The sequence below is a fragment of the Corvus hawaiiensis genome, chromosome 3 (genome assembly GCF_020740725.1).
Source record: "Corvus hawaiiensis isolate bCorHaw1 chromosome 3, bCorHaw1.pri.cur, whole genome shotgun sequence".
Classification (NCBI taxonomy): Eukaryota; Metazoa; Chordata; class Aves; order Passeriformes; family Corvidae; genus Corvus; species Corvus hawaiiensis.
This window is the reverse complement of record NC_063215.1, coordinates 55,232,568-55,356,275: the sequence shown is the minus strand read 5'-3', so window position 1 is coordinate 55,356,275 and position 123,708 is coordinate 55,232,568. Positions and strand designations below refer to the sequence as shown.

Sequence of the window (123,708 nt, the reverse complement as noted above, 5' to 3'; positions counted from 1 at the left end):
TTCCCAGGGCAGCCTCAGATGTTATAATCTTCCTTTCTTGCAAATACACCACTCCTTTGTAATTCCTCTGGTCCTCATGGTGCAGAGGAAGGGTCTGAGTGGGGCTCAGGATTGCCCCACTTGGGGCACTGCAGCTACTTTGCCAGCAAAAAGACTGTTTTCCTTTTTCCCTCTTATTTCAGTTGCCTGCTCTCCTAGGTTCGGTGATCACATCTGTTCATATTCTGGGACCTAATGTCACACAAAAGAAGAGGTAGAAAGAGCCTTTCTTTCTGAAATGACTTTACTAGTCCAGGAGACTTGTTTATACTGCCACTATCTGTCCACCATACCTGCTGCAGCCATTTCCTGCAAACACACACACAAACAGTTCATGCAAATTTTCCCACAGCTACAAACAGTTTGCAGAAGGAAGTGAGAGACATTAAGGATTTTATTTTATTGCTCTTTCTGTCCTGGAGAGTTAGGCATGAATCAGTTAAAAACTATTTTTAAATTATCATGTTTTTCTAGTCATATTTTAAGTGGGTATAAATGCCTTTTAACAAATCTTTACGTGATTCTGCCTCCATTCCTCATCCTCTGAACCCCATTTTGAGTGACTGTCAATGCTTCCCAACAGAGCAGCCCTTTCTAGCTGGTGCAGTTAGGCAGGTCTGCAGCCCCAGGCTCTCCTACACCCTCCTAGGGATCCTTGGCAGCCCCTGCCTGGGGCAGCACAGCAATTCATGCCACACACGTTGTTCTTAAAACACCTCATGGCCCATTGTGTCTCATTGTAGAAAAGAGAATTAAATATAAACTGAGCATAAGACTCAGATCTACAAGCATATTCATTTTCTTAAATTATATCAAAACCAGAGAGGCAATGTGCTCCTCCTGGAGTCACTGAGGTTAGGGTGAGGGAAATGTTATAACAGGTCTCAATCATCTTGAATCTCACTGCATTTGGTAGCAGGAACTGAAAGTCCACAGCTTCCAACACCCTGCAGAGAGAGTCAGGCAAAATGCCTTGGTCAGGAAAAGTAACTGAACAGTTTATGTTTGGGAAATGCAGGGTGTTTTTAATGTTGTACACAACATTTAGAGAATTTACATTACGTTAGTTTTGTTCCCTATCTGTCAGAGTCCAAATCTACATCTTCTGCTTCCCAACAAAACCTCCTATCTGCCACATTAGAGGCTGCCCTGGGCAAGAAGGTTTTTGCTCTTCCCTCCACACCTGGCAGGTGTGCTTTTTCCCACCAGAAAAAAAAGCACTTTGTTATTCATTAGAGAGCATAGGTTGGAAAAGAATGCCTAATTCTGTACAGATTAGGGATTAAAGGGAAGGGAAAATGTAGAAGTCCAATTCCTGCTTGAAAGATAAAAGAGCCTTTTAGCATCTTTGCTAATTACTTCTTTGGGTATTGGCCCCATAATCTCCATGTCTTGATGTCTAAGAAAGCTAAAGAAGTCCCTGCTGACATCTATTAGCAGTTCTGTGAAGACACAGGTACCTTTCCTAGAGAAGGACAAGGTTGCCATTCCACTTACGGAAGAAAAGGTGGAGAGGTCAGCCCTTACATATTTCTGTGATGTAAGTTTAGGACAGTATTTGGTAAGGCACAGGTCCATTTTGCAAGAGCAGCTGTATGCCCAGTTGCAAATACGTAGACAAGGAGAAGAACCTCACTTCTGACCATTCCTCAGAAATGTGATCACTCCCATAGCAAAGGCACTGAAAACTGCACAGCTCTCAGAAACAAGGAACTGACCTGCCTAAAATGAGCTGTGGAGGGGGGACTGCACAGTATTCGGAACTATTGTCCAATTTTGAGGATGGACAGGCTCTTTTCTGGTGGGTTTTCATTCTCCTAAGTTCTCCCTTTTTCATGTATTACATTTCATTTCTAAACTTCCCTTCTTCACTCCCAAATGTTGTTTGTTCCAATCCCCTCAGGCTTGCTATTTGCAAGTGTGTACATAAGTTTAACTCCCTGGCTTTCCGGAGCCAGCTGTGGTTTGATTTTTTTAATAGCACCTCTGTCAAACAGAGGCTAGCCCTGTTTAATGCCAGGCATTCCTCAGTAAAGAGACCATATGTGTAAAAGTCATGAGAACAGAGCAGCAAACACCAGACTAATGCTTAATAGGAAGAACCCTTATGCTTCGGGAGTCCTTCTTGCTGGGCAAATCCCTGCTTAGGTAGCTGTCAGCTTTTGCTAGCTCTTACCAGCAAGCAGGCTCCTTCAATGCTCTGCCATTCCTCTCCAGAGACATCCTACCACACCTCTACAGCTTTCTCTTGATGTTTTTCTCTCTGTTTAGTTTCTGATACTCAGATGTTTTCCTGTGAGAATGTATCTATTCTATTTCAAGATAACTGGCTCTGCTCTACTTGTAAGAATCTCCCATCCCATATTTTGTCTAAACTTTTATACATTCTTCAGCTTTGAAAGAACAATCACTGGCCAATTTCTAAAGTCTTTACCTGACTGGTTGTCCTGTTGGATTAGGACAAAGTGTATGAAATACATACATGCTTGATTCTGTATTAAGAAAGATAACTCTTCTATAAAATTCTGAAGTATTTCCTAATGTTGTTATAAATTCAGGCAAGGAGTTGCTTGCTTTTTAAAAATGTGTTTTACAAATACTCCCTCAAGTGCAGCACTTTTCAGTTTATAAGTTTGTATTAACGGCTCTTTTTGTTTTCTCAAAGCAAACCTTAAGTTAAATCTAAGTTAACCACAGAAAAGGTCAAAAATTTTTTTCAAACTTTTCTGGAGCACAAGGAATTTAATATTTTAGCAGCTGGCAGCTGTGGAGATTACTTTTGGATTATATCTAAAGTCTACTGGAATCTAATTACTCTGATCTATGAACCAGGTAATTAAGGTAAAAACTTCCACATTTTCTCATACCTCATTAATGTATTTCCTTTGAAAATTGTTAGCTAATGATGGTACATTAAGAGTTTATCCATTAAATGACAATGAATAATTAACACCTTTGTCCTGGGACATTAAAGGACAAAATGGCTGCTCAATGTGATGATAATTATTTATTAATTTACAGTGCAAATATTGTGCAAGTTTGGGAAGAAAGGACAAATCAAACTGGGCAAATAGAATGGAAAGAAATAATTTTCTTTTCATAGAATTGAAGAAGGGTTTTGATTGGAATGGACCTTAAAGGTCATCTAGTTCCAAGCCTACTGCTGTGGGCAAGGAAATATTTCATTCATTTTCTTCTTTCCCAAGAAACTTCAAGCCCTGTCTGCGTGCAGGACCCCTGTCCCACTTCTCTACAACTTCTGTTGCCAAGTTATAACTGATTCCAAATAGGTGTTATCACCCCAAAGACTGAGATCAACACTTGGGTCTGAGTGTGCCAGGCACTGTGAGTACAAACACCGCAAATACATCTCTTCCTCAGTAATCAAATCCAACATGCGACACAGTGCAGCGAGTAAATTAGACATGGGGGAATGGAAAAGCAACCTGTGGTTGGAACATTGTCACTTAAATCGATATATAGATCAAATACAGGGAACGTTATCACATAAATCGATACATAGATCAAATTTTTTTTGAAGGTAGTGAAGTGAATGAAATACGAGAAATCTCTGTTGTCATGTAAAAGCTGGTACAGAGTAAGTTAATTTGCTTCAGGACTGCTCTGGACTGGCTCCGCTCTACACGTGAGGCATTTACTTGTGGCAAAGCAGCATAGCAAGGGAATCTATCTGTGCTCAAGTATTTCACCTGAAAAGCCTAAAAGGTTCCAATTTGATTGCAGCTGCTCTGCAAAATAACAGCTTCAGTGGGAAACACTCGAGGCATTACTTTTGGATCAGAACTTCAAAGTTTCTCATGATCATTTGTTAGAACATCAAGGACCTGAGTAATTACATATCTAGTGGAATCCCCACCTACAGGGGAAAAAAACCCAGTCTGAAACAGAATATATTTTGCCTGTATTTAATTTTGTCTCAAATAACGATACATTATTTATAAAGTCACAAAAAGTAGTAAAGTAAGATTTTTCTGTGTGTCTTTTTATTTATAAGGAATTGAGTTAAACAAATGAGATAATTAGCAAAATTAAGGATAAAAATATTGATTCCATATGAGATGGAGACACACATGGCTACTCAGGAAATCCTGCTGTAAGAAATTACCAAAGCCAGATTACCAGACACATGTCTGCTAAAAGATTAAATGAATCCAAGTTGGAACTGCTCTTTCTCAAGAAACTGGGAGCTTTCAAACCACCTCCTTCCAAATAATTCTAAATTCCAGCTAGGTCAAGTAGTTCGAGCTTCTGGCTCGAAGTCAAGCCTTCAATCAGTTTTCGGCCCATTTCTCTTCCTGCTTCGGTAGACATTGCCTTTTGCCAGAGCTTCAGCAACAATCCTCCTTGGAAAGAAACACAACATGACAGTGTCAAATTAGCATGGAGCGCATGCAGCTCGCGGCATACCAGGGATGAAGTGCACGTCTGGCAGCAAGCACTCGCCACTCTCCTGGGGACAGTGAAATGGAGACAAAGCTGGAGCTTGCCGATGGGGTGATAATTGCCTACAAATGTGTAGGGAGACAGAGACCATTCATTCAGCTCAGAGTCCTTTGTACTGACAGACAACGGGGCTTGTTCCCTTGTCACCAGTGTTGCAGGTCGAAATGATTGAAGACTTAGGGAAAGGTCTTGGTCTGCCCTCGCACATAGCTTCGTGGTTTATGGAGCAGTAGCCTGGGAGTTATAATCAGCACTGTCTCCATTTTCACTCTGAAATAAAGAACTTTCTGCCAGCTAAGACCTCAAGCTAAAGAAGCAAATTACCCTAATACTTTTGTCTAGGCGGTAAGCAGTGGCTCTCTAGGAAGTGTGCCTGGCCAACCCAGCCTAGCATTAGCACCAGTTCGCAGGATAATCATTGCTTGCTCCTCACTCCACTCAGTGCTCATCTTCATAGTGGGTAGAGGGGAAATCTGAGGATAAAAAAGTCTAGTGGAAAACCAAGAAGAGTTTATTCTCCTCCTGCCTTTGGGTATCAGTGAGCGGCAGAGCATAAAAAGTGGATCTGACAGTCCATGAGCATAGAAACTTTAGAAGCAGCACAGCACTCTCTCGATACAGCTCCTGCTGGAATAGCAGGGGCAACTACACAAAAATAAAGAGTGATCAAACACTGAATCAGGAAATCAAGCCTCACTCTGGGTTGGACAGGGTCCCGTACTGGGAGGTACTAAGACCCTACATCTGCTGTTGAAGTCTGCAGTACCAGTAGAGAACCCTGTATCTCACAGGATGTATTTAAAAGTTTGAGGAAGCTGACTCTGCAGAAACAGTACATTTTGTCACCTGTGTTTTGTAGCACTAAGGTAGGGTCTTCCAGGTCCCTGCTGAGGCTGTGGATCCAGATGCAGTCAAATTTATTTTAAAGCTCCTTTTTCTGATCTGCAAATCAGTTACCAGGCTGAATTAACTGGCATTTAATTCTCAGTTGAATTCAAAGCTCATCCCTTACAGCAAAGTCAGAGAAATCTCTCCCCTGCAAAGCAAGGGATTTCAGCTATGGAATTCATTATGGCTGCACCTGCATGAAATTTAATCTCTCCCTTTCCTTCCATCTATGGTGTTCAGCATCCATCCTTTCCTCTCTCCCTGCAGTGCTGTCCTCACCTGATGTGCTACCCTGGTGCTCTCCTCCCTCCTTGCTGTCCTTCTGGCTATGCTTTTCCTTGCTGTGCCTCTCTCCCTTCCTGGAGGTATGTCAAGAAACCCTGAATTGTGCCATAGACTGCCAGGCACAGGAGACAGATCTGTTAAGACCCTTATTCAGATTCCAAAGGATAATGCCATGTGAAAAATGTGAGGGAAGCGCTCTGTGATAGGAGGATGCTCTTTTGTAGCACTGAATAACTTTATTTCACATCTCTTTCAGCTTTAAATACAACTGGTGAGAGAGAGAATTTTCAGTGAAAGGTACAGATGGAAGAAGAGGATCACAAATGCCACAGCTAGGCATGTTAGTTTTTCAGTGTGTTTTTGCATTCTATTTTCATTTAAAGATTCAAAATAACTTTGCTTCATAAAGGTCAAACAAAAATAGCCAACCCAGCAGTATCTATGAAAGAACCGAATCCTCAGGAGCATGTAATTCTGTGTTGCACCACTGGATGGTGATGCACGACTAATTTTGGTGAGTACAATGAAGGCAGCATTGTTGGAGGATGCAGTTTTACTGGGACAGATCTCTGTTAAAACAAAGACTGAGACAAAACGAAAAACTGAATCCAGAACACTTGTGGACACAGAAATTGTTGCTCATGAAAATTTACCTCTTTTTTTTTGTTCAACTGGTCTAATAATTTCATTTACAGCTTTAATGGTTTCAGATTCAACTGGTGAAATACAAAATGCCTGTGTTTTTAAAGTTCCTGTGAACACTGGGAAAAAAAGAGTAAGATCATCTGCTCCAAAAATGCTTTTTTCTCACTGAAATTCCTCATATTGTCGGTGTTATCACACCAGCATTTGCTGTCTGGTGTGTTGTTTGCTTATGGTTGTATTTTTAACTGATTTACCGTTAATCCCTAAGATGTGTTTATACTACTTTATATCACAAATTCACTGTATTGGTATGGAGAAAGGTATGTAGAGAGAACAAGATATAAAATATCTATGGACTACAGACATTGTTAGGTTGGGCTCATACCTGTTAATTTATTTGCTTTGTAAAGAGCTCTCAGTGATACCAGGACCTTATTTTGCTGTGGACTGAAGTCACTAATGGAGGGCAGGACATCGCTTTCAACAAGCATCCTCTGGGGCAGGAAAGCCTGGAAGTTGTTTGTGGTCGGTAAATCTGTACAGAAGTGTGTGGCAGCAATGAAATCTACAGCATTAGCCCAGTCTCTGCCAAATTTTGCTTCTGGATCAGAGAGATATTTCAAGCTGAAAGAGAAAAGAATTAAAAATGTGGCAGATAATTGAACTCTCCTGTAGAACACACTACTCAATCATTTATCCAAAAGTTTTTGTTCAGTATAAAACCCTGAGGGGTCTCAGTGCCACAGTGGCTTAAAACCTCCTTCAGTACTTTGCACCTAATTTCTCCTGGCAACACTGCCTCTGCCCAGACTAAACACAGCTCCTGAATCAGGCCCTGGCTCCCAGAGGGGAACCAGCATCGCATTTTAAGCCCAGTCAGACTGGTCATTGTAGTTTGGGCAGCCATCTCTCCCCGGACATCCCACACTCTGAGAGAGAAGAAGGAAGAGCAGAGCCTAAAGAGTAGACACCTGAAGTACAAAACCTCATGCAGACTTTGTTGAGTTACTATCTGTGGCATTTAAGTAAAACCTTGTAAAATGAAGGCCTTGTTGCCTTTGTAAAATTATGGTTCGGGCACATTACTTCAGCTAGAGGACGACTGTGAGAGAAGTCCGTGAGAAGAAACGCAATTAGTTTTTACCTGTGGAATGTAGTATCAACAGAAGCATGAAAGTTAAACAACAGAAGGAGAGAACAGCAACATAGCTGCACTTGTTATTTTTCTGAGTGCTTGAATGCTTATGCTATAGGTAGCCAATGGTAGTATATTGAAGTTAATAACAGCCGATGAGTCTCCTGTAGTAGTTTAGAGTCTGTAACACGTATGATAACATACAAAAGGTGTATAAAAGAGGCTGCTTTGTTTAATAAATGGCTTTTTGGCCCTTTGTCTGAGGCACTGTCCGTGTGTGACCACCCCCACAGCAACAACTATCCTTCCAAAGAGGCGTGGAGATGGAAAGATCCTCCTTAGCCACCTCTCTCATCCTCTTACCTGTCCTGGAATTTGGGGAGTCCATAAGCAATGGAGGTTGTGTGTGCCTTCCACATGAGACCAAGGGCATCATCCAGTTTGAAGGAGGAGAAGGTTGCAGAGCTCATAGCTTTTTCTTCTGTAGATAACAGATACTGCAGCAACAGGAGCAAAAAGGGCAGAGAATAAGAGGGGAGGTTTAAACCTTCTTCTTTTTTTTAAATTTATGCACATACTTCACAAAATAATAGGTTTGATAGCTAAAGGAAATTGCATTTGAACAGTTAATGGTAGTTGCTGTTCTTTGACTTCAACATAAACAGGGTTTTATCTACATAATTTTGGGATTTTGTTCAATGGACTCTTGTATCTGAGTGCCATGGAAGATTCAGCGCTGAAATACTGGATTCCTTGAAAACTTGTCTTATTCTTTTGGCCACAACTTTCTGAAGATTTTCAGAAAAATAAGAAAATTATCCTTAATTATTATCATTATGGTTATTTGAGGAGTAGATATTTTACAATAATTTCTGAAACTTGCTGCAGAGGAAAAATGATCTTATGAAGACAAATCCAGTCTTGCGCTTAAACTATCTACCTTCACTCACAAGAGGGACTTACAGTTTAAGCTTTCTGATCATTATCAATTGACTACCAATAAAAAATGTTGACTGCAATAGTCTAGCTGTAAAAAATAGTTATTAAATCCATGCAGTAATAAATATTGTCATCTTTGGGATTAGAGAACAGCTGAGTGAAGAGGAAATAGAATATCTACTTGCATAAATAGGTGTCCTTCTGAATAATGTTTCAGCGTTTTCAAGTTTTCAGATGTTTAAAGGAATAAATGAACCCTATAAAACCAACCCAAGGCCACTTCTTAAGGGCAGTGTTCCATCTCACAGGCTTATTTTTCATTATGAACATAAGCAGTATTGGAAGAATACAAATATAATTGTATATAAAGCAATGTCTTGGGACAGAGGCCAAAATACAGAACTATCTCAAAGGAAGAAAAAAAAATGCTTTAACTTGTAAAAAATCCTGTCCTACTTATCTCTGACTCACTATATAGTATGCTTTTCATTTTTTCTCCTTGTTTTTTTCATATGAAGTTGTTATTGAAAGCAAACTAAGCTCTCTGAAACTTAAAAATTACAGTAGTGATAGTTTTTAAAGCTAATATTTTGGCATAATTTCTAAAAATATTGAAAAAACTTATTTACTTCAAAAAAGGCCTTCCAGTCATCCATGAGCTTGGGCATGCGAGACCAGCAGTCTTTAACACTGTAACAGAAATCATCTTTTTGCTCCTCTGGTGGCAATATTTCTATCTCGTACGGCAGCTGCCCAAAGAGGCCAGCCTCCACCGCCCCCAGAAAGGGTATAATAGCCAGGTAGTAATTCATACCTGTAACAATAATTAAAAGGCAGGAGGTGTTAATCACAAGTGAATGAAAAATTCCCACATAAGAAAATGAACTCTCTCCCACACCAAATGAAATGGTTTCAAATTGCAAACTAATACAACTGTGTTCAGCAGTGGAATATATGTACTGAAATGTAGTAATGATGACACTTGTATTGATTTAGATATGATTCGTAATGTTCATTTATGTATCATCCTTTCAGAACCTTGCAACCTTACACTGTGCATTACTTTGCAGGAAAGGAAAAAACTAATGGAAAAAAGTTGGATCTTTACAATGTCACGGACAGGACATTAAAAGTCTCTCATATATTACTTGCAAACTAAGTATAGAAAGACTGAGGGGTATTCCACAGGTGTTGTTTTCATTAAAAACCCCTCTTCTATGTATCCTAGACCTATGAGAAAAGAAAAGGTGATATTTGATTGGAAAATAATATTTTTGCTTCTAAAAATATTTCACTTACTGAAAATTGCTCCGAAATTACAGTTTATCTGTTCAGATCTATTTTATGATGATGGCTTGCTTTTGTCTGATCCGTAAGTTGGAGCAGTCAGATCCAGGCTGTAGGAAACTCAGTTCTCACCTGCGCCAAATCTTGTCCCCAGTGAGAGTGCCCATAAGGCTATTTGATATTCCTCTCTTGAAAGGAGGATTTTAAGTTGTCCCTCTTCATTGTGTCTCCTTTGTAGATATGAAGTTTAATAGCTTTCAGTGAAGAAAGCCTGAGGACCAGTTGTTCTCCCTCTTGGGCAGGTGCCTCTGAGCTGTTATGCTGTGAATTCATTTGCTCCTACTTGGTCTCAGGCCACAGACTGCACTGATATTTTGTATGAAATTCCAGCAGTGAGGACCAAAATCATCCAAACCAGAACATCTACCATGTATCCCTGTCCTCCTAACAGGAAGCCTTTGCTTCATCTCGTGGGGAGAAGACCAAAGAACAAAGTTCAGCAAGAAGGAGTGTGTGTGTTGTCTATAGCTCAGCAGGGACTGTGTCTGCACACCTTAGGAGCAGGACTACTGAAGGAGCTCGGTGTATTGCTCTAAGGGTGAGATGAAAAAAGGATGGAGCAGAATGGAGGTGCTGTGGTCATGCTCTGTCAAAATCGATGCAGATATGAAGCAAAGGATGGAGCAACACAGTGGTGTTGTGATTGTGCTCCACTGAAAACATGCAGCTAGCAGGAACTAAGCCAAAGGAATGAACCAGATGGTAACAAAAAGCTTCATTAGCTAGAAAATATATCTTGCTTTTCACACTCTACATATGCTAATGACTCAAGCAGCACATCAACATGATATGTCGCCAGCTGTAACTTTACCTTTTCCCTCAAAGGAAGTAATATAAACGTAGCTTAAGTGGGGAGGGAGGTCAGAGAAGACTCTGCCATAACTTCTGGGATCTGTCAACAGGCTGAACCTGTCTTCTCCCCCAGAGGGATGATTATTGGGTAAGAACCTCATTCTATGTAAGCTAAATTGTTATCCCTAGCTAGAGATTTGAAGCAATATACTGATTAGAATTAATCAGTATATTGCTTCAAATTCATTTTTGCAATCAGTTACTATCAACAGCAATCTCTGAAATTTAACCCCTCACAGTGTTTGACTATCAGCATGTTTGCTAATAAAGTGTGTTATTCTGTAGAGAGTTTAGTGTGAGTCCTTCAAGGGCATTGGGAGAGGAGTGGCCAGCAGTGGATAACATACTTGACAAAACTGGAAATATCTACCAACTCCAAGTGGGAACACTGTTGATGTGTGACCCTAAACAGGTTGGTCAAACCACACTTATTACAGCTGGTGGTGGGGTCTGAGGCTGTGACCCAGGAAGAGATGACCGGTCCGGGGAGATGGTCCCGAAAGGAATCGCCTGCCCGAGGCCCGGTGTCTTCCTCTCAGCTGCTGGCAGAGGAGCCCTTGCAGAAGCTGTCAGCTCTTTAGTGATTATCAGCTCGTGATTCCAGCTCAGCTCTGCAGGGCTGCCTCTAGGCCAAACCAGACCGGAGAGAGAGACGAGAAGGCCCGTGTGGCTGGTTCCGCACAAAGGGAGCTTTATTGTGGGTCCCCTCCGGCAAAGGGAAGCCAGGGACGAGCTCTCTCTCGAGGGGCTCGAGGGAGCTTGCCTTTATAGGGATACAGGGGATCAGCAAGGGGACCAATGGATTACAGAGGGTGTGGGATAGACCAATGGGTTACAGAATGATCTGCATAGGGTCTCCCAAAGGATTGTGGATCTACCTTTCCTCGCCATGACCCAAAAGTAGTCACCTTTCCAGGGAGTCTTGCTGGGCGATTGCAAAATCTTTTATCTCAGCAGACATCCCTCCAGGGCAGAGGCTGGGCATATCCCACACACTGACAGAGTGAGTTGTTCAGCGGGGTCCCTGTAATGGGGCACTGATGGGCTGGTTAGGCACAAGAGTCTCAACTTCCCTTGGGGTGCTGACTGAATACAAATAAAGGGTTCAAGGAAACCCCTCTTCTCATGTGACACATATCCTGAGTGTGGACCTGGTTGGGAATTCAGATGGAAATGTATGGCCTGTCAGAAGAGAAAAGAAAGGCTCTCAAGTGATGAGAAGAGAGTGTCTCACTGAGACTCATTGCTAAACTGGGTCATTCTTCTTGTTCACAGTTTTCATGAGAGGTGTTGAAACCTTGATCTCACAAAGTGCTTATAATCTTTTAAGTGTGCTTGCCTATATTATATATTTGCACCTGCTTGAGTGTCTTAGAGGGCAGAAAACAATGCAGGAGAGGACTATATTGAATATTACTCTAGTCAAAAAAGACTGATGTTCTTAAGCAGTTAGTACTTCAAACACCTGGGATATATTAAATGTGAGTTTTGGTTTAAACTCATTCCTGGTTTCATGTGACTACTTGTGCCAGAGAGGGCTGCTCTGAAGGCCAGCTAAAAGCATTCATACCCTCAGAACACTAAAAGACATTCCCATGAAATCTCAAAAACTTTGCTGCAATAGGGTAAATCAAGGATGAGTTTATACATTTTCTGGAGGCAACAAAATGGATATCAAGCAAACATGCAATATTTAGAAGTAAATGAAGAGCAGGAATTTAAACACTGAGAAAGTAAAGGTGGTGGTTTCTATTCCAGGAAAGTCCCCTGCTTGCACAGGGCTGTGCAGTGACCCTTGTTACTTGTCACTGCAAGGGACAGCGTCCCACAGAGCACCTAGTGCTATCCAAACACAGAGATGGAAAACCAAAGCTGGAATGAGTATCACAGTCAGATTTTACCCTAGATTTACATTTTAAACTTTATCTATGCTTATGTCTTTGTTCACTTGAAGATATACACATTTAACCACTAACTCACAGCCTGAAGTTTCATCCAAAGGGCCACTGCAGGAAAAAAGTTCCTGTGGCAGGGAAGGGACAGAGCTGCTTGCTGAAACCTGCCGACAGGTCTGGGGAAAGGGGAACTTACAACAGGACATCAGGGAAGCTGAGGGAGCAAGGGACAGAAGTGATGGAGGGAAAATATGCTATCGGAAAAAGAACCAAGGGTGTTACAAGAACCACAATGATTCCTGCTTGACATTCTCTCACAAAGTTTGAGTTTTAATGTGAGCATCAAAACTGAACAAATCTGCTCTGGAGTAATCGAAAACTGCAAATATCTACAAATACAGATACCTGTCATGGTCTTTACCACATATTTTTTCATAAATTTTTATAATGTAAACATTTTTAGGGCTGCAAATTTGAATTTTTTCCCTCCTTCCTCAAATAAGTATTCAAAATCAATTAACTTTCATTTACTCACACTTAGGTGTCTTGATGCAAGTTTGTGATGGAGAATTATTGAAATTATATTGTAATAGAGAAGTCTAAGGGAAAGAAGTATTTTGAAATGACCTTCTAGGACGCTAATTTATTTTGGAGAAGAACAGTGTAATAGCATATACTTACAGGACCACCAGCTTCTTACAGATTGACACAGGTGTTCTCCATTTTCATAGCCACAGGAAGTCACACCAGAAGGATCTGCTAACCTACCTGAATGAATCAAATGAAATAATAAAACAAATACTTTTCAAACTTTCACACAAGAAATCCAAATGAGATTTAAAAAATATATAGGAGTAAAGCATGCGTGACTTTTGGTCAAAGAAGCAAAACAATTACTGTTGTTTTGCTTCATAAACTACTGTTCCTAGAGTAGTTGAGTTTCTCAGTGCATAGTAATTTGATTGTGTTTTACAGTTTGCATTATCCCTCACAGTAAATGCATTCTGTGAATTTATGGAACTGTTTGAAACTGGGACATCAGCGTATTTTTACAGAAATGTAAATATACATTCACATACAGACATAAGCATGTGCATAGGTGAGGCATCATTTCTAATAGATGTAGGGCTGCTGGTTCAGGAGAGCTGCCTAATGAGCAGAACAGCACAAACTAAATGTGCTACCAATTGTCTCACCTAATTGGGTCGTGTGATACAGAATCACTTCCAGTTTAATCATGCAGACAAATGTGGCCTTACTGTGAAGCTAAGCATGCAAACGTTGTTGTAACTAATTAGGAAGGTTTCCAAGCATCTGTGCTGTATGTAGAAAACATGCAAGACATTTCACAATTATTCGTGACAGAATATTCTACTTTAAATATTGTACTTTAAGCACGTGGCATGAAGAAATAGCCTAAGTCCTAAGAGAATACCATGCATGTACATTAAGTGTTGTCATGCAGAGTGTCAGGAAGTCTGCTTTAAGTGCATGACATGCAATTACCATGGCCTTGTGCAATGAGTTGAGAAAAAAATTGCTCAAACTCTGCCCTGCAGTGCACTTGCTCTCCAACAAGTCAGCTGAATAATGACAGTGTCATTTCTGTCAGATTAGCCCTAAACCTCATTACCAAACCAAATTTTCTGATCCTTTTACTGAAGAAAAAGAGACGATCATGAACAATGTGCATACAAATTATCCTAATTATTCTCCCTAGCTGACTGGGCAGAGCTTGTGCTTTGGGGCATGCTAGCTACTCAAACCTGTATCTTTCAGTAGCCAAGCACTGAGACCATGAACTTGCAGTGATAAGGATTGCAGTTCGACCCCTTTTTTTTTTTTTTTAATGATGAGCATCTTTTTTTAATATTTACAGAAAGATTCCATTTTTCAAGATTTTACTTCAAAAGAGACTGCAAAAAAATAGTCAGCAATAGATCACTGGTGCACAAAGGGGATGAATGGGAAGGATAAAGGCTAAGAAGTAAAAGAAGACAAAATGTTGCAAAAAATTGTACATGAGGTTTATCAAGTATTGTTAGCCTGGGTGTTTTGGGAAAATGAAGGGTTCCCAGGCAGTATCAGTGATAATTATAAGATACGTAGAAGTTAGAGCTGGAAGCCTTAACTGCACTTACAGGTCTCCACAACATTTTTGTTGGTTCTGCTCCCTCCTATTTCCTGTGCTTAACATGATTTTTATTTCAGTCTTCAGGTCTACCCAAGCTAATCTGTATTGACAGTGCCTCCCAGCTGTGTTTTCAGCAATTATGTGCAACCTCATCAGCAAGATTTCTCCACCATTTTTTGTGGAAAGGTTGTTACTGAGAATGCTAAATGTAGTTATTCTCATGTTGTTGATGAAGAACTCTGAGCACATTCTCCACTTAGCTTTAGACTTCTTTTAGCAACAGTTATCACTAAATTCTCCTTCAAGTGTTCCTTCACCAGATTTGCAGTTCCCTTATCTTGTAATGTAACATTAAAAATTTTCATTCTAAGCTTTGCTTTTACAAAGGGAGTAAATGCATTTCTGGACTTTGATAAAACAACAGTTACATCATGAAGAAAGATATCAAGTTAGCCTGACACAATCTACCTTGGATTCACATAAGCTGTGCTTTATCCCTTTTCTATCTTGTTCCATGTAATTAAATATTCTTCCCTCTGTACTTATTCTAATATCTTGTCTACTGCGGGTATAAGACAAATAAATATATTTGTGTTCTCATCTCATTTTTACTTCTTCTTAAATATAGGCATAAACTTTCCTACTTTTCAGATATACAACACCACATGAATCTTTCTTAAAGTTCTTGCTCCTGGATTTGTACTTCTGTATGTGAAGTGGAGGTAGAGACTATCCTGTTTCCTCAGTTTCTGTAGGTAGAACTCTCAGTTTAGCTTCACCTTCCAAAGGACAGTTTCTGCCTCCACAATCTCTTTCCTAACAGCCATGCTGTCTCAAGATCCTTGTCTCTGCTGTAAATTTAGGCGAATAACTGATTTCATTTTATGTCCTTGAATGGATTATCACAAATCTTTGTACCACTCTGTTGGGGTTTTAGTTTAGTCTTAGTTTTTTTTCCTGTTAAAGGAATTTTCTCCCATATGCATGTTGCTAGGGGACAAATAGCTGTACTTAAGAAAGACAAAAAGGGGAGTGGGGCGGGCCTGGCTACTCCTTTGTCTACACCTGGGTGTGGGGTCAGTTCGCTCTGAGCATCCGGAGAGAGAAGCTGCAGAGAAAGGAGCTGCTGCTTCTTTCTTTTTGGCCGTTCTTTCTTCCTGCTGGAAACAACGCCGGGACCCCAAAAGCCGCTTTCCCTGCCCTGCTGGAGACCGGGCTGTGGCTGCCCTGCCCCGCTGCTGCTTCGAGCTTTCGCTACGCTGTAGCCCTGCTCGCCCTGCCTGCCTGGGCCTCCGTGGGGTTCTCCCATCTGGATACATCTCGCCTGCCACCCAGGATTTGCGTCCGTCCCTGCCGTTCCAGCCTGCTGTTCCTGAGAGCCCGGGATCGGCTGCCCAGGGGTTTGTGAAGCCTTTGTCCCATCCCTTCCCGGGATCCCAGGGCACCAGAGCCGCGGGTTTCCCGAGCTCGCTCCGGAGCGCCCCCTGCAGCCGCGGGGGAACCATCGCACCTGCCCTGCTCACCGGGAGCCGCCAGCGCCCCTGCCGGCTGCGAGCGGAACTGCACCCGAGGGGAAAGGGCCTGACAGCCGAGAAGGCTGGCACTGGGTTTGTGATTGCTGTTACTGCCATAGTTGTTGTTGTTTTGTTTGACTGGTTATATACATATATATATATATAGTAAAGAACTGTTATTCCTATTTCCCACATCTTCGCCTAAAGGCTCTTGATTTCAAAATATAATAACTTGGAGGGAAAAGGGGTTATATCTGCCACTTCAAGGGGGGCCTCTGCCTTCCTTAGCAGACACCTGTCTTTCAAAACCGAGACACACTCTTATTAACAGCTTCACTTGCTCTTTATGGTTTATACAGAACCATACCCATAAAAGTATTCTCTCAGTAACACAATTTCAAGACCAGACAGAACTGTTAATTCAATAATTTTTGTAATATTTTCAAAGTTCTGTTGTCTTGCACCATGAACGCAAATCCTGCTTTTGCTTGCCCAAGCTTCTTATGTCGATATACAAGTGCTTCAGTCATTCCTCACTAATCCATCCCACCGCCTATCTGGGTTAGGTTTAGCCCTTTGCTAACCTCACTAGTGTATGTAGCAGAATCATGTCGTTCTTTGCCCCTTATCCATTTATTCTTCAACTTCTCATATTTTTTTTCTGTAAAACTCTTTCCAGCTGTGTGATATTTCTCCTTTTAGTATTTTTTTAACCTTCTGGTCATGTAAATGCAAAAATATATCTCTTTTGTCTAAGTGCCAGTCCTATGACTCTTCAGCAGTGACACTACATCTTTACCTGTCTATGCAACCAGGGGGAAATCTTCCCCTCACAATCTGTGTTCCTCATCTTTGCTTGGAAATTGTCACTGCAACAAGGCACATCCTCACTTTGTGGATGAGGCCATACTTCATAACTCCTCCTTTCCAGCAGGTCCTCACCCAACCGTAGCTGCTGTATACAGTCATCTTTGCCTCTGCCACACACAGGGTCAGTTCTCCTGCTGTACCAGCCATCCTCTTCATCTTCTCTTCTTTTTGTATACATAAAGAAGGGAAAGAGGAAAAAGCTTGCCTAAACTCCAGCCAAATTCTTATTTTTGTTATCTGTTTGCCAGCTAGTTTCCTTCTTGTATTTTGCTTACTATCTTGTTTTCCTCATTTTGACTTAGGGATAAGTTTTCCATTCGGTGTGACTAAATGCTGGCAGCCTTCCTTCACCACCAGCTGCAGGACCTCTGTCTTCTCTCAAACCTACAGTGTCACCCAAACCACCACCACATGTAACTACAGGTTACATCCAAAATAACAGGCAGACAGATGCATTTGTTTACACCTCGTTATGACCAGGCACAAGTTCCTGAAAACATCATTGTCTCTTATTTCCTTCTTCCCCCCTTTTCTGGTTGTTAGAACAAAGCAAGTCAACTCTGGCTTTGAATGGAAAACTTTACAGACTGCTGTATGTGAAGTAGTCTGTGAGTGAATGCGTTCTCTGATAAAGCCCCTGGTAAGATATTGCAGCTTTAGCCTTAAAGAACCTTCCACATGTGTTTCTGCGTCTGCTCCCCTGGCAGGGACAACAAGCAAACGAGAATGACTACCCTAGACAACAACCAGCTTTTAGGGGATAAACCCTTAGAATCTGGACATAATTTAAAACAAAACAAAATCAAGTAACCAAACAAAACCCACAAACAAGCGCAAAAAAGACCCAAAAACCCCAACAAACAGAAAAAACTTTTTGTAAAAAATATTTAGAAAATAAGGAGGCTACTTCTAAACTGATCATGAAGAATAAATGGAAATAAGTTCTCAGAGGGAAACGTGGACTTTCAAATATCTGTCTTAGAAATTAAACTCAAACCACCTATAGAAGATTGTAACATTAACAAAAATAAAAGCCTATTAGTTAACAATTTAAGAACAGCACTGTAGAATGCATGCCCTGAAATCTGTCTGTATAAACTGAAGCAACTGGGAATGCCTTTTCGAAGATTTTCAGTTAGCTGAAATATTGCCTATCTACACCACAAATCTTGATTCTGACCTCTTCCTATTAGGAATTTTAATAGCTATTGCTCAGCAAGGTAAGGGTGTTTCCTTCACTCAGCATTTCTTTTTCAAATTGATATCTCTGTCAAAGATTACAGGCTAAAAGGCTGTACGGAGTCTGAGGCTATACTGGGCTTGTGAGGCAGAAACTGTGGAAAGGAGGCCTCTAAGCAGGTCTGGTAAACACTTCGCTAATCCATAAGGAAATAATCCATACCTGTACGAAATTGCCACCCATGCTGCAGTGGTAATCCCCAGAGAATATTTCCACTGTTTTGGGGTCCAAAGGCACCAAAATATTTGGCTGAAGCATTTAGCAAGCTCTTATACACTCCCAGGCGCTCTCGATAGTTCCAAGCATTGATGACAATTTTGTTGTCTTTTACTGGGAAATCCAGGAGGTTTTCAGGGGCCAGGTCCCACAGAGGGGGATAGGCATCTTCTTCAGTGACGTGGTTTTCACTCGGTGCCGTGGCAGTCACAGGACTCAGGGTGACAGTCACTACAAGAAGAGCGAGTATGCCAAAGCAGGACCACATTGTGAAGGTTTGTGACCCAGGTGATTGTGGCTGCAGGGCTTTTATCGGGAAAGGTGAGGGCTGGGCAAAAAGGGTGACTCAGACGGAGAAGTCTTTGTCTCCCTTCCATCTTCCCAGTAGTGACCCTGATGTGGAGTTGCCAGATTAACAACTGTGAGCAATGGTCTGTCCTCTTTGTGGGATCTAGAGAGCACCAGCAGACTTTTAAGAGGAATCAATCTAATCAGAAAATGTCCAAATCCATGCTGCCCATGACACATACACACATTTCCAAATAGTTGAGGTGCTAAAATCCGGACTGTATAGTTGCGCTATCAAATCTTCTGGTTTTCACTTGCTGTCAGCTTCCCTTTCCCAGCCCAGTTCCTTCTGGTAAAGAAGGGACAGCAGTGCTATAGATCTCATCTCAGCACATGCACAGTCAGGGTTAGGCTCTGGCTGAGGTATTCTGAGGAGGGCTCCAGGCGCTGACCAAAAAGCAGCAGTGACATACTGCTGATGCTGCCATTGTCACCTTTGCCTTTTGGCCTTGGGACAACTGCCTGCAGCCTTCAGGTCATGCGTGTTGGAAGCAGCCAGATCAGCCTGTCTTCAGGCCATGTAGCACCTGGATACCTGTACTTTTAGTACTGGTTTGTCTTGCATGGAGATGGTCAGCATTATAAAGTCCTAAGGTCTCCTATTAAACCTCCACAATCCTGTAGACTCCAAAGGGAACACAGAGGCCATGCCTCCAGTGATAAAATTGGTGTCCAAGTTACACTCCAACAAAAGTGAAACTGTCCAGCTGCCTTCATCTCACTTACTTCTAGGAATTCTAGGACTTTATAATCTTCAGCTGCTTTTTCTCAGATAACCAATGGTTGCAAAAGAACACTCAGCAAACAAACACGTGGTTTGTTATCTCTGTAGTGTTTTGTTTGCATGAGAAAAATTGCAAATGCTGCTTTTCTTTGAAGTAATTCTGTGAGTTTCGGTTGGGCTTTGTGTGCCTAAAGTACCTTAAACCGTGGATGGGAGCAAGTCAAAACTGGCTGCAAACTTCTGATAGTAAATTCAAAAGAAATGTATCACTTTGATTCAAAATTTTCCCATTTACTCTATTTATTAATAAGACTTTCTGGTAAATAGCAGAATTTTTCAATGATCACATAATTTTTTGGTATTATGAGTGATTTCTCTTAAAGTACCTAAGGTAAAGAGAGGTTTAAACTTTTTTTTTTTAAGAATTACCTTATGTTTACATCCTCATGGCAGATTATTTGGTAGTGAACTACTGGTTCTATGTTTGTGTGGAACTTTTTTGTGCATGAAAAACTGTTCTCCTGCTCTGCCATCTAGAAAGGCAAATCCTACTATCACTGATCTGGGCAGGCGTGAAAATATTAATTACTAGTGTAAATGCAAAACCACACTTTTTCAAAAGACTTACAATACAGAATTGAGATAAATTAATGACATAATTCTTGACATATCAAATTTTGAGCTATTTTATAGAAAGAAATTTGTGTTATATACTAAATGGCAAATTACAAAACAAGAGTACATCTACTTAGACCACTTAGTTCCTTCAGTTTTAGAAGTTTCAGCCTCTTGTCTCATTATGGTAATAAAAGGACTTCAATAACCCAATTAATCTTTAAAGAGTCAACAATACTTTTTTTATTAATAATAAAAAATTCATACTGAAAAATATTATAATAGAATTTATAGATCTTACTGCATTTTTGCACTTATCTGTGTGTGCAAACTAGTTGCTGAAGTTTCTGTAAGACTTTATGGACACGAGTTCTCCTTTGAAAAATATCTGAGCTGGTATTTCCAGTTTGGAATCCAGTCCAGTTGGTTGTGCTGTCCTGAGGGGGGGAGAGGGGAGGATACATGTGATGGCAATTGGACTTGAGTGATGTTTATGCTGGGTGTTGAGTCATAGCACTGCTCCATGGATGCCGGCATTTTAAGCAAGGGGAAGATTAAGGAACTGTTAGTAACATCAACACTACTATTCACCCCTCTGTTAGCAAGTACCCTACCAGGTACTCAGTAAGGATGTGCTCATACAGACATTGCAGCAGAATCACGTGCTGGAAAAGACTGTAGAATAACATAGGTGGTAATTTCAGGTCTGATATGTAATTGTTGTCAAGTATCAAGGGAGAATGCTGTAGTTTTCACGTGGGCTACAGATTTTACTTCAAGGTAAATGCAGGAAAGCTGATAAGCATCAATTAGATTAGCTGAGGTGACTACAAGAAGAAATGGCAGGCCTAAGCCCCCAAACTATCAAAACATGAAGTTCATTAGTCCTGATGGGATACACTGAGGGAGGAACTGGAAAGCCAGTGAGGAAAAAGCAGCAGTACTCCCAGTGGAATTAATTCAGAACTGACATAGAGTTTTGCAGGTGAGAAACCTTTAGGTAAACTGGAGATGTCACTGTCTTTCAGTCACATAAAACAGCACTGAGAGGAAGGGTTCACCCACTTCATTTTAAGGTAGCAGTCCTAAGAGGAAGAACAATGAGTTTTCATTTAGATGGGATATTGGTACAAGCCTCCCTATCACATGGCATTTTTTTCATGCCCTGACGCTTCCACCAGTAATTGTGGGTGCCCCTTGATGGTGATCTATTTCAGGGAAAAAAGACTACAGTATAGCTAAAATTATTCTTCATGTATTTCACTGAATAAACTTAAAGCAGTGGATATATTTAGGTTTCTTACTAATCTCTGTTGTTACTGTCCACAGGTATTGTCTTGAACAGACTTTTTATTTATCACAGGCCTTTAATATTTGGCAGAGATGATCTCTCCAGCTTCAGTATCCTCCAGTAAAACCCCTTAACAGGGCTATAAAAAGGTTTATAAATTGCTACTGGTGTTGCTGTGAGTAAAGGTCATCAGACAAACCCTGTGGTCACATGAGTGGACCCAACCACTAATGCAGCAAGACAGGTTGTGGTAAGAGCATCAGACATCTGAGAGGAAATTATACTGTGTGTGTAGTGGATCTAGCAGGAGGTGCTGCATCATCCTATCCTGGCTCCTTCATACATCCTTGGACCTAACATTTCTCTTTCTTTGGAAGACATCATTCTCGTGTTGTCTATTAATCCCTTTCTCCCCTCTGCAAAAGCCTTCCTGTGTTCCCTTCTGATCTTGCCTCACGAAAAAGAGTAACCTGTGCTGCAGATCCTGACAATTCAGACTAAATTGTGCTGATTAATCCTGTTGGTGAAGGATGCTTATAATAATATATTCACTTTGCTTCTCTCTTCTTTTTTTTTAGTTGAAGCAATCTACTGAACAGGGCACACACAGTAGAACCAACCCCCCAACCAAACAAAGAAACAAACAAAAACGAATGGTAGGAAATACCAGATTCATGTATGTGGTGGGATTTTACCATATACAGTTTTTGTTTCCGAGATGAAGCAGCATTCTTTCCATGAGGCTGGCTGGGTGGAAGTCTGGCTGGACAAGTGGCCACAAAGGCAAGTGTAAATCCAACATTTCCAGAGTTCCAGTTCATAATAGTAAAAGAAGATTAATTACCAGCAAGATAAAAATATGGATTGAGGAGCAAGCTACACACAAGATGTGTAATGAGTACCTGTGGTGGTGTCCTAGGTGTACTTTCCAGATCACAGTGCTTCAGAGGAGTCGAGACCATACTCAAATTTCCTGAATAGGCCTGCATGCAAGACCAATGTTAAGATGTGCACTTATATATATACATATATATATATATATACACACACATATGAAAGCAACCAACCAGCCAATAAAAAAAAACACTTATCAGACCCAAACCAGGAAAATTTGAATTAACCTTTAATTTTTATTTTTATAATGGTATTATGGAAATATATTTACCTTAGAGGTTTGTTCAGATGATACCATAACCTTCACATCTTTTTGTTATCTTAAGCTTTGAAGGTGAAGGTGAGGCTGATCACGGAGTCAGGTACCTGTAGAATTTAGCACCGACAGATCTATGGTCTTCAGCATCGCCTCTTCAACATCTACCACAAAAGACTTCAGCCTTATTTTCATAAAGTGATGGAATTCATTCCCTTGAGTCAGAACACAAAAATCCTCCACTCACTGAAACACGTATTTGAAAAGTTGATATAATCAAAATAGAGAGATATATTCCTGAGAACATCTAAGTTGTAAACACCTGTCAAATGGAGAAAGATGATAGTAAATTTTTAATATAATATCTCTATTTTTTCTCAGAAATTGTTAATCAAATGCAGCCAGAGATTGCTTATGAAGCCAAGGAAGTCTTTTGGCTGCTTGTTTATACATCACCAGGGAAAGAGTAAGCTGCAGCAAAAATTAGTAATATCACATTGTGAGTTGGGTTTATTTTTCAATCTGTCATTAATTATGCATTCATTTATAAGAAAAATAAATTGAATCTTTACTTATATTTTTAGCATGACATTTTAATTAGATGAAAATGAGAATAAGTGGGGATAACTAATTAGAAAAAATCAGCATAATGGAAAAGAGTCATTAAAAGAAAGGCACAAATATCCAAAACAGTAAATCTGTAGCTAGATGTTAGTGCCCAGATTTACTGAAGTATGCAAAATGACTGCATCAATTAGAAACTTGGACCAAAACAGATTTTTTTTTGCCATTTGGAAGGAGTAAACAATTAATTCAGGAATTAAAATAAGCTCTTGAAATTTAGAGACTGCAGAGAAAATTTTCAGAAGACTGTGAACCATCTTCCAGCTGCAGCCATTTTCCTTAGGCTGAAAAATAAAAGGGAGGGGGAGGGGAGAAGCTTTCTTGCAAGAAAGGAAAGGAGAGCTAACAAAAATATTTCTCAAAGAAAAAAATTAGTGTTCAGCAGGAAAAATAAATTTTAGTACAAGACAACTGGAAAGAAATGTTATAAAATAAAACATGAGGTATTAGCCTCACATTTCTTGCCTAATTTTGCTTCTGTCATGGAAAAGAATAACACTCTTGTTGTTCCTAATTGATATTCTGTGTTGGTATACAACACCGTATTTTGGTTCTGCTGTTTCATTTGCAATGAGAGAGAAAATAAGAGTGATTTTTCAAGAAAAACAGATTTCAGTCTCATTTAGAGAAGTCTGAATAACTCATGAAAAACAAATTCCAAACCTATTTGATTAAACTAAGATGTATATTCAACATATAATTCCTAAACCAAATCAGTCATTTCTGAAACATAATTATGGTACTATAAACCTAGAAAAGGTGGGTAAGGAGCAAACATGTGCATAGATAGGTATTAAAAGATGAAAATGACTGGGTATTCACAGATGTTTGCACAACAAAGCTAACATTGAAATGAGACGTAATGATAATATATGGAGAGTTGTCACATCACCAAGTTGAGACCTGACAGAAAACAAACATTTTTTCTAGCAGAACATTTTTTCTGGGAAACATGATAAATATTTCATTGCTCAGTTTCTCATGCTTTTCTTTCTCTTAACTTTTATTTCTTTTCAGACCACACCCCAAACTCCAATACCTGGGTGCTCCTGAGGACTCTGCTTCTGAGATTTTGCACATGACATGATTTCATACATATCAATTCCATAATGCAAGTGTCCAATGCATAGATTCATGTGAAATACATTTCCTGTATCTGACAGCCACCTGCTGATATACAGCAAACATAAATATGACTAAGTGTCGTAAAGGTCACCAAATTTGGGACCATAAAAAAATCCCTGAGGCACACAACTGGGCAGCAATTTCAAGACAGGGATTTCTAGTCCATTGTCCCAAGTCATCAAAAAATTGTGCCTTGGATTATCAAAAGGGTGCAAGAGAAATACATGTTTAGTTTTAAATAGGTTTGAAAGGAATTCATTTAGCTCCTAGGTATTCCTATCAAACAAGAACCTCTGAGGACTCATTGATTTCACTAGAAAAAAAGTCCAGCTTCCCAAATATTCCTGGCCTGCTCTGAAGTGCTGTTTCCTCAAATGAGTGTCACATGACCTTACTCATCTTGAGTCTTATGTAATTGTCCCATTTGACTCTCATCAAGAGGACAAGAATAGTTTTTATCGATAAAAAGGTATGCCTTCCTCAGCCTCCCATCTGGTTGTCTGTCCTGCTCTCACGCTGTTTTCCAGTATAACCTGTCTTTGTCTCCTCCCTGCCTGCACTGTCACTTGGGTCATGCTATATGGTCTTTGCAGGGAGCCACAATATGATCCTTACTTATGGGGGATGGCATACCATGGGAAACCATCCAGCAGAAGAGCCTGGGGAAATGTGATCCACCTTTTTTTTGCTGTTTGGGTGGTGAAGGGAGCTGCTGTGCTCCCTAAGAACAGAGGTTGCCCTTTCCAGAGTGGTGAGACTTGTTGGAGATGCTTAGGAGTGTCATCAACATAGATACCAGAAAGTCTTACACTGTAGCTTAGATTTAAATGGAAGACCAGGGGTAGTTTTTTTTCTCCTCTTTTTCTGCAGTAGCACAAACCTCTCTGCCGGCTATTCTACACACACAAACACAGTCCACAGTTAAGCAAAACCAATCTTAAAATCTTGAAATCTTAAGCTTTTAAGAAGGAGAAGACAAACCCCCTCTAGAACAGTGAATATAAGCAGACACGGTTTATAGAAGGCAGGTTTCTGAACTCTGTGATGTCCTCCTGAATTTCTATTGCATTTCCTTCCATGGAATTTAATTTAAAATGCTTAGCCTTGGACACGGAAAATTTGGATTCCTGTTCTGATTCTCTTTCTTTGAACAAGTACTTAAAAGTACTATAGTACTATAGTACTATATATACTATAGTACTATAGCACTATAATTTATTTTGTCAAATCAGCGTACAGCAGGCTCTGATCCTGGGCTTTTACCATGCTTATACTTAAATCACACACCAAAATTCTTTGGCTTAGCCTTATCTGCAAAAATACTTGCAAGAAAATACTTAATATTCTTGTTCCACTCCTGCGAATGCTAACAGCATGGGTATAACACAGCTCTTTCCCTTTTTTTTCTTCCTTAGAGTCCAGAGGCCAACAGCTGGAAATAAGGAATTTACCTCACATTTTCCTCTGGAGTCAACGCTGGTGCTGGCTAATCTGAATAAGTGAGGGTGGTGAAACTGCAGGCTCCTGTAGATTTGTAGATGAACACTAGATGATGCTATATAACTTTTCAATCTCCCTGTTACTTTCACATATAACTGAAATAGAAATTAAATAAAATCAAAAGACTGGACTAGAACATGTTTTCAATACACTGGCAAGTATGCACATATGCCAAATCATATCACTGAAGTAATAAATCTACATTTCTCTCCCAGTCAGCTGTCTCCATCTCAACTGACAGATGCAAAGAGAGGGTACATTTGATTTTAGGGCTCCTTGTGCCAGACATTGTGGCAATGTGCTACAGAATGGTTTTAAACAAATGCTTAATAGCAATGACTCTTTCCAAATGCTTTGCCAAAAAAATGGCAAAAGAAAAGCTTTGCCCAGCAGTTTTTATTCTGGACCTCTTTTGCTGCAGTCAGGATCATTCCTTAAACTGGCATAAACATCACATGCTGTACTCGGACTAAGTTAGCTCGGTTTTGGTCCAGATGAAACTTGTGCTACCAGGTAATGTGGTAGTGTACAAAAAAAGCCTTTGGCTCAGAGAAAAAGCTTTGGAGTCATTCTGACTTCTGGTTTTTCTGTAAGAAATATCTCCTCTGATCTCGATGACCCTTGTGTGTATGATGTCCTTACGACACCGTTCAAACACTAACCAAGTGGTGAATCCATATCTCAGGGTGGATATAGTTACAGATACAAACAAGTCCCTGTTCAGATATGGTGAGTCTTTCATAATTTGCAGAAATATTAAAGGGAAGAATCTCAAGTGTTGCTGTCTGGGAAGTGGACTAGCAGCTGCTCTTGGCCCAGGAAGGTATTGATCTATGCAAGTTCCAGAACTCCTTGATCAGGGCACAGTGCCCATGCTCACCGGGCAGCCTTGGAAATAACTGTGCTGTGGTCATTTCACATCAGTGGTGCAGGTCACCATTATCTCAGTGCCTTGAATCAGACTGTTTGAAAGGGTAGCTGATGAGAGCACATGGGCTTTAAACCTGCTTCAAGAAATAGTTTGATCCTTTGCCAAAGCTTTGATAGTAATTAAAAGATGCACTCAGATTCACAATGGCTCACATCCTGCAATGAGAGTGTCACCACAGCAGTCCTTGAAGAAGACACTTATTCTTAAAAGAGGGGTCAAGAACAGCTTTCACATCAGTCTTTTTGTGGGCTTTAATGGTAGTGAAGCCTTTGGAACTGGAGTTTTTGGTATTCAAGCTATTAAAAGTATGGTAAACAAAATGAAAGCTGAAATTTTGCTTCAGCTCAGTTAAGCATCTTTAAAATTATGATGGATTAGTGGAAAGTAAATGGAAATGAAAAGTGGGTAAAAATGTTTTAAGATTTTTCCTTAAAAAAATTAACCCAGTCATCTTTGAGAGAAAGGACTTAACCTCCCTGAGTCAGTCTGTTACTCATATCTCATTCCAGAACAAGATCTGAAGGGTAGGAGAGGAAGACATGGCAGCAAATATTGTCATGACTTTAGAAGACTGTAACTGGAAGTCATAAGGTACATGGCCAGCATCAAACAGGAGATGGTATGCACTGCTTGGCTCTGTGCCCAAGCATCAGCAGCTCCACCTCAGCAGAGAAAGCCTTTCCAGTAACTACAAATTTCCTCTTGAAAGAAAGGCTTCATTGTAAAACTGGGAACATCTGCTTTGCTGCATTAAATGATTTTTATTTTCCTTATATTTTTTAAGTAATACAAAAATTTTGTAAATGCAAAGACAATTGTTGTTTTAATATAGTCCATTACTACAATTCATTATTATGATTCACAGAAGTTCTCAGGTTATATGAAGTATTTTAAGTGAACAGAACACTGTTTTTTTTCTAGTCATGGCAGAAATAATCAGTGATTTGAAAATATATGTTTACATACAGCAGTTGGTTTAGTAAAGCTTCTATATTAAATCTGTCAGTTCTCAAATCAGTGTGAAGAATCCTGTTCCAGCTTAGAGGAGACAATGAGCAAAATGTCCAGGGAATCCCAACATTTGGGGATGGTCATTTTGATGACAATGTGAAATTAGCTATTGACCTTACTGGAGCCAAGATTTAGTCCCAGAAGATTTAAAGGAATATCTCTGTATAATGAGGATTTGTTGCTTCCTACACATGCCTCTTCTACAACTAGAAGACAACTTAGATTGTGGGAAAAGAGGCTGAGTTCAGAAAGAATGGATCACAGCTCTTTTGAGCAAGTATGGCTATATGACAGGGTAAGTTTATGTGCCTTCCTTGGACTTCCTCCCTCAATAATGAATGAAACCTGTGGGGCTTCCTGTCCTGTATATATGTCTCGTTAATAACTGATTAACTAGGCCAAACAGAAACATTTGGATTTATTGCTGACTTTGCTGGGATAGATACCAAGTTAACCTCACATACAGACTCAGAACAGAGGGAGAAGAAAGACTCACTCTGCAGCACCCTTTTCAACACAAAGCCATTATCTTAAGCTTAAGGGTCAATTATGCTTCAATTATGGTCTCTTGCACCTCAGATCAATGAAGGATTATCTCAGATCTGTCCTGAAACATCCTGATTCTCTGTGGGCAGCAGCATCAGCTGTCCAGTGTTTACGTATTGCTATGGCAATGTGACCCAAAGCCTTGTTGCAGGACTCCAGTGTCACTGGCCCTGTCCTTTCTCCACAAAGCTTGATTGTTGTTTTTCTCATAATAGAATTACACCAGGGTAGATGTGCTGTGCTGAAAAACAGTACTCTGTGGGGACTCCAAACAAGATCAGGCTACCATCACTTTGTCTCTGCCGTGCTTTCTGTGAGATGCAAGGAGTGCAGAAAGGGGTAAGGGTGGAGGAGCCCAGCATCTCCCTGGAGCTTGCCCTCCAGGATTGAGGTCTCTCCTCTGTCCATTCCCCAACAGTCTGACACTACAACACACCAATATCGATTTCCCAGGCTCCTCCTTGGAAATACTCCTTCCTTGCCTCCACACCCTCTCCCTCCCCTGCACCAGCTCCATGGAATTGAAGAGGGGCTGCTTGATGGGGTAACTGCAGGTAAAGTCACCATAGAAACAGGGACTCTGGCCTCATTCGCACAGCGAGCGGCTCTCCCACAGCCCGGAGAGAGCACAGAAGCTGCTGCAGGTTCAGCCACAGCTGATCGACGCTGTCTGGCATTTAAAACCATGTAAAGCAATGTCAGCATACACAGGGGAGGAGATTTGGAGAAAATAATTTTCTCACTTGCTCTTTAAATCTGAATCAAAATTCAGTCCCTGAGTCGAAAGCCTTGCAACAAACCTGTCATGTGTACTTCTCAATACACCTACAGAGCTTTTTCTGTGCACATGCACCAGCTGGAAAACATGATATCCCAATTTTATTGTTTTGATGTGTGCCAGAGTCCTCTAATTTCTCCGAAAGTACCAGGGCATTATGTAAGAAGATTGGATATGATCCAGGGTGCAGATAACAGCATAACAGGCCTGATAAGAAGCCCAGCAAATTGTTGAAGAAAGGATCTGATTCACTGTTGATTTTTTAATTTGCGACTTGCCTAAATACAGTGATTTCTCCGTAGGATTTGTAAGTGTAAATCAACAAATAAAATGTCCGGTCATCATACACAAAATCCATTAAGACACAGAAATGAAAAAACTTATTTTCAGAATTACTTATGTTGTCTCACAGGTGTTTAAGAGAAAAAAGGAATAAGATAAATTTGGCAACATTTTCAAAAGTTCCTAGTCCAAGAGTATCTCTGAAAATTGCATTAAGCTCACAAATGATATGTACAAAAATCCACTGATCCTGAAATGCAAGTTAGAGTGAAAAATTAACAGAGAAACTAAAGGCAAAATAAAAAGAGAGATTATCCATAAGAAGAGGACAAAAAGGCAGAGAGCGATTCAGGAGGTATCACATGTGGAGAAGCAACTAGTTATCTAACATCAGATCTTGGAAAATCTAGGTTGAATTTTGCATCTGGAAGATTTTGTGTATGGTAATGTGAGGCCACCTGGAAGTCAGAGAAGAAAGATACAGTCCCAGCCTAAACAATTTTATACATCCATAAGTTATCAAAACAAGCATCCCAAATTAACAGGGAGGAAATAAAAATTTAATTAACATTAAATGAGGAATGAATAAAAACATAAAACACTCTCAAGCCTCTCAGCTAACAAAATGCAGACTGTTTATTCACCTGTTTCCTCCCTGCCTTTCCACAATAAGGACCTAAGTCCCCTAGCATTCAAAAGGAATTGGGCATTCTAGTGCCACAGATAAATGAAGAAAAATCGCCTACTGTGGAGACCCCTAAAAAGTACTTCATTTTGTTAGTCACCAGATGTATGAGACTGGGATGAGCCTGCTTCTCCCAGACTCTCTTTAGGCACAGAGGAAGGTATCTGCAAGCTCCCTAGGATGCTAGAACCACTGTTTTCACTTGCTTTAAGCTGTCGTGGAGCACGATGGGATAAGCAGCTCTGAAGTCTGCTCAAGAAAGTCACAATGAGGACTTTAAAGATTAGGATAGACAATAAGACCTTCACCTTGGTTGTGGGCCACCTCTTGGTGTGATGCACAGGTTGTGGCACAACCTCCCTGTCAGGAGGAAGCAGGCAGACCCAAGAGTACAGCCTGCTCATGACAAACTTAAGACCATCCATTTCAATTCTGAGATCACCTGCAATAAAAATATTTTATATTTGGAATCTCTTCCTGGAAAAGGCTGTTTGAATGTACTGGTACTGTATTATAGTGTCCAAAGAAATATTGTTTACCTTCAGCAGCCAGTGAGTATACTATATAAACTGCTATGAGACAGGGTACAAGATTGATTAATCTAGAGGAATTCCATATTTTGGCTTTCATTCACACAGTCTTAGCAATAAAATTTTCTCTACTGTTCCTCTACCATTAGCCTCATTAAGTAATCAATGAGGTTTAGGTACTAATGCAATATATAGACTATGCAGATATATGCATGCATGATAGGATTTATGCAAGTTTGGTGTAATCGTATCCTCTGAAGAGAGTATGAGAAAGTAGAGTGGCAGCAAACACGGCAATACAGAGACCTTTTTCAGTGTCTTAAGTTCAAAATTGATATAATTTTTTTTTACTCCTTCTAGCAATATAAGGCATAGCAATTACAGGAGAGACAAAGACAGAAATTTTTTTATCATTAGAAATGGTTGAGCAGCACTGGCCTGTTTCAAGGCATGTTCAGTTCTGTCATTATCTCTGAACAATAAGTACAATTCATTGCTGTAGGAATAAAAACCAGGATTATGAAACTTCCTGAAGCCTTTGTAAAGGCTGAATGAAATTTGTGATAGCAAAATTAGAACTAAGCCTTTATTTTAAAAGAATTTAGTTATTAAAAGCAACAGACCTAATTTAATCTAGTTTTATTTTCCACTGGAGGAACCAAAGATCCCTCTAATTTTCATTACAAATTCAATTTTTTTGTGCCTTCTTACAATCTTGTGAGTCTGAGAATCCAGTGAGGTGTTAGAAGCTAAGGGTTAAACCAAGAGAGGTATGACACAGTGCATGAGATCCTGGCTTCCTGAACAGGGATCTAGGTGATCCCTTGGATAAGAAAGCTGAAGCTGCTTCCTTTACATAGGAGCAAAAGCAACATGACCTACTTCTCCCATTGAGATGAACTGCCAGGGAGGGTGCAGATGGCATTGCTGTACCTTTGGTGGGGCATCCTGTCCCCTTGGTAGTTAGGATCTGTTGATGAACAGAAGGTGAAGCCTCAATGTGCTGTGCTATAGCTGTCTCTGGCTGAGAAGCAGCTGTTAAGGAGGAAGAAAAAGGAGGCAAAAAATGGCAATCAGACCACCAAGTTTTTGTATAATGATCTGGCTAAACGTGTATGCCAAACTATGCCTCTTTTAACAAATTATTTGGTGCTGTTATTTCTGTTCTATTGAATTGTATGAACTTGAAATATTTGGGGTTTATTTTTGTTCTTTCAGCCAAGTTTTATTCCTACCTAACATCAAGGTTTCTTCTTTTTGAAATATGATGATTTGGAGCTGTACAATTCTGCTATGCAGTACATCTGGAAAGCTTTTCCATTTCCAAGTAAATAAGAAAAGAGAACTGTTGTAATGTCTTCATTGTTTGTTCTCAAATTACCTCATGGGGTGCTTACTCAACATATTAGAAATTCGTAAATGAAAGTCTCAAACTTACCTGGTTTTTTTATGGACAGAGAAAATGGGCCCTGGACTGGGATATAATTAGTTGTGTCCAGCACATCCTCCTGGGCAGGGAGATAAACTGCAGCCTCTGCCAGCTGGGGCAGTGCCAGCACCATGAATTAGCACAGCATGCTCCAGAAGCTTCTCTTTCTGCACCAGCAAAACCCAGCATATTCCCAAGAGGGCAGAGGAGGTGAGTAAGCAGGTGGTGAAAGTACAGCAATTGCGAGCCACCCAGGCATTCTCCTGGAAAAGCATCCTCTCCAAGCCACTTCTGAAATCTGTTATTAAAGTATTCTCTGCTGAAAGCTAGGAGGTCATGCTTCGGTCACACTTTTAAAGTGCTATGTAAAGGGATTCTCTTCTTAACTTAGGAAAAGAAACTTACATGACTTAAACTGAAACTCTGCTTGGAGGAGAAATTCTTCCTCTCCTTTCTCTTCCTCTACTTTCATCTCTTGCATAACTTCATACAACTTAATGCAGTTGTAGGCTCAACACAAAAAGTGTCTCCACATGAGCAAGGAATAATGGGGACTAGAAAACAAGGTATTCACAGCTCTAATTTGAGTCAAAACACTTTTAGCTATTGAAGGCAAAAAAGTCATGAAAAAGTCATAGGTATGCTCTACCAGGGTGCAGCAGGTTGCCAATGCTCTGCACAAAAATAAATCTAAGGCTGAAGAATGAAATAGAAATGAAGAAAACAAAAGAAGATGGAAAAGAGAGAGAGACAAAGCTAGAGGGTGATACGAACAGGATAAGAATTGTCATACAGAACCAGATCAAAGATATTTTAGCTTGCTGATAGGTGTCTGACTGTGGTCAATAGTAGATGATGGAAGAGAATGCAAAAACACATACTAATACCTCTCCCAGACCATCTCCCAGATCAAAAAAATAGTCAGAGGAGAGGTGGGTTTTGAGCATATTTTTCCTCTGTCTCAAATTAATTTTTTTTTCCATTACTTTCTTCAATCACTTAAACTCACATAGACCCTTATACTTACAACACTCTGTGTCAGGGAGTTGAATAGCTTAACCACAAGGACAGTTTTCTGGGTTTTTGGAATCCATCACCTGCTTGTTTCTTTCCTTCATGTTTGCATCTCTGCACTACTTGAGTGGGAAGAGGTTGTGAGAAACAGTGAACCTTTTACACTTGTTTACCTTCCTTACTGACAACTGTAGGGACTTGCATTACATTCTCCTCAGTCACCCTGTTTCCTGTCTGAAGACTCCTACCATACCTCATCATTCCTTAAGCAGAGACACTTCAGGCCCTGGCCACCCTTCTCTGAACCTTACCCCTTTCCCCCATGCCTGGTTTGAGATGGGGAACCAGAACTGCTCTCGATAATCAAAATCCCTCTGCACCATGAAATTATATGAAACCAGTAATTATATTTTCTGGTTTGTTCTTTACTTCTTACTAAGTAATTTCTAGCATTTTATTTCCATTGTTTTCCCTGACATTTGAGCCAGTGTACTTATACAACTGTTCTGCACGTCAGTGGTTCATTTCTGAATGGCAATAGTCAGCTGAGAGCTCCTTGTTTTCTGTGTGAAGTTAAGACATTTCTTTCTGTGTATTATTTCAATCCACAGGTTTTTAGAGACTCTATAATAAAACCTGCTCATAAATTGAATTTTTACTGTATTAATATATGGGTCTCTTCATACTGCACTTAGTCAAGGATAGATATAATTATTGTATATTTTATACCATGATCTGTTAGTAAAAGAAAATGCCCACAGAGATCTGGCAGAAAATTTTGTAATGGAAATATAGCTTATATTAGAAAAAGAGTACTTTTTGTGTAGATTATACCCATTACCCCCAGAAAGGTAAATGATATGAGTAGAATACTTTTGTACCCATGTCAATTTTTATAACTCTGTCAGCACGTAAATTTAGCCAGAGTGGAAATTTTGAGAACCAAGTCAACCATCTCAAACCACACTGAGAGAGTGGAAATTTTTACTGCCATAAAATTGATCTTTACTATCAGACATATGGCCTGACAATGTAGGTGAAGATAATCTGATCACCTGGTTTTCATTTGGACACTACTATGAGAAAATAAGAATCTGTATCTTACCAAAAACATGATAAAACTTGTTGTAGGTGGAATAAGATGCCATCACATCCCATAATTGTTTTCTGTGGAAAGTTCATCCAGGCAACTCAGCCAGCAAGGGAGCAGAAAGGATGGTAAATAATGTCCAGTGCTTAAAAGTAGGGACTGCTGTGCTTGTCCCTCTGAATGATATTGTGTAAACAAAATGCTATGTTGTTGTGATGACCATAATACTTCTATTCTGTATATTCACTGAGATTAGGACCTAGATGTTCTAGCAGAATCTATCTAGTGCTTTCATAGGAAATTTTCTCAATTCCAACTCCAGAAATATTTCATATTTTTGTTCCTCATGTTTTCAACCAATTATCCTGCTTACTTGGTATGATTGTAGTTTTTTTGAGTTTCAAAGGCCTAAAAAAATAATTAAATATTAATAATTTAAAAAGTAGCTTTTTATCGTCCCAGTGATTTTCTTATTCAGCATTAATGTTCCATTTCCTATTTTCTGATTGTCCTCAACTCATCCCATCTATATATATCCCGTTCATGCAGTCCCTGGGCTCCAGTCTGGAGGACATGCACCTGCATGGGGGGGAGTACCTTTCTGCATGCCAGGACACGCTGGTTTAGATGTGTTGAGTCCTGCTCGGCATATCAGGAGAGGTGGAGAGGACCGTGGGGGGAGGGGTAGCTGGAAAGGGGACAGCTGGTCTCCCCTGAGCTTGCCCTCCCCCAAGGACTGCACAAGAACCCCAGAGATAAGTATATATGTACATACAATGTACAAACCCATGCATACGTATGTATATTTTATAGGTGTGCTCGCACCTTGTATGCACACACATTTATGTATACGTGTATGCACAGTGCATATGTGTACATACAGTTTGTACATAGATGCATGCATGCATGTATATGCTGGTATACCTATGGGCACGAAAGCATCACTTAATTATCCTTCGGGAGGGAAGTGCCCCCCGCCCCTGGCGCTGCGAAAGGCGCTGCCGGGGCTGAGGCAGAGCCCAGGAGCTCCCCTGGACCCGTCAGCTGCTGCAGGAGGAGAGAGACGGACCCCAAATGGAGCACTGCTCTCCCGAGACTGTTCCTGCTGGATGTTCACAGAGACACAGGTGGGTCCGGGACACTCCCACACACAGCCGTCACACGGCAAGTGCCTCCTCGGAGGGAAGGGAGGGGAAAGAAAGCAAGCCTTTCCCCCGTTTTCCTTTGTTTGTAATTGGGAAAGACTTCAAGCGCAAAGTCTTAAGAGCCTTCTGAGGTGCTTCAGAGCAAAGGTAAATTCACCTCACTATTGAGCAGAGAGGTAAAACAGATTTGCCCTCCACACGAGTAAAGAAAGGGTCAGTGGCCCGTTAGTGGCTGTGTTGAGGCTGGTAAATAACCCTAGGGAATGATCTCCAGCAGCCCAGAGCCGGGGCTGCCTTTGTCTCTACCCCTCCCGGCGGCAGCGGGCTCTTGCCGAAGGGCGCGGGCAGGGCGGCGAACAAAGGAAAGCAAGCCCTGTCACCGCAGCCCTGCCCGTACAGAAGGTGCCCGGCAGCCCTGCCCGGCCCGAGCAGGCTCCCCTGACGGGGACGCTAAATAATTGATCAGAATCGATTGCCTGGATGCATTGGGAAGAGAAAGTGGGCGCATCCCTTGTTTGCAGCCTGCTCCTTCCCCCATTTGCGCTGTAATCCTATTCCACCATGTGCAGATAGATGAAGGGACGTAATTCAGCCTTCAGGCCTGGGCGGGGTTCTCGCCGTTTAATCTTTTCCTTTCTTTTCCCTTCTCTGCTTTCTTCCCTCCCCCCCCTTTCCGTCTCCCAGGCCCAGTGAGGTCAGCTCATGAATATTGCTTCATTTTCCTGAGAGGCTCTGGCAGCGGCGGGTACCTCGTGTGCGGTGCCCGGCTCTCCGTGCATGCATTTCGCCAGCCGGGCAGCGGACAAAGTGGTGGTGAGTAATGCAGATGCTTTAGATCCTAGCCTTTTTTCTTCTTTTCTTTCTTTCTTTTTTTTTTTTTTTTTTTTCCCAAAAAGGAAATGTTACTCCGGATCTAGATGCAACAGAGCAACCAGGTATGGGGGGGGAGGGGGGCTTCGAAAATCCCCTCCTTTCCTTTAAACCAGGACAAAAGGCAGAAACGCTCCCAAATCTTAAGCCGCGTTTGCGAATTCTTGCAGGGGCAGAGGCGGGCGCCCGGTGGGGAGAAAGGGCCAGGGCCGGGGGGATGCCCTGCCCGAAGTCCCGGGCATGGGAGAGCCCCGCGCCGGCGCGTGAAGCCACCGGACTCCTCCCTTTTGTTGCTTCCATTTATTTACCCGTTTTTCCGCCTGGACAGCAGTTCCCGACAGGAAAACCTGCGGAGACGCCGCGTCCCGGCGCCACGTGGGTTTGCCTCTGGGGAGAAGGTCGAGCCGCGGAGTTTTGTGAGGACAGAGATTTCGGACTTGGTCTCAAACGGGGCTTTCGTTGTGCCAGTTAAAAATGTATATAAATACATGTGTGTATATATATATATATATATCTCTAAAATCAGCCAACTTAACTGTAGGTGGTAGCCGATCCTGGGTTTTGGGGCGTGCAGGGTACGGGTTGGGCTCTGGCAGGTCGCGGTTGAGTCTGGTGACTTAGATGCAGTGAAAGTTCCCGAAAAGATTCAGGTACAGCATAGGGTTCCCGATTATTAATTTGAATTATACTTCTTATATTTCATACCTGTATAGCTCTAAACAATAGTAGGGTGGGAATTCTGTTTGTGGTGGCTGATAGAAATGCAAAGAGAATTTTTATAAAGTGTTGTCATACAAGTTTTATAGCTCTACACTCCCATGCTTTCTTTATACTAATTAATGTTTGGAAAGTGTCTGCCAAATTGTGTCATGTTGAGCATTAATTTCCAGAATATTGGTTTAAAGCAGGTTATTAATGACAATGCATTTGAGAGGAAATGTTGTGCTCCTGCCAGTGAGAGCAGAGCAAACACAGCCTCATTGTCTAGTATGTTCCAGGGAGTAAACCAATTGTCAGGGCACGATATAGTTTCTGCATTGACTTTGCCCAATCGTGCTTCTTTCTTTATTCCCTGTTCTAGCAGAGAACGGTTAAGCTGCATTCTAGGAGGGAATGGGCAGGCCGTGTTAGGAATGCTGTCATTTCTGTCGTTGCCCATGTTTTCCCTCTAAGGATAGTTGAATAAAGGTAGTGTGGAAACGGTGGGTCATAGACATTATTTTCAGAATATTTTGAGGGGCATTAGCAGCATGATGTGGCTTTTAACAGCCCTTTTTCATAATCTGTTGTGGTCATGAAAACTCTGATTGTATCATTATAGGGGCAAATTGCCAAGTGAGCATCCTTCAGAGAATGCCACATAACATTTTGTTCTGGGTGAGGGTGTATTCTTTGCTTCCTCTGTTTTGAAAATCTGCTGGAGTGATTATGTCTGAGTCCTATATAACCTTTTGATCTGCATAACTGGTAACAAACATGAATCGGTCTTAAATCCTGACAGCACCTCTGGATAACGAACTAGGGCAAATGTATGTTTAGAAGCTGATTGCAGAACCCCTTTCCTTTATGACCCTCGATTCCCAAGTCACCTTGCCCCGGAAGAGTTGCTGTCAAAGCTGAAGGGAAATTTGTAGTTGTTTCAACGTGTGCAGTCCTTTGTACAGCAGCTTTCCTCCACTCGGCTGTGACAGACGCTGGGAAGAGGCCTTTTAGTGGGCAGACATTAGCAACCCAGGCTTCGTGGTGAGCACAAGGGAGAGGGAAGTTTGTGTGTGGAAGGAAATTCATCCCTGGTGTGGCGGCCCGGCGGGGGAAGGTTCGGTATCAGGGCTGGGGAAACGCCCCTAGGTGCAGGCTGAGTGGGAATGGGTCTCAGTCTCAGCCGAGCCCGTCGGGCCCTTCCATGAGCCGCTCCGGTCGGCTCTGGGCTGCAGCCTTGGCCGGATTCTCCCCGGTCGCTCCGGGGGACCGCTCCGCCCGCAGGTGGGCCCGGGTCAGGACTGGGGGCCGGCCGGGCGCCGCGGCGACGGGGAGGGGGCGGGCTGGCCGCCGCCGTGGCCGGAAAGCCCGTCTCCCCGTCCTCCCCGTGCCCACCCCGACCGGCTTCTCCGGTTCTCCTCCCCCAGCTCTCGGGGCGGCGGCGGCGGAGGAGGCGGAGGACACCGCCGGTGATGGACGCGTCCCCGAGATAGCCGCCGCCATGAGCCAGCCGCCTGCAGGGGGCGCCGCCGCCGAGCCGCGCCTGCATCCCGAGGGCAGCAGCGGCAGGAAGCAGCCGCGAGCATCCTCGCCGGCCCGGGCCCGCGACACCGCCCCGCGCCCGCCGCCCGCCGCCGCCAAAGCCGCGCCCGCCGCCGCCAAAGCCGCCTCGGCGCGGCCGCCGCCGGGCCAGGCCCCGCGAGCCGCCCGCGGCCGCGCCGCCGAGAAGCCGCCGCGGGGAGCTGTCCAGCCCGGCGCCGGTGCTGAACCTCCGCCGGCCGCCGCCGCCGGGAGAGGAGCAGCCGCCGCCGCCGAGGAGCCGCTGCCGCCACCGGGCGCCGCCGAGGAGGCGCCCCCTGCAGGGGGCGGCGGGGGCGAGCGGGAGGGGGCGGCGGCGCCGCCGCCCAAGCAGTGGAGGGGGAAAGCGGGGCGGTCCCCGCTGAAGGGCGCGGGGGAGGCGGCCCCGGCGCCTCCATCTTCCTCGGGCGCGGGGAAGGGCCGCTGTGCGGCGGCGGGCGGCGGCGGGTACTGGAAGGAGGGATGCCTGCAAAGTGAGCTCATCCAGTTCCACCTCAGGAAAGGGCTGGCGGCGGCCGCCCAGATGCAAACGAAGGGCAGCAACCACAGCAGCAGCAGCGGCAGCGCTTCCTCCGCTGCCTCCACCGCCTCCGCGGCCGCCGCCCCGGCCGAGCTTCCCCCGGCCGCCTCCGCCTCCTCGCCCGCTGCCATGGAGGCGGCCGGGGCGGAGGGGCTGCGGCAGGGCGAGGCGGGAGGCGACGGCAGGAGCTGCGGCCCCGAAGGCGCCCTGAGCCCGCACCTGCAGGAGGAGATGCAGGAAGAGATGGAGAAGCTGCGGGAGGAGAACGAGAGCCTCAAGGTGAGGGGCCGGGGCGGCAGCGGGTGTTGGGGGAGAACCGGGGCCGGGCGGGGGCGGGCTGCCTTCCCACGCCCGCGCCGGGAGGGATCTTCCCAGCCTCCCTCTCTCGCGGCAGGAGCGCTGGAGGCAGCGTTAAGATGGCTCTGTCGTGGGGCGTGCGGGCAGTGCCGCTTGCTTTCCTGCTTCGTTGCGGTGCTTATAATGAGCTGGCTTGTATTTACCTGCCGTCCCTGTGGGGCGGAGCTCCATTTTGGCTGCCTTCCCCTATACGTGCTGACATTTGTGCTTTTGACCCACCTGTTGCATCCCTGTCCCTTTCTCGCCCTGGTGACAGAACGAGATAGATGAGCTGAGGACAGAGATGGATGAGATGAGAGACAGCTTCTTTGAGGAGGATGCTTGTCAGCTTCAAGAAATGCGCCATGAGCTGGAGCGAGCCAACAAGAACTGCCGGATCCTTCAGTACCGGCTGCGCAAGGCTGAGCGCAAGAGGCTCCGCTACGCCCAGACCGGTGAGATTGACAACGAGCTCATACGCAGCATGGAGCAGGACCTCAAGGTACAGATGTGAGCAGGTGTCAAGGGGAAGGGAGCATCTCATAGGGAGACACAACCATGCTCTTGGTCCTCATGACTCAGGCGTTTCCATCCATTCCACTGTGCACCCAGTACAGCTCATAGAATAGCAATGGCCAAGCCATGCTTGGTAATAGGAGCCCTTCTTGTATGTCAATAGGCTATTTTCAGCTTCAGTCCTATCATTTTTCATACAGGTAATATGCAAGGAGTGACTCAAACGGAAATTAAGAGCTAAAGGATTTGGACCCTTTATGATGAATGCAAAACATATCCTTCCACTGCAAAATTAAACCAACCTCACCAAACAGCCCCATTGACTTTGAGGGGATTGATTATGTCACTCTTTAGTGAAAGATTTTAGTGGGCAGGCAGATTGAATACTTGCAGTCACAACACTAAATCCTTACTCTGTTGCTGTCAGTAAAAAACCTGCTGTTATGTTCAATTAATCCAGGGGTTTTCACATCCATCTGAAACCTTAGACAAAACCCATCAAATTTCAGTGTGTCATCAACTGCATGTCATCCACGGGATCTGAATGAGACACAGCCCATCGCTGAGGAAAAGTTTCAGTCCTTGTTTAAAGACTGTCATTGGTGGCAACCCATCATCTCCATTCTGGGTTGGTCCAATTACAGAGAAAAAATGCCTTTCTTTACATAGCTGGAAGTTTAATTTCTGCTTCCGTTTGCTAGACATTGAAAGACTCCTGCTGAACCAGGACACCTAAACATTTTTCAGTTGACTGGTCTCCCAGTCAACTGACCTTTTCTCATGGAAGTGCAGACCTCTGTATAGCAAATGTGAGTTTATTTGCCACACTTCTGCCTAGGGCTCTAGTTACTCATGGCACATGGACTCTGTGGCTGCAGTTTAAATTGTGAATTTAATACATGGTTTCGAACAAGGTAATTTTTTAACTTCTTTCTGATAAGTATGATAGATTGAGAGTATGTTATTCCCAGGCCTGGTTTGGATCATTTTTTCTGAAAATTTTCTAGCTTGTCATCATTATTATTAAAATTTCTATTTGATAATCCTTTTCTGTGCATATTCAAAACCCATGTTTTCTGTTGTGGCTGTGACAGTTCTATAAATCCATCTGCCCCCATGTGGTTCTTGGCAAAATAGAGTCTTCCTGGTTAGAAGAAAAATCACTCCCTTTTCATGGGGATTTCTGTTCAAAACAAGGGATATTTTGCATACTTAGAATGCTACTTAGATGATCAGTTGAGATACACACATTTGCAGGCAGACTTTGAGCATGGGCCTTCATGTCCCAAGTGAATATTGTGATTCCAGTTTGTAGAGTTGTGTTCTTTGTTGGCTCAATGTTACTTTTATTAGCAAGTAATACATATGCAGGCTGGGGAGGGAATTGTTGAGGGCACCTCTGCTGAGGTACTTGTCTGCCAATATAGGAGATAGAAGTTAAGGCCTTGGATTGGGCTGGACAAAGAGCTCGCATTAATTAGCATTTCTCCCATGTGTTTCCCAATATGACTGACTCTTTGGAAAGGAAGAGTGTTCTTGCAGAGTGTTCTCACTGCTCATGAATATGTTCTGCTTTGGAGTAGGGATGAATGCCTAATGCCAAATTTCTGCCTAATAGAATTCTGGGTGCTGGCTAACCATAATTCTAACTCGTGCGGTTTTCTGTAGTGCTTCCATGTCCTCTCCTGAAGAATGACTATCCAAAAAGACACTGTTCATTTTGCATTGTTCATTTTGCAATGTATTAGGGAACTTGATCCCTCAGAGATACAGTCTTGCAGATAGCTGTATTAAAATGTATATTTCATAAGTGAGTCCCATTTCCTATGTGCTCTTAGAATGCTCTGTATTTTTTCCTGCATTAATAGCTATTCCACCAGATTTTGTGTCGAAAAATTAGCTACCAGTAATGATATTACAATTTGGTTTTATTTACTGATCCAGACTGTACCTATAGACTGAAGACAGGTTCTGTAAGGGTGCTGTTTTATATATCCCCCATGATTTTCCATTTACTTTGGTTGGACAACCAGATGAGCAGTTTATAACTAAGTGTAGGAAAAGACATCAAGCTAAAGCCCTGTGATGTGTTTCTCGGCTCATTCTGCAGTCTCTTTGGAGTATGGTTATAATTGAAATTCCCCTCCACTCGCTCTTTCTGTTGGGCATTATGTGCCTTGAGTGCGTGTGCAGTGGGGGAGGTTATTGAATGATCTTGTGCTACACTGCAGTGTTGTATCTGTAATTCACACACACACTGGGTTTCTTGTCAAGGGAGGCTGAGTCACTAGCTGCTGCTGATTTCTGATAGATTGGATCTTTCTAGATGCTTGCTTACAGTTATTATTTTTTCTCTAGTGTTTTAGTATGTCAAAGAACTCTCTGACATACTAACATAAGATGGTTTGAGTAAAAGCCATGAAGGACAGCTCACTGAACTCCCCCAGCTAATGCTAAGTAGGATTAATTATGCTTTCAGAGTTCTAAAAAAAGCAGGAAATGAGGCTTTTCAAACTGTGTGTCTATGTGTCTAAATCACCATCAACACAGTGATTAGTGTATATTTAAATATTTTTTGTGTGTGATTATAGTTTCTGGTGGTTTCACAAAATACAGTGCAAGTGGCTTGCAGGGCAAGATTCTCATTACTTTTCCTGTGGAGGAGGAATTAGATCTTGTCATATGCCTTTTAACTCTATTCCTGTGAAAATGCATTAAAAAAACCTCAAACAACCAAAAACCTTAGTGTTCATTTTCATTGAAAATTAATTTGGGTGAACACAATGTCAGTAAAAATGTTGTTTGTTTGTATTTTAATCTTAAAATGAGACAATAGTAGTAAATATTTTCATTAATTGTCCACCAAGGAGAGAGAAACTAGCACAGTCAAAATAAATGTGTGTCCATTTGTAGTCACAGGTAGACACAGGTAGGGCAGGCCTGGAGAAGATGGACCCTGCTTTTAGATGCTGTTGCATGTCAAGTATTTGAAGGGAATGTGCTTTAGTGCATTGAAAAGCGTAAGCTAGCTGTGGTTGGGAGAAAACAGATGATGCACTGTCTCCAGGAGTAGTGAAGGTCCTGTTTAACTGTTGATATGACAGAACCTAAGAAGGAGTTGGGGTTTAATGTCTTGTGTGGTTTCCAGTGAAGTCCATAGGAATAATGTACCATTTTTTGGAAGGAATTTGCTTGAATTTGGAATAATTTAGAATTCTGTCTGTGGATGTCCTTGTCTACCTGTTTCCTTAAATACCTGTTCCATCAAAACATCCAGAATTAACTTCTAAATGGTTGCTTAGGCAGTAAGCACTGCAACAGTAATTTTTTTTAACCTTAATTTTGATATACCGTTTCATTTAGGTTGCAAAAGATGTATCAGTGAGACTTCATCACGAGTTAGAAAATGTGGAAGAAAAACGTACTATAACAGAAGATGAAAACGAAAAATTAAGACAGCAGCTTATAGAAGTTGAAATTGCCAAACAAGCACTACAGAATGAACTGGAAAAAATGAAAGAGGTTAGTGTTGCTATTTACTTCTACACCAATTATTTTCAGATCTCAAATTCTTACTGCTGAACTGTTTTTCTTCTATAACTTGTTTTGGGGGCAAGCAATACGGCAGCCAAAAGTTGAAAGTTGCAAGGAGTGCTGAAGTAGAACTTGATGATTGCGAAGCTGAGGAGAAACTGAAATATTTGATGTTTTCTAGGCAAAACAGGAACCAAATTGTGGGGGTTTTTTTCTTTTTTTCTCTGCTAGGAGGGAAATGTGAAACTAACGGTAACAAGAGTTCAGAGGCTTTGTTACACTGTACCTACATAAATATTCTTACAGGAAGTGTGCTCAAGTGTGGCAGAGGCATCTAACTACAGATGATGTTCCCCACATGTTTTTACAAAGACCAGTAGTTTTTCCCTTGCTAACTACTACTAGAGACTAGCAGGCACACTGATACTGGGGATCTAGCTACCTCCCCATCTTGTTCAGTCATGCTCTTTGGAGTACTGGGAAGTGAGAGACTCTACCTGGCCTTTCAATCTAAGCATAATTTTATATTGTATCTAATTAATCTTCAAAATTACTCCATCTGCCGTTATATAGATGCAAGATACCGTGCCATTAAGTAAGCAGAAAATTGCATTACAGCAGTAATAGCCAGGCTGACAGAGAATAACAAAGCAGGCAGTAAAAGGAGAAACTGTTGACTAAGAATGACTTCTCAGAAGAGATTTTAGAAACAGCTCTCCTGTTCAATGTTTAAAATTCAATGAATGCACCCAATTTTCACTTTTAGGAATATATCCTAGTAGGAATGCCTGTGTCTTCTTTGATCTTGTATGAAGCAGAAGAGATGTATTTCAGTTGTCAAGAAAGGCAAGAAATTTTCAGTTATATGATGTTAGGGCATTTTTAGGAACTGCAAATGAGTCCTTTAAGTGATGTAGTATTAAAAATATTCAAATGTTTTCTTTAGAGGAACTGAATTTCAAGCATGTTAGTAGAGGTTAAACAGGTGGTATGTTCCACCTTCTGCTGCTTTCCCAGATAACTGCAGATTTCAAAAGAGCATGAAAAAAAATATGAGCCTTATTCAGCTTTCCCCTCATCTCCCTGAGATTTTCATCTCCTGTTTTCTCTCTGGTTACTGCCATTAAATACAGCTTGATTTTCTGGACTAGCCTCTTGATGAGAGCATGATCTTTCTGTAATTATCGTTATAACTTGTGTTTAAGATTGGCTTTACCCCAATTTTTTTGTTATTCTTGTCCATTCAGACCTTGTTTTCTTTTAGGTTCTCATCTCTGGTTCCTCCTTCTCTCCAATACGTTATACCGCTGTAAAATTCTTTTGCCTTGTTTTTTCTGAAGCACCTTCAGATTACAGTGATATTTAGTGGCAGTTTAATAGTTAATGTTCTTTGATATTAAGCCAGTAAACGGGCTTCTCCGTCCGTTTCATCACTAGTCACTTTCTCCTTATCGCGCTTCTTCCCTCTGGCCCACTGTGCGGAATTACGGTTCTGTTGCTCCCACACTACTCTCCACTTCTTTCTTTGGCTTAAGTGTTCAGCCCTTTCTGTTTTTGCTGTTGGTGTCAATGAAAGGGTACTGGGGACTCCAGAAGAAATGATGTCATGTTTAGGGTCTCTGTTACACAAGAATGGTTTTCATGGAGCTGAAGCAGATGGATGATTCCCAGTGGCACAGAATGGGGGCACTGAGCCAGAAGGAAAACATGAAGTAAGACTTGATACCATAGTAGGGGTGGAGTGGACAAGGAGTCAGAAATACATCCTTATACCGAACTAGGGAGAACTGCCATGCACAGTCATTTTATGTCTAATCATAATTAGGCAGGATTTATGTATTTCAAATAGGCTGCTGTGTCTCTTTCAGCAGGTGAATGCTGCTTTTTTATACTAGGACTTTCAGCACAGGAGGGTAGTTGAGGAGGTGCAAGTCAGAGAAAAGCTCAAAAGGTTTAAAACAAAGCCAAATTATTATGCACTTCGCAAATATGCCATGATTTGGGGGACCCATGGAAACGTGCTGGTAAAGAATACTAAATCTTACAGAATTGAAATTTAGAATATATGAAGAAGCTATGAAAATATTTATATGGAAAAACCATGAAAACAACCCAAAGCAGTCTGCATTAGAATTTTTCCATGACAAATAATATTTCTTCTTCTCTAGCAATTGAAGGTTTCATGCATTTTAAATGTCATTGTCAGATAGTCATAATGTTAATTTTCTATTTGCTTGTGAATTATTTCCTCTAATTTCATGGATTTACAATCCTTTCTCATTTCAAGACAGCCATTATAACCAATGGAACCTCCTGCTTAAGGGAGTTCTACTCAGCTTAAATTGAAATACAGGGAAGACCTTTTGTCTGGATTGTGGTCTTTGCTTTATTGAGCTTAGAATTAATGGGAAAGTGCCTCTCTAAAGACAAAGAAACATTTTTGTTTCACAGCATAGTAAAAATGCTCAGAGATGTAATGATTGATTTCTGTACTTTTGTCATCAAATGTACTGCAGAAATCCAAGCCTTTCCATTCTTAAAATCTATTTATGTACAACTGCCATGTGAAATTTCTTATCCTTTTATAATGAACAGTGTGAGATAGCAGAGAATTAAAATGAGACTTAATAGAAAATGCCAGAAAGAAAGCATAGTTTTTTGGTAGGTAGTCTCTAGGGCAGGGCCAAAACCAAAGTTCTCTCTGTGTGGATTCTCTGGTGTTTCAAAAAAAGCAGAAACTCAACTGAAAACATGTAGAAAAGATAAATGCTAGCAGATGTGTTGGTTTAGAGTCAAATCTGGAGTTCTCCAGTGAACATTTGGGTGAATATAGACATGCGAATGTATTTGTCATTAATATAAAGAGGTAATTGCTGTTTGCCTTCTTGATTTGGAGCTTTTGGAAAAAAATAATTATGATAAATTCCACAACAAGTTAGAAATTGTTGTTCATGGCAACAGAAGCTTGCAAGCATCCAGGATTTGGAAGGTGTTCCAGCAATGCATGCATTTTCTATCAGTTGCTTTTACTTTCAGTCCCCCAAACTGCATCTATTTGATTTAAAGTTATTCCTGCATATGTCCACACAGACACACAAGATTTTTAATGTGTTGGTTTTATTTGTAGCAACTGCTGCTGATTTCTTCTTTAATATTGGTTGCTATCAATTGTAAAGCTTTTTGGGAAGCTGACAACAAAGTAGAGGAATTGTTTCATAGCAGTAGCTAGATGTAATTTTTCAGATATTAAAAAAATTAACATGTTAATAATAATGAACATGTTGTTCATTGATTAATTAATTAATTAACTTTCATTAATTTGTTGTTAACTGGTAAAGCCTAGCTAACACTTGTAGACCTTTTTGTTATCATGAACTAAATATTCATTTGTTTGCTGTAGCTACGTAGCAAACACCCAGTTAGCTGTGCTTTAGTGGTTTGTTATGAGACAAATGAAGTAGGGGGAAAATATGACAGATGTACTGGACCCTGGGCTTTACAAACCCTCGTTGCAATGCAGACATGCAGTTGCAAGAAGCACAGTGTTTTTTGGGGACATGTGTCTTTCTGGATGGATATAGATTGCTCTGCTAATGCTCCAAGCTGGGCAGATGCAAAGCAGCTCAGTTCTTTCAGCCACTTTAGGGTGACGTTGTCAAGCCACCATTTTCTTCTTCTAAGCACAGATTTTTAGTTCAGATCCCAGACTTGATAACCATGGCACATGAACCAGAGGTGTCTTCTGCCCATTCGGGTCAGACTGCAGGCAGAGGAGTCTATGCCTCCCTACATGGGTCTGTGTTTTGCTCTAGTGGTGCCTGTCTTGTCAGTCTGGTCTGTACACTGCATGGAAATGGAAGAAGGCAACAGGATCTGGAGAACTGGGCACTGGAGCCGGGAGGAAGAATCTGAATTCTGTTTCTTATTTTGACACTAAACTGCTGTGGGGCCACACGAAAGTAATTACAATTTTCTGCTTACTGTTGCAACCTTTGCCTGCCCTGCTTAAGCACAGATTAGCTCTCTATATATTTCTGAGTTCAGGCTGCACAGACATCAAAAGCATAGCTGGAAATTTCACTACAAAAGCTGCTGTAAAAGAACCCCAAGCAACTCCAAATTCCTCCCCCTCCAAAAAAAAAAAAAAAAACAAACAACAAAAACCACAACCAAAAAACACCTCAAACCAACAAACTCACACTGCAGAAGATCTGGTAAGATCCTGTCCCAGTCCCCTTGATCACCAATACCAGCTTGCCTAGCTTTTCTTGAATAAAAATCCAGTATCTCTTCTTTCTCGTAACCCTTTCTCTCTTTAAGCCCCTTCTCCTGCCATTTAACACCAACCACTTATTTCAAGTCTTTCTTCTATAACTCACAAAGTCTCACATTCTCCAGATTCTTTCACTCAGTCTTGATCCTGTGTCTGGTTTTTCCCTTTCCCTTTCCCTTTCCCTTTCCCTTTCCCTTTCCCTTTCCCTTTCCCTCTCCTTTCCTTTTTCCTTTTTCCTTTTTCCTTTTTCCTTTTTCCTTTTTCCTTTTTCCTTTTTCCTTTTCCCTTCTTCTTTTCCCTTCTTCTTTTCCCTTCTTCTTTTCCCTTCTTCTTTGTCTTCTTCTTTTTCTCTATCGTCTTCTTCATCTTCTTCTTTGTCTTCTTCTTCTTTATGTCTGATAGTAGTGGTTGTTTTGCTGTCTTCTAGTTTTTAAGTCCCAATCTTGTTCTTCTCTCCCACAATTCCTTCCTTCCTTGCATCCTTCCAACTCTTAAGGAGTGTCCAATCTCCTCTCTGGATTCCAAGAATTTTCTAGTTCATTTTGCTCTTATCCTGCTTCAAATATATTATCCCCATTTGACGCTACAGCTCCTATCTGCTGTGAAATTTTTACTTTTCCCCTGGTTCCTTCACCCCCTTATGCAAATCTGTCAGCTTCCTTGGTTTGTTCCCTTCCTTGTTTCTAAGCCGTAGCTCTTCATTTTTGCATTGGACTGAGAGCAGTGGAGGATCACTCCCTGTGCTAGGAAACAGCAACTGTATCACTCTGAGCACCTGAAGGAACATTTCTGGTTCCAATGCCTGGCTTCAGCTTTATCCAGACCCTCATGGAACAGCAGTTGCAAGACTAGTTAGGCTTTGCCTCCTGGCCCTGGAGTTGGAACATAATCTGTCAGCTGAAGAAAATGTGCAGATTGATAGCTGGTGGTGGGAGATGGTGAGGTAATTTATAAATACTGAATATTCAGCAATTCAAACTGGTAAACTCCAATAAATAATTACCTGGTAATGTATAGGAATGGGAAATCTCTAAAAGGTTGTGTCATCCTTTTGATGAATTAGGAAAGTATGAAGTATACATTATATATAAACACAAAAATGTTCTGGAACACAGACACACTGGAACTTCTCAAGAGAACAGTTGCTAGAAAAACTTACTATGAGCAAACAAGAATATTGTCATCTTAAAAAGAGCTGAATAATTTGCTGAAATTTCCCAAAATATCAACAGTGTTGGTAACTTATCCCAGGACAGATGATTGGTGTGGAAAATCTGCAATGTTTAAAATGTAATGAGGTTGCAAGAAACTGGAAACGTGACTCATAAAGAGTGGCGGTTTGCAGCATTTCCAACAGGCAAGACAGCTGTGTCCAACAGTAGTATTACATTTTTGGTTGCTTTCAGAACTTTCTCACCTGGTACTTCTCTCGGTCCCTTCTCTCAGGACCTTAAACTTCACCATCTCACTGTCAGTGCTGCCAGGGCTACCATTGACCATCAAACCTCTGAACAGTGATTCCGTTTGCAAGAGGTCCATCAAAGTAATAGCCACAGCTGACTAATTAATCACCTGTGGCAAAAATTGTCTTCAATCCATTGCAGAAATCATGTGACTGCTAGTTGTCTAAAAAATGCTTCATCTATTTCCCCTTGTGCATCAGATGAGCAGTAGAAGACACTCCAGCAGATGCTGTTCTGATTCTTGTCCATAGCTCACAGCTGGCCCATCACCTGTCACAGGACAGCACCAAACGCAATTGAACTGCTCTTTTGTGTAGGGCACAACCCTTCTTCCTCACCTTTAGAGTTTTCATCAATCCATTGCTGCACTACAGGCATGTGAGCTATCCTGACGGGTCTCTGTGATTCCAGTGGGGTCATAACTGTGCAGATGTTCATGGATTTCTAGCTTCTGTTTGTTGCCCATGCATATGAATCACTGGAGATGGATACTTGGTTGTTCTGGTTTGAAAGGGAAAGTTTAAGTCCCTCCATGATACTGTCTCCCAAGCACACCATAATTGCACCGCATATTTTCAGTTTTCCTCAGAGTTAGAGCCTCATTTCAAACAGCTGGTAATGGAGGGAGCAAGGTTAAGCAGAGCGAGGTGAGAGGCTGCTGTAGCTGCTCATCCTCACAGGCTCAGTGCAGTAAGTGGAACTCTTTGGACAGTTACAGTAATTTACTTGCTCCTGGCACCAGATGGCAGCAGGGGAGGATTTAATAGGGCTCTTACAAGACCGGTTTCTTCCTATGTTTTTTGGCGTACCCAATGCTAAGTCGATCAGCAACTCTTTTACCAACACTCCCTTTAAGCAGAGGGTTTCTGTGATCTGGAATTTCAGTTTGTTGCCTCACAAAAATTCCATTTGCTCTGACGAAGAGAGCAACAGGATAATTAGAAGACTTTCAAAAAAGAGATGAGAAACAAGTGTCTGCCTGAGTTTGTACAGGAAAAAGAAAAAAAGTCCTCTACCTCCAAGCACAGCTCAGTGATTTCTAAGCACCACATCCCAGCAGATGCATAACCCCCAGTCAGACTTGCTTGTGTTGTATTCTGTTACCCTTGGTATCCTGCCCAAATATTTTGTTCCTTTAAAAACAGTACTCAGCAGGGATGCTATTCATAACCTGTGAGGGTGTGATTCTGACATACTTGCTCAGAGCACACTGTGATTTCACAGGGAGTGGGATACACAGAGTTTGCTTTGGTTTGGTTCTTTGAATTTGAGAAAAGAATCATAATGGAGAAAGAAATTAATCTCTGTTGCAGAATCTGTCATAGTAAATCTCTGAAAATATCACACCATAAACAGGGAAAAGCACTTGAGAAGCAGCTTAAACTTCGTAAAACTGGATTTTAATTATGTATCACCATCAACAATTCACATGAGCCATTTGCTTCAATAGAGTTAGTTACTCAAAATTGAGTATAAACAGCCTGATGGTCAATAATAATATATTCCAAAACATATGTAAAAAATAGGGAATGATTTCAAAAGAATAAAGCTCCATAAATATCTTACTGTGAAGAGATTTTGTGAGTAAAGATGCCTGGAAGGGATATTTTTCAGTCATGAAGTTGGTGTGCTGCTTTGTGAATTCCTATTGAATGGTCTGAAAATTCCCGAGGATGTGTAAAAGGAGTGGCTAATTGGGAAGTAATAATGAAAGAGTGGCAGCTGTAGTGAAAAGAGTATATCTGGAATAGGTTTAAAACAGAAATTAATTTAGCCATCACACAATAATTCATGATCAATTCTTTCAAATCTGTAAACATAATGCTGCTGCTCTGATTTCATGGGGACATGGGAGTTCCTTCCTTGTGTCAGAATCTTTCTTTTATTTTTTTCATCTCTGTGATAGATAGCAGCAGCTTTAGACTCTTGTCCAAGGAGTAATTGATAATCCATATAGTCTTCAGGTAAAACTAGAGTCTCTTTGCAGTAAGGTGTATTTTAAAGAAAAAAAAATTAATGACCATCTTAAGAAAAACCTAACTAGAACAGAAGCATAGATAAAACCTGGGCTTCAAAACACCTAGAAACTATGTTTTAGTGAAAGGACATGAGTCCCAGCATTCTGGTCTCAGGCACCTGAAACCCTTCTGCTTTTTTTCCTTGGATCATTCTTTTCAAGGTTATTCTTTGCTACAGAATCGCTTCCAGCAGTCAAAAAAGATATATATAAAGTAAATCAGGCTAAGGAAGGGCCCACACGCTGACGAGCAGTTGCTAGCATGTGCCTTAGATGGTTTTGACCTGGGTCAGCTACCACTGCTTCAGTGCTTGGGCATGATTTGGGGGCTCGCCTGGGTCAGAGCTTGTTACTGATTGACAATTGGATGTGATCCTGCTTGTTTGAAAGGAAGCTGTAGGGAAGTTTAGCTGTATTGTCATCGTAGCTGAAAGGAGACTGAATTGTGAAGTGCCAGTTGGCATCAGGTCCTGAGAACAGTCTCTGACCATTTTATTTACTAGTGTAAAAGCTAGGCAAAGGTTCTCTGACTTGGTATGGAGCCAGATGAGATGGCAAACAAGGTGCAGAACAGCAAGTCCAGTCTGTTGCTGCCATGTGATTTCCCACGGCTGGGAATTACTTGGCAAGGGACAATCACCAGCAGTGACAAAGCCAATGCAGCTGGCATGCCCAGTTGTCTGTGGAGGTAATGGACAGGGTGGGAACTGTGGATCAGGTGGTAGATGGTAACTGGTTATCAGAGAAAACGGTTTGTGAGCATGAACTCACCATAAGGCAGGCTGTAAAAGATGTATTTCTCTTGCTAGAGACTTTAGGGTATGACTTCTTTGAGATATAAAGGAGCAAGAAAGCATTTTAGATCTCTTTGCTGAAGTAGGCAATCTCACTTCTGGCTTCACTAAGGCTGCCAAAACATTATACCACATTAACAAATGGAGGAAAGTCTGGGAAATACAGCATTAGAGGGCTCTTTAATGGTCCCCAGTCACAGAAAAAAGTTTTTATTTTTGTACTTCCCAATTTCAGTATTGCTTTACTCAAGTGGACATTCAAATATCTATATATGTAATTTAGACATAGGGGTACCAACCTGATTGCTCTATTGAAATAAAAAGTTGCAAGGTCACTTAAAAGTGTAAAAATGAGCTCCCTGGTTTAGGTGATTCTTAAATAGTTCTATTATGTTACTTTTCGCAGTATCCATAGACAGTATATAATCCACTCTGGTTCTTTTGTTGTTGTTTTGACTAAGGGTTTTGGTTTGGTTTGGTTTTTTGTTTGATTTGGGGTTTTTTTGTTTGGTTTTGTTTTGTTTGTTTGTTTTTAATAATACACTGTGCTTTTCAAATTCCAGCTCACATTTTATTTTTGCTCATTTTGTCATTTTTGGCAGGTCTCTGGAATTTTTTTTTTTTTTTTTTTTTGTAAGACTTTATGTATGACTTCTTTAGGCCTAAAAGAAAGAGATTGCATGATAGAGAGGACAAATTCGATATCTTTTACTGGTACAAAAACATGAATGGGAAAATAGATGTAGGCCAGGATTCTCTAGATTTAGAGGAAATCCATATGACTTTGCAAAATTGCCTTCTATCACTTGGAAGGCTTTATAGAGGCAGAACAGAGACATTTTCTAAGTGCTGAACAAGAGGTCTAGATACATATTTTTGTATGGAATCAATGTATACCAAATGTCATCATATTACTGGAAGTCCCACCAAGGCTTTGATGAATGATAGTTATACATGCTTTCTGTCCCTTATACCACTGTATTTGGTCCTGCTTAAGTGCACCTGTCCCTTCAAAGAAACACTTGAAATAACAGAGTATTTGCAATGTGCTGATACAGGTCAAAGATGAGCAGGTTATAAATTGAAAGGAAAATTGCCATAGTTCTGTTATTGTTCAGTGTATGTGGTCATTGCTGGTTTCAGGGTTATCTTTCTTTGTGAGTATTAAACTGAGCTTTTCAGAAATCCCACATGAAACAGTTTTCTGTCTTTACATTCTCTGGATGTTCTAGCGAACCTACAGTTTAAAAAACCAGCAGAGAACTCTGTAGCCTGGTAGATTTTTCAGTTATTCTGCACATGGAATTTCCCAATTCGTCCTTCAGGTACCTGTGTTCCTGACAGGAATTTGGCAGAGCCTCACAGCTGTAGGTAGTTTGTCCTAGCTTTAGGAGAGTAAATAGGAAGTAGCACCAGGGAGGTATGTGCTATGCTGCATTTTGCCTGAACTCAGCTGTCAGTGTAAGGAAGGGGAACCTTGTCATGTCAGAGTACAGATGGCTGTTCTGAAACATGTCACAGGCCCTCAGGGAGTAACCTCAGTGTGGTTTCCGGTGTAAAAACATGTGAAACAAATTGACAAGACCTCAAATGGAACATGGACAGCAGAGATATACACAATAAAGTTATCACAGGAGTTTCCAAATTTACTATTCAATAGTAATTGCTCATTATTTTTTTCAGAATGATGGTTCTGAGACTTTAGGTGGCTGGCATAAATCACCCAGTACTTCCAGAATCAGAAAAGCCGAGTGAAGCAAGCGTAGCTTCTGTAGTATGTCGTTCCTAAGGAGAGGTGATACTGTTTGTTAACTAGTATCCTCATGGCACACGGTAGGATACAAAAGATGTAGTATTTTACTCTGGCTTTTTGGTAGGCCTTGGTCCTTCTCCTTCAAAGCCATCTTCCCACGTCCTCCTCCCTGCCCTCGCCCTCACTCAACCCCCCCAAAAATCAACCCAACTTAATGTTTTATTGCCAGTGCTTTATAATGTCACTTGTGTTTGATTGCAGTGCACTTAAAAATGAAAGATTATGCAGTCCAGATTATCAGCTGGGTTCAAGGTGATGAATCAGATCTAAGGTTCAGCTGGAACACCAATCCACATGTGTATCACCGAAGTCCATGACTGGTGATAGGAGCAACTGTGGTGAGCTAAAGACAGACTCACTGCATGTCACAGAGGACCTGAAGCTTAGGCTGACCTAAAATGGGGTTCCTGGGCCTGTGGGTAGGGTGGCTGGGGAGGCCCCAAATCTATGTTTCTGCGAAATATCTGATAGGATGTAAAGAAGAAGGAATGAAGGCTCTTTTCAGTGGCATTCAGTGACAGGACAAGAACTAACTTTTTTGTGAAGGTGCTCAAACACTGAACTCACTGCCATCTCTGGAGAAATTGAAGACTGCGCAGGACATGGCCCTCAGAAGCCTTCTTCCATTGTCTCTGCTCTGAGCAGGGGGAACTGGACTAAGTCTTCAGAGGTTGTGAGAGACCGGACTATTGATGATTAATGACTCAAAACATTTGCCCATTTGTGGAGGCACCAGGGCACTTTGCTGAGGCCAGTTGTGGGGGCCGGTCATAACAGAGGTCTCTTTCAGCCTCAAGTGTTTTGATCTGTTCTTGTTAATAACAAGCAGAATCTATTTTCCCATTATACAGTGGAGCATACAAGGGTTAGAAAAGGTCACTTCTGGATAGGGAGAAAGGAAATGGTTTCCAGGTTGCTTCTGCTGAACAGGGGAGCTCAGGGTTTGTCCAAGCAGCCTTTTTCTGAGGCAAAACACAGTGAGTGAAGAGGAGATCTGAGGCAGCTACATGCTACCAAGCAGGGCATTTTCCCTGCGGCACTGATATTGCGCAGTGGTTTGTGCCTCTACTTGTGTTCTGTGCCATACTGCTGTACCTGTGTGTGTCTGTGTGCAAAGTACTCAACTCTGCATCAGACACACACCTCACATGCACTACGGGAGCGATGCATGGTGAGCTAAGTGCAACAAGGGAAGTGTTGTACACAGTACAGTGGTGGGGAGCACTGCCCAACAAATGGCTTCTGTGTGTCATTGTTCAAGGCAGCCAGCTGATTCTACATCAACTGGCAGTGTGCTGGTTGTGCTTTACCTCTGAGCTGCCCTGGAAGAATATGACATTCCAGAGAGCAGAATGATGTGTTTGACCCTCTTCTTTTAGACCCCATCCTCTCTTAGACCCTCTCATTTGCACACATTTTTAGCTATTTGCTGTATTGTATGTCACTTGACAGGGAGAATACCCAGTTATAGGGTGTGCTGGGTTCTGGGATCACCTCAGCAGCTCTTCTGAATCATATGGAATCCATGGTAACCAGGAATAAGAGCATCAGGCTTTTGATGTTTTGGGGTTTTTTTCACTTACTTCAGTGTTCGTAACATCAAGACATGCAAGCTCCTGGCATTTGGGAAGTTCAGATTTTGATAATGTTCCATAGCTAAGAGTTCCAAGCACTACATTTCTTATTTTGAAGTAAAGGGCAATGGATTGACCTCTTAAATGTGCAGGTGTGCTTTTCTGAAGTGTTTGTTTTTGCTGAGACTTTTTGATATGATTTCCCCTCTTTCCCCCCATTGCTAGTATTAACAGCTGAGTATATCAAGATGTGTAGAATAAAACCTGCAGATATCAACTCTGTTTTGCTTTGCCTGATCCTGGTTGCATGATTGTTTTAATTGGCTTTGGCTAGCTTAGCAATGAATCCAGGTTAGGATAACAGCAAAGCCCTTTGCTTAGGTCACAGATGAGTACTTGCACTTAGAAGGTATTTGCCATGCATCTGTTTCCATCAGTGCTGTCCGTAATGAGAGGATTCTACATCCCTGCAAAGCATGACTGATCATGACATCCAACTGCCCTGATCACCAGCAGTCTTCTGTATTACAGGCTGGTCTCAATTATTTTAAGTTTACAAATGCTAGCAGTTTAAATATTTGATTAAATGATTAATTAGAAGCACCAGTAACAGTCCTCCAGAAAGACTTTTGAACTGGAATATTGCCTTGCTGATACATATGGATACAATCAAAGGTTTCTTTTTCTTGTGATGTGCTTCTAGAAGTATTGTTGCTCAGCTCCCCAATTTTGGTGAAGTTTCATGTGTTCAAAAATTATGAGGACAGAGCTATCTTATATAATAAACCAGTCTGATCTTCTGAATAATGCAGGTCATAAAATACCCCAGCTATTTTATTCAAACTGGTGCCTACTTTTCAGAAAAGGGTACTGGTCCATGCTAAAAATTGACAGCTTAGAACAGCCTCCCACAGCTCTTCCTAAACTGTCCCAGTAACAGTAAAAATTTGCACCTCCCTTCTCATCTGAAAGTTTGCTGAAAGTTAGTTACCAGGCAAGAAACATACTTTCTTTCTGCCTTGCTAAATTCAAGAGTCCAGCATCGATGCTTTGGTGTTTGTTTTTTTTCCTTTTTTAAAATCTTCATGCTTAGGATTGCTCTCATTTAGCCATGTAAAAATTAAGCATTTAACCTACATAAGGAATTTGACCTCCCTCAAAGGAGAAAGGTAGTCACTACTTGGAACTGAATCTTCCCACTTGCCTGAGGCTGGTTTGATTCTGTGGAGAGGCACATCCTTTCTAGTTATTGCACAGTGAACCTCAGTTTTAATACCTACAGCCTATGTTAATAAACCCTTTAGTCACAAAATTACACCTTGGTATTATTTCAGCTGATTATTGTCTATGACCCTGCAGGTTTTTTTCAGAGATGTGGCTTTTCAAGAGATCTTCTCTTTCCTCTAGGCAGTGCTCCTATTGTCGTAGCATGGTTTTTACCCCTTGTTCTTACATCTGTATCTTCATATTTAGTCATATTACAACATATATTATTTGATTGCACAAAGGTTTGTATCAATGACCATCCTTTTCAATACTTGGTGTTTCTCCAACCTTTACCCTATCTGCAGTCTTTATCCAATGTTATTTTATGGGTCTTCTTTCCAGTTAGCAAGAAAAAATGTTAATTAGAGTAGGACCTAGAATTGATTCTTGCATAACCCCATTACGGTTGCTGTGGTATTAATTTGCAGGTGATTTGCTGGTTCAGTGGCATTTATAATAAATGCTGAAGAGTCAAATATTTGTTCATGATAGCTAATTAAAAATACATTCCAGTGATCAAATATTTATAATGAGCTGAAGACTGTTAAGCTTCTTTTCAGAATGAGATTTTCACATTTCTAGCAAAGGGAACATTTAAATAATAATTTTAAGTCAACCTCTAAGTTAAGGTTTTAAGTCAGCCTAAGAACCACAGCCCCTCCCCTTGCTGGGAATAAGCATTTCCCATGAGAACATGAGCAAGTTTCAGTTAGGGGGAAGAGTCATTATTTAGGAGGACAGGACATGGGGCTCAAGTCACTGGTCTCACAAGCTTCTTGAAGTTAGTGAAGCAGCTGGACACTCTGCTCTAGCCAGGGCTGCAATATCCTCCCTCCCCTCATCTTCATATTTGCACTGTTAAAATACCAGGAAAAGTATTGGATGCAGGCTTAGCTAATGTCAGATCAGACTGGTACCAGAGTGAGAAGAGTAGGTGTGGGGATGTCCAAACTGCTAAAACATCTTCCCTCCATTTCAGCTTCTAGCCTCCATGGTCTATTTTTCTGGGGCACCTTCTTTACTTGAGCTGCTCATCAAAAAGTATCTAAATAGTGGCGGGATCACACTGGTATAACTTCAGAGCACTCCATTGAAACTGCTTCGTTTTCATCAATCAAACTTTCCAAGTACCTTTGAAACTTCCCCATATGTTGTATTACAGAAAATATTTTTCAGCCAGTTTACAAAGAGCAAGCTTTACAGAAGAACTTCCCCAAGTAAACACAGGCAAAAGAAGAGATCAAGAGTAACAGAAGATCCTTTCTTATAGTCAGAGGACACAGCAGTGATTGCTGACATGTGATAGCTGAATTTCTTTCCCCTGTTAACAGAAAATCTTCTGCTCACTGCTCAGGCTTCAAGACCAGATGCGGATTTCAGAATTTTTCCTATCTGAGTTCATCTCCAATTTTTGCACCTTTTCAAATGAACCAAAATATCTGATGTTTTGGTGAGATGTTCCCATAATTGGAAGTTGTCAGAAGTGCACAGTCTCAGAGGGTGAGCTTCAAAGCTCCTTTCTCTGCTGTGTCTCTACAGATGCACGTGGATGTGCCTGTGTTTGATGCTGTCCCACCCTGTGAATCCAGGTGAGGGACTCTAAGTGTTGTCTGTGCATCTAATGCAACTCTTTAGTATCAAATGAGCATGAACACAAATAGACACGTGTGATCAGCCCACAGCTTTGCAGAACTGGCTTCTCTATACATTTCCAATGAGCAGTGTAGAGGTGCGCACTATGTGCAGAATCATTCTTACCTTCCTTCTCATTACTTTTCATTTTGACACAAACCGTTTTTGTTGGGATATTGTAACTACACTTTGGTTAATATATGTGCATTTGTGTAACCAAGGCAATGAACCTAATCTGGTTGTTGGCACTTTCCCGTTCTCGTGAAAATCTATTTGGAATGTCTTCTGAGATATCCTTCTAATAAGACTGAAAAACTCTACATGTGGTACTAGGTGTGAGAAAAAGCGCTTTACATTTGATGAAATCTCATATGTATTTAATTCATAATTGCCGTATGCATGTCCGTGCCTGTGATTATTGCTACTGTTATGTGGTAGTGGTTTTAGCTATGTTGACGTGCTGTCTGTCATGCTGTCAGTCCCAGATAAAGGTTGGAGCAGTACATTGTACTAGGCATTGTGCAAACCTTGACAGAAAGACTGAATCTCTTCTCTCAGAACAGACAAGTAGGTGAGCTGGCAAATAAACACCAACTTAGGAAGCCCTAGGAGAAGTTTAACTATCATCACTATGCAGTAAAATACCTTATTCCTGCACTTGCACTTCAAAATATTCATGGTCTTCTGAGATTTTCTTTTGCATTTCAGGAGTAGGGAGCCAAGTGTGACTGTGATTTCTGCTTCTATAACAAAGCCTAGTTGGATAGCATTAGGGAACTAAACATGTCTAGGTCTTCCATGTTTTGAAAGGTTCAAATGGTAGAAGACATCTTCCTCATTGGGGAAATTGCTTTCACTATTTCATGGTATCCTGGTGGATGAAGGAGTGTGTAATCACAGAAAGCAAGCTTTCAGTTTGGCCAGCTATTTGGCCAGGACATAATGAGAGCTTTGGAAAGGCAGCTTTCATCTTCTGTCACTGTTTTGAATAAGGAAAAGAAGGAAGGAAATGTAGTAGAAGCATAAATATGCTGTTTCATTTATGCACTGCAAAGAATGCTTTTGCCTAGTTACACCATGGAGTTACTATAATATGCTCTAGCAATGTGATTTTGATTCAAATTGCAAAAGGTTGTAAAGTGCAAATGTTGCATATATTTTTCCCTTCTTTTATATTCTTTTTCCTCATTTAATTGGCAAATGAATAATTGCAAAAGATCTGAAAGTGATAACTGAAATAACTCCTAAATAAATGCAAATGAAATAATACAAATATTGGAGGGCAGCTCCTCTTTTCTATTCTACAATATGAAGTTATTAAACTACATGCGAACAATTTTTCTCTCTCTAGTGGAGTAGTAAAGATTGTTTTCATTTTGTATTGCTCCTCAGCACTGTTTTGAAATATACCAGTTTTAATAGAAAGAGAGTATTGGTACAGCTAATAGGGACATGCTTAGTGTTTGCTTTGTGTACAGGTAGGTTCTGATTTTTGCATCTCAGTTATCCTCTGATTTTTTATTCCTGACTTAATTTTGCAAGCAAGTAGAATACAGAAATACTCAAGACTCCTCCTGCTCTTGAGTGGTGGTGGAAGGAGTAAAGTATTGTACCATTCTATGTATGTGTGCCAATGAGAGACAAAGCCACAGTCTTGAGCTACTTGCTGGCAAATTGCGCTTATAAGAGTTGCAGAATAAGGAAAATATTTTTTAAAAACTGATTTTTTTTTGTGGGAGAATATACATTTTCAATTTGCCAACATGGATAGTGTCAATTTAGTTTTTACTACATTAGACCTAGCGGCAAGAAACTAAAAAAACTGTCTTGTGTCTGAATTGATCCAGCTCCATGGTTTACCCAGCCATATTGATTAAAGGGAAAATGCAGAGAGAAGCTTATGGCAAATTTTCATTTGCCTGCTTATAGTCCCTCTGTGCCACACAGAGTCAAGTTTTTGCAGCCCAAAAATTGTTCAATATTCATTGACTTTTCGAGACTGTAAAGACGGTGTTAGGTTTACTCTGATTTTTGAAAGCTCTGCAGATGTGTCACAGCAGTTGGGAGTCAGCTAACTATAGCCAATTACAGCACAATTTTGTGCAGATGAGAAGGTTCCTGGTAGCTGTGGAGCTTCAAGGAGCTGCACACCCTTTGCCCTGTTCTGTGAGGAGGCATAAAGGCTGTTACAGGGCCTCTGTGCATGCATAAATCCCTTGATATGTCAGGAATTCCTCCCATGGCTGCCTACAGTGATGTTTAGGTAACACTCCCAGATCAGACTTGCAATAATCAAACCTAAGAATCTTGAAAAATCTTGGTAGGTTTTGCTTAAGGATTCTTTATTAATTGCTGAGATATTTATTGTAGCTTAGAATAAGGCAGGAAGAACTTGAGTTCATTTTATAGCTTTCCTTCTCAGTGGAGTGTGATGCAATTATCTCTCTATTGTGTTATTCTCAGACTAGATTTCAGGTCTCTTTCCACCTGAGAAGCACTGAGCATGACAGGTGATGTTAGGAGTGCACATTTGGCTTGCAATTTAGGGCTGGCAAGAGAATGATTATGCCATCTTGAGAAGTGCTTAGCATCTCCAGCAAGATATTGGATAAACTCCAGTGAAGGTCACTGGAGAACTGATGGTGCTGAGCACCACAACAGAATTGCCCTTTGCATGTGATCTGGTTTGCATCTAATACAAACATTATTTGCAGGCTTATCTAGGCTGTGGACACTTCTGAATAGGATTTTTTAAATTATATGGAAAAAAAATTATCTGAGCCCACAAACTGTCCTTCACAACAAACTCTCAAAACCAATTCTAGCATATGAGGGGAAGATTTTTTGCTGCAGTTGAGAAAACAGCAGAGATGGCTTTTAGTGACAAGCAATGTGCTGACAATTTTAGTAGTGTCCAGTCTCAGGGTTAGAATGAAGATTTGCATGCGAGAATTTGAGTTGCTGTTTTTTGGTTCTGCCATATGTTAGTTTGAACATTTTTTTCCTTTTTCCATTTTGCTGTGATGAATTTCGTCACTTATTTCATTAGCAGCAATAAATTATTTCATGTTGAAAATTGAACTGGAAGAGTGCAGTGGTACAAGGCTTGACAGAAAGGATTAAAAGCGTAGCCGCTGTAAATTGTGAAATGCACACCTGGAAGAAATGCTCAAAAAATAAGTATTTATAGCAAAAATTTAATATTTATAGCAGAATATACTTCTTGATATGTGTCATTCTTTGGTGATATTGCCTCAGCATCCTGACATGATGTTGTGGGACACTGTGACTGTGAAGATACTGTCTGTCAGCTGAGAGGTGTGAGGTCTTAACCTCTAGTGATCAGAAATTGTCTCATGGTGTTTTTCATATGAAAAGAGATCATACTAATTCCAGCTGGGCCTAATCTACTTACCCAAATCATCCTGCTAATTGAATTGTGCGTGTTCTTCATTGCTTTCTGCTATAAATTTTTTGCTAAATGCTGAGATTTTGTTGGTGAATAATACAAGCTCTGGAGGGTTGGTTGTAATTCAAGTAGAGTAGAATAGAAAGTAGTGCCTAATCATTACATAGCCACAACTACTGTTGTAATTAGAATGTTGCTATCCTGACTACTAAAAGGAACACCCAAAAAAAATCAAGTAAGAAAGGAGAAAAACAGGGTTTTTTGTTTCACATCAAACGTAGAAAAGTACTTTTTCTTATATCTCTTATCTTCTGAAAAGTACAAGAGGTTTCAGCTCAGCATTCCAGAACTTCATTATTTCTGGAGGATGCTGAGCTCAGCAGGGTGAACAAAAGGCATTTAGGTGATAAGAAGAAATATAGTTTAACTATAGCTATTATTAAATAAATAAGTTTATTTATTTATTTAATATTATTATTATCAGTGGGTGATATTTGCATGAATATGGGGCAAGGAAAAGTTTGTAGTGCAAACTGATTTGAAAAGAGTTTTTTCAAAATGGTGATGCATAGTGGTATAATTAATGGTAATACAGAGGAGGAACCTACTCCTTTGAAAGTTTAAGGCTTTATAAACTTGCCAATTCTAAAAGAAAAACAAACAAACAACCCTTCCAAAAATAAATGTACCATTTCTACAACAGGGTAACTGGTGGGTGACTCTGGAAAAGAACCATTTTGTTTGTAGACTGGATCCCAAAGTTTTTGGGTTTATACTTAAAGGGAAAACTGAGTTAATTATTTTCATGTCTTTTCTGGATTCCATTAGAAGCCTGTGTTTTACAGCTATCCAGCTATGATCTTTGATTTGTTTTATTGTTTGGTGTACTGAGAGCATTCAATATATCCAAAAGAAACATAAAAATTTGAATTCTGATTCTTGATGTACACTTCATTGAATTTTAGTTCTGATTCTGAATCTGACATAATATTTTTTAATTCTTGCTTAATTCAGTGGTAAATTTAAGCAGAAAACCTCATGAAAAGTCATCTCTTGTGGTTGCTCACATTTACATGTGAGTGTTTCTATGGCATTAACTTTTTCTTTTAAATGAGCAGTCCATGAGTGTAGGAATTTTTAATGGAGTTGATCTGCAGGAGAAAGAGAATTATTCATACCAGCAGGAGAGTGGTGCACAGGATTGTTATGTACAGCATACCCACCCTCTGTACTCTGTTTCTTGAGGATTATGAGCTTATTTTAGTTCCCAGTCTGTGGAACTGGATGGCTTTGAGATAGAGCTGGATTCTCCCCCAGCTGGTGCAGGGAAATGTGTGTTTCTCGAAGGATCTTTCTACTAGAGCACAGTGTTAGAGGGAGATGGTGTTGGTTATATCACTGTCCTGCCTTGGGGCCTACAGTTTACCTGGGGAACATAAAAACTGGGAACAGTTGCAAGTGGGCTGTTATGTATTAACATATTCTCTCATTCACTTACTTCTCTCTGGCTGTTTTCTTGATGATCAGTATTGAGTGTTGCTGGTGGGATGGCGGCGGTTGTTTTCCACTGCTGCTGCTTTTCCACTAATGAAGTTTCTGCAGTCAGCAGCTACAAGATCTTTGCTGGATACACTAGCAGGCTTCATTCCCAGTGCATCCTGCTCTGAAAGCAGGAGTTTCTTTCCTACTCTTGGGTGACAGAGCAGATGAGAGGACACCAAAGAATCCCACTCATATGGCGGTGCTGACCTGTGTTTGTGTTTTGTGTGTTTCTGTTCTTGAGCTGATATGATTTGTTTCTCACTAGAACTTTGTAGTCCAAGCAGTTTTAAATGGCATTTACTAGAATTATGTTCTGAAAACAGAACAAACCTAGGGACTATGTGTGTTTGTCTACAGTGTACTCTTAGGGAGGTGTGACCGCAGTACACTGCAAGCTTGAAGCCTGAGGGTGGGACACAGAGAAAGGTGTGCTCGTACATGTACACTGGACTCAGCTGACAGATCTCAGTGGCACTGTTTTGTGTAGCTGTCCTACCACAAAGTCTAAGACTAAGGCTTTTCTAAAGTGCCTTGGCCCCACCAGGGTTAATAACGAATGGGCAAGCTGGATTTCACTGCTTGTCTCAGTTTTCCTATCTGTAAATTACCGCTTAGGATGCCTGCTTTCCTACCGCTCTCATCATGTGTTAAACATTCATAATGCACTAGTCATAAAATGTGTTGAGTAAAAAAGGTAACAGACTGATTAAACTAAAACCTTGTTTGTGTGCCACTGCCGTTTTATTTTTGGGCGATGGCATCTTCCCTCTGTATTTGGTTTCTCAAAAATTCCTTTATAGTTGCATTTGATTTGCTATATTTTAAAATTAATGATATACAAATTATGTATCTCTTTAGTATACATTTAGAAAAATTCAGTGCATGTCCTGTTGTTGTAATTGCAGCAATCACTGAAAAGGAGAGGAAGCAAAGACCTACCAAAATCAGAAAAAAAGTCACAGCAGACACCAACAGAGGTATGTTGCAGTAACTGTAGCTTTGATTCTTATGTGGAGACTTCAGGGAACTATGGAAATGGGGTACATTGTTTACATATTTGCACTTGGCTTGCTTTTTGCTTTACCCTTTGTTTTCCTGTATGCTGTGAAATGGAAGAGCTCTTACCCCAGATCTGCAGTCAGACACCACTAATCTCAAGGACCACCTAAACACACTTGGTGCTGCAACAGAACACAGCAGCTTTCATCTACTCTGTCTTTTAGGCAAAGTAAATGGCAGCACCAGTGAAACAAGATTTATAGGCTCTATGTGTGCTGACTTCAGGATTTTTGAACACTGTAAAGTCTGATAATGCTGCAAGCGTAGAAAATATAAGGGTTTTCACAAGTCCCCTCTTGTACCTGACTCCCCCAGGTATTTCTGGGGACTGTGCAAATTTTAGTCACAAGTAAAATAGTATTTTCCCCTCTTTTTAATTTATTGATCAGTGAAAAAGTATTGCAGGAAAATATCTTAGTATCTAAAGCCATGTACCTGTGGTTGTTAATCTTGTAAGTTAAGGCAATCCACTGGAGGTCTCCTGTTTGACTTTAAGTTTCTTCCAATGCTGCTTTTTTTTCCTAAGGATGACAATGAAGACCTGAAATGCCAGCTACAGTTTGTCAAAGAAGAAGCAGCCTTGATGAGGAAAAAAATGGCTAAAATTGATAAAGAGAAAGACAGATTTGAACATGAGCTGCAGAAATACAGATCATTTTATGGGGATTTGGACAGTCCCTTGCCAAAAGGTGAAGCGGGTGGGCCACCTACCACAAGAGAAGCTGAACTCAAGCTTCGATTGAGGCTTGTGGAGGAGGAAGCTAACATTCTAGGGAGGAAAATAGTGGAACTAGAAGTAGAAAATAGAGGACTGAAAGCAGAGCTTGATGATTTAAGAGGAGATGATTTCTCAGGGACCACTAACCCACTCCTGGGAGAGCAGAGTGAATCCCTGTCAGAATTACGACAGCATTTGCAGCTAGTAGAAGATGAAACAGAATTGCTGAGGAGAAATGTAGCTGATTTAGAAGAACAAAACAAGCGCATAACAGCTGAGCTCAACAAATACAAGTACAAGTCTGGGGCTCATGAGAGCTCTAGGCACCATGACAATGCCAAGACAGAAGCGTTACAGGAGGAGCTAAAAGCTGCACGAATGCAGATCAATGAGCTGAGTGGCAAAGTCATGCAGCTCCAGTATGAGAACAGAGTCTTGATGTCCAACATGCAGCGCTATGACTTGGCCTCTCATCTTGGTATCCGTGGCAGCCCTAGGGACAGTGATGCAGAAAGCGATGCAGGAAAAAAGGAGAGCGACGACGATTCCCGCCCCCCTCACCGCAAAAGGGAAGGTCCCATTGGTGGGGAAAGTGACTCCGAAGAGGTGCGCAACATTCGGTGCCTGACGCCCACAAGGTCTTTTTATCCAACGCCATCGGGGTGGCAGAAAAGCTTCACTGACAGGCAGCAGATGAAGGACATTCGCTCTGAAGCGGAGCGGCTGGGCAAGACAATAGATCGCTTAATTTCTGACACGAGCACCATCATCACAGAGGCAAGGATTTATGTAGCTAATGGGGACCTCTTTGGACTGATGGACGAGGAAGACGATGGCAGCAGAATACGCGAGCACGAGCTTCTGTACCGGATCAATGCGCAGATGAAGGCCTTCAGGAAAGAGCTCCAGGCTTTCATCGACAGACTTGAAGTTCCAAAGTCGTCGGACGATCGAAGTGCAGATGAACCTTTGTCAGTGAGTCAGGTAGACTTTTACTTATTACGGCCTACAGGTAAAAAGGCTCTGCCAAGCAAATTAAACCTCAAATTCGATATATGGCACAAAAAGAAAATTCTTTATTCTAGGCAGTGCACAAAAGTCACTGTTTCTTACATTATTTAAAATCCTCATTTGGCCATATGAAAACATATTCTACCAATAGGGTTGTTTGTGAACAGTGAATAAGTCTGGTGTCCTGGAAATTAAAATTATGCTCTAGGAGGTAGAACACTCCTTTCTGGCTTTGCAATTGCATTTGACAGAGTTGGGCCTTCATTGCCACAAAAGGCAGTGCAGACAGTATTTCTGGCACATACGAATATGATTCATAAATGGACATGATTGTTTTCTTAGTGGTTGGGTTCCTATTAAATGAATAAAAGGAAAATTCTATTAATTTTAAACAGGAGGAAATATTAAATTTCAAAAATCGTAGAGAATGTGGCAAACCACATAAAAAGAAACCATGCAAATCTACTTTATGGAGTCCCAGAGCCACACAGTAATGTGAATATTGTAATTGCTATAACAGATTGCATCTTGTTGAAGGCCTGTTAGTCACTGCTTGCATGCAGCAGTAACAAGCATCTTTGTTGTGGTTTGTTTCCGTGCAGAATTATTTCAGAGAGGTTTTGGGGAGCAAACTCCTTGCTGACTCAAGATCTTTTGCCATGAAAAATGAAAATTACCTACCCTTATCTTATCATGCAATCCTATAGTTGGCGTATCTTGTTATTGCTAATGAAGTTATCCAATGTTTTGTAAGTCTCTTGCTGTGTTAATTTACTGTGTGCTATCTTGCTAGTTTACAGTCGAAGTAGTTGCCAGGTGAAGCTGAAAGCTATTCTTATTCCTATGCTGACTAATTAGTCTTTTGTTTCCTTGTATCAGAAAGTCACAGACGCAGTGAGTTTAAAGCTAATCAATTACTATACATGTATTGCATGAAATCAAACAGAGACGGCATTTAGCATGCACACTTTCTGATCTAGCAGTAGTTCTGAGCTTGTAGAGCTCCCATTAGCTTAAAGGCAGAGTACTGCATGGACTTACACAAATGTAAAACAAACTAATTAGTATTTTCTCTAAACAAATAACAACAAATGAACATTTAACAATTGGACTTTTCAGGGCTTGACCATGCAGAACTCCTACTGAAGTAAATGGGAGATGGGCACTTGGTCCCTCCACAAGCATAGTCTGATTCACTATTTATTTTGTTGAAACTTTGGACTTGCTATTCCATTAATTGACTGTTCTCTTTGTCTTTGTATTTACTTCCCAGATGTTCCAGCCTATCATTTTACTTATTCTCATCCTTGTATTATTTTCATCCCTTTCATACACAACAATATTTAAACTTGTCTTCCTTTTTACACTGTTTTTTGTATTGTAAGTCATTCATCATTTACTGTTCATTGTAGTGTTATTTTCAGTTTGTTTATTTTGTCCACCCTCCAAGATAAGAAGTGCAAGAGACATAGTTTCTGTAATAGCCACTGCTATAAAAACACTGAAGACTACTTGTTTGCTGAAACCAAAGCCAAACCAAAAAACCTGCAAAAAACATACCAAAAAGTCAGCCAGTTGAATAGGAAACCTGCTCACCACGGTATTCCAGGTAAGCAAACAGAAAATGGAATTTTTCACTTTGTCTGGTTTTATAATTTTTGACTAAAAATTTCCTGAGGACTGGAACCAATTTAATATGCATTAATTTACACCAAATCAGAAACAAAACAGAAATATGCAGAGTGGGTGTGAGGACTCTGTTACTTTCTTCTTCCCACTCCTAGAAAAAGAATTTGTATTCCAGCCATATATGAATAGTAAAGCCACGTTCTGTGTGTATTCTGCAGTTTGGGGTCAGAGCTTGTACATATATTTTGCGTAATTGTGGTGTTAATGTTTTTCAGCACTGTATTATGTGGATTAGGCACCACAAAGAGGGCAAAATCAAACTGGTTGGTATATAGAGCACTATATCTGGAACTGTGGCTAGGAGCTGGAGCCTCTGAGAATGAGATGCCTGAGGAGAAGCTACCAGAGTAGTTGAGGAGTCTGCTGAGAGATATAGGCTGGCTGCATTCTCTGTGCTCTAGAAAAGTGGCCATGCTACAGTCTGACTTGAACTGATGGGAGTGGTGTAAGTCACCTTGGCTGACATGGAGTTTGTCAGGTGACATTTCCCAGCCACCATGGCTCTCCATTCTCTCCCCAGGTTTCAGCACGAGTTTTGAATGGACATGGTAACTCTTGGTTTGCTGAGTGACCCCTGTCTAATCATGCCATCACTAGCCAGTGACCATAGTGAGGGAAGCTTGTGTACATAGGTGTGCACCAATAGTCACTGTATGCTTCTTTCTTGCCTATGAGAGGCAGAAGTAAGAGTACAGGAGACTCATTTCTTTCTTTCACACTGACATAGGCAGTTCCTACAAGCAGTAGATCTCCCACTATGAAAATCTCATCTGAAACGCCCGATGGAGCTCACTTTTCTCTTTTATTCAACCCGTGTTGAAACCACTGAGTCCCACAAATATGAATTCTCCAAAGGTGAACAAGTATGTGTACTAATGACACTTTTTTTCTGCAGTTGCCATGTTGAATAATAAGAGTGGTAATAAATAAAGCAGCTGTTTCTCTAGCTGGCAGTAAGGATTCCCTTTGGTTTATCATGCTAGCTCTCTGTTCACTTAATTCATTCCCCAGTGAGAACATTTCCATGCCTGTGTTGTGCTCTGCTGTCTGCAATAGTTGAGACACCATTTTGAGGGAAAATCCTCAGAGAGCAGCAAGAGATGGGGCAACAAGATTTTTTTAATGAGAATGAAAAAATAGTAAAAATATTCATTATTTTAAAATGCTGTATTTTTCTCATTTGTCTAGCTTTCCCTGAACATGCTCTGCAAGTGCAGTAACCTTGATCAGCTAAATCACCCAACTCCTTGATTTAATCCAAATACTTATTCCTACCAGGGGATGTTGTCATCATTATCTATTTTATAGTTACTGAGATGTCTAAAGGAAATTATAACCAATATATGTGAGATTAATAGATAGCTTTGACTGGTTTCTCAGTTAAGGATAAAGTCAGGCCCAAAGTAACTCTGAAGCATTTCTAAGATGCTTTAATTTATGCAGTTACCTAAAAGCTAAGTTCCACAAATTAGAAACTATTATGGCAAGATATGATCAAGCCATAATTCACAATGAATTTCCATAACTGGAAAAGGCCTTTTGTTTTTCAGCAACTGCTGGAAATACTGGGGTTTTTTCCCCTGTGGATTTGCAATTTGGACATTAAAAATACAATAATTTGAGGCTTAAACTTGTCATACCAGATCTTAGCACAAGACTGACTTCAGTTTCTTTCTGCTTTAGTATCTCCTGTGGAGGAAAAAACAAGCATTTGGATTTTCTTAAATGTTACTGACTCAGTTCCCGTAAGAGAGAAAAAGTCATACTTAAATCTAAGATCTAAAGTTCTGGGCTTCTAGATTTTAACCCACACTTGTTTATACCTTTCTTGGTATTGTGTGTAATAAAAATGAGTACAGAGAGTGTATTTACAGAGAGTGTATCAGTAACAGTAATACTCTAAAGTAGTAATACACTGAATTCATACATTGAATAAATCTTGGAAAGTAGTTGGGAAAGATTTGTTTCTTTCTCAGAAATCAGAAAAGGTAAGAATGAACTACTGAGATGAGAGGTGGAGATAATCTCTGCACAGCACTGGCAATTACAACCCCATTGATTTCTCACAGTGTTTTTTCTTGCACAAAAGCTGGAGCTTTCCATCAAGCATCAACAAAGCAAAATCAAAGCTGAGACGTTTTGGGACATTTAGGAAGCTATTGCACAGGCTGCAATCTGAAATTAAAGCACACCAAAACGTACAAAGTCATTTTAGAAGCTCCCCACAATCTTTGAATCTCTCATGGGCAAGGAGAATGGTGAGGAGCCCCACAAACAGAGAAATCTCAGTGAGAAATGAGAAGTATTTTTCTCGTCCTTTTGCATTCAGCTTGAAGAGAGTGATTGGAGTTGCTGATGTGTTTCACCCCAGATATTGCGCAAGTTGAAAAGATGCTGAGAAAGCTAATAGAGTGAGTATGGACATTTATCCATAGCCAGAAGATAAGATCTAGCCAAAGAAATAAGTGTTCTATGTCTTGCTAAATTGAAATGACTTGGTGTTATGAAATGCAGTAATTATACTTGCCAAGAAAGGCAGCAGATTCTCCCCACTCGGTTACTGGCCTGGTGGGCAAAGACCATCTCACAGGTGAGTGGGCAAATGCAGTTGAATATATCAGCATCCTCTAGCAGGACTGCATTGGAGTCAGGCAGGGCACAGGCAGACAGAACACTGCTGATTCACTGATTCTGCCTGCTGCATGGCTTGGGGTTCTGAAGAGAAATAGGTGAGAGGAATATAGATTTTGCTTGCATTTGGCAAGGAGCTGGATATGCCAGGTTGCCTATCAGTTCAAATCTCACTTAGCAGGTTCACAGTTCCCATTTTGGAATATTCTGGTGAAATATTAATGTTCCAGAGAAAAAAAATCATTGGCTTTGAAACATGAGATTGCCTTAATTTAGCACTTCCCTGAAGTGTTAAATTTTGTTTCCTGTGTTCCCAGGGGACTTATTCCGTATTCTTTCAAAAGGAAAAGATCTTGCTTCAGTAGATCTAACTATAATATCTTTATACTTGTGGAAATTGGCACTATCTCCAATGAATTTTTATGTAATTTAGGGAATAGGTGCAATTTTTTTCTTTTAATACAACCAGAAAAATTCAATTAAATTTGTTTCCTATTTAGAGCTGGCTCCGAGTGCCCTGAAAAAATCCCTTTACAAATATTTTCTTTTAGTGCTACTGAAAAATTCCCATTATGTTAAAATGACCATTTTCTCCAGGCTCAGAGATATTTCTTTCAACTAAAAATATCCATGCCTGAAGCTCCAGTTTAGAGATAGAATAAGTGTCTGATGACACATGTCACCAGTGCTTCAGAATCAAAACTAGAAGAGAGCAGGTGCTATGGTGCAGAAATATGCCTGGCAGTTGGAAAATAGAAAATTGCCAAAAACATGGCTGTCTAGATATGTGTTATAAAAAGAGATGAACTGCACATGAACTTCGGGAGTTGTTTATGAAAACAAGCAGAGCTTCAGGGTATTACATGCCCTTCTCCTTAATCACCCCAGAATCTGATAGGTGAGTAGGAGACTTCTAAAGGCATCAGTATCAGGGACGTAGTTCCCATTGGCTTACATTTCTGTCTCTGATTTAATGCCAGGGGAAGTGATATTCAAACCCAACTTTTGCCATTCCACATGCAGTTGCCTATGGGGAAAATTACGGTGGCTCTATTTAAAGTAAACATCTGAAGTATCTGCCACCGATTTCCAATGTAACCTTGGAGCAGCGACATGACATAACAATTTGTTGGCTCTGTTTCTCCACTGAGTTATAGCCTATTGCAGAAACACACAACAGTAAGACGAGACAGAGTTTGTATTCCCTTATTCCCTTTCCCCGTTGTATATATCCACTCCCAAGGTGTGTATACCAGGATTATCAAGGTGTACATCATTCAGGAATCTAATGTTGAGGTTGGGTTGACTGAAGTGGCAACAGTGCTCTTCTTCCTTCTTGTCACTAGCTTTTGTGGCCATAGCAAAATGGGGGTGCCATAACCAAGCCGGTGCAGCAGACCTGAAGATGTCCTGAAGTGGTCCTGAGTACATTTTATTAACCACTGCCCTGAGTATATGATCAGATTATGATCAGCCCATGCTGAAACTCATGCTGCATTGTCTCCAGTCTTGCATAATGAAGAGAAATTTAGCAGAGGTCTTGTTTAAAATGCCCTTGCACCTTTTTCTGATAAAGCAGAGCTGGCACCAGATATGGACAAATTTTGCTTTTCCTGTGGAAGGAATATGTTGGATGTAATAAGCCTGCAGTAGTCTTCCTGCTTATTTTACCTGTGCCAGAGGCCAGAAAGCCACATTTTCTGCTTCATCTGCTGATGCTGGAGGACAGACAGTAGGGACAGTCTCTGTTGAATAATTTCTTATCCTCAAAAGCAGAAGTCTCTACTGCTACCCTTAAGGGTATATAGGACAATAATCCCATGTTTTTACAACTCACTTCATGTTTTCTTTGTCTCACCTTTTCCATATTAGGATGAATTTAACATGTCACTTTGACCTATGAAGTGGGTCCAGTGCTTGTCTCCTAATGAGCCCCTCAGTCTCACACATTTCTAATTCCTCACACTGACAGAAATGTACACTTTTGCCTGACTGAGAACTTAAGCCTGGGATTTAGTCCATTGTTTTATTTATTTTTACTGATTTTACTTCAAAGAGCCCATGTAGCAAGATGAGGGGCATGGAGTTAGCAATATTAAAGACACAAGAATAATAGCCTATGTTGATGCATAAGAGTAAAAAAACATGTCTTAAGAATCTGCCTTCATGTGCAGTAGTGCAGCTGTGCTGGCTTCAAGGAGGAGGCAGTGCTGTGATGGCTGGCCCCCAGCTGTGGGCTCAGTTCTGCTCCCAGGCACTCCAGCTTCACTCCCAGCCATGTCAGCTGGCACTTGAGACCTAACCTCACAAAAGAAAGTCATACTGTCTCTTTAGATTTAAATCCTCAGACTTTAGAGTCTGGGTATTTTCTTCAGGAACATTCAGTAGTGTACTTGGGGCTTATTTGTTCAATTTTTTGATAATCTTTACAATTTTCACAAATAGCCCCATTATTTAGGTTACATGGGAGCAGAATAGCACCCAATTAATGTATTCGCTGAGACTTACAGCTAGACCATATAAGGAGAAAAAATGTGTTTTTCCTGAAACCTGGTTTGGTATTTACTATAAAATGCGCCCAGAGTTAAAATCTTTATACTGTGCATGGATTTATAATGGATTTTACCAGATAAAAACTTACACTTCCAAAGAGGAGAGTGCTGACTAAGCAAAGGATGTGTGAATCTTCATACTGTGCCCTTTGTCTCACTGATCCTCTTGTCATCAGCTGCACTGTCCACAAAAATATATTCCTGCTTAGGGCATTCCAAGACATCTGTCTGACAGCAGGTTTTGGTCAGTTTTATGCTGCCCATATCAAGTATTTTGTGGCCCTCCTCCAGGCTCATGTGGGGCAAAATATTCCCTGAGAGATGCATTTGCTGCCAGTCTCAGTAGCTGTCTGCAGACACACCCAAGCACCAGTACCCAGCAGGGCAGTGTGTGTGAAGCTCCTCCCCGGCGGTCTCTCTCCGGGGGCCAAATGAGAGCAGTTTAACCCAGGTAACAGGAGAGTTACCGTGGTGGGCAGGGACCTGAGGAGCGAGCTGGGCTCCTCCTCCCGGCGGCTCAGCAGGGGGAGCAGCTAAATTTTGCTGCTCTGGCTTCAGGTTCTCCTGTGGACTTTCACTTGCTGGATCGCTTTAGTCACACTCCCTTCCCTTGTCCCATGCCAACACTTGCTATGGACACTCCCAGGGATTTATATCCAGTCCAAGGTGTTTCTGGACCTTCTTCACCAGCCTTGTGCCAGAGATGAGTTTCCCTGCTCAAGGGAGATTCTTCATTCAGTTTCAAGTGCTTTGCTTTGCTGAGACACAAAGTGTCTTAGCAGACTGTAGAATCTGATCCAGAAATATTATAAAGTATCAGGAATATTTGGGTATATCCCAAAGAAACCGTTACTGCCATTCCCAGAATGCAAGACAGTAGGATTACACAGTACTCAATAATTCTGCATTTCATAAGTGAGAGCATATTTAGACTACAAAAAAAGATTTTAGGGAGGAGTGCTTTGCTTTTAGCTCTTTAAGATAGCCGTTAACCAACAAAACCACTGCTTTAAACAAAACTCCCTTTACAAAGCAGTTAAGGAGGATCAAGTTGCAAAGCTCAAAATGATTGTACTAAAAAATGTAACCCTGAAAACTGGGTCTGGAAGACAGCAAAAAATCTTCCTGGATATGGACAACAGTAAAAAAACCCTAAAATTGCCTATTGTCATAGCTTTAATATTAACACTAGCTGCTTTGGCAAGCTTTAAAGACTGGACTGCACTATAAAACCTAAAAATGTCCTGGAGTTGGAGTTGTTTACACAAAATATGAGGAGATATAAAGTTACAAAGCTGGGGGTTGGAAGAGATGGCTTTAAAACCATCCTCCGTGCACTGACGTCACGTGGAAGCCAGCTGCGGGGATGATGCTGAACGGAACTGTTTTCCAGTTTGCAAAAGTTGAGGAGTTATTCAAAGAGAGTTGCAAATGCTGCCCCAGTTGAAAGGTTGTGTCTTGCTTAGCTCTCTTGTTTCTTTTAAAGATCAAGATTCACAGAACAGGATCCCTGCTAGCTGTGTGTTTCATTGCTTTTGCTGCTGCCTAGAAATGGACTGAAAAACTCCGAAAGGATTTCTTATTCCATGAAAGGTATGGTTGCAGTTTATTTTAAGTCAGTGTTTTTGAGCAGTTAAGATTAAAAAAGAAGGCAAATTTCTGATGTGGGAAACAGTTATTTAGACATCCCTCCAATGTTATTTATATGCAATGTCAAGTTCATATATGTTCTTTATTCTTAAAGTTCAGTTAGTTTTTTTCAGTGCAGGCAGAGATATATTAACAGAACAGGGATGACAGATAGCATTGTGTGCGCTTGAGTCCTCTCTTCTCTCTCCTTTCTTTTTCTTTCTTTCTTTCTTTCTTTCTCTCTTTCTTTCTTTTATTTTCTCTTTTCTTTTCTTTTCTTTTCTTTTCTTTTCTTTTCTTTTCTTTTCTTTTCTTTTCTTTTCTTTTCTTTTCTTTTTTTTCTTTTCTTTTCTTTCTTTCTCTCTTTCTCTTTCTTCTTTCTTTCTTCTTTCACTGTCTCTCATTTCTCCCTCTCTCTTTTCTTTCCCTTCTCTCACTCAAATGTACTTTCTTTTTATGTATAAAGTGCGTGTTATCGTGACACATGGCACACATTTATAATTGAACAAATACATATGTTTACAATTTTCCTAGTCATCCAAAATACAGCACTTATTTGGAAATATAATTTGATTGCATTTTTTTTCTGTAAAAACAAGGGAAGATTTGTGTATCTGAATGATTATGCACATCCAATCTGATTAAACTATGTTGAAAAATAACATCTCAGCTGATGTCAAGCAGATTATTTTCAGAAGTTGCTAGAGGTTGTTTGCAAACTATCTTGCATTTTTAATATGTGGCTAGAAAGAGTGAGATATGGAGGAATAATGACTAACATCAAATAGTTGCTTAAAACATTTTTTGCTTTAGAGGAGGAAGGGCTAAAAGAAAAGTTAAGGGAAAATACAGCTGATGCAGACAAAATTGATTATTTGCTTAATTTGATTGCTGTAATGAGCTTCTGACCTTGTCTAGGACATGCAGAAATTGCCAATACTGCAAGAGCACAGATATTGTTCTGATCCACAGAGCAAATGATAATGTGGCATTTTACATGCCTTTGGGTTGCTTAAGCCACGTGAAATACTCATGGGGAAATCTCGGTGCACTGTACACACAGAGGGTGTATTACCAAGACTGCACTATGTACTCCACCAAAATAACCCCAAACAGACCCAAAAGAAACACCAAGAAAAAAGAAAGGGGTGGGGGGAAGAGAAGTAGAAATAGGAGTCAAAGTCTCTGAGGAACTGATCTACTGTACGATAGCAGCGAAGCTGTATAGTCATCCAGCTGCTAACATCAATAAACATGAGTTTTCTTCTCAGAATTTATGTCAAGAGGAAATCTGAGAAGCCTAAGAAACAATACAAGCTTTTTGTGGATCTTAGAGCTACAAGTGACCATCTGTAACTTCTGTAACTATCCTTCTTCAAGACTTGATTTCCTTCTGACTGTCTTCAGTCTCTTTTTATAATCAGAGTTCCATATGAAACAATTTGAAAATTGTTAAGATGAATGCCAACATGGCAATAGTAGTTTCCAGCACTAAGGAAACACCAGAGGCCTTTTCAATGCTATATTCATGCTTGAAAGGAGTACATATTATATCTATTCTTGCATGTGTAAAAACAAATATGCTATACAGTATTGACCTTTCTAGTAATGTGTGGCTGATTAAAGCATGGTCATTATTACTAAGTGCACTAGCAAAATCGCCATTTGTGCAAGTTGTTGACAGATTATGTCTGCCTGTCTTGTTCATGACTTTATGGCATTTACATATGGGGATCTTTAAATTTTTTTTTCTGGCATATATTTGTATAAGTATTACAGCGGAGCAGAGAGTTGACTTTTGTTTATTTCTCAGAGGTATCCTGAAAGGTTATAAAGACATAAATGTAGCCAAAACCAAAATAAAACGACGGTGCTAAAAACTGCAACCTTTCAATTATCAAAGTGAGAAAGTACAGCAATATTCTTAAAGTTCATTAGCAATAAATGCTTCAATTGCAATAGATCTTAACTGTAATAGAATTTTTTTGCAAGTGTTTTTTGGTCAACGCTTACTGGAGTCTGGAACAAAGCCAAAATGCTGGCCTGGAGAAGTGCAGTCTCTCTAGCCTTGCTGCATTCCCCAAGAGGCCGTGAGCAAACCAGTACTTGGCTTCTTTTTTGACAAGAATTCTGTGCTGTCTTTCAGCAGCTCCTAGTTTCAAGGAATTTTATGGTTTTATGAAGTTGCTCTGTATGTTTTTAGGCAGGGCAAAGAAGAAGGGTTTGAAATCTGTTTGTTGGTAGTTGAGGGACAGATTGTCATTTCAGAGACAAGTTTTTTACTCCAAGACAGGTGCTTGGGTAAACTGTTCTGCAAGCCCTGAGTTAAGGCTGGGCCCATGATGGCTTGGGAGATCCTGTGGGAGGGCTTCCTATGACCCAAAGTCCTGAGCAACCTGTTGGGTTTCATCTGAGCTCTTCTGCTTACTTGTACATGAAAGAAGCTGACTCCAAGTTTGGCATCATCTTCCCAGTCAGCTGAAATAATGCAAACACTGGTACATGGTGATTACATGGTAGCCACAGCTGAATCAGCAACACTTGCCAGTAATGTACAGGATGGGGAAGAACTTTGCTCAGGAGTGAGTTTTTATTATATCATAGAAAATGTGGGAAGTAAAATCAGCAGTTCCTGTGAGTTGACAATCACTGATTATCAGTCAGGAAAATGAACAAATTGCAGGAAGGTAAACTGGGATTATCCCTAGTTAACTCTCTGATAATTCATGTGCCTACCTATTTGGTTTCTGCCAGGAGAAGAAAGCAGTGCAAAGGTATTTTACTACTAGAACTAGATTCCATGTCCACCTAGGTAACCCAACAACTGGCTTTGAGAGCTGAAGTTAACAAACTCAAGTATCAATGCCTGTGCACCAGGCATTATATCACAGGAGCCATCATAACTGAATTAATGAGTGTTATTTCAGCCTTGCTGGCATAGTAAATGCTCTGATGGTAATGGATTTTCTAGTGTAAAGCCTAAGAAAGCAAGAGGAACACCAGGCCTATAAAACCTGTAACTGCTGTGCTCCAAAGTCAGAAAAGCAGATCTTAAATATTTCCCTTAAAACATGCCTATTTAGTCGTTCAATTAATAGTTTTTTCTTTTACAGACACTAAGATGCTAAAGACTTCTGAAGGGAAGAAACTGAAGCACAAATTATTCAAATATTCTGAGAAAGGTTTTGAACAAGACTGGAGCTAGTGCTATTAGAGAATATTTTCTAGTTTTCCCTATGCTTGTCCTGAAACTAACATTTATAGATTTAGATTTCTAAAACCAAAATTCTTGAACCCTTTTTAGTGACCCACTGTCCTTTATATATAAATGATTTCTACTGTATATGTCTGTACTTGTTGTTAGCTTTCCTGTCCTGCCTTCCTTCATGAATTCCAAAGCATTCATGTAGCCATGAGAATTCTCTGCATATATCAAGTTTACAGTCTTCAATTGCCAAAAGAATGTAACAGTCTCTGTCATGCTTCTTGCATGTGTGCAAGGAGTGCGTGAGCAAACATGATACCTTTACATTGGCAGTTGTCTTTTGAACTAACACAAAAATAGCTTTCACCCTCAAGGGCAGATCTTGCAGGATCCCAAGGTCCTGAAGTGCCATTCAGTATTATACGGACTCGAATTCATTGAAAACACATTTACAGTGAAGAGTAATGGCAAAGATGCAAAGTGATCATGGTACAGATCCTGCTATGGCAGATGTTACTGATTTCTGTGATGCTGAATGTGGGGTGTTCCAGCTCTCCTTTCCAGACTGGGCATCTCTGCCTTTGGGTTTATGTCCTATACTGCTTAGTTCATCCATATTTCAGTCACGCTCCAGATAAATGTCAAGCAATCGTGTTAATTCTGTCTCCTGCAAGTACATTTGAGTTATGAATTTTGGGAATTTTCTTGGTTGTCTTTGTTCCCTGAAAGCTAGAATAAAACATAAGTAAGACTTACTCTCATAAACTTCCAGGAAACATTCAGAGAAGAAAGAAAAAAAGCAGAGCTGTCTTTGCTGTTGCACAGACTGTAGCCATGGACCTGCGTGAACAACTGGAGAATACCGAGAGGAACTGGAATAAAGAAAAAATGGAATTGCTGGAGAGATTTGACAATGAAAGGAAAGAATGGGAATGTCAATGGAAGGTCATGCAGAAGAAAATAGAAGAGGTACTTTTAAACAAAAATCTGAGCACTCATTTTCACTTGGTGTGAAGTGACATGGAGTCACTTCAGTTTTTTTGGGGTTTTTTTTCTGTATTGTATCCTATTTCTTATGTGTCACTGGAAGTTTCTAATAGCTGATGGTAGGATGAAAATCCTGGGATTAAGCAGTATTTGCAACTGCTCATTTAGTAGTCATGAATACAAAGTAGGAGGTGAAATGTGGCTTTGTGTGCTATGAGATTATCGGTGCACATACTGTGGTGCACGTACTGGGCATGAGCCATGCTGCCTACATTATACATGCTTTTTTCAAGTACATACTGAACAATATGGGGATTAGAGAAGTGCATATTTAGAAACAAAAATTTAGGTATCATAATTGTCTAGCCAAAAGGATTTAGATGGCACAGGCCTGCTGGGGCAAATGATAATATTAAAAATAATATATATATGAACTACTGTGTGATACAGAATTATTCTGGCTAGAACCTGTTCCTTTTATGGATGACTTTTGGGACAGAAAACAGGTCCAGTAAATAGCATGAAAGTTCTGAAACCACTTGTGTTTACACATACTAGCAAACAGTCCCTGCCATTTGCAATGCATTTCCTTCCAGAAATAGTCAGAGCAATTATTTATTCTTTTATCCTCAAATTGTCCCTTCAGCCAAACCCTCTGACACTCTCTAATGCATTAGCTGAGTCTGCTGGGCAGCCTACAGAGGCAAGTTTTTTCATTAGTGAGCTTTCCACGTTTTTCATCTAATATACACATGGTTTCGCTTGCTCTCTGCCAGCACTGTCCTGTGGCTGAGCAACACAGGAATGTATGGCAGAGATGGCTCACATGAAAGTGAGAAGGAAAATAGTCAGAGCTAAAGGAATTGCAGCCATACACTGCCCATTAAACCAGCCTGCAGGTGAACTCCATAATGTCAAGTCTCTTATATTTTACCCACAGTTCTTGCAGACTTTGGTATGATTGTCTTTGCCACATTTTGTCTTTAGTGTTAGGACTTTTCTGTGCATCTTCCCTAATTTCACTGCCAGGCTGAGAATGCTCCAAAAGTTAGTAATGCGATCTGTGTATGTAGTTGAATTTCATTCTCTTAGGTATAAGAACTGGTTTGGAATGATGCTAATGAAAAGGTATTCTGGCTATTAGTAGATCTGACAATGTCAGCAAGGACTGTTTTCATCATATTCTTTATTAGCACAGAGATTAAGAAAGCATGACAGAGGCAGAAAAAGAGATAAAGAATGGAATGGGGCTGAGGGGAAGTGAATGAAGCAATTTGCTGGCTACTGCAGGGCCAAACAAAACTGCAGATGATACCCCAAGATCACTGGAATCCTAAGGTCCCCTCTTAAGCTGTGTCTATAGATGCTGCTGATTTCAGATGCCTGACATTTCTTCTCCAAAAGCCACATGGCTGGAGAAAAGGAGAGATAGATACCTTTCAAATGCCATTATCTGTAGAAGGATTTCCTCAATAATACTTGTGTTCCCTTAGCTTGAATTTTACTTTGGTAGTTTTCTCTAGCCCACCAAACGTAACTTAATTCCTTCAGGAAGAATTGTGGGGTTTAGGAGTTGATATTAGAGTTATGGGGTGGTATCTTTCCTTCTTACTGGTAAGCTGAATCTGTATGAGGCTCTTATTTCTTGGAAATGGCAAAGTTCAGCCCTCAGTTTCCATGAGCAGCTGGTCTTTGGGAGTGAAATTTGAAAACCCAGGATGAGGTCAAGTGTTAAGTCTCTGAACGTGAGAATACTTCTAAGCCACAGCACTACCCATTAAATGGCCATATGTCCTTCATGTTGTTATTCTTTTCCACTGTCCTTCCAAAAGCTGTTGTGATGGCCTTGTGCACTCTGAGAGGGCAGGCAGATGGCTGTTCAGAGGTGCCTGTGTGCTTTCTTCGTGAGAGCAAGTTAAGAATGAATGTTTATAAAGAGCAGTGGGATTCTTGGCACTGGAAATTACACTGTAAGCAGAAGAGATTTTTATGATGTTGCTATTGTTTCTAATTTATAATTTACCACAGTTCCTGGTTTGAATGTGCTGGGTGACCAGAATTAACACCTGTTCATTTACTAATGAAGCCACTGGACCTCAGCAGATAGCATGAAAAAGAGGGTCACAGGACATTGCCAAATAATACCATTCTGCAGTACTGACCTATCACTCCAGTCATAGGGAAGAATTCCACTTATCTGAGAACTGAAAGAGTCTGCTCTACTGCAGATGGTACTGTATTTGATGAGAATTCACTTCCCCTCCTTCAAATAACATACTTTGATAGGCTGTAACATAGCCAGAACACTCTTTCTCCCTCACATTCCCCCACATTCCCTATCCATCACATCACAGTTGTGTCCACCACAGTGTGTTGATATTACTTGTAAAACAACCATCCAGCTTTTGGCTCCAGGCAGGGCCAGTTATCTCATGAGATCGCTTCCAGTCCCAGCCATGGGTGGAAGCCATACATTAAAACTATGGCAGAGAGTTTGAGAATGGTAGCAGCCCTTTCCTTATCCTGTGGAAATCATGGTGTGACCTATCACACTAGGTGACTCAGCATTTTTCTACTAACATGTGTATAGAATCTTTCTAATCAGTGCTACTGAGAGAAGCATCATTTAAAACAGAAGATAAATATGGGGGCTTTGCCATACAGTTCGTTACAATACCATGATTTAATAGAATTTCTATTGTCTTTTCAGCTTTACCAGGAGGTGAAACTTAGAAGGGAGAGCAATATGACCGTCCATGATAGCAAGGCCATTCAGAGCAAGATGCTGCAGCTGTCCATGCATTCCCCTACTTTGCAAGAGAATGACACAGTGGAGCTGAACCATCAACACAATGTGGCAAATGACAGAATGGGGAAAGGGAGTTTGCTTGGTGTAACAGGACACGAATGGAAAGAACCCAGAGACAAGAGCAGAAACAATACCCTGTTAATGGACAATCTGGCCTTTGAGAACCACAAGGAACCTGAAAACAGCCTCAGCATTAAAACTTCCGAGAAAAATACCAAGAATTATATTGGTGATCTCAATGTAGTAAGTGAAGTATGATCATGTTTCAGTTACAACGGGGAGTAGAACACTGAGGACTTTGGCCTGCCAGGTTAAGCTAAAGAACTGATCTCCCTGATTTTGTCTTTCCACAAGTCACTGTCTCTACTTCCTCCTAGGTTTGCTATCAGTGAGTGTCTTCTCACTGTTTAAATGTGTTAACAGTATGCTCTTTACCTCTGTTCACAAGGTGGGGGCATTTTTGTATCTTTTCTTGTACTACTTCCCTCTGCTCTGAATCTTAAATGCAAATGACCACAAGTTTCAAACTAATTCTGGAGATACCATTTAAAATGTATATATTAAAGGACTGTTTTTTATATTTATAAAGGCTCTTACAGAACTTGCCAGAGTCAGTGAAGAATTATGCAGCTATCAAGAGGAAATTCGAAAGAAGTCCAATCACAGAAGGTAAAAACATGTTTGGACTTCTCATTTTAGAGGAAGAAAATGAATAATGCTTCTTATGCTTTTCCCTTTGAAGGCATGTTTGCTGATGGATTTATTAGTAGTTGGGCAGTTCCTACCCTCCTAGGGTTTCAGTGCTCAACATAAAACATTCAAATGAAATATGCTGAAATAGGATACAAAGGCATGTTTTACTAGTAAAATGGATTTTATCTACAGAACCTACAAATCCAGATTATTATTTGTATGAGATGAAATTGTATTTTTTCTAAGTGCTGTACAGAGGATTGGGAAAGTGAACAGATATTTCTGTCTGCTCTGGCCCCATTTCCATGTAGTTTTATACAACATATATATGGGTTTATACAACCACTGTATGGGTTTGTCATGCTGGGAAGTTTCTTACTTAAAGCCCAAATCTAGCCTTAAGCATGGGGGATGTGTCAGGAACTGATGATCCAAGAGTACAAAGAAGGCAAGAGAGGGAAGAACAACCATACATCTGTACTAATAGAAAGATGGCAAGACAGACCCTGAAAAGTATGTCCAGTGAACATTCCATCGTGTTAAAAATTCAATGTTCAGGGTCTTCTCTAGCAAAAAACAGACTGTCTCTTGAGTTGTGCAGAAATTCTCAGATCTTCTCAGATGCTCCCAAAGATCAGAGGGATTTCTCATACTCTACCATGTGATCAGTTGAACGTCTGTCACTAATTTATTATTTTAGCTGGGCTGCTGTTTGTATCTTTAAAGCAAATAGATTGATAGCTGATGCATAACTTCTAAAGGTGCTTTTTTAAGAGATCTCAAAAGACAGATCTCATGTGTAGGGTTATGAAACCTACACAAGGGATACACTGTGTCCTACAGCTTTCTTCATTCAGCTCATAGTCAGGCAGACTCAAGAGTCATTAGAACAAGATCCTGCTGTCCTTACTGTAGCATAGATAAGAAAACAGCCATCTAAAAAACTCAGAAGAAGAATTTTAGTGGCAAAGGAAAGGAATACAAATTCCTTTGTTGACCTTTCCTCAAATTTTTCACGTGTGTTTCGATTATTCTGGGTATAACAGCTGCAACAAAACTGCTCCCAAACCTTTTTAAGTAGCCAGTGTTAAAACACCTGCTCCTGGGGAGAATTAATCCATGCTGAGGTTCTCTGGACGGTTCCTTATTGCTCATCCCTAAAACACCTCTTCTGTTATTTCCAGAATGAAGTCACTTCCTTTCCTGGGGGAATTTGAGGAAACCCAAAACACAGTTATTCTGCCTGAGATGAACCATGTGTCCAGCAATGAATCACAGACTTCAGCTGCTTTTGAAACAGAGGAACATAATAATAGGAAGAATCTGATGAGGTCCACCAAGGCTTTGAAAGACATTTCTTACAGTGGTCTTACTGGTGACATAGGAAAAGATTTCAGACCTTGGCAAAAGAAAGAAGCTCCACCAGTTCCTCCACGGAGCACTTCTCGGCACCTAACAAACTCACTTTCTGCAGTTGTACAGCTTTCAGAAGCACCAATAAGAGATCCAGGCATCAAAAGCAATTGCAAGGCTCCGGATTGTTGGAATGGAGGGAAACTGAGGAATCCTTCACCTGTAAACAAGAAAAAAGCTGCAGCAGCCTGTGCAAATGAAGGGCAGGCTGTGAAAGTCCCTGTGATGGTAACTGCTGCAATACCTGTAACCGAAAATGACTGCAATGTTCCAACAAGTTTCTGCCACAACACGTGGGCATTTGATATGGGCAAGCTTGGAAAAGACAATAAAAATGAGCCTTCCCCACTGTCAGCCCAAAAGAGTTGTTCAGATGGAAATATGGTCCAAAGCAACAAGATGCACCAGAAACAAAACACCAAGTCTCACAGCAGCCCTTTTTACAGCAATGACTTTTATGGCCCTGCTACCTTGCACAATGATCTTTTGGAAGACACCAGGTATACTTTGGGAAAGAACCAAAGAAATGAAATGCTAGCAGCAAAGATTGATGAGTTTAATCGGACTGTCTTTCACACAGATAAAGGTAACAGTGCTCTGCAACAAAATCAGGTGCCTCAAGCAGCATCAGAAGATCACAAACCCTGTGGTCCACTGTGTGACTCTGCTACTAGCAGGGCAGAAACTGTAAATACATCTTGTGTTTCAAATCCCAAACTCTCTCCAGCAAAGGAGCAAGAAACTAGCAACCCCAGCAAAGCTGTCAGGACAGCAGGGCAGCAAAAACACTTGAATGGACTTCCAAATACTAGTGGTTATAGGCACATGCTTCAGGAGCATGACTGGAGACCAAGTAATTTATCCGGTCGCCCGCGTTCAGCTGACTCAAGGTCAAACTATGGTGTTGTTGAAAAGCTTTTGAAAACCTATGAAAAATCAACAGCGACTTCTCCGTGTAGTGCAAAATGCTGCAAAGATAAGTGGGCACAGGCAAATTCTGAAATCACCAATGGGGGTTGTGAGACACTGAGTCAGTATTTAGAAATGCTCCAGATTGAGCAAGAAAAGCAAGACTTTCCAAGGAATTCAGCCAGGCATATTGGGCAGCAACTCAAGCAAGGAAAAGAGAGACAGAAGTTACCAGAGGTAAGGTTCATGAGAATGGCAAAAACAAAACAATTCTGTTTCATAACAAGCCTCAGACTCTAAAATGGGGCAGACTAACATTACATTGTAAATAGTTATGTAAAAATAGATATGTTAGGCCAGGATCTGGATGAATCGGGAGCATTGCCTCTGCAGATTATAGAGTTGTGGGAAGGCAGGAGCATGTAAGTAAGAATGAGCAGTGAAGGCATGTGCCAGATTCTGATCCCTGCTGCTGTTCTGTAAAGCTAGTTTTTTACTGCAGAGCAGTTATGCTAGGATTGAACTAGTGAGAACTTCAATCAGGTTTTAACACCCTCTCTCCTTCCTTTAGCTGATGTGTTATGTCATAAGACTTCCCATAGGACTTAAGCAAACTTGGCCATGCCCCAAACCCTAGACGTCTTAGGTAGCATTCTTCAGTATCCAGGGTGCTCTTTGGTTCAGGATTTCCTTGGAACTGCCTATGACAAGGGGTATTGTGACTCCATAAAGTTTCCATTAATAAAGTAACCTTCTCTTACTCATGTCTCAGTTCCAGATTCTCCTATATATTCAAGCATAGGCTCACAGAAACAGAAGAGCTTGGCATGACTAATTAATTTATATTTGGCTGAAGTTTATTTTCAGAAGTTTAGAAATACTGCCTTTGCCAACATTCTTTCTTAATAAAAAAGCAAACAGATGGTTTGAAAAACACACTGTAAGTTGCAGGTTCTGTAAAAGTCCACAAAAAGCACAAAGAGACATGCCTCTGGGAATCTCAAAAAAGATAAGGCAGGTGTGTTTTGAGCTGAGAAACTTAAATGGGTTCAGGCTGTCAGCTGGTATGCCTTAAACTGTCACAAATTCACAGACTTCAGTGGAGCTATATGGATTGAAGCAGCTGAGAATCTGACCATGCAGATTTTCTTCTGCATGTCTTTCTGACAGCCTTGCAGTGATGCAATGTCTTGCTTAACAGGCACATCTTTACTTCAGCACAGAAAGAAAAACGCCATGAAGCTTCTGATTTCTTTTTCATCCAATAAACTTTCGACAGGCAAACAAATTTTCATCAATGAATATGGAGGAAAGGAATAATGACTTTTTCCACAGGCTCACATTTTATATTGTCATTTCTATCTGTAGAAACTAGGTGTAGAATACTGCCTGATCAGGATCTACCATTTAAGTCCAGCAGAATTAATGTCACAGAGATGTAAAGAACTACATGTGGCATGAGGTACTGGGTTTATTTTCATTATTTCCAATTTACATCAATATAGCTATGGTCAAAATCAGTTGGGTTTCCTCTGCATTTATGTCTCTGCAGGTAGACATGACGCTGTATTAACACATAACCATTTTGAATTAGTTACCAAGTTAAACAGCTTCACACTGAACTAATGGAAACAGAGTTTCCTGAAATAGGATCTACCAAAAAATGCCTGAAAAGTATGTAAATCATACTCCAGTAATATCAGATGGTATTCTGAGTTCTACACTTGGAATAGTTCACAGCATTCACTGACAGAAAAACTTCCAGAAACTAAGAGATAAGAGGCGAATGTCAGTTTTGTCTTGCACTATCATTTTATACCTTTACTTGTGTCTGACACTTGTCTTCATGTATTTTAAACCACAACTGATGTGAGAATCCCTGTACATAGAAATAGCTGTTCTTTTGCATTCTGTGCATTGCTGCACTCCTTTTAATAGCTTCCAACCACCTGTTCTGAGGTCACCGCAAATGTCTTCCTGCATTCCTGCTGCATTCCACAAAAGCTGTGACTTGTTAAAGCAAGGAATTGCCTTTGTGTTCTAGATATGTGTGCCAGCTAAATGTTCAAGTGAGAAGGGCTTCTCCCGTCCCGCTCGGCCAGCAAATCGACGCCTACCTTCCAGATGGGCATCCAGATCCCCGTCAGCACCTCCCGCTGTGAGAAGAACGGTATACAACTCTGTCTCCTTCCGGTCAGAGACCTCAGTAGTCTGAACCCAGAGCTGGGTTGGATGGTGGTGTGAAAGCTCTATGCCTCACTATAACTGTGTTTGGTATGTGTCATAGCAACCAGTTCCACACTGTTGTGTTTTGTCCAAGAGTGACCCCCACCACATGCCGGACAAAACGTTCTGAATCTTAGGTCATCATCACCATGGTCTTCAGTGTTTTTATTGAAATGAAATAGCTATATCCCTGGTTTTCTCTGGGTCTTTTTGGTTTTTTTCAAATAGTTCACAAGGAATTTCTTTTGAACAGCATCTTTCTTAATTTGCCAATCAATTTTGAGTTGAAACAATGTATAGTGCTGTATATTCTGACTCTTCTGCAAACCGCAGAACGTAAAGCTGTATGCATGATCATGTGTTTGTAGGTGCATGTGTTGGACTAGGAAGTATACAGGCCTGTATTTAGAAGAGACAAACTGTGCTAGTGTTGACATTGAAATTACAACCTATATGCCCACATATATATATATACTTTGTGTTTATTTTAAGAAGTTTGAAATATACAGTCCTGATGACATTTATATTTTGTATATCTTTTACATAGGTTCACAGGTGTAGTATTTAATGTAAAAAAACTAAATATGCATTTTTTGTGACTGATCGCAGTGATAATGCCTTGCACAATATGTATCTGAAGCAGACTAGCTTGACTGATTTGTCAGTCATGCTTCATAGCATCCTTGTTCAGTTTCCCAACCCTTATGCTAGGTCAAAATTCCCAAACATATTTTTTCTGAATTAAAATATTATATTATTTGTAATACATTAGCCTTTTTCAGCACCAGAGACATTTCTGAAATGTTCCAAACCCTTTACAAAGCTTAAATGTGCCATTATATATATAGCATACTGTAAACACTTGGGTAAATTCAACTACTGTAACATACAATTTATGAAGGGAAGAAAAGGGTTGTATATGCTCAATTCTGTAAAACTTATTTTTCCTTCTAGCATTATACTTTGAGGTTTGGCAAAGTCAGGTAACAGTGGACTTGTTTACTTTCACTCAAGGCAGGAGAACAAGCGCCGTTGTTCCCAGTGCTGCAGCCACACTCCTTTTTTACTCTTCTCCTAGACTAGAGTGCCTGAGCCACTTGAAAATTCCCTGCTCCTGGACTGACTTGTGGCAGTCAGTTATGAAGTTTACTTGCACTCTGGCAAAAAGCTGCATCTAGTACGGAAATATTGCATTGAGCTATGATCACAGTGGTGCCCGAAATTCTGACACATGGTGTTGCAACTCTGGTGTTGCAATCACTTGACTTGGTATTATTTGCCATCTGAATGACATGCACAGAGCCTAGCTTGTTTCTTCCCACAGCGTGAAAGAAGTATGGATGCTATCCAGGCTCTGAACTTTCAGAAAGACAGTGTCCTTCATCCTGGAATTTTTGCACCTTTTGTTAGGCTGTTGCTGGATGCACGGTGCAGTAATGATGATAAATGTTACCTTTAAACAGCATGTCTAGGTCAAAAGGAGTAAAGAGGCACTTCTTCAACATCAGCCTGATCTTGTCTGGCAACTTTTCTTCTTCTTCTTCTGGAGAATCATAGTGTGTTGAAAGGAATTTCAAAAATCATCCCGGGATCCATTAATGTGCACATCTTCTTTTGTGAATGTAAAAAGGATTTCAGAGAGAGTGTAGGCTTTTGTCCTAGTGAATTGTATATGTGGCAATATAGGGAAAATTTAATGTGCTTAATTTGGTAGTGATCTGTTGTTCTACTCCAGTCATGTTGAGAATTCACACCTTTTTCCTACCTTTTAGGACCTTATTCTTCTTTCTTCTGCATTTCTTCTTTGATTTTGAAGAGAAAGAAAACAGGAGGCCATGTGTTCTGAGCAATAGCCTGTATGGTAGTATTGGTAACAGTTCAGGCTTGCCAATATTGGAGTAGGCAGGCATTAGAGCCATAAATCCCAATTTATCATGCAATTATGGCTGTCTGCTTGGCAAAAAACACACTCAGAGTAATTTGCTCTATCTAGATTTCTGGTCCTTTCTAGGTCTATCCCACAGCACATGAAGACTTCAAGCAAATCAACAATTCATCAAAACTTACTCAGATATTATTGCAAAATTATTGCTGGAAAAGATACAAGGCCAGAAAATCTTGAAGAAAATTTATACATTTCAGATAGAGACAAAAATCTGTGTGCTCAAGTGAAAAATCAAGTGTTCTATAAATTTGACTGCTTGCCCTAATTTAGAGATTGTACTCCATTAGCTTCCTCAGAACTAGAAAATTAGACATGATTCATGGTAAATTTGGAACATGGCTTAATATTCTATCTAACTGTAGAAATTAGCAAACCAAAATACCTTGCAAATTGACCTTTTAAATGCCTAAGTAGCTGACCAGCTTTGAATGCCTAATGCTGAGGGAAGGGTAATAGGTGAGAATTGTAAAAAATATGGTTCTTAACTTCAGTCACTGTTGACTGCAAAAACACTTCTTTAAATTACCTTTATGGTGAAGTTAAGCAGTTTTGTTCTGAAAAATTGTGGTGCACTTTTGTTTGAAGTATGTAACTACAAAAGCATTTCCCTTGATTAGTCAGTGAAGGTGTTTCTTTAGTTCCCTTCAGTTTCTTTGGTTGCCTTTAACATAGACCACATTGTTGAATCACAGAGAAAGGATCAAATACCAACAACATTCCCTGATGTATGTAAGTCAAATGAACAGAAGGTTTTTGAAATAAACTAATAGGTCAAGGATGAGTCCATTTTGTCAAGATTTTCTGTGTCCGTCTAATTACAGACATTGGTTCTGATGTCAGTATCAAAAAGTATCAAAACTGGTGACTTTGGTCTGCAGGTGGCTAGTTGGAAATACTAACTTTAGAAAATTGCCACTGTCACTGTTTACATATTCTCTTCAACTGCACTTGTAACAGGGCCAGTGGACTGTGGTGATTTTTCTAGTTCCCATAACTGTGGTTATTGAACCATAAATAATGGCTTTATTCACTTATCTGCTGTACAGAAAAAAATCTCTGTTGGGCTTTCAGGTTCCCCTGTGTTGTTTCTGACAAGGAAATCTATACATATACACACACCTGTGCAAGAAGCACAAATGATCTAAGCATAATTTGACCTTCCTATTAATCCTAATGTCACTTATGGAAGCAGTGAATTTTGTAAACCTGTTTCTAAAATAGGTTTTAATAATTTTGCTCCTCCATAGTCTGTCTCAAGTCTTAATGCACATACACGTTGTTCTTACTTGCACTCTGAATTAGTCTCTATTGCATGTTTATGGGTCTTAGTAATTCCCTGGAGAGACAGAGCCAGCTGCCCATTGACATGGGGATGCCACTAGGAATCAGCTGGCTGGTAGTTGACAGAAAGCATCATTCTCCCTCATGCTGGGAGATGGAGCCATAATCTTACCACACCCTTTTAAGGAGGAGTGGGGCAGGGTAGACACATATAGAAAAGAATCACTTAGATCTTACCTGCATATGCAACAGAGCTGGCCACCTGGAGACTAGAAAACTGGCCTGACTCAGACCCTCTGCTGGAGGCAGGAGTAGAGGAAAAAAATTCCCTTTAAAACCTCTGGTTATCATTCCTCAGACTGAGAGTACATTTCCGTTAGGTCTTTTGCCTTTACAGTGTAAGTGACAGACTTAGGAATCTTTAAAATGTTGCTGAAGGAATGAATTTTTTGTTCTCCAGCAACAACACAATTGCCTTTCACTATTACACACACTGTAGGAGAGTTGGCTGTTATATATAGGAAAGGATTGGCAATCAGCATAATAGGATTCTCCAGAGCATTCAGAATACCAACTTATTTCTCCAGACGTCTATTTAAAAAATTGGTTTTTTAAATAGGGATTTTGTATCCAAATGTCTTCAACAGCATTTTAGCAAAGATCTACAGCAATCCAGAAGGCAGGCCCAAGAACTTATGCAATTCTCACAGTGCTGCTATGCAAAGAATTTAATTGGCTTTGAAATCTGTAATATACAACTCTAGCCATTATACTGCTGGTATTCTCTACTGTACTCATTTGTAATGATGTCTTTAGTTGTGTACCTGCTCTTTAAACTGGGATGTGCTCTAAATGCACTAAAAGCCCCTTGTTGCCTCTGGCCTTTCCACCCCTCTTTGATTTGCAGTGTGTACTTTTATGCAGTTTACTGCTGTTGGTCTGTATGTATATGTCATACCATAGGACTTTCTCTCTGTACTGCAGCCAAAATATTTTTTGGACAGGCTGTTCTAAAATGTACTGGTATTACTATTGCCATTCACAAATATATTAGATCTTGACCTATTGTTTTGCATCACTGAAAATGCACTTTCTTCATCCATTGTTAATGGCATACATTACACAAAACTTGTGCTTTTGTTTTTTTGAAATGACAATTCATCTGCTTTTGCAGTTTGGTTCTACCCCTCTCCTTCAGACCTTTTCTGTTGGCAAAGTTCTTGCATCAGCAGAGATGAGTTTCTGATGTGTCCAATTGATCCAGTTGCTGTGTGGCCATGGCAGCTCAAACCTAAGGGTGCCTTGCTAACTGTTACTGTACAAAGAATTGTACCAGAATTTCCATGGGATAAGAGAGATTGAACCGTCAACATGATCAAAGTGAACATGTTGTTAATGCCTTTTCTCTAGTACCTGCTGTCAGCTCTGTTTCTGTTAAAGGGTCTGGAGTTTGATTCCTCCTAGTGGTGCATGTTTGTATGTGTGTATGGCCAAGATTCACTGAAAAATGACACTGTAGGGGAGTCCATATATGTTATATTTTAAAATCAGATTATCTGTGAGCCCAAAATATACTGCTCTATTGCATGAGATAATTTTTCCCTTTACTACAGAGTAGATGCAATCTCAAAATGAATGGTGGGAAGAGAGCAGGCCCTGCCCAAGTGTGTCTAATGTATGTAATATGAGTAAGCAAGCTATGCTGGCAGATATTACTGGGTGAATTAAATCCCTTGACTAGTCAACTCATTAAAGCCAGAGGTTCTTTACTATTAGGTCTCAGTGGATGCATAGACTTCTACTAACCTGCTAATGTGTCACAGGGATTGTAATGCTGAGGAGTCTGATTTTGGTTGCTCCTCCACCTGGAGGGGGGCCACTGCCTGCGGCAGATGTGCCTGCATAATCTTTTGCCAGTGCCCTGAAATTTCCCTAAATGAGTTTACTGCAGCTAGAATAATTTCTAAATCATATTCACAGTAGGAAAGGACTGTCATTGAAGAAAATTGCACTCATATGTGAACTCTGCAAACATGACACTGCCAGCTGGCATGGTGACACAGAAAATCATACTGAATTTTACTTCTGTATCACAAGATATCTGCAGCAGGTCAGCTGTTCTGTACCATATATGATGTAGAGCTGCTTAAGATGTTGTTGGAAGGACACCACAGCCAGATATGTGTGTACCTATGTCCTGCTTGTTTCTTTGCAGGATCTTTCTAGTTTCCACAAAGATATTCTGATTGTTTTGGGAGTTTGGGATTTTTTTTCTTCCAAATTCAGCTGAGGACTGTTGACCTACCCATGCTGTTGCTGGTAAGAAGTCTCATAGGAGTTCCTCTGAAGTCAAAATATCTACTTAGAGAAGTAGCTGGCTACCAAAGGAGGTAAGATGGTGAGATGTGAGTTGAACAAGCCAGTTCACAAACTGGTTCATACACTCTTACGTCTTTGTGTACACACACACGCACACACACACACATCTCTTAGGAACTTTTCCTCCAGGAAGTCTCACAGTGTCCAGTGCAGCTGGTTTTTGCTGTAAGACACTATTTACTGCATATATGAACACCACAGTCAGACACATGGTACATATAGAAAAATGATGTCTAATATTGTATATAAACAGACTCCTTCCAAAGAATGGTACTTAAATTTTTACATAAAAATAGCATGGGACTTAATGGGATCCAGCAGTTTCTGAAAGCCCAATTTCATGTAAGTAAATGCAATCAAATCTTTTAATGAAAGAAATGTGCTTATGCATGTCATCTTTTCCTTCAAACTATTACAAGCCTACCTTACAGCTCTGATCCTGATTTTGCCTCTTGTACTGAGGGGGAAAAAAAGAAAGAAAAGAAGTGAAAATAGCCATAATAAGAAAAATTCTCAAGCTTAGGCACTGAAAAATAGCTGTACTGGTCTCCCTGTACATGGGTGAGACTTTGACACCTTAAGATTAAACAGTATTTTCCATACAAAGATCTTCCATTTCTCCTCTCTGTAGTTTTACTCTTTCCTTCCCTCTCCTTCCATCAGAAGGTGACCATTCAACCACCTAAAGAGAAGAGAAATAGGCCTGGTAAAAATAGCTGTGTGGAGGCTTCTTTTCACTTTCCAACTTCTCTTCTGCAGCCCTCCAGACCTGCAAAACACATGATGTTTCTACAAATCAGATGTGAGGAAACAGAGAAAGATGCCTTTTGTCATCTTTCTGCAACAGGAACTGCATCAGCCACTTTGGGGCTGAATAATTTTGTGGGTCTTTTTTCCTACTGTAGTGTGGAAAAAGCTTTTTCCTTTTCTGCGCAGGAGTCTGTATTCCTTTTAACCACCTCTTGGATGGATTCTGCAATTTTAATTCATTTTACAGCAAAATTTCACAGCAGTTGGGACAGAAAGTGAAGAATTCCTTATTTACTATTGGAAGTTGGCCAAAAGCTAAACTAGATGTACAGAGGGCCAAGACAAATTTAAAACTGTTTAAAAATCTCCTGCCAAAGTGATCTGCAGTCAGCCCACCAAGGTTTTTAGAAGTGAACTGTCACCTTAAGCTTGGCTCCAACTTCTTTCTCCTGTAGTGAGTGGAAAGTGGATGATGAAAGTAATTTGCAACATTCAGAAATGAAGATAGCAGTGGTCTGGTGATTTAAGTAGCATTACGCTGCTTGCACAGCCTCCTATGAGTTATGAGTTAGATCCTCTGTTTTTCCTAGAATGCCATTTAGTGCCAGCCTGCATGTATTTTGGTGTAGACTGCTGTCTCATAGGATGTATACATTTAGATATGTCTAGGAGAACCAGGCTCATGTAATGCTGGAATCATCATCTCTGTCATCATGCATGAAACATTAGAGAAAATCAAAGCTCACTAACTGAGAGTGCCTGCTTTCCTTTTATGTCTCTATACACACAGATATGTACACATCACATGGATATATGCACTGATCAATTTTTTTTTTTTATGCTTCCTTTTTGTTTTTGCTCTGTATGGAAATAAGATCAGGCCTATACATGGTTACAGTCAGTCTTATCTAAAATGGAACAAGCAGGGGTGTTATGCTGGGCTTGGGATCCCAACCAAAATCCGAATGAAAGGAGGTGTTGAGACATTTTAGGGTAGGAACTTGAACCAAGTAATTTATCATTCCTTTCAGCTAAAGCAGTCCTAATCCTTTCTCGTGCTATTTTGGTCAAACATTGTAGGTTTGCATCTGTCTTTACAGGACCAGTGTGAGTATATTCAAATTTTTCCCTACCTACATTGTCCTGTGATTTGGAGAGAGGCTGTAGAAAAAAGGACTTTGATTAACAGTGAAGATTCCCCCCAGTTCAGGAAGACTGGATTCAGTTCATTCACTTGACACACAGGGGTCAAATATAAACTGTGTCTGACAGGAATATGTTGAAAGTCAGAGAGGAACTGAGTCTTTAAATTCAGACTTTTGGTTTAGTTTAGTTGCTATTTGGACCTCTCTAAAATCCAAAATCAAATCTCAGATTAATCTGCCAGTCCCAATGCCTCCTCCAGAGTATGACATTGAAATGCCTGAAAAGAGGAACTTCAAATTTTACATGCATGTATAAGTATTATCAGTGTACAGAGACTGTAATGATTCTCACAGCACTTCATGCAACTCAAAATTTCCTGCTAATATTTCACACTGGTGATCATTAGCCTGTAAGACCAACTGTGTAAAAGCTATGAACCCACAGGGGAAACTACAACAAAAACACAAAAAACAAAACCCACAGAAAAAAGTCCAAGCTCCAGCCACATGTGGGAGACCTCTACTAAAACAAGGAATCAGATACCAGCTTTGCTGCATAGGCTTCAACGCTGATGACTTATTGCCCTAGATGGATATAAAAAAGGAGTGGTCTCTTCTTCCCGTACAGATGAACTTCTCTGTGTTCATAGCTGGATTCCCAGGTTTGCACTGACTTTCCTGTAAGAGCAACAAGTGTCAGAGTTGAATTGAAATAAGCTCTTGTGCCATAAGTGGATACTGATGTCATTAGCTATCATCTTTGCTCCAGAACTGCTTGCTGCTGCTACTAACCAAGAAAGGTAGGAGGAAGAAAGGTCTTCTTGGCACCCACAGCAAGTTTAGGGTCGTTGAAGGGGGAAGTTCACAACGTTTCTTGTCCTAAACACTGTGAAAAGCCCAACAGCCACACTTCTCTTTCTGAAATCCTTTGTGTACACACCCACTCACTGCTGACTGAAACTGTTTTTTATGACAATGATATTACCCACCACTGACTTTCCATATTACAGGAAAGGCCAGCTGCCACAGGCCTGGAGTAAGGAAATGCCACTCTTGGTTTTCTTATTTCTTTGGCAGAGACACAGACAATTTGGTTTTCATTACACACACAGCTTTTATTTTTGAGTTGGATCTAGAGGAGGGGCTATTCACCATCTCCATCACTTCAGACAGGCTTTGATCTGCAGCATTCTTTAATGCTATCACATTAGTACTGATCACTACACTTTGTTGGGAGGTAGAATAAGCAGTTGTGATTCAGCTCAGTAATAAATCTGGGGGCTGGGAAGACCACTCTTCTCTCCACAAGCAGCTTACAGCGTGAGAGCATGCTAGATAGGAGGTGTTTAAGCATTGCACTGGTACTTGTTTATCTTCTAGTGTTTTCTGCAGTCCTGTGGAGCAAGCATTAACAATCCCGGTTTTGAAGTGCAGGAAAATGAAGCAGAAAAAGAAATAGCAGGGAACTCTTGACTTTCTGGGGGTAAGTGGGAGGAAGGAAGTGAAGCACAAGATTGGAGCAGACACAGCTGTAGCAATGTAAGATGTGCCGTGCTCTTTTCTACTGCCCTTTGAAGAAGGAAAGGGTGAAACTTGCACTAACCTTACAAGCCAAACAATCAGACTGATGTCAACCCACCACAGTGCTCCAGTCCAAAGATGTTACTGTGCCATTAATGTGCCCTTGTTGTGGTGTAGAAGACTTTCTGTCGCCATTACCCAAGCAAAGTTGGTCAAAACTGATAATGCATCAGTCTGGCCTGACACAGCATATGCGGTGTTCCTGGGTGCCCACTGCAACAGGTTGGTTTGTAACAGCCAAGTGAGGTCAGAAACCAGTCCCCAGTGATCTGTACCAGGCTACCGAAGGGCCAGTGGCAGGTCTTTGGCTCAGGTGCTGAGAAGACGAGACCTGAGCTTTGCATCCTGCTTCTCCATGTGGGACCTCAGATTCTTAGGCCTCTCTCTTCTCCCTCCCCAACATGAAATGTTAGGACTACATTGTATTAACCACAGATGTCATTGAAGACTGAGGAGGTACCTTTTGTTCTGCCTAGGCTCATTTCACAGGGAGTAACTTATTGGTTGGGAACAGTCGGTATTTGCTTTCATAGATTAGCGAGGAAAGAATTTTTTTGAGATTTGGTCATTATCTCAAGTACTTTGATAACTCTGTCAAGCTTATTCTACATTTCAAACTGTGTAGCAATTGGGCAAATAGTTCTATAAATCTGTATTTTCAATCTTAAGAGGGTTTTTTCAAAATGGATGTATTCCCTCCTGAGGTACATCCTTGTACATATATGTCTGGTCTAACCACTGCATGTTACAGTAAGTTTTCTGGCTTAATCCAGAGAACAGAAACAGTATCAAGATGGATCATGGGACTGTGACTCTGGAGACCTGTGGTCAGTTTCTTGATCTACCAGGACCTGCCTTAGCTGATCTTCCTCAAACCACTGGGTGAGATTCTCAAATAGGGACCTAGTCCTTGCTTATTTCTGCTGGAGTGAGTGAGGCGCTTGCATGGTTCTGCAGCCCTCAGCTTGTGTTCCTCTTGCGCAAAATAATGGTTATAAGAATGCCTTCTTTGGCTGACTGTTCTTTTTAGGTTATGTTAGTCACTCTGCAGACACAGCAGAGAGACAACAGCAACTTCTTTTCGTCCCAGAAGGAATAGTAACAAACCCAAAATCCACTGAGATCATTAGAAGCATTTTCTCACTTGGATCATGCCCTGTGTGTTTAAGATCAATTTTTTAGCTAGCATCACTAAATTTGTGAGAGTTGAGCCATGAAAGAAGGACCTGAACAAATGCAAAGAGAATTCTTTTCTTTGATTAACAAATATCACCCAATTACATTTTGGCAAAATTTCCTGAGTGTTAGTCCTAGTTCTGGGAAAAAGGAGAGTGTCCCAAAGGCCGGCTGTAACAGCACATGAAAAGAACTGCACTTGCACTGTCATGAAAGGAACTTACTATCAAGCTAGTGCATAGTTATTAAAATATTGCTGAATTTACCATATAAGGCCTATTGGATTCCAAGCTGGACCAGTCTGTGACTGTCAGTATGATTTAACAGATTCCATGCATCAGGTTCCAAATCTGCAATACTTTATTCTCCTGCCCCTGATTAAGGTCTTGGATCCATACAACTCTCACATTTAATTGCACTGTTCTTGGTTAAGAACACATCTTTAATCAAGTGCTGGGCAGCCCCTGTTAGCACAATCAGATGTTCTAATGAAAGAAAGGAATTGTAGGTGTTGCCAGCAGAGCTCACACAGAGAACAGTTAGAAAGGCAGGCAAGCAGAGGGCTGGAAAATTTTCTGTCTCTTCTCTTTAATCAACTCCCCCTCTCCTGCTGACGTTTTCTGACTCAGTAGAAGCTGCCAAATTGCAGATGGTTGTGGGGCCTGCATGAATCAGAATAAAACAAGGAAGCTAGTATTTGTAGAAGAGATTGGAACAGTAACAAATAAGACTGACCTGATTATTCGAGCATGGTCGGACATAGTGCCAAACTGCATCTTCTGATATTTGTTGTGTGATTTATATATCAGTACATACTGCAGGACACAGTCAAAAAGTGCTGCATCCCTTTTGTGTCTCCTCTGTTGTGAATCTAGTAGTTTTTTGTGCTCTGAACCTCCTGACTTCTGAATTTTTCTGTACTGGTTATATCAAACACTATTTAGAGTGGGCAGCAATACCAGATCCGATAATGTTTGCTTCTATAGCCATAAGTATAGATATTTTGTTGCTAATGTTTTTAATTGCTAGGCAACCAATATTGCATTTTGATAAAGTTGTGCTATTGCACACTGGGACTTGTCATTTCAGCACTGTATCAGTGTATGGAAGTAAAAGAATCACACATTGTTGACAATAGTTGGTTCTTATATTTGCTCTGAGGTCACTTTTGCTACTCTGTCTGATGCTTTGCCAGTGAAGGCCCGTGTTGGAGAAAAAGAATAGGTTCGATTACTGAAGTTTAAAGAATACAGGCAAAAGAGAAGAAAGCTGAGCTGCAGGCAAAAGTCATCAAGCACTGCTTCTGCCCTCCTGACACTCTGGCATCTGACTAAACTCCTCCAGGAGTAGGGCTGCAGCTGCAGTACAAGCCCAGCTAGACCTTGGCAGCACTCAGCAGCTTCATGTACTTTGTGGGAGGGAGGGGAAAAAACCAAAGGAAAACAACACAACTAAGTAACAAAAATAACCCCTGGAAGTAGGAACATGAGATAATTCATTCTGGAGATAACATTTCCCTGATTCTCAGTCACACGAGTATGTATCTATGCACATTGATGGGTTGTCTCTTTCACGTGCTCTGTTTAGAGTGCAGTGACACTGTTCCCACTTTGTAGCTGGAGAGCAGAGGCACAGAGAGACCGACGTTTTAAAGGCATTGAACTGTGTAATTCCAGAGAATTTGTGTGGGATTCTGGTCTCCAAACCAAGTTTCAGCATCTGAAACTATGCCCAGCTATTGTCTTTCATCCCTCCCTGGCCAAACTCAGATTACATGGTAGAGAAGGAAATTGAACCTACGCCTCTCACACCCTCCATTATAGCTACATCCCCAAGACTGGGGTTTGAGCCCTGCATACTTGTTCTGTTACAACTCTGGACAGGACTCTGCTTTAAGCTGTAAATACATTTAACTTGCCTTTCTGCATTAAGGGGAGTCTGCTTTAATGGCAAAATAGGTTAGCCGTGTATGTGGTGAAAATATACATTTTTTTAACCTGCTTTTCTTTCATTTGGGAAAAAAAAACAGGTTAAAAACTTCCTTTCAGGAAGCTGCCTTCATTGTCTTCCTGATTGACTTCTGTCTGCATAATTTTATATGTTTTTAGTCTTGTTTCTTTTTATTCAAAATTTTTTATTCCCAAACATTTTATATCCCAGACTTTTCAAGTATCCATTAAGGGGAATTTTGCTTTGCCTCTAACTATGCTTTGGATTTGTCTCCAATTCTGTTCTCTCAAAATCTGATTAAAAATGTGTTTTGCATAAGAAATTCTCCCTGAATTATCAAAATGACACAGAGCATATTTCATACTGTTCTCCATCACCTTCTTTTTGTAATCTGACATAAATCAGCTGTTGTCATCACTGCTGCAGATTGGGCAGAGGGTTTTTTTGTGGTACCCTATGCCAACACCAAGTTAATTCCTAACATGGATTACAGATGCCCTGGGGCACATCCACACAACGAAGTGGAACTGGGGCACTCGCTGACCTGAGAGATGGTAAGACATCCAATGTCACTTTGCAGTTGTCTTTGCGTCACTTTGACACAGCTTAGTCATGGAATTAACACCTGGGTCTCAGTGAGCCCTGCAGGTTAACGTGGTCCCTCTGAAAGATGATTTTCAAGAAGCTCCAGACATTCATTTGTAGGCAGTGAAATTACCATGTTTGCTTGTTACTTATGTGGTTAGAAAACACACATGCAAAAGAATAAACTTTCCTTTTAGAAACTTGTTATTTTGTTTTGCATAGCAGTGGCCAGCACATGCTAATATGAGACCAAACCACAGACTAAATGACATGTTTCTTTCTGCAGACAAATTTAACTTGCATTGAAGTCTATGGGAGTTTTGCCAATGACTAGTGGAAATACTAGCAGTTCCTTAGGGTCAAACAAAGAGCACAACACTATCAGGAAAAAAATAGCTGAAAGCTGCACTTGAAACATATATGTAAAAGTCCTGCTTGTAAGAACTTCACTGGCTGGACTTGCATAGCTGCTCAGGAGCAGTCTCCAAACTGTGAGGAAATTAGTATGATACAGTTCCATCAAGGTTTCCAGCTTTTCTAGTAAAATATGACCCTCTCTCCCTTTAAAGACAATGATAATTAAAGAATGCAAATGCAGTACACGGAATCTGATTGCTTAGACCTTTATCCTGTTTAGTGCTCCTGATCCCTGGATTTATTTAGGAAGTGTTTAAGTGGATAAAATTGTTTCGGGAAGTGAACTGTTCTCTTAGATTACCAGAGTGTATTTCATATTCTGCCAAGGTAGGGTTCCAAAAAAGATGCCCTCTAAAATAGGGTAGATGAAATAAAGTAGGAGTGTAATCATATGCTGGGTAATTGTTTAAAAACATCAAAATATTAAGAGACATGCATTTTAATGTGAGAAATAAATGTAGTTGAGTACTTTTTGGAGGCATCAGGGGAGATTTGGACTGCATTGTGTCAGACACATATAAACATACATTAATCAGAACTTGTGGTCATGAAAAGTATGCAGCATTAAAGCAATGAGATAGAGCCTATCCATAAGAATGGGTGAGAAAGGGTTTATCCTTGTGCTGAAAGTTTCTATTGCAGTCTGAGTGAGATAGAAACTATCATTGGGATTGTTATAATCAAAATAAGTGTAACTACTGAAGATTCAAATGCTCTAGTGCAATTTATCACACCAAGAGGCATCCTACACCTTACATTTCTTGTGACTGTGCAAATATTAAGAACCTTTTTACTGCTACCTGTGAGCTCATAGGTTCACCAAGTTCAAGGTCAGCAATGACTCATTTCTGCATGCCTAGGTCATAGCAGAGGTACTAAGTATGGTCTGGTATTGGAAGTATCAGGTCTGACCACCTCCTAACATTGCATGTTTACATATTTACCCTGGTGATTCTATTTCCACAGCAGCGCTCATTCTGTCTCTGTGGGTCTCAGTATGGCCTGTGAAACTGGATAGCTTTGTCAGAAATGGAGGAGGAAGATGTGACCAACTGAGCATGAGAATCAAGTACACCTGATGCTATGTAAAATGTTACATCTGCAAAGCTTTGGGCAAGCAGTGATTTGGTAATGTGAATTCACATTTTGTGTCAGAATAACCACTGGGCAATCCACACACAAGTGTAACTTGGTACCTCATGCTTGCTTGGACTACTTGAGTAATACAAAGCCATTACAAAAGGGAAAAAACCCCAACTTTTGGCAAAATGTACATCCCCATAATGCACAGTTTCCGTGGAAATCAGATTTCAGACATTAGCAACTTCCCAGGACACAGTCAGAGTCCATAATCTCAACAGCCAAGAGGCACAGACAAGAGCAAGCCAAACTCACCTTTCTCAAAGGCAAAGTTATTTTGGGATCCACCCTGACTGGGTCAGGCTGATGGGTATTTCCAGATCCTGGTTTCTGATGTCTGTAGCTCACTAAGTGCAGTGTGTTTTCTCCCACCAAAGAATAACTGTGTCCAAGAGATAAATGGGGCTGCCTTATATTTTGCTATTGACTGCTACCTCTTTCTCTCACTGAATCTCAGTCTATCTCTTGTCATGTTTCTCTGGCAGTTTTTTTAAAAAAAGCAAGCAAGCACAAGCAAGTTTCTTAAAATTTTTGCTTTTGTGAGACAAAAGGAACTTGATACTATTAGTTGCTGTAGGCAACCTCCATATAGATGTGAATGCTCTCCTGGAGCACCAAAGGTGTTCTGCCTCCTGGCTTTTCACCTTTCAAGAAGTTATCCTCACTGGCTGTCAGAAAGCATTAAGTGCTCTGGAGAAACCAGGGATGTAAATGCACTATGAAAAATAGATGCATCAAATTATAATAATTACCATTGTACTTACCATATTGCAGCACAAAATTGAATATTTTTGGTTTGGTTTGTTTTTTTGTAAAGCTTTCGTTATGTTTTTTATATCTATTAGGAAACAGAGATAAAGCATCTTTTCTCAGTGTTTCTCATTCCTGAAGAGGAAAAATGGCTGAAAGTTGAAAATATGTGCTTCTCCCAGGTCCAGTTCTCATTAAGTACACGGTATTTGGATTTTATTTCTTCATGTTCTGAGTATCTGAAGTCTGCTGATTGATTTGTGAAGGTTTTCCTCAAGCTCACATGGACATGAGATCTCTGCCACACTACTGAATTGCTGGTTAATTCCCATGTGTCACACATGACCTGGGTGTCTCTAGTAATTCTCTATGTACCAGTTGCTAGTATCCTATAGACACAAAGTAATGCAAAACAGCTCAGACCATGGAGAAAACAAAAAATGAAATCCAAGGCCTACAGCCAGACCTAACAATACAGGGCTTAGGGATTTTGGGTTGTTCTCCCCTCTCTACCATTCATCTGCTCTGCAACTTTGGACAAGTCACTTTGTCATCTTTCTTTCTTTCTTCACTTTTATTCTCTCTCTCATTTACTTAGGTTAAAAGAACTTGAAGGATCATATGTACTTGGGATCTTTACACTTTCTCCATACAAAGAATTCATAAGCTTGTTGGGGTTTGCATCCAGCTAGGATATGAACCTTTTTGTTCCTACCGCCTTAGAGAGCACTCTTGTGAAGGACACTTACAGGTAAGTGGTGCAAGTTCAGTGAAGGGATTAAATATTAACTGAAGCAAGAGCAGTCAATGGTGCAGTGCCTGAGGGCAGAAAACAATAGCCATTAGCCTCAAATATTTCTAAGTGAATCTGACTCCTAACAAAACCACTGCTGTGACTCACAGCTGTTATGCCATGTAAATACTTTTCTCAGAGACAATAAAATATAATTGGAGTCAGCTTGTTGTTATTGATTAGAACATAATGCGTTAGAGAGCATCCTTTTGCTTGCACTCTATTTATAGGCCCTGCATCATGGAACAGTCGTTACAGCTTTTCCATCCTCACTGCATAATCGTGAACAAAGCATTAAACATGCATTCCAGTTAGCCCCCTAACTTGAGCCTGTCAAAAGTGACAGGGGGTAAAGTCAGCCAGACAATATAATATTTAGCATTCCTGTAAGAATCTACACAGATAGAGTGAAATCCGGGGGGAAATGGGTGTGATTTAGCAAGGGAGGTTAGCTTTCTCTCTATGGGGTGTGCTACACGTTGAAGACGTGGTATGTATGTTTACACTGCCAAAAACTTTACAGGGCAGATGGCACTATGTCAGTATTTTATCCCTGCAAAAGTGGCTCTGTGCCCAGCTCTGCAGCTTTTCTTCCACTCCCTCCAGGAATCTGCAGTCCCAGGAGAGCCTTTCTTAAGGAGGCTTGCAGTGGAAAACAAGGCTTGTGCTCTGCCAGACCCAATTCACTTTAAATTGTAGCCAACTGAATGAGGTGCAAGCTAACAGGCACACAAGCAGGAAAGTACCTTTAGGCTAACGCAATGCAGCTGCACGCACAGCTAGAGAGAAACTACTGTGCTAGCAAAATACTCTTCCTACCCCTTGCTTTGAGTGCCATGGAGGGTTCAACTTTGAGACTGCTGCCTTCAGAGCTGTTTCTGCGGGGTGGTAATAGTGCAGGACCACAGGAAGCCTCTGATTTAAAGTCTGCTTTCTGCAGGGGTGCAGAAAGTGGCCATCTGAAGAATGAGGTTTATACAGGCCAAGACTGATACTGTGGCAGCATGATGCATTCCCTGGAAAAATAGCAATTGTAGTGCTCTTGAACAAGTCCCTTTGGTCTAAAGTTTGGCGTAACTTCCCACAGCCCCAAGGGTGAGGTTACTGTCATACAAAGCCCTCCTTCCTGACAGGAAGCAGGTAGTTAACAACCAAGGTCCCACCTGGGCAAAGCACATGAGCATATGATTAACTGTGTGAAGTTAAATTCCTGCCCAACTAGTTCACTGAACTGGAGCCAAAGGATGGAAAAGGTGATAGCAAAGGCAACATTCCACAGAAAATGCGGAAAACAAAAAAAAGAAGCAAGTTACTGGAAACACGACAATCCTTAGGAATTCCTATACTCCAATGGAGTCCTTCTTTTGTCCCTGGTTGCAGCCTAGCACATCCATAGTGTGTTGGAGCAATTCACCCTGGAGGGGTCTCTATTTCAGTGGAAATTATTTTAGGAGTGTCACTTATTCTGATTGCTAGTAGTGATTGCTGGTAGTAATTGTGTAGTTTTCTGGCAGAGAAAGTGAGTAGTACTTAAAAGTGGGTAGCAAACAGCAGTGGAAGACCTACAATAAATGCTGCTGTTTACTAGCTATGAACAAATACAGTTTGCTCCAGACTGTGCATCCTTCAGCTAGAGCAGACCCCAGACCTCTGGGCACCACAAAGCAATGAGGACCTGCTATGAATAGACACTGAAGGCTGTTTTGAGAGTCTTCTGAAGGTACTAAATGTTTTTTTCAAGACTAGATCTTTCATTTGTCCTTCACGGTATGACACAACAGGAAATTCTATTGCTATGATATATTAACTTGGATATTTTAGTCCTGGCTGTCATTTTGAGCAAAACAGACAGTAAAAGCACCAATCAAGTTGAAACAGAATTTATGTCTACTTCAAGGTGTTTCACATTTGCTGCTGTGGGTAAAAGGTGCCAAAGGCAGATGCATTTCTCAGTGACATGTTTGTCTGCCTGAGTCCCCTGCAGCCTCAATGGTGTCTGGGAGCAGACCATGGAGCAGTGCAGCAGTGCTCCTGCCTCTTCCCTGCAAAACTTTCATCGCACACTTTCAGTGGCAGTGGTCCCCCATAAGCTTCTAGTTGTTGTCTCACGTATCTCCAGAGTGTAAGTAAGCAAATTAAATATCTAGAGGAAAGAATGCATATTGTTCCCAATGTACAGGGTAAAGTGCAGGAGGGAGTGAAGGAATGGGCAAAGAATGATGGATTATCTCATATCAGATTCCTGTGGGCCTCAGGAGAATATGTGGATCCCACTCCGCACCACTACATGTGGTCCTTGAAGTTAAGTTGAGCAGCCAGAAGACCCATCTGAAAGATTAGCATAATCTGTGTCTGCAAGGAATGGTTTGATGATAGAAGTATCTTGTGAAAATGTAGGCACTGTCCTTTGGACCATGTGGTGTGCGATATGAGTTTGATCTTAAACACTATATTGTATCCATAGGGGGTCTATAGCAGCACAAGGTCGTGATGGATAGCACACCCAAATTGCTGTACAGCAAGGGCAGGATCAGTGCAAACCCACAAGCTTTGACAGGGCCACTGGCCAAAGGATATACATTATCTCCAAGGCATGATGAGAGATGCCATTGAGTTTTTATGGGCCAGGGCTGGGTTGTCTTCATGGCTGTTACCTCAGACCAACCAAAGCTGTCAAACCCAGTAGAATCTGCTGCCCCAGTGCTTGACACAGAGGACATTGTCCAACAAAAGCTGAATTGTTCATAAGGTGCTCCCCAAGAACCTCCTTCTTGTGCCTGAATTCATGTGGAAAGGGAGAACAAAAATCCCTGAGGGATTTCTGTCCTGCTGCTGCTTCCCTGGCACAAGACAGGCTGATGGGCATCAGAGCACGCAGGCATTGAACGAAAGAGGAGATCACCACAAAAGGAAGCCAAAAGATCAGGCGCTGCTCCAGGCATGGCTGCTGATATATAAAATATAATCCAGCTGGCATGCAAAACCTGGTAGCTGCCAAACATATCCCATGAAGAGCTCAGGGTGGTCTCCAGGGCTGGACCATTGAAAGGAAAAAAATGCACTAAAGGCAGCAAGATGGGGGAATGTTGCCAAGTCAGGACAAAAGTCACGTGTGTGCCAGTTTCCATGCTTGTGAGGACAGCTCTGCTGTGCCTGCGAGAAAGGACCTACCCATGGGCATGGGCACACATACACAGGCACATGCTCAGCTCAGGCACACACATCCCAAGGTGCCTCGGACTCACATTGCCCTGCGATACCACCAGTATCAGATGGTGCTGCTGACTCAGAGTGCAGCCTGTGCTGCTGCCGAAGGGGACTTTACTCCCAGCCGTGCATTCCTAGGGCTAGTGCTTGTGTTCCCTCCTGGCAGGCAGGATCCAGGAAAAGGTGCAGCTGAAAACTGACCCAGAGGAAAAAAAATGACTCATGTTCAGCCTGACTCAGTTTGCCATGGTCTCTACTTCTGCTGGTGACAGTGCAAGGGACGCTTTGGACAAGTGCAGCAGGGCCAGTCTTGTCCCTTTTGGTGACAGTGTGAAATCAGATCTGTGCACATGAAATCCCAGACTGGTTCATACAGGTCAGACTTAGACCAGCATTCAAAGGTTTGTTTCAAGGAGACTGTTTCTCTGGACTGTTCTTTTAGACTGAAATAGAAAGAAGCATTAGTCTTGTGGCCTGCCACGCCAGCGAGCTCTTTGCCCAGTTTCTGTGCCTCCCAGGAAGACCCATGATCCTTCCTCTTTTGTTTTTGCTATCAACATACATTTGTCTTTAGCTCATATGCTCATCCAAAGCTTGTGACTCAGCAGACTTCAGCACCACAACATGCTGTGCAGCCTTCACTGGTTGCTCCTCTTGTTTTCATGAGGTTTTGCTAATGGCAGCTGGTGTCTGCTCCCGTTGAGTCAGGAGAAGTGCCCACCACATCTCTGTTTTGCAGTCGTGTCTCTCAAGCAGTCTTGTAGAGACAGTCAAAACTGTCAGGACTTGTGCACTCTTGAAGATAGATCTTCCAGAGGTTGATTTCCTGATGTTTAACCCCTGCATCAGAACCTTGTGGTGGGAGGGGGAGCAGACCTCTCTCCCTCTCATCTAAAAGGCCACAATTCGTTCCGACACAACAAGCATGTTCATGATCTACACGAGGCTCAGTCCTGCAAGTCTGCTCTGGGCATCCCTGTGGTTAATACTTGTATTTGTATTTGTGTATTTTTCTGCTCTTCAAGTTTTTATATTCTGGTTTTCTTTTTCATTTGTACATGCCTGGTCAAATAATTTTCTCTTTATGCTATGCTTTCTTACTTTCCATTCTGCTTTTGTCTACCAGGGATGTGTCATTTCATGTTGCTCCCCTCACTATTTACATGTGCAGCCCTGCATACCTCTCTCCCTGCATGCCCATTCATTTGCTACTGCCTTGGCTCTGACTGGTTGCCCAGTCTCTTGGAGCTGTTTTGAACTGGAGCAAAACTGTGTGCACACTTGGAATGTCAGTACGTGCACAGACTTGAGATTGCCAGTAATGGTCAGTCAGAGGCCAGAGAACTTCCCAGAAATTCAAACCAGCTAGAGCCAATAGTTTTTGATAATAAACTATGTCAATAAAGAAAATAATATCGGAAATTTAGAAGCATGTATGTTTACTCTTCCAATATTTTCAATTTTTCCTACTCTCTTCTAGAAAGACATAAATGTATGAATTAATGATCAGCTCTGGCCCTCCAAATACTAGAAATTAACTTCATGGAGTGCATTATCTGAGCAGAGCACTCTGACAGTGTGTGTACACGTGGCTACTCATGTGACAGCCATGTGACAGTGTGGTTTCACCAAAGGTGATAGATACAAGCCTTGCATTTTATCAGATCAGATTTCCCCTAAAAAATGGTTGAGTTCTTGAACACAGAAATATCCTAAATGCAGACATTTGCATTTTCAGGATTTTTCAGTCTTCATGCATCCAAAAATAATAATTAAAAAAGTAATCCCCAAATCGCTGAACCAAAAATACTGCTACAAAAAATGCATTTTTATTTTCTGTGTTTTCCAGTGCCTGCCCAGTGTTCCCCTCTCCTACACTATCAAGCCTCACGCCAACCTGCTAGACTATCTTTCTTGTAAAAAAGTGATATGGGAATGAAGGTGGTGAGTGGCACTGGAAATACATACTATGCCTGATTGGAATCCTTGTGTGTGACAGAATAATGAAAGCATACATCTGTCCTCAGTGTTCTGATAACTCATCAGTTATTTGCATTGCACTCCAAAATTCTGTGGTAGCAGGCAGGGCTCTGTGGTTACCCCTAGCAGTAGTAGCAGGAGTGGTTTTAGCCATGCAAGAGCGACTGCTTTGGTGGCTGAATGCAACACCGTGCCCACTGCCATTGGGCCAAAACCTCAAAAGTTCAAAGGTATTTTGTGGGTCATGTTACTTTGGCCACTTCTCCCCATATAATATCGAAATCTTGTGTGTTTTTTGGAAGAGGCAGCTTCCCTTAATCCATCAGGATTATTTCCATTACAAACAAACCTCTCATGGTAGATCTGGAGCCTGTGCTGCCTTGTGCCTGTTGGCTCTGACAGCAATTCCCCATGTCAGGGTGGGGGTGGAAAGTGAGTGTCAACACTCCAGCACAGCAACAGCCCCCCTGGAAGCCACTCAGATCTCACAGATCTCACATCCTATGCCACATTGGTGCCAGGCCCATCAAAGCTTGAGCTAATGCAAGGGGAGAGTGATGGAGCACTGCTGGGTGGGGACCCCAGCTCTGGCAGCAACCAAAGAAGGGACAAGAGAGGGCTGAAGGTGGTGGATGGAGGCAATGAGGAGTGAGAGGGGGAGCTCCACAAGGAAAGGACCCAGGAAGATAAAAGGCCATAGAGTGGGATGTTGGAGGGCAGCTGAGCAGAGGGATGGAGAGCTGGGGGACACGGTAAGGAAGAGGGTAGGAAGAGGAAAAGATGGTTACATGGGAAACCATGGAAAGGGGGACAGAAGAGGGGAAATAAAGAAAGAGGACTATTTCAGTCACCCAGAAGGGAAATCAGGTGCTGGGAAAGGTAAGGAATTGTCCGAGGTGACAGAGGTACCTGGGGAGAAGACCAGCAGGAGGGACAGCATGAGGACTGGCAGGAAAGCTGTGGGCAAAAGAGAAAAGGTAATGGGGAGAAGGTGGAGGGAGGCTGGACTTTGCGTAAGAACAATCAGAAGAAGAAAAAGGGAAAGGATACATGCAGGACATTAGAGTAATAGGATAAATAAAGAAGGAAGGTGAAGAAGCAAGGAACTGCCCAGGACTTCTAGAAACTTCGGTTTATGTAGAGCTGTTCCAGCCCAGCTTTTGAGGGTGACTCTCAGGACAGACTCAGGAACCTGTGTTAAACAAACTCTGATTTTTGGAAACTTCCTTCCAATAGTAATGAAGCAGAATGCTTGAAAACTGGCACATTTCCTATTTCACAGAGATGGAAGGAAAGAAAAAGAATAGTCTTGTCCATAAAGGCAGTAATTACAACCACATGCTCTTAAAGCAGAACTATTTTTAAAAGATCATTCTAATATTTTTTGTTTATTAACTGTCTCTGGGCAGGATAAGTGTAGTAAGTGTAATATGGAATTAAGCAAGCTGTGTTTGTAGTACTGCGTGCTGATGGATGGAGTAGTGCTTGGATGCTGTACATACATGCCTGTGCTGTGCATCACTGGGTAGCAGGTAGGGAGCCAAGATGCAGTTTCTCCAGTGGATTTAGCCAGCCTGGTATTGCAGTGCTGCTGGATGGGCTGCACTCCCAGAGTGAGAGCTAAGGGGAGGAGGAGACTCTCCTGGAACGGGAGCAATGTCTCCCCACCCTGCCTGGGTGACCAGAGGCCCCTGCCAGGCACGGGCCAGCTGGAAAGGAGCTGGTTTCCAGCCACTTCCAACTGGCTTGGCTTCTCCTGCCTCACAGGCTGAACCAAGGCAAGGGAATTCAGCCCCTAAAGCATCCAATTCTGCGTCCACCAATACTGCCAAATTCACGGAGCAGAGGCTTTATTGCATGCAAGCAGTGCTGTGACAGCAAGGCTGAGACCGGGGCGGGGGGAAGTTTTTCCATCAGCTGTGTTGCTGTCGTGTGTTACCTGACAGTGTGATGCTGCTTTTAATCTCTCATATGCTCCTTAAACTGAGTGTTTGAATTCCATCTATTCAGTTCACAGCTTGCCCCATTCCTCACACAGGGAAGGAAAGGCTGCACACAAAAAGAGATGCACGTGGCAATGCTGGTGGGTTTTTTTGGCTCATTCCTGCAGCTGCTGTCCCTGCAGGCTCTCAGCTGAAGCCCAGAGGGGAGAAGGAGGGTGGCAGGAGGGTGCAGCCATGGTTGCAGCGCAGAGGCAAGTCAGCCTGATGGACTGTAGGAGCTCTGCCACTGGCATCAGTCCGTGCCACGTGTGCTTCCACCCCATACCCTGCAACCCGCCCTCTCCGTGCCCCCACCTCACCGCTGGGGTGTACCAAGGACAGACAGTGAGTGCGGCTGATCACAGGCTGGACAAACCCTTCCCTGTCTGGTCCTGCCGCCTGCGTGGAAAGCCACGCGCCAGCTGTGCCAGTGCCTTTCTGCAACTGCCCATGGGGATGTACATCCCTAAAAAAAGCTGCTGTGTTTTAGCACCCCAGAGCAGAGGCTGCTGCTGAACGAGTTCAGCAGATGGCACAGGCTGACACCAGGCGCTGGAGCTCTCCTCCTAAGGAATTTCTCTGTGCTAAAGTGTGCTTAAAGCTTTAAAAATCATTAGCAAACACAGCAGCTAAGTACACTCTCCCTGCATTTTAAATATCTTGTTTACTGCATGCGGCATTGAAAAGCCACATTTTGATGTCATGTTCAAAGAGGTGTGTATGTCGGTGCGCAGCGAGGGTGCGGCCGCCCTGCAGACATACTAGAGGGCTGGTGAAAACCTGCCTGTGGTGCTGCATGAGGAGGCATTTGCCCACAGCAGCGACTCCTTTAAAGACAGCAGGAAAGTAAAATTCTGTAAAAATCAGATGACCCAAGCAGCAAGCTCCTTTAGATATCCAGTGGGAAGAAATGGCATTTGTTCCATGAAAATGTCATGAAAATCACTGAACAATGTTTAAACAGAGCATGGATCTAATGAGCTCTATGGAACAAGAGAAAAATTAGTATGAATACCAAGAATAAAAATTCTCAGCATATTTAGCTCTTGAAAATCTCTGCTTACAGATGTGAAAACAGCTTTGTTCATAACTGTCAAGGTTATAATGTCATAAAACAAACTTCCTGAGATATTAATCTGGTTTTATAGGTCTTTCCTTACTGATATAAGTGTTCTTGGAAAATGGTCTGGGCTCTGGCATCTCATTAGAAATGGAGATGTAGTGACTGAAACAGACTGTAAACAACCCTGTGTACGACCAGGCTCTGTCTTTGCCACGGCCCATGTTGTGATACTCTGTTCATGCACATGCTTGTTAGGACCCTGTTTTTCAGAGATGCTGATAACAAGCAATTCCTGCTCATGTCAGGAATGTTTCTGGATGCAGAAAGATTTTAAGAATTAAAAATCAGGTTAAATGCAGTTTTCTGTTTTGCTGTTTCCATTTCAGTATCTCAAGAACACCACGTTGGTATAATGTGGACCAGCATGAACCTGCTCCCTGCTTCCCTGCTCTGTGCTAACATGTTGCTACTCGTTACTATAGTTATATTGATTATTTTTAATAGACTAGGGAATTGCTGTGGAAACTGCCAGTCCATTTCTTCTCCTTCTGCATCCCGGTATCTCCAATTAGCTCATAAATGTACTCTGAACTAGGTGTCTCTCATGGCAGCATCTGGGGTCAGCTGCGTGCATCATTCTTGAGGGGTTCACAGAAGGAAAAACAAGCTAAGGAAAGTGAGAAAGAAAGGTCTTCTACCAGTGGGAAATGCCTGGTGCTCTGAGCACAGAGTAAGTTGGAAAGCACTGGGCTAGCTCTGCTTCTCTTCAGCAAGGAGTGCCTGTGAGTTTACATGCTTCAGCTTTGCCAGAGTGTGCTATAGAGCTGTCATTGTTTCTCTTATTAGCTTGATAGCTTGTATGAGCTATATGGCCATATATAGCTGACATGGACCTTAGCTGTACTTTCTGTGGACTTTTGCTTGTTGGTTAATGCATGACTACCTGCCAAGCCAGGAACTCCCTGGGAAGTACAGGCATAAGCAAATGACAACAGAACTATTTGCACATGGAACAGCCTGGGAAATTCCCAGATACTCCGAGGTTTAATAAAAGTAAAATACTATTTGTATGGCACAAGGCCTGAAGCAGAGGACAGCTTCACTCTTCAGGCTAGTTTAATACCAGGAAAAGCTATCTGCATTCCGCAATAGATCATAAAATGATAGGAAACAGAGATGGAAGCAGCTTCAGGAAGAATCTCAAATATCAAGGCAAGATCAGCCAGACTTGAACTGCCTCAGAGAGCTCCCTTCCCATGCTTCCTTATCACTGATATTGGGAGACTTTTCTCCAAAAGCTAAACAGGACATCTGACATCACATTTGTTTTAAAACACTCCCTTCTTGTCTTACCTGTTATTTCTCTGGAGAATTGTTTTTTCCTTTCTCCCCACAGCTTTTGCTTTCATGTCTCCCTGGCCTTTGCACCAAAGATCCCACTCCAGGGCAGTCCTGTCCATATTGGTTATGCAGAAAATGATGGTCAGAAGGGTCCCTGCTGTAGAAAGGTCCTGCACGAACTTCAGACAAGACCTTTGTTCAGACTTATTTACTGCATTTACGCCATCAATGCTGTCAGAGCCAGAAGGACATAAAAAACTGCCTGCTCAGGATATTCTCTGTGCAAGCACACACACCCCCACACACTGCAGAGCCTCTACCAAGACAACCCATATTTTTGCTGGCTTTTGGATTCTTTGCATAAAAATTGCAAACTTTCAAGGTCAGGGAAATGGGGAGAGAGCATACAGGACCGGATAAAGTGGTGGCTTGTTCTCTTGGATTATCATAGAAGGGTGATCTGCAGTATTTTCACTGTGGTAAGTGTATCAGAACATTCAAAACACATGGGAATAGCTAAAAAATTAATTCGATCTCAGCCAGACCAGCTTGCAACACAAATATTTTTTCCTACTGTCAAAATGTGATTGGATGCTTTATTTTATTTGTGAGAAAGGACTGAGTGGGCATCTCAAATGGATTAATTTCCCTTCTTACATAAACTTAAAAAATTGCCCACAGAGATAATCTATATGAAAATTTTCATGTGGTAACAACTTTATCCCTTAAATTTTATCTTTTTTTTTTTTTAATTCTAAAAATCCATCTTTACAATAAATCAGAGCTGTGGGGTTGTGTAATTTTGGTTTTCCTTCTAATTACAAAAGCAGTGTCCCAGGGTTGGCAAAGACTTTTATGCACTCACCTCCATGAACTAGTACAGCGCCTGCTTTGACCAGTGCCATTGTATTCAATGTCCTGATCTTTTTTATTTATTTCTTATAGAGGGCACAACAGCTAAATAAAATTTCAGATGTTGCATTGTCAGTGAAAGCCTTTCCATCTCTCTCTGCCCTGCACTGCTTTTCTTCATCACCCATTCTCACCCCCACACCGGCATTGCCAGGCAGGGATTTGGGAAAGGGTGCAGCCCACCAGTGGAGAGAGGCAAGAAGAGAAGGAAGGAGCTGGTGTGTTTTCATGGATAAGGCTGCAAAAAACGTGTAAGACTAGGAAAGTCTAGGATTCTAGTACTGGGTCAAAAGCTTTCCAGCTTCCTGAAACCAATCTGACAGTAATAAACTCTCCATTTCACATTTATTCAAAGGACATTGACAGGTTCAGCTTTTATCAGTGTTTTAACTTCACACCACATCAGGTACTTCCTGTTCTCCCTCATATGAAGCTCATGTGAAAGCTTCAGGCTGCCAGAAACCACTGCAATGGGCTTGGGCTAATTTGGCAGGAAGGTGATTGTTTGATCTCATTTGTCCTCTTTGGACAGGTTGTCCTCAGGTCTGGTACTAACTATCATGAAACCACAGTCTTGAGAGAAGGCACATGCTGTGACTGGAGAGTTAGAGCACAAGATCAGTGAAAGGGAGAATGAAGGAATGGAAAAAAAGGAGAAGAACAGAAGAGGTAAAGATGCTCAACATTCCCAGGGAATAAATAAAGCAGTGGACCACTAAATTCTAGATAAAATTCTTTGGGGATAAGTACCCAAAACAGGCACGGGGAGGGGAGAGAATAAGGCCTGATATTTGGATGAACCCTTAAGCTAAAGTACTTCCTACACAAGGATGACCTCAAAAGAGGCAACATATGAGGTGGGTAAACACTCCTTATCCCATTTTATGGGTGAGGAGGTGAAGATTGGCATAGGTGGGTGGTGGGGTTGTCCAGCACCTTGCAGGAAACCCTGGAAAATTCTAGGCAGCTCTCTCAAGCCCTTGCAGGTGTCCCCTTTCCAGATGGAAGATGAGGAGCCATGGTGACCAGTTTCTGCTTCCTGCAAGAAGATGTCCAGCTTGCTGGCATGGCCAGAGGTGGCACAGCTGAGGGCAAAGGGCTGAGGAACCAAAGAATCCACATTTCCATCTCCCTCATGAGCACGACTCCTGGCAAGTCTTCCCAGCTTTCAATATATGCTAGCAAAGACAAAAACTGTGTCAAAGGGTAAACAGCTTCATGGTTAAACAAGCCATGAACTTTCCAAGATATGATAACCTCATCCAAAATGTGTTCTGACAGGTGGTCTTTTGTCTTTCTTCACATACTTCTGCTCCTGAGGACCTCCTATGGCAGAATCAGAAACAGAAGTGAAAACAAGCTCTTCAATCTCCAAGTACATCACATTGTTCCTTAAAGGAGTTTGTCCCATAGCAACACTTGGCTTAAATTCACATGAAACTACTTTTCAATTTAGCACATCTCTGTCTCAGTGTTTTCTGTCTGAGTTTTGTAGGGAGGACTCAGAAGCTGAGATCCCAGCATGGTATGGGCTAAGGGGAAAAAGAACAGCTGAGCACACCAATACATTAAAAATAGACATGTTAGCTATGCCTGAAAGGGACAGGGCTCTGCAACCATGCTGTCTGGCTCAGCATTCCCCTCAGATCAAAAAACCAGAAGCAGAAGGGAGGAACTCACTCTTTCTACATGGTTTCACTCATATCCTGCTGGGGACAGATCCCATTTCTTTAACAATGCGGATCTGGCTAAAGAGGAGCCAGAACAGTAAATATTGATGGGTACAGAGATCATAAAGCACTGCTCATTTTTGTTTTCTTGAAGTATTATATAGAAGCAATAGTAAGTGGGTCTCTTGTCTCTTTTAAATGTCTCCAGGGAAATGTGAGGGTTCCCTGATTTTTTGTTTTAATTGGGTGAAGATGAAGAATGGAAGATGGAATTATTAGTCTGGAGCTCAGCATGCTCGAAAAAGAGCATTTCTGGGCTGGGATGTTCTTGAGAGAGTACTTATGGATACCTAGGAGATTTTCATGGCATTCATCTGGAATTTGCCTTTCCTCCCTTTATCTTATCCCCTTTGGGGAGATTTTCACAGAACTGCATGAGCAATTCTTACAGGAGAGCTAAAGTAATTTCTTCCTGCTTCTTTTATGTAACTGGCAGAACATTTAACTGTTTGATTGCTATTGATATCATTGACTTCGGAATTAGACACCTAAGTATTTTTGGGATTTGAGCCAAACCTTTGTGAAGAGATCTCCTTTTTGCATTTATAAAGTTTGTGGTCAGTCTCTGTACAGTTAGGTGCCAAAATCTGCCTTGAATCTGAGTGTTCTCAGTCATACACCCCATATTCCTTTGCCAAACTTGCAAGGACAAAATCTACCCCTCACTGTTAAAGCTGTAGGCTGTACATCCTGATCCTCCTCTGCTCCCATCCAGGTCATAGGGTGAGAGCCACTCCATGTCCTGGCAGCTCAGGCAGGATGTGAAATGGGGATATGTGGGGATGTTCATCAGAGGAAGAAATTTGCTCAGATGTAAGTTAGGCCAAACAGAAGCCTAAGAAATGCAATCCCCAAAGCAAACAAAATGCAGCTGGATGCAATTACTGGAGTGAGCTCTGTCCATTCTCTGGCTGCCTTGGGTTCTTGCACCACCAGTAGTCACTAATGGAGCTTTTTGACATCAGAAAAAGAAACCAGTCACTTCAGCCCTACTTTGGCTGGCTTTAAAGCATGTGCTTTCTTGCACTGTTTCTACAGAATGGATCTTGAAAGATGTTTTGGCTTTGACAGCCCTTTTTGAAAAGCTCAGCTGACCTTTCCTGAGAGCTAAGACAGAAGTGAGCTGCCTGCATCATTTCCCCCTCACTCCTTGACAGCTCCATAAAAATAATAATACTTACAACTGGCATCTGACATTTACATTGCCTGAATAAAATGACCTCAAAGGAGAGAAGCTTTCTGACATACAAAGTTTGTAAAATGACAGTGAACTTGTGTATTCTGCAAAATAAAATATAAAAAATAAGTGGGACACAGTGAAGGGGGAATAGCTCAAGTGAAGTTTGACAGTTTTACTCTGTACCTGTGCTGCATCACAACCCAAATTACTCTTTTCTGCCTTGAATGCCTGGATCAGTTTCCTCACTAGCATTTCTATTATAGCCAGCAGTCAGGATAACAGGGGCAGGTTTAAACAGGCTCTGAACTTGCCCCATCTCCTGGCTGCTGGGTTTTACTATCTGCCTGTGAAATCCAGCTTCAGACCCTGGGCTTTCATTAACTTCCTACCCTGTGAAAGTCTTCTTTAAAAAAATGATATCATACTCTGGATACTCCCATCAAACCAGAGCCAAACCCCTCTAGCACTGCCAAACTTAAAGCAGTGCTGAGACAATAATTGAAGACACAAGCAGGTATCAGAGTGCCTGGTAGCCTGTGTTTCTAGAGAATGCCAGCTGCTGCACTGGCAATCATGTTGCCTACATGAAGAAAGACTCTGGTCTCCTTCTGCACCTGTGATTTCCTAGTACTTACATTTCAGCCTTTTTGGGTCCATCATCTCTGTCAGCCCTTTAGTATATATAACGAAGATTTATATTCTTAAGGATTACTATTGCTATTGCAAGATATTAAGGTAATAGGGAGAAAGAACCCTGACAAGATTGTTTAGTAACACACTGAGGATAATGCAGTTTATAGGCTATCTTCCTTATTTTTTTATCCTTTGCCTTTCTCCACATGTCTCTTCTCCTTGGCCGTTTAAATGGAAAACCTGTTTAGATTCAACAAATTGCATTTGTGATTTTCACATGGAACATTTTTTTATTGAATCAATATGTGCAAATAAAATCTATAAAAAACTAACTGTTGTGCAGCCTTCTGCCATGCAGAAGTCCCTGACTCACTCAGTCCACAGTGCCTATCTAAGCTATTTCATCAGCCACAGGGAAAAAGACACACCAACAAAAAAAGAATGGTAGATCCATGAGCTAGTCTGTCACAGGGCACAGAGGAACTGAGGGTCTCTAAACATGTGACCACAATGTCCGATATCATGGTGTTTCCAGAGAATAATTTTGGGGCATTGTTGGAAAACACAAGCATTTATGCTGACTGAATATTGAGATTGGGATGGGCTTTTTGAATAATGGTTACTGATACTCCTGCTTACAGGGCTTATTTGTTACTTCGGTGATTCAAAGGAACAATTAGATCTTCAAATCTGCCTTCCTGTAAAACAATAGGCCATTATGCCTCATCCACTATTCCTGTCCTGAGTGCAATCATTCACTTCTGATGCAAAAGTAATGTGTTTACATCAGGCTTATGGAAGAAAGTAAAGAACACATAGATGGAGAATTTGTCTTATCATTCAGTGTGTTCTTGATTGTTGGGTTTATATAAGTGTAGGCACATACACACATGCACATACATGAAGGCAGGTTATGGGAATATATCTGATTTCTCACATTAATTAGTTTGGCTTCATTTTCCAGCCACTGTTACTGTAGCACTATAGCTACATGATTAGAGATAATTCAAACCTTATGTATTTTCTCATGAAGTGTCACCATGAAACCATGCCAACTTTTTTGTCATAATTGAACTCCTCAGGTAATTTTGTTTGCTTGCTTTTTTGTTTGTTTGTTACCTAGCATAGTACCTAGCTTGTATCTCTCCTTCCTTAATGAGGAACTTTGCCGGTTTGTGTTGAAGCTATTTTCAGTGAATAGTTCCAGTTTACCAAGAGGTCAAGATCATTATGGTCACCAGTCTCAGCCTGTGTTGTAAAGTATTTGAACCTTGATAGTATGCCCCAGCCAAACCATTTTTAGTTATTTTTACCAGACCCCTCAGACTTGGACCAGGCTGGAATTACCCTCACCAGCTTCACCTGGCCTTTCCACCTTCAGCTACAGCACATCAGCCCCAAGAGGGTTTTTAAGCTCCAGGCTGAAGGTTTGAGGGGGGAGAAGGGGTGGGATAGGCTTATATCTGTTCTCTGTCCTTTGCTGTCTTGTTGTTTGGATTTCCTGGACTAACTTGGCTGCTGATCACTGGATGGGTTTTGTTGCTGTCATCATCTCGATGCTGCTTGCTTGGATCAGGAGCCCCACCTGTTAGAGCCCTCAGGAGTTCATCAAGGACTGAAAGGTAAACTGTGCTGAATTGGGAAAGAAGAAGCTGAAAACCTAAATACCAAGACAGCAAGGAATAGATGGAAAAGGACTGTGCTGTACTAGATTAAAACCAATCATATTATCAGAAAAGTGTGTGTGGAGCTCATGGACAAAATAGAGAGACCAATCAAGCAATGTGTGATCTCCTGCACAGCAGTTGCAAAATGTATATGTACTGTATTATGGATAAGTTGTAAAATGTATTGGTAGAGTAGTATGTACAAGTAAGTAAAATGTATAAGTACTGTGTTATGTAGAAGTTGTAAAAAGTGTAAGTAAGAAAATGTATAAGTAGAGTGATATGTATATGTATAAGTAGTATAAGATAAGCAAGTGAAATGTGCAAGTAGGTAGAATGTATAAGTAAGCAAAGTGAATAAGTAAGGTATTGTGTCAAAGTTGTGAGATGTGTGAACACAGGGGTATTTTAAACAATAAGATGCTTCTGCATAATCATATTGATTCGTAGATCAGAAGGCATGAGTTCCTGCATCCTCTGATCTTCTGTATTTCTTTCATCTTGTCTCATCAAAAGCAGTGTGGCCAGCAGGTCGAGGGAGGTGATTCTCTCCCTCTGCTCTACCCTTGTGAGACTCCACCTGGAGTATTGCATGCAGTTCTGGGGCCTCCAACATAAGAAGGAGGCAGACCTGTTGGAATAAGCCCAGAAGAAGGCCACAAAGATAATCAGAGGGCTGGAGCAGTTTGGGTTATTCAGCTTGGAGAAGAGAAGGCTCTGGGGCGACCTTATAGCAGCCTTTCAGTACCTAAAGGGGGCCTACAAGAGAGGTGGAGAGAGACTATTTACAAGGATTGGTGATAGGACAAGAGGGGATGGCTTCAAACTGAGACTAGAGTTAAATTAGATATTAGGAAGAAATTCTTTACTTGGAGGGTAGTGAGGCACTGGCACAGGTTGCCCAGAAAAGTTGTGGATGCCTGATCCTTGGAGGTGTTCAATGCCAGGTTGGATGGAGCTTGGAGCAACCTTGTCTAGCAGGTGGCATCCCTGCTCGTGGCAGGGGGATTGGAACTAGATGATCTTTAAGGTCCCTTCCAAACCAAACCATTCCATCATTCTATGTGACACTGAGGGACATAGTTTTGTGGTGGACTAGGCAGTGCTGGGTTAACAGCTGGACTTGATAAACTTAAAGGCTGTTTCTGACCTAATGAGTCCATGGTTCTAAGATTTTGTACGTGCAAGCTACTTTTAGTAACTAAACGCTTCAGTGGGTGAAATCAGGGCTGTCTTACAGTAAATATTTTTCATGACTTGGCACCACATGATCTTGACATCAGCCACACATACCACATTGAATATGATATCAGGGTAGATGGCCTATGGTTATTTGCATCTTCTTCTGTGTTCTGTCTAAGTACTTCTGGGCTCGAGATTTTCTCAAGTATACCAGGACCTATCAGAGATACTGACAGAAGGCCATTGGTCTTTTGTGGCTTATTTTTTTCTATGACTCCTGGAGGAAAGCCATCAAGATCCAGGCTGTAATACATATTTGGATGTTTTAAAATCCTACTTGAACCTTTTTAAGAAAAATACATTATGCAGAAAATGATCCAGAAAATAATAAAAATATGTTGATTGCAAAATTGTTGTGCTTTGTTTACAGAGCACTGGTTGCAGTATAAAAATAGTCGTTTTAATTAGTTTCCTAAATTGAATTCAGTTATAGTAACATATTCCAAAGCAGGATTACAAAATCCAAATCCATGACATCAGAAAAATGTATTTGTGGGCAAATGCTGCTTATTACTGCAACTTGTGACAAGGATTAGCTTTACAAGAAAGCTGCAGCCTAAGGAAACTGTGGGGAAAAGACCCTCTCCCATTTTTAATAGCTTTGCCATGCACATCAATGCACTTAAGTTACACTTACCCTTTAATACAGATAATGCAGTACCTAAATTCAGCACTGTAGGTGAAAACATGTAATCCTTTGGTTGCACCGCCATTAGAAGATGATAAGACTTGTGAAACATTGCATTCTAATTTGTTACAAGGCTTGCACTGCTGGGAAGTCATGGCTCAAATTTGCAGTTGTGGGTTCTTTGAATAAATGCTAGATAGAGGGAAATCTCAGGAATATTTCAGCAATATTCCTTAAGAAATTATTCTGGTTTTATATTTCTTAAAAGAAGAATGTGAAAATGAGATTTAACTGTAACTTCCCTTGTCTTCTTTCTTCTTGACACAATTATTTACTCACAATGTGTGAATAACAGCTAGTGACCAAACTGCTCTGCAAAGTTGATTTTTATTTGCTGCAGTACAGGTGAGTTTCTATGACTGTGTTTATTTGCTAAATTCACCCTTGTGCTGGCATTATTAGAGCTAGGTACAGAAGCCATTCTGCCTCACACTTCTTGCTGTGCTTGCTCTCAGGAATGACATGATTGTTTCTGATGGCTGGCTGGCTCCAACTTCATCCTAAAAATCCCACTAGAATTTTGATTATTTTTTTTTCTTGGGAGACATTGACATAAATAGGAATGAAGAACTCCAGAAACTATGAAATCTTTTTATTTTCACTTAAGCAGGCTGTATGTGGAACATTTTTCCAACAGTAAATAGAGCTCTGTCAGATTGATTGGGTGTACAGTTTGTATTTAATTTCCTGTCTTCACCATCACACAGATTTATTGCAATGTCCATATGGAATAAAGAGCAGAACTGGAGATCCAGATCCCTAACGTGCCTTCTACTGATAAGGCAACTTCTCCTGTTCAAAGGAGACTCAAGGCATCTTTAATGCCTGTGTGGAGGCAAGACACTTAACCAGAAGACTTTCTTGAATGGTAAAGAGGAAGGAGATACAGACTGGAAGATGGAGAAGCCAAATTCTGTAATGTTCCATCTGTTCTGGTTAGTGAGATACTTTCTTGGTTAGATAAGTAAAAATTTTACTTGAAAGACACCCTACCGCTAGTCTGGTTCACGCCAGAGGTTGGTTTGTCTTCTGCATATTTCAGTATGATGCATTGAAGAGAAAGTGCTCCTTGGAAAACCAGAAGACAGCTTCTGAAAAAAAGGCTAAACCTCTGTTGAAAAGGAGAGGAAAGTCTCATCTGCTAATTTTCTAATTGCAAAAATTAGGCTAAATTGTCAGTTAGCAATTTATTTTAAGGGCTCATCAGAAAGCCTGTCTACTAGCTTGGAAAGTTATGCTCCACCAATTTGACTTTCCACAACTGCCACTGAGGGTGAAGTCTGTTTTCTGGAATGTTCCTGTAAGAAAAAATATTTCTTCCTTGAAAAATGAAGCTTCCAGGACCAGGGGAACAGCTGGAGTTCGTTGATTTTTAACTTATGACAAACACCCCTCGTTATGTTTTGCAGTATGAAGTCAGCTTTCGTTACTTCCTGAGGAGAGAAAATGTTATGTTTGCCTTCCTGATTGGGCTGCAACAGTTTATTCATTTCCTAGGAATGCTAGTTCAGTGCTTCCCTTTTTTTCAAACCACTCAGGCAGAAGTTTGGGAACATCCAAGGTTATTTTAAAGCAATTTGCACTCTGTATTTCATTATGCTGTCTCCCTGAGCTGCTCATATATCCAAGAGCATCCAAATGACACTGTCACAGAAGCATGTCTTCATTCTGGCAGCCCATAAGCACAACAGTGCTCACATACCCACACATACATTACTCGCACTTATGGCTTTGTGGGTGTAAAGCCAATGTGCTAATCTGAAGCAGGTTAGCCTCTGCTTCTTTTCTGTAAAAACCTAGCACCACATTGTGATATGGATGTACTCTGGAGCACAGTGTTAGCACAAGCCACAGCTCTGCTGGCAAAGCAAGTGCTGCTGCCTTGAAGTGAACCTGTTAAGGGTGACTGGCATTTCCATTTTCCACCAAGGTGCTTAGATGCCATTAGAGTGATGAGGAAAAAAACTTTTTAAACAAGAATTAAACCCAGTGAACCTGAAGGCACTTCAACTAGCTGTGCTGCCATGGCACAATCTTACTGTGGTTGGTTTCAGTGATTTATTATTAAAGCCGCAGGAAGTACTGTCAGGTGTAGAACTGGGCAGTCTGTTAAACCTATTGCTGAACAGATTAGTGGAAAGCTTAGAGAAAAAGAGTTTGCTTAAGAGCCCTTTTGAAAGGGATTGATTTGCCATGAGCCAGATTTTTTTTTTTTTTTTTTTTTTTTTAACCAATACAGCGCAAAACTTCAGTATGCCCCATCTAGATACAAAACTAGAGTTGCTTGACTGAGTTTGCCTCGGATTTTAGGGATTACTTTCACCCTATCCTTTCTCCTCTTTCTTTCCCTGCCTCTCCCAACAAAGGATTTGAAGAGCAATCTCAGTCTTAATTGGACTGAACAAACCAAATGTTTTAAGTAAATGCTGCCCTGTAAATAACCCAATTCTTCCCCCTTGTGGTATTTCTAGCAAGAATCACAATTTGAGTTGTTTATGGTAAACGTTTCACAAAGCTGACAGGCGCAAGTCCTTGTGCTACGTTTGTAGCTACAGGCAGGGAGAGAGAGGAGAACAGCAGAGGAATGAAGCAGAATTTGAAGATGGCTTGTGTCACTTTTGACATGAGCTCAGGGCACAGCGGTGCCGCACCTCCAGGTACGGTGGTGCCTGGCGTGTGCCAGCTGCCCTGCAGGGTACAGCCTGGTGGACAGTGTCTGGCTCTGCTGAGAGGCTATTCTGTTTCCAAGGGACTTGTGCTCTGCCAGAGACACCATTTAACTCCATGCTACCCCAGTGATCCCTGAGTCAGCTGAGGGAGCATGTCCCTGCAGAGAAGAGTCACTCCCCAGCAGTGCCTGATAAACAACCTGCTCTTCTTACGCTTGTCCCTCGACATTCATTTAAACAGAACCCACTGAGGACTTCTGGCATTTGATGTGCTGTCAATGCAATGAAGATTTTTTTCCTCACAGGAGATCATTCATTCCTGTGACTTGGGGCAGCAACGGCAGAGGATGATGCTTTCGATGTGCCATTACAGAGCAGAGAGCAAGTTTCAGAGAAACTGCAAGTGAATTTCAGGATATAATACCATTCATTCATTTTATGAAGTTATCAAAATATAACTTAGGGAAGGGTTTTGCTTGCCACTGCTTTTCCTGTAGGGACTTGGAGCAATAAATCTGTATAGCAAATAGCTCTGCTTCTCCACATTTATCCTCATTGTTTAATGCCAGATCCCTGCCTCAATATACATTTAAGCTTTTTTAGGTTTGTAATGAAAAAGAAACCAGACTTCCTGGAAAGGAGGGAATGCTCTTGGTTCATGTCACAGAAATTCCTGTTTGAAGCTCTCGTTCTTCAGCCCCAGAACATCTTTGAGCCTTGAGAACTGCTGTAAGCTTCTCTTGGAGACTTCATTGTATCAGTGTGTAGCTGTCAGAGTACCTACCAGGTGTTACAAGTGGGGCATCGAGTAGTTTAACAGCAGAAAAGTACTCCTGTCATTAAACTGTCTTTAACTAAGGCAGAGCTTGGTAGC

The 123,708-nt window shown here is 41.2% G+C and overlaps 3 protein-coding genes across 3 annotated transcripts; 2 read left to right on the top strand and 1 right to left on the bottom strand.

The window, feature by feature from the left end:
• Positions 1-4,040: 4,040 nt before the first annotated feature.
• Positions 4,041-18,797, bottom strand: C3H6orf58 (chromosome 3 C6orf58 homolog). The gene is made up of 6 exons (XM_048298676.1): positions 18,410-18,797; positions 13,171-13,257; positions 9,025-9,209; positions 7,820-7,953; positions 6,707-6,945; positions 4,041-4,403 (listed from the first exon to the last, which is right to left on the bottom strand). The coding sequence occupies exons 1-6, from the start codon at positions 18,729-18,731 to the stop codon at positions 4,276-4,278; spliced, it is 1,095 nt and encodes a 364-aa protein (XP_048154633.1). The 5' UTR covers positions 18,732-18,797; the 3' UTR covers positions 4,041-4,275.
• A 7,657-nt stretch (positions 18,798-26,454) lies between these two features.
• SOGA3 (SOGA family member 3) lies at positions 26,455-67,172 on the top strand. The gene is made up of 9 exons (XM_048296000.1): positions 26,455-26,569; positions 35,105-35,263; positions 35,966-36,094; positions 38,278-39,227; positions 39,562-39,786; positions 43,164-43,322; positions 64,023-64,094; positions 64,703-65,878; positions 66,785-67,172. Exons 1-9 carry the CDS (start codon positions 26,455-26,457, stop codon positions 66,839-66,841), a joined length of 3,042 nt encoding a protein of 1,013 aa, XP_048151957.1. The 3' UTR covers positions 66,842-67,172.
• Positions 67,173-67,288: 116 nt separating this feature from the next.
• KIAA0408 (KIAA0408 ortholog) lies at positions 67,289-90,940 on the top strand. The gene is made up of 7 exons (XM_048299362.1): positions 67,289-67,514; positions 74,264-74,370; positions 78,384-78,580; positions 81,309-81,650; positions 81,997-82,076; positions 83,285-84,659; positions 86,467-90,940. Exons 2-7 carry the CDS (start codon positions 74,364-74,366, stop codon positions 86,635-86,637), a joined length of 2,172 nt encoding a protein of 723 aa, XP_048155319.1. The 5' UTR covers positions 67,289-67,514; positions 74,264-74,363; the 3' UTR covers positions 86,638-90,940.
• The last annotated feature ends 32,768 nt before the right edge of the window (positions 90,941-123,708 follow it).

Coding starts and splice junctions, on each gene's coding strand:
- C3H6orf58 (XM_048298676.1), bottom strand. CDS start 18,731: ATGTGGTCCTGCTTTGGCATACTCGCTCTTCTTGTAGTGACTGTCACC. Junction 7,954..9,024: donor ACTGGAAGGCCTTTTTTGAA/GTAAATAAGTTT, acceptor CTGTTGCTGCAG/TATCTGTTATCTACAGAAGA. Junction 4,404..6,706: donor CAAAGCAAATAAATTAACAG/GTATGAGCCCAA, acceptor TTTCTTTCCAAG/GAGGATTGTTGCTGAAGCTC.
- SOGA3 (XM_048296000.1), top strand. CDS start 26,455: ATGACCCTTGTGTGTATGATGTCCTTACGACACCGTTCAAACACTAAC. Junction 36,095..38,277: donor GGGCAGCGGACAAAGTGGTG/GTGAGTAATGCA, acceptor CTCCTCCCCCAG/CTCTCGGGGCGGCGGCGGCG. Junction 64,095..64,702: donor CACAGCAGACACCAACAGAG/GTATGTTGCAGT, acceptor TTTTTTCCTAAG/GATGACAATGAAGACCTGAA.
- KIAA0408 (XM_048299362.1), top strand. Junction 78,581..81,308: donor TGCAGAAGAAAATAGAAGAG/GTACTTTTAAAC, acceptor TTGTCTTTTCAG/CTTTACCAGGAGGTGAAACT. Junction 81,651..81,996: donor ATATTGGTGATCTCAATGTA/GTAAGTGAAGTA, acceptor ATATTTATAAAG/GCTCTTACAGAACTTGCCAG.